Source organism: Scleropages formosus, chromosome 9 (assembly GCF_900964775.1).
Source record: "Scleropages formosus chromosome 9, fSclFor1.1, whole genome shotgun sequence".
Taxonomy (NCBI): Eukaryota; Metazoa; Chordata; class Actinopteri; order Osteoglossiformes; family Osteoglossidae; genus Scleropages; species Scleropages formosus.
The window spans coordinates 24,571,098-24,705,976 of NC_041814.1; the positions used below are offsets into that span (position 1 = coordinate 24,571,098).

Consider the following 134,879-nt stretch of genomic DNA (forward strand, 5'->3'; position numbering starts at 1 on the left):
GCAGTATGTGGTGGAATCTTGAGGAATTGCGGACACACCTGGGTACCACGACCCCTGTTCTTCATTCACAAAGGCAATATGACCGTTTTCACCATGAATATTCTGTTCTCTCTGCCAGGCACTGGTAACTGTACTTAATAACCTATTTTTCAGGTTGATATTTTGTATTCAGATTATAAGAATAATAATATAATAATATTTTGATAATAAAGACATTCTGAAATTTTTTTTTACTTTTATTCAGAAGTCATGGCCATACACTCATTAGGCAGCAGAGATTGTCAGTTCTCAATATGACATGTAACTGTTAAACATTTTGAAAAACATGCGTACGTGTATAGCGTTCTACCTGCATTTCCTCGCATCCTAAGGCGGCCTCTTGACGTATTGAACATGAGTTACATCATGTTGATCTCCAGAAAAATGTACCTTTTTCTCTTTTCTTCACAAGGACTTAACAGCCAATATAATTAACCAGGTAAAACCCAGGAAAAAAAATACTAATTGTCGGAATTATCAATTACAGTATGTAGTATATTGTGCAATATTGACGTTATCCACTGATTTACCACTTTTTGAGTATTAAAAAGCATTTGCTCAAATTCACCTGCCTGGCTTGGACAGCTTCAGTGTTTGTTCTTCTCCGTTCACATAATGCAAAAATAAATTGTTATTGTATATGTTAAAATAATGTAAATATGGGTATACTTTTGTTTTTCTTATAAACCCATATTCGGCGTTCACATTTCATATACTGTATACTTTGCTCGAGTCATATTCTGGAAGAATTGCGATACAGAGACTTCTCCATTTTATTGGTTGTTGCGAAACAACTAACAAATGTTAAATATTATATTGGAGTTCAAAGTTATAACACAAAGCAACTATTTCACGCACTGGCTCTTCAAAAGTATGGCCCTATTTTGAAATGTAATCTTCAAAACAATTATATAATTATTACGTTATACATAATTACTTTATGTATTATTTTATTTTATATTTATTTTATAACACATAATTGTACGTTATCGTATATGAAACATGTCCAGCGAACTGCGATGCTTGCAGAGGTTCTGCGCGACTCCGCGCGGTCTGGAGGTGCGCGTGAAAGCGTGTGCGCGCGCCCCGCTCGTCAAGGACTCGTCCGGTTCGTGTCGGTGACACACTGTCTCCGACATGGAGCCAACAACGAGGCGATAATGTCCCCAGAAAGGCCGCGGTGTTACTGCGCGGTCGGACGGAGCCCCTTTCGGAACCGCACCAGGGTATACAGTGTAACCTCTGAAAGACGAGGGGCTAATGAGGGAAAAGCAGCTTACTTAACCTCCTTCTTTACCTTACTTCATAATTAGTAGCCTGGAGCCACACTGTTACTCCATCCTTACAAAAACAATGTTTATTAAGAACAGTCGGTGATACGCGCGTTATGAATAATTCCATTCATTAATTCGCCCGCATCTCCGTTTCGCGGACATTGGAAATCAGGGTGATTAATTTCCTCGCGCCAGCCCCCTTGATTGCAGACTTTCGGGTTTATTTTTTAGCTGTTTCTCAGAAAATCTGAATAGCAGGCCTATGCAGCCTCCAGCACAACAAGTCAATTATTATCTGTTCGCTCACATGCAGTGTTAAAAAGCAGCTAAGCCTAAGTAAGTGTATAATTTCCAATAGAATCGCTGCGCGCTCAAAGCAAAGGGACGTAAATCATACGAACGCTTCTTTATGAAAAATCTGTTATGTTTTAGCACAGCGTTAAGTGCACTTTCTTTAAACCTTATATTAATACCGTTAAACTCCACTTAATAAATTGCTTAAGGAAATAAATACTAAGCACTAGGTCCAAGTTGCACGGCACTGCGCTGCTCCTGCCTGAGCTCGTTTAGCACAGAAACTTCCTGCGCAACTTGTGACGACTCTAACTGGGAGGAATATTAAAAACACATATACAGTACAGTGCTGTCACTGGCGGGGAGCACCCCACCCGGCGCACGCGCCCCTCCACCTTCCTGCACAAATAATAACTCGGGAAAGAAAAGGACTAAGCTGTCTTTACCACCCCCCCGCAGTGAAATCCAAGGGCTTGTGATTAATTGCACCGGAGTGAAAGAGTTGTCAGCTCTTTGTGTTCCTTCTAAATTTTCGGGGGGGTGGGGCTCCAGAGACCTGTGCGCGCGCTCTCTCAGGTGAGACCTCCACGCGCGCGCAACGCGCAAAAGCGCACCTTCCTCGCGACCGCCGCTCCTGGCTTATAAAGCGATCGGGAACCGGACATCGGACACCTTGTGTAGCTTTTTCCGCTCTGCAAAACCCGACGGGCGTTCCTGGAGCTGCGCGCGAGCCGCGGGAACTCAATGTGAGCGTGCGAGGAGCACCTGAGAGCGAGACGGCAGCCAGGTAAGATCGCGGCATGTCGGGGCGCTTTAATACACTGGGTGGGTTAAATACACGCTCTGAACGTCGCTCTGATTGTAGCTTCTCGCCATCCCACCTTTATTAGAAAAAAGAAAGTCAAGCAGACAGCTCTCAGGGAGCGCCCACAACCTTCTCTCTCGTTCTGATATAAAAACTTAAACTTGGCTACACAGAATTAAAATAAAAGAATCAGGGTAAATTCTCTGCTATTATTATTTGTGAATCCGATTTATTTCATACTCATACTCTGTAAGTTTTGATCGTTTTAGCAAATCATCCCCACTGCTCGGTTTTCAAAGGGTAATTCGTCTGGTATAACATAGTGGTTTGATTTTGCAATTTAGTCTTAATTTGCTTACTCTGTACCCTAGCCGTGGGGGAGGGGTGTTCAGAAATTCTTTGTGGCCAACAACAGTTGTTCAATTGTCTTATTAGGAAGTCTTTACTCTAGTTAATTTCTAATTCCAGTTTGAACATTAAATTAATGAAATAACGGGTTACTCTTATTAAACGTGAATTGCTTGACTTCAGCTTTACAGTGACTTACTTACCACTTACCATACTAGAGCAGGGTGCTCCTACTGTGACGCCAGGGGTGTAACTACCGTGATCAGGGCACTGCAGCAGGAGGAGGGGATCGAACCAGCAAACTTAAGGTAATACAAGGGTGGCTCCCAACTGCTTCGCTACCTGCTGTCAATAAATGCGCATGCCCTTTGTTCTCGCGCAGCTCCATAATTACCCCATATGGTCGGACGAGACATCCCCCACATGGAGCGCGAACACAGTCCCGTTCCGGTGCCAGACGACAGCCCCGTGTCCAGCCCCAGTTCCAGCCCCAGCTCCGACATGCTGTCGCCGGACCGGCGCCGCGCGGACACCCTCGCGCGCGCCAGGCTCGTGCAGAGCGCGGGGCTCGGGGGCAGGGGGCGTCCGGCGGCGGCCAACGCGGCCCGGGAGCGCAGCAGAGTGCAGACCCTGCGGCACGCCTTCCTGGAGCTCCAGAGAACACTGCCCTCGGTGCCGCCCGACACCAAGCTGTCCAAACTGGACCTCCTGATCCTGGCCACGACCTACATCGCCCACCTGACCAGGACCCTGCAGGAGGAGGGCATGGAGGAGGGCGAGAGCACGAGGCACAGCGAGCTGCTGCACTCGCTCAAAGGGGACGGCTACCTGCACCCTGTCAAAGTGAGTACTGACGTTTGCTCCGTTTAAGACTCCTTCTCCTCTAAGAGTGGCAGCATAATAATAATAATAATAATAATAATAATAATAATGAAAAGGGGGCGCAGTGGCGCAGCGGGTTTGGGGTTCGAGTCCGGCTTGGGGTGCCTTGCCTGGGTGTGTCCCCTCCTCCTCCAGCCTTGCCCCCCTATGTTGCCGGGTTAGGCTCCGGTTAGCCGCGACCCCACTCGGAACAGCCGGTTTCTGAAAAAAATGTGTGTGTGATATTATTATTATTATTATTATTATTATTATTATTATTGTAATCCGTCATCATCGTCGTGAGTGTTTCCTCAGTAGAAACTGAAAAAGTTGCCAAGAAGGAAGATGTCGGGTTTGTAACAGAACTTTAACATTGAAATGATTTATTTCCAGAGTCCTCAGAATAAATTGGAAAATTGTTATATATAATTTATACATTTTTTTTTCATGGGGGGGGGATTCATCAAACCAGCCGGTGACACAGATATCTAGCTGACATCAGTGTTCCAGTGCACTTTATCCTAAATGTGCAATGCTTATTATAATGTTCTTTTATTAATACTGATTATACGTTTCACTTTTTACAGTCTTTAGCGTTAATGTATGTAATTAGTGTTGTCAGTGAAATTAAACTCTTTCTATTGAAGTAATTTATTTGGGTGCTGCAATTAAAATACATTTTAAAAAAAAAGTTGTAACTTGCCATAAATGTAATCAAATGTCACAGGTGAATTGAAATCAAAAAGTAAGAAATTCCTATAGTGCAGTAATACATACTGTACCTCAAACTTACACCACAGTTAATGTGAATTGAGAAGAAAGAGAAAAGGAAGTTTTCATAGAAAGTGGCAGCTAAGATGAAAGAGGTATTTGGTTAAAAAAGCTTGAAACAGACAAAGACATGATGATATAGAGCATCATCAAATTGTGATACTTCATTTCCCTCATCTATGGTATGTCTGGGAAAACATTGATCATGACATGTATGGTATGTTTCACAAATTTTTTTTTCATGAAGCATTCACAAATATCGGCTGGTGCTATTTCAGGGCAGCATCAACCGGTATCAGGGATGCAAGAGTTAACAGTGTAAAGTACTAAAATAAAAAAAGACATTATTTAAAATTTATTTTAAACATGCATTGTTGTGCCAATAAACTTGAAATATTTTTTCTTATCTAGAAATGGCCAATGCGATCCAGGCTTTACGTGGGAGCGACTGGACAGTTTCTGAATAACTCAGGACAGAGTGAGAACTCTAACCAAAGTAAATCGTCATCCACCTCTCAGACATAAATCACTTCAGGCACAAACGCATTATGTTTTGTGTTATGAAAGATGAAGGCTGAAATGACCAGGCAGATAAGAAAATGAAAGTTACGTCTGACTCCAGTGTGTTCATTGCGTATTTAAAACATTTTCCTCCCATTGTGTATTTACAGAACATTGTTAGCCTCCTTACTCTTTAAAGATTTGTCTCTCAACCAGTCCATGTGAAAAGCTACAATATTATCTTACACGAATTATATATAGACAAATGCAGTAATATATGTTTCCCAGCTTGTATGTTGTCAAGGCAAAAAAAAAAAAAAGAGAAAAATAAAATATCAGTATGTTTCCTTCTGCAAAACTGCTGGTTTCTGTTCCAGACTTGTTCAATTTTGTGCTTGTTACAATTTTGTTTCAAACAAAACTTCTAGGGACTCCCTGGTTAAGGTGATGGCCTTTCACGGCTGATTTCTTAGCAATGCACTTTCGGTTAAACATTTGCACTAAATGCATGTGTGTGTAGCTTAACATTTGTCATGTGAAGTGGTCTGTCAGAGTTGCAACAAAAGTAATGGAAGTCTCCTTTTTTCACCTTCTTTGTGTCCAAAGCTGTAAATAGCACTATTAAGTCCATGCATAATACACCGAGGAATAAAAGGAACAGACGTTCCACAAAATGTGGTCTACAGAAAAGGAATTTTCTTGAGTTTAAGTTATAAATGTCGAGTGAATAAATCTTCCTCTGAAGCTGAAAAAAATAACCCTGTTTTTCCACGTAAAAAAGACAAGTTTTTGTAATCCGAGTTGTTAAAGAGAAAAGCGCTTAAATGGTGAAAAAGAAAGAATCCTGATGTAAAGAAGCATTATGGTTAATTCTATGTACAAGGAAACATGTTAAAGGTTTTACTATGTGCTCAGCTATAAGGGGCTACTAATAATTTCTTGTGCATCATTTTCATGCATCAATAAAAGGCAGCTTTTCACCTGATGTTTATGCTCTATAAAATTTCTCATGTACATATATAAATCCTGTACTGTTTCCATGTACTGGAAACTGTTTCTATATCAAAGAACAATAAGTCTACATGAATTAAGATGCAGCTTTGGATTTTATTTTTCAAAGCTGAGAGCAATACGGAATTCAGTAATAATGATGCTGCAAATTCCTATTTTAAAAGAAAATCAAACGTAATGCCTAAAATTTAAAGCATAAAACTTTACACTTAAAACACACCATTAACATAATTCTCACCATACTGCCAGCTCCAAATTGTTCTGTAAGAAGCAAAAATGCACACGCTGCAAATTCCAACAGTCAGACTGAACTAAAAGGGATAGAATCACTACACTGCTAAAACACCTTCTGCAAGTATTGATTTGTGTTGACGTGTTGTGCATCGTTTTCAACAAGCATGATCATCAATCATAAGGATAATACAAGGTTGACATACGTGATGGGGTTGTACAATAATACCAGTTGATGGAAATATCATTAAATTTCAAAAAGAAGCACTGGCGACAATTGCTGTTAATTTTTTACCTGAGCGACAGTCTGCACGTATTAATGCTGAGAGACATTAATAGTGTGAAATCAAAGCTTGTAACAGTTACGGCAATAAAGGTGGGGACATCTGGTGTGCTGAGCGTTCTGAAAGTGCTCTGTTGATGTATTATATTCATTATGAGTTAATTGTGCTTTACATATAGGCCAGACATTATTAAATGAAGCCACACTTTTTTTTGCTCCATATTAATAGCAAAAGGTGCTCTATGATGGAATGCAGACTGTTTTTAAACCCACTTATCTTACCTGTAAGTTTTACTTTTATGCTCAAATTAGAATATGTGGCATAACTAAATCGACATTCTTTTTTTTTCGACAAACTTGCCACTGGCGCGTTTATGTGAAAAAAAATAAGGAGCAGACTCCCGGTTATGTGTAGCCATAAATAAATGTATTTCATGCCCGCATGAGTAATATGGCAGCAAGTTCAACAAAGACGTCTGTATAATAATCAGATGTCGACATAAAGTGAAATTAATTCGTGACTGACGATGTAGTCTCTCATCCCTCGCAGACCGAAGCACTGCTGTTGAAATCCTTTGGGGCAGTTATCCACAATTTTTCAATAAATTAGCAGTTCACTTGTGAATGGTGTTTGGAAACAATCGGTATTTGGCATAAACACTTTCAATAAGGGAAAAAATGATTTTCAAAACATTTTTAAAGTACAGATTATTCATCATGCCCAGTGATGGACTAGTGCTGCATCCAAGCTGAACCTCTCCTGCCCAGAACCACTGTGATTCTACACGGAACAAATAAAAACTGAAAAAGATGCATCCATCTAGCATTACATTTGGTTCTTAAGTAACCTGGGAAGTAAAGTATGAATTGAAACCTAAATATAAGCATAGCTATAAAGGATTATTTTTTTATGGGATGCTCTAAAACACTCCTTTGTTTTAATATTTCCTTGTTAAATTATCCGTTTGAAGAAAGTAATTTTAGCATTGAATGACTTTGCACAATCATAATTAGGACTCATTCTGGTTTCTGTAAAGCCTGGTATTTCCTACTGTAGTTACATTTTTAGATGAAAGAGCAGATTTGATGAGTAGAATACGCTCGGATGTCCCAGTAGTCTTGTCATAAATCATCCTTGGCAGATATATGTCCCTTGTTTGATGAATTGCCCTTCCGTGGTCCTGATCTCTGTGGTTAGCCGTATCTGCCCCGTGGCTCCGGCCAGCAGGTCTGACATGCCCCGCGTGGCCGGCATCGTGGGAAGTCTGACTTTCGTCCTCTCCGAGGCTCAGCGGTCTCGGCAAAGGTTGCGACCTTGAGCTGGAATGGCCCCCGATGAGAGTGGCGAGATGCCCCAAGGAAGCCCTGTGCACAAGCTGTGCTGAGTGCACCCTTTGACCTTCAGCGCATCCTTCTTCTTGGACGTGTCACCGAGTCACGGGCCTATTGGCTGTTCCTTCAGCACAGTTCATCCAAAGCAGATAGACAATCAATACCTCTGTCCATGATGAGCAGCCAGAAGTAGCAGTGGGCGATGTTGACGTGTCACTCGGAAACCTCAGCGAAGCCAGGATTTCGTCGCCTCCCGAAGGAGCGTTGCAGCTGAATTTATCGAACCAACCATGACATTCACTCAATGTATCGTCCATGTGTATTGTAAACATAAAATAAAATGCCATCATTTTTCAAGCTCCATTCTTGGAATTGAAACGGTGAATTGTGGGTAAAAGTGCAGGTATGTAACTCGCCGACTTTGGCCGCGGCTGTAAATGGTCAATCTGCGCTTGTTCACTTTTCCCAGTTAGCTCATCAAAATCTAAATCTGAATGTGCTTTCTTTAAAGAAAAACCAAAAAAGGAATGCTCCTTATGCAGATTATGGTATTTTCATTGCAGGAAAGTACGAGTTAAATTGTATTTATTCGCAAAGGTTGCTCTCTGAAACACTAGTTTATATTTAGCCCATATTGAAAATAGCTTTGCTTTACTACTGTAAAGCATAGTACCACATTTTCTACCTTGTTTAATCAATTGCAGAGTCATATATGCCTGGTATGTATTTGTTTTACTAAAGCTGTTGGCACTTTAAAACACATACATGAGAAGCTCTCTCCCTGCTAAAGTAAAAAAGTCTTTAAACTGTACATAGCTGTAAATTATTGCCAAATTTGTACCGATATTACCAAACTGTACTCTTTTTACACTTTGCCATTACTTGCTGCCAATTTGCACGCTGCCATCTTGCACTTTTCATGCCACTTACGTGAAGCTCTAAATCATCATGGGTTTACAGTATAATTTAGGAATATTAGGAATAGAATTTAGGAATAAATGGAAATATATTACACCTGCCGTACTGTAAATTGTACTTTTTGTACTGTTGGTCATGTCTTTGTGCTGCTCTGTTGTACTGACCTGTTCTTTCGTTCTGCCCTGTTCTTTCATTTTGTTTTGTGTTTGTTTTATATTTCTCCACCGCCCCCCCCCCCTCGTACCCCCCTCCTAAAAAATTGAGAAGGAAGAGGAATATAGCACAGGAATTTCATTGGATTCATGAAATACACATAACAATAAAAACCGAAACATGAACTAAAAAAAATGAATAGATGCGAAGGGTTTAGTGATACCAGATTAAACATTTTTTGGATTTTGTCCAGCTGTGATGTATCTTTTTTCTTTTTTTAGGTTAAAAGACTTGGTTTGTCTTTATAGAGATTTATGTTTTGTACACATTTTTTTTACAGTTTTTATACCGATTACTGAGTGAAAGTACTGACACTTTGCGATCACATTAAACAAAAAGGTGACGTTCTCAGGCCAGGACACATCCAAAGGACAGACCTCCATCGCTGATGAACGTTACTGCAACCGGCTGGGCGAGATGAGGAAATATGGGAACTGTGTTACTGGGGGCGTTGACAACCCTGTCCCTTCACTGCTTTGCAGTCCCATCAGACCAAGGTGGAGACACTGTGTCTGTTTCAATTCCCAGAAACAGCACACACTTTACACCAACTGGTGAGACAATTCACTTCCTCACTACTTGCATCACAGAGATGAAATTTCCACAACAGCTGCTCTGGCTGTTCTCGATTAAAAAAAAATAAATTAATTATAATCTGAGCCAATGAATTGCTCAAGTAGATTTTTACATGTGGAAATGTGTGGGAAGAGCTTCCTGTTTGACACACAAACACAGACAAAACAATCCAAGACAAATATATTGCTCGAATATACGGTGTGCCTTCCCGTGTACTGTTTAGGGAGTCGGGAAGGTCTCGATGTGTGGTCTCCATACCAGGTGGTCACAATGGAAAATCTGTGCATTTACATGTTGCACGCCACCGCAGACCCCCCGTGGCCTGCAGCTCCTTCTAACTTCGTGTCTGCGTCGAGGTAAGTGTAGAGTTGCTTTCGGGAATTGTAGGTTAAATGGGTACAAGTGGCTTGAGGAAGTTGTAATTAAATGCAGATTTTGAAAACGAAAAAGCGCTTCCTGTTTAGTCTGGGATCAAACATGGAGAGAGGGGTTAGGAACTCAGCTCTAGGATGTAAAAGGCTGAAGCACTTTTCTATAATTGAAATGCAATTGAAACGGCAATATGTCTTAAATATCGTGAACGTAGCACAGTAGGCAACGGACATATGGGAGTGCGGTGAGTTTGCACTTTTTAAAATTTAGAAATAAAAAAGGATTGTCCTTCACTGAGGGGGGTGCGGCGGCACAGCGGGTTTGACCGAGTCCTGCTCTCTAGCGGGTCTGGGGTTCGAGTCCCGCTTGGGGTGCCTTGCGACGGACTGGCGTCCCGGCCTGGGTGTGTCCCCTCCCCCTCCAGCCTTATGCCCTGTGCTGCCAGGATAGGCTCCAGCTCCCCACAACCCCTCATAGGACAAGAAGTTTCAGCATTTCTACCTGTTGTGAAGTCATTCTATTTCCATACATGTCCTTGGTGCAATCTTGGAAAAGATAATAGACAGCAAAACCATTTGTGCATACAACTCCCACAGCTGGTTATTGGTTCAAAATGGTCATTTGACACAGACGCAACAAAGTAAAGAAGGAATAAACACACATGGAAATATTTAAGAAAATTGCTGAACAAAATACATTTATTTATCAATGTGGAGAAACTTCCATTACGCTTTGCTCAAGGCAACAAGGGAGAAGTATCTCCAATTCATTATCACACCAATTGTCTAAACCGATCGCAACAGTCCCAATGTCAGTCGATTATTACAACTGGAAGAGCATATTCATATTATTATAAATTTTTTTTAGCTGATGTTTTTCTCCAAAAGAACTTACAATTTTAGGCTATCCGCAGCCATTTATGCATTTATACACCTTTTGAATTTTTGTTGAAGCAATGCAGGTAAGTACCTTGTTCAATGGTTATACAGTAAGAACAGTGATTCAGACCTGGGCTCTTAGAGTCCTCATAGAATTTAAAGAATTAATTACAAACATGTAATTATTAATTCAGTTCTTTAAATCATGTGACAATGGGTTCTTTCAGGGAGCAGTGTTGAGGACAGACTCAAATCAATTGCGAAACTTGAGTTTTATTCATGGTATTTAGAGAAAGTGAGTGGTGAGGAATAACAGTGAGGGACTTAACATGGGGAAGGTCTCTGGCAGGAATCGGTCTCCTTCTCAGGGTCAGACATCCTGCTACTGCTGGGAAAAGTTTGAAAATATAACATTAATAGATTAATATATATAGATGTTGGAGATATATATATATTTCTATATATATATAGAAATATTGGTGTTTAGTTGACATTTTTTGTAGGAACCCATTATTTCTTGCAGAAGAAAAAAGATAATTCCTTCATAACAGGAGTTTGACCAATGCAGTGATTTCACTGCAAAAATTAACCCCAGTGTGAGAGGGACGGGTGTATTGTACTCCTGCTTCATGAGAGTGAATCAAATCAATGGGGGAGATAATGTTTAGCAGACTATACTGTTATGCTGGTCATCGTGTATGTGTTTGTGTACGTTGTATTATATATTTATAATTATTATTATTAATAAGTAGATTAATTTTCTTGATGGGAAAATAAAATGTACTATTTTTAAATGATTTTAACACATATAAAAGTATACCTACATTCCTGTACAAATAAAATTGTATACTCTGTGTATTTTTTTGAGTAATTTTCAAATATTGTCATACATTGAAAAATATATTTTTGTTCCTCATGTGACCAGTTTCACAGTAACATGATTTAGAGAAATATGAGTTAAAAGTGTGACAAGCTGTAAAGATTGTTCATTTAGCAGCTTAACTTCTCCCATTTAGTGAACACCTCGACACCCAAAAGGCCCTCGAAAAACACTCTATGATCATCTCAGTGCGGAGCAAATAAATCTGACAGAGCTCTCTGCTGCTGTAGATTCATTTTTCTTAATATGCCATTGCACTGCCCACTTTTAAATACAGTCTGACATAATAATGAAAGAACTTTAAAACTATTTAGCCAGCCCTGAATCAAAATCATTTATTTTGCTTGCTGTCTGTGGAAGGTTCATGAAGTCACTTGCAGGTGTAGTGGTGTAAGGGCGCCACCTTGTGGAGACAGAGGCTCCTCTCCATAAATCACTGAGCTGTTACTGGAGCAGCTGTGAGCGGTGGCTATTCCTTCCATCCATCCATCCATCCATCCATCCATCCAAGTAACTGCTTGTCCAGTTCAGGGTCATGGTGGTCCAGACTCTAACCCAGAACCATGATGTGTAGGCAGGGTACATCACTATCAGGACGTTAAGTCCATTGCCCTGGCCTTACACATATACATTTATCTGCTCATACACATGAAAATGACAATTTGGAGTCACCACTTCATCTCAGATACTTATCTCTGGACTGTAGGAGGAAACCAGAGCACCTGGAGGCAGCTCCCACAAGCACTGGATGCACTGAGGTCACCGGGGCTACGTTTGGATAGCAGTCAGCCCTCCGTGACTTAAATGCACAGCAGCGTGTGCTAAGAGGTCAGTGTCTGACAAAAATGACTAAATGGGATTCAATGAAAAATCGTAGCGTTACAGAAGAGGTGGACACCTTTGAGCAAAATCCTCAAAAGTTTAACTATGATGGCTGCAGGGTACAGTGTCCCACAGTTTGGGGACAGCTGCTAGGGTAGTAGTTAGAGCTGCTGCCTTTGGACGCAAAAGGTTGTGGGTTTGAATCTCAGCTCTGGTGGTAATATCCTTGAGCAAGGTACTTACTCTAAATTGCTCCAGTAAAAATTACCCAGCTGTACAAATGGGTCAATAATTGTAGGTATTTAACATCACATTTATTTACACTCATTCATTCCGCTGATGCTTGTCTCCAAAGGGACTTGCAGCATTGAGATATTTTTAATTATTTATCCAATTATACAGCTGAGTCAGTTTTACTGGAGTAATTTAGCATAAGTACATTGTTTAAATGTACTATAGCAGGAAGGGGGTTTCAAACCCAGAGCCTTTGCATGCAAGGTCTTCAACCACCCATGCAACCCGCTGTCCTTACTCCTCCACATGTCACACCACTGCTACGTAAGGGGGCCTGCGTGGCGGTCGATGTTGTGTGCTTCAGCGACGGGGCATGCAAACAGAGTCATGAGCCCAGAATGATGATGTCACACACGAGAAACACAAAAGAATGGGTGTCTGACAAGCGCTCAACTTGTGTGTCCGCTTCTCCGGTCCAGGGCTGGACATTTCTGTGCTTTTGGGACAACGAATCAGCTAAGCAGGAACCATGCAAGGATTTCCTTGAATGATCAGCCCAAGATGTCTGGAGACATACCCACCTCCCACCGCTCTGGTTTCCCACTATGCAGATGACTGCTGTGTTGAGCAGGGCCATGCTGACACAAATTATTACTATCCTAATGAGGAGCCTGTTTTTTTATTTCATTCATTGTACACTGGGGTGGTTATGTAAGAAATCACCTTATTCATGGGAGGATTTCAGCATTTTTACACATCACCATTTCCTCTTTGCTGACATAACTGTACTTTTCCCTCATTGTTTCAAAATTAGCACACTTTACATTTAGCTGACATGTTCCTCTAAAGCAACTTTCAGCATTAAGGTACTTACAATTATTCACCCCTTTACACAGCTGAGTAATTTTAGTGAAGCACTGAGGATAAGTACCTTGGGCAAGGGCACTACAGTCAAAGGCAGGATTTGAACCTATGACCTTCAGGTGCAAAGGCAGCAACTCAAACTACTACACCACCAGCTGCAGCAGATTTGGTAACATCTCTCTTTGTTACTCTATCTCTTACATACCATAATAGATAGCAGCATCTGCTGCTGACAGATTACCAAACACTTCCAGCACTGCTGTACAACACCATGAGCTCTTTGTGTCCTTCAAAACAAGGACATCTGCAAAGTGCTGGGAGATGTGCAGGTTTCCCCCCATGGTATCTCTGTACACTGCGGCTGTGGGCCCTCATGGGGCATGGCCACTGCTGGTTCATATGCACCATCATCATCATTACATTTATTTAGCAGACACTTTTCTCCAAAGCGACTTCCACTGAACTCTATGTAGTGTTATCAGCCCACACACCTTATTCACCACAGTGACTTACACTGCTAGATACACTACTTACAATGGGTCACTTATCCATGCATCAGTGGAACACAGTCTCTCTGTGTCACTCACACACTATGGGTGAACCTCAACAGCATGTCCTTGGACTGTGGGCGGAAACCAGAGCACCCAGAGGAAACCCACACAGACACGGGGAGAACATGCAAACTTCACGCAGACTGAATGGGGATCGAACCCACATCCTCTCCCACTACCCAGGCGCTCTGAAACAGCAGCGATACTTGCTGTCCCGCCCATCATCATCATCATCATCATCCTCCATTGCAAGCAGTCCGCCAGGGTCCGGTGTCTCAGGGATTTGACATTTTCAGCCAACCAACAACCCAAGCATAACATTTTGCTCTCCTCTGGCTACTCTGGGCCTGGGTGGGGTGCGCAAGGTGAAACAGAGCACTGTCCCACAGACAAAGACCTAGTGTGTGCCTTGGCTTCATACCTTTTAACAAATACCCCCGTTTGACGTTTATTAACATACACATGCGGTAACTGGAGCAGCGAGCGTCAAATTCCTTTCTAGGACTAGGTCAACAGAATATATGCTAATACAGGTGCCGAGAAAAATAAGTCTCTCCGGAGAGATGCGTGAGGAATTTGAACAATTAAGAGCTCACTGAGGAGCTCTCGTTGTGGCGATCATGTTCGTTTGGCAGCCCGTGAGTGTACAAAAAAATCAGGACAAGCGGCTATTAAAAATGAACGGATGGATTGGCGGGAAAAAGATCGCCTCTTGGTGCCTTTCAAGTGACTGACATTGAAATTCACCACAGGTATGTATTATTTTTTCAATACATTGTTCAAATCTATTCCTACACAATAGTTCTACATTATTGGTCCGGAAATCTTTAGGTGGTGCACCTCTCCAAAGTAACTTACATTGTTTACATTTATTTGTTTAGCAAATGCTTTTCTCCAAAGTGACTTCCAATGAACTCTATGTAGTGTTACTAGCCCACACACCTTGTTCACCACAGTGACTTACACTGCTGGATACACTACTTACACTGGGTCACTCATCCATACATCAGTGGAACACACACTCTCTGTCACTCACACACTATGAGTGAACCTGAACAGCATATCTTTGGAGTGTGGGAGGAAACCAGAGCACCCGGAGGAAACCCACACGGATACAGGGAGAATATGCTACCTGAATGGTGTCAGATTCTTAAAATATGTGGTATTAGTCCAGTAAAGTTTATATGTACAGCTGGCGGAACATGTGAAAGCAGCCTAAACCAAGCAGTGCCAGGAGGGACAACATCCAGCGCACTCAAAGTGTCCATGTGAATAAATGGTCTTCATTAATGGGTTCATTTTAGTGCCATACAGGTCCACCCCACACTGGTTTAAACCCTTTCCAAATATTTGCCATAACCCAGATTTATCGGTATATCCATCCAGAGGTCCATATTTCTCTACAAACATCTTAATGCTGCTGCAGCCCAACTAGACAGTATGCTGGAGCTTTTATGTGTTTTATTTAGAGCTCAGGGAAACAGAACTTGGAAGGGACAGCGCTGTTGTACCTTTGAGCAAAACACTCACCCTGAATGACTTCAACAAACATCCTAATACAAAAACATTGGAAGTGTGTAACCATCTGCTAAGTTACACATTGACAGCCATCGGGTGGGACTGATCGAGACGGAATGGTACCTTTGTAGAGCCGTACCTAAGTAAGTTTCTTCACGTTCTAGTTCACAGTGACCCCACCTCCACCTCTTTTCATTGCAGTTAGCAGGGTTTGAAAGGAAAGACTACACTGATGTCAGCATGACTATAGTTCCTGCTCTGTCACCTATCAAGGTCATTCAGTTTATAAATTTATAAATATTTTCATGGATGTACGATCACCACCTCCAACTCAACCTCTCCAAAACAGAAATTCTTCACCTCCCAGCTGGCCTGCCTTCCTGTCATGCTCTATCGATCAAACTGGACAACTCACTCCTTTCACCTAACTCCTTCGCTAAGAGTCTGGGAGTAACAATCGATGCGAGTCCGTCATTCTCTCAACATATTGAAGCCACAACCCGGTCCCGCAGATACATCCTGCATAATATTCATAGGATCCGTCCCTACCTCACTACCGACTCCGCCCAACTACTTGTCCAGGCCATGGTGACTTCCCGTCTGGACTACTGCAACTCTCTTAAGTGTGGCCTTGCTGCTAATGCCATCAAACCTCTGCAGCTTCTACAGAATGCTGCTGCACGAATTGTGTTTGATTTGCCAAAGCGGTCCCATGTATCTCCTTTACTCATCTCTCTGCACTGGCTTCCTATAGTTGCCTGAATAAAATTCAAAACCCTGGTTACTGTGTACAAATGCATCAGTAGAACTGCTCCTGGCTATTTACAGGACTTGATCAACCGGTACACCCCAGCCAGGCCTCTTCGCTCATCTACTTCTGCTCGCTTGGTGGTCCCGGGCACGAAAGGCAAAGCTCAGAGGTTCTTGGTTCTAGCTCCGTTGTGGTGGAATGACCTTCCCCTGTCACTCAGAACTGTGGAAACTCTATTTTCAAGAAGGGTCTGAAAACCCACCTTTTCCAAACCCGCTTCGCCCAAGATCTCTCCAGCTCATTTACAGTGTAACTGTTCACGCATCATTAACTCCATAAGCACCCCCAGATACAACCTTTATTCAGCCATTACTCTTGCATTGTACTTGTTCATTTGGGTATCTTATATTAAAAAATAAAAAATAAAAATTGGTGGGAGGGTATCGGGATTTGTCTATCCCATGTCTTATGCACCTACTTCAACGATGAACCTCGGTGCTGCAAGTGGTAGGTAACAAATTAGGTTTACTTGAGTCACGTGTCTGCAGCCTTGTCTCTTTCTCTCAATGTAATGCATAAATCGTACTTCTGCCGAGATGTACGTCGCTTTGGACAAAAGCGTCTGCTAAATGAATAAATGTAAATTAACAAAATGCAAAAATTAAATACATTTGTTTCCGTGCCATATACCTTCAAGAGAAAAAAATAAATAAAATTCTGTGCTTGTGAGGATTTGGTAATTTGGGCAGCTGGTAATTTAGCGGTTAGAGCTACTGCCTTTGGACCCAAAGGTCACAGGTTTGATTCCCAGCTGTAGTACCCTTGAGCAAGGTACTTACCCTAAATTGCTCCAGTAAAAATAACCCAGCAGTATAAATGGGTAAATAATTGTAAGGCACTTTAGAGAAAATCATCAGCTAAATGAATAAATGTCAATTTGGAGTTAGAGCAATTCAGAATGACAGATGATTGCCCGACCAGTAGGGGGCGACAGTAGAAAGTAAACAATGTGGGGGAGGGACTTTGGGGTTTTGGACTACTCCGCACATGGCAGCGAGTGAGCAAAGTGGCGTCGCTAAGACTTAGGACCACACCTTGGGTTTCTGATGTCTTTCCCCCCTCCTCGTGAGACCTCAGTCGCACAAGGCGTGACAGAAACCTGCACTCTTCAACATGCCGCTGCTTGCCTGGGGCCACAGGACACACCTTGTGTTCACACTTGTGTGTGTGTGTGTTGGCTCCGCGTTTGGTTCCACACACTCTTTCAGAAATTGCATTAGAATAATCCTGAAATTCCACGTCATATTTGTGTTACGAGAACATTAATCCATGAGCCATATTTAATGGGAAGGAACTCCTGCTATGCAACTGCTTTGTTAGACAATATTAACCAGCACAGTGGAAAAGAGGTGTGTGTTCACAGGAAACATTTTCAGCATTTTTACTCACTAATTCTTTACCCGCTTTAATGAAGCATGCAAACTACTTGACTGGAAGACTCCTCCCCCCCCCCCCCCCCCCCCCAACTTCAGTACTTTAGTGGCTCCTTCAGTTCTGACAGACATCGCGGGGAGGACAGCAATAATTCTCAGTCTAAACACGCCAACTCATCCTTGATATTATATTAAACTTATGATTTATACAATGTAATCATTCACAAACTAGTAATAAAAGAAAGTCAAAGAATCTACAACTTTAGTCATACAGTACATATGAAAAGAGGCCTAACGCACAAAGTATACTTTGTAAACACATTTTCAGTTAATTTGTGTTATGACCATAGTTACTTGCCAGCTTGGTTTTCAAAATCTCACTGCACCATATTTACATTGCTTGGTTTAAAGAAGGGGGGGGGATCACAGGACAGCTAGTTACAGTTAGGGGGAAAATAGGAAATACAAAACTATAAATGATAAGTGCTTGATTATAAATATGCATAGCAAATGTATGTTAATTATGCAGACCCAGCAGGATTATATTGTGTACCCTGAAAAAGATCTATTTGTTAGCTTCAAGTAGGACAGGGGAACACAAACTGTGCAGCTATATCCTCTGCAGATCTGTAACAATTTCACAGAGGCTTCATATTCATTGGCCCTTCCAAGTAATTTTATATTGAGGAATCTGTAATTCTACACCAACAACGTAACTGATCGGAAAACTATACAGTGATTGATCACAGAACAACTGTAAGATGACCCTTTGGTTCAGGAAAAAAAAAAAAAAATATATATATTATACTCAAAAAACATTCATAAGAAATTGTTACATTTATTTTACTTTTTAAGTGCCTGTGTGTCTATATATAAATTCTAAACTTGGTTCCTTACTTTGTACATAAATATATATTTAGGAAGATCTAAGAGTAGTATTACTTTTTTTCTAACAAAAACACAATGACGATAACAGCACGTCACCTGCTAGATCATACGAGTTTCTAAAACTTGGTTACATAAATAGCAAATGCATAAAAATTTCACGAAAGCCAGCTGCCCGGAACCATGGATAGAGACACCTCCACAGTACAGGCTTTGGTTCTCAGCTGGGAAAGCTTCATTTGAAGGTATGAATTCTTCCCTTATTTTTATTATGTCAATTAAGGTGGTGTCAGATGGCCCTTTGAAAATGGAGAATGAGATGAATGTTAAGGGAGGGTGAAGGGAAAGCCCTTGGCGAAGCTTTCTGTGTTCTAATGCAGTGAAGAAGAAGAACACGCGTAGGTGGGGCACGTTCACAGGAAGGAGTCGTCGGAAGGCGGCGCGTAGGAAAAGCCCAGGAAGGCATCATCTGCCTCCAAGACGCTGGCGTTCACTATGGAACGGTCCGAGGAGAAGCACACGGACCTGGGAACGGTTTCCTCCGTGAATTCCGGATCAAAGTTTGTTATATCGCACAGTGAGCTCTAGCAGAGGTGGGGAGAGGAGAAGAGAGAAGAGGGGGAGGAGGAGAAAAAAAAAAAAAAAAGCAGCACTTGATTAGTCAGAGTCAAAAAGTACAGTGGAAATGTTTCTTTAAATCTATTTGTGGAGTACTAAATTTTTTTTTTTTTTTTTTTACATGAGCAATCACAAAAACACACTTAAGAAAACAGTATCTGGTCATCTTATTATGGCAATAAGAAACTGCATTTGTCTATGAGTATTCAAAATTTTCTGAAACGCATACACTTACCACATGGGGAATAAATGGGGGTCGAATCTTCTTCTGCTCTAGGTCACCCCAGTTGACAGAAGAGAAGAAGCTGTGCGTTTTGATCTCGTTCTGAAAATGTATGAAAATGAAAGAGAACGACAATAGGGCATAATTACACACTGAAACAAAGCATGATAAGAACGGAAGCTACGACGGAACTAAGGAGGTAAACAGCAGAGTACGCGGGCCAATAATTTCATCACAATGACTCAGACGAACTATAAATATTCTGAAATGTACATGTCGACATGATCGTGGTTTCACAGAGGGAGCAATTTATTCTTAATAACCTTTTAATAAAAGCTTTTTATTATATAGAGATTAACTATGTGGGGGGTGTTAAGCTCAATATATTACTTCAGGGTGCTACCAAAAATGGTTATATAGCCTTTTAAACAATTTAAAAAAAAAAAAAAAAAAGTTAAACTTAATAATAAAAAGCCCACTAATGACATCATGGCTGGATGGAACCCTCATACCCTCTTCTTGGTGTATCAGGCCCTATAGGGAAGATGCCCCTCAAACCAGACTTCCCAGAAGTACCATGTTTACACAGTTCACTGCAAATGCTTCAGCCATTTAGAGACAAGAGCACAGAGGAGGGGTGGAGGGTTCCAGCTTCCCATGCGTATGCAGATTCTGGCTTCACTTGGTCCTCTTAATTGCTCATTTAGTGCAGCTCTTTCCTGATCCCCCCCCCCCCCCCCAACGAGTAGAAAATTACAGTTGATGACTGCAGCCCTTTGTGCGGCATCCTTAATAAACACTTCTTTTACTTCACTGACTTTGAAGAAAGCCCCCGACATTCGACGGCACATGAAGCGCTAAATGGAGCGATTAGGTCTGCAGGAACGGGCCGGAACGAACCCGGGGCCGTCGGGGGGCCTCCGCGGGCGGGAAACCGAGCGCCCCACGCAACGGAGGAGGCTGGGAAACGGCACGGGAGCGAAAGACTCACAAAGTCGTCCGCGGAGCCCAGCCTCCGGGTGCGGTCCTTCTCCAGCAGGCCTTGCAGGATGGACCAAGCCTGACTCGATGCCCCCGGCCGCATGAGCAGAGCCTTGTGCAGGATGTTGTCGTACATCTCGTGGGTGTCCCTGCTGTAGAACGGGGGCTGTTGGACAGGCAAAGATCATCAATTTCTAGCAGTTTAACAGCTTCGCAGAGCAACCGTTTTCGTTCACAAAGAGCAGAGCCAACTGTACCATGCTCAGCCGACACCACTCGTTTTACCTTAAAAAAAAAAAAAAAAAACCCCTTTCCTCCCAGTTCATTCTTACCCAATTAAACCCCTCTATGAACTGCAGGCTCCACAAGAGACTCAGACTTGGATCCCCACCAAAGGACCAAATGGCAATATAGCGCCACCCCACTGGGAGGAATTTAAGCAGTTCTTAAACCCGTCAGTCAGGTTTACCGCCGTGAGTCACAGGTTACGGAGAATCAGCACTTTTGCGCTCTGCTCGCGTCTCTGGTCCACGCACACAGGGAGCGGGAGCTTACCAGGCCATAGAGCATCTCGTAGAGGACGGAGCCAAGGCACCACCAGTCCACCGTGTTGTCGTACGGCTGCTTCCGCAAAACCTCCGGGGCCAGATACTGTCATAGGACGCGGACACGCATTCATTACGCGCGGCATTGCTCGGGGCGCGCCTGCACCCACCCAAAAGCGACACTGAAAATTCAGAGCTTGCACAATGGTGAGCGTGGGCAGAAGGGAAGGAGAAAGAGCCCTTTCAAAAAAAAAAAAAAACCCGCAAAATGTTTCGGGCCACATTAAAGGCACTCCATAATTAAAACTACTCCTAGTAAATTATAAACTTTATACCAGGACTTCAAAAAGTGAAATGTGTGCGGGGGGGGGGGAGTGAAGAGAATGACATTCCGCTCATGGAAGACGGCATTCCTGTTTCTGCATACATTACATTACCTCGGGTGTCCCGCAAAACGTGGTGGTTGTCTCGGCCAGGGAGATGCCTTCCTTGCACAAGCCGAAGTCCGTTAAGACGACGTGTCCCTTGGAGAGAGGCAGGCGGAGTGTACTTGTGAGACCCCAGCATTCCCAGCACCCCTACACAAGCCGCCTACTATCCTCGGCCCGTTAAAGGATCCTTTGTCGCTGCGGTCCAGCCGCTCGGTGCCGGCCCGATTCCTGCCAGGAAACTCTCGGTTGAATTTGTTTGTTTAAAGAGACTTCATCCAAAAAATGTGAACGAATTTATTGGAAGCGATATCTGAGGCAGAAACGATACCCCTGCAGGGACCGATTGTACGGCACATCCCCTTCGCTCCTTCCCAGGAGACCGGATATCGCTTTCCGCTTGGAAGAAACCGTTTGATTTTTGTCCGCAAGTGGGCCACTACGCGTTTTCCCTCCTCCTTCATGTCCCCCAGAAGCTCTTTTGCACAATTTTCAATAAATTGTATTTCCACCTTTCGCATACATGCCCAAAAGCATATAAAATACCGCTTCTACAGCTGCCAGTGGTACCGACCTAAAGATGTGGATTTATTCGGCTTTTGTAGTGGCGCAAAAATTGCACCTGTTTTTCCTTGTAGGACACAAAGGCAAACGTAAATCAAAAGCCCAAACCTCTCCTTGTTTGTTGGCCCAATCCTTGACTTTACTGCCCTATTTCAATTTTTCATTTCACTTTCACCATTGTATTAACTTTTATTTCTTCGAGAACAAAAATTGATAAATTTTGCAATTAGGAGTGAAATTTCCCAGAATCATAAATGCATGTTATTCCCAGGGAACTTAATTTTGCTCTCACCTATCAAATACCATCAGTTCTGGCAAAATAAATGAGGACGTAATTTCACTCGAACTCAGTATGACAGTTTTCCCAGCTGGTTTATTCTTCTCGGCAGACAAGACGACCCGCGGCGTATCTCCAGTACGCACCTTGGATTACATAACACGCGGCATAACGCGTCAGCAAGACGACTCCAACTAAATCATTATCCTCCTCGAACGGTGCTACTCAGAAACGGCAGTACCTGTTTTTCACCCACAATCATCCTGCCTACTAGAAGTAAAGAAGCGTTGCACTTACTTGATAGTCGAGCAGAATGTTTTCTGGTTTCAGATCCCTGTCAAGACACAGAATCTCTCAGTTACACAAAGTGGGACAACACCGCACAGCATCGCAATACAGGAAAAATCACAGCCGTGCACTCCCCCTTATTTTGTAACTACTTTATATAATTATGGTACGCTACTAAACATGAACCAGAACAGCACCGTGGTAACCGGTACAACTAAAAAGTAAGCGATGCTGAGTCAGAGGTCCAGTCACTCCACATTTTTCAGGATCCTGTGAAAACTCCCCGACGTACAGGGCGATGAGAAGAATGACACTGCAGGGCTAGTCTCCACTGGAAAGTTATTAATGGAGGAACCCTCTGTGTGCGAGTTAAACAGTCATAGGCCGTGAGTGGAAAACGCTGCTGGAGGAGCGTGTGGGAAAACCTGCAGACTTGACGTCGGTGACTCACGTGACCACAAAGCACATCCCATCTGGGGTGCAATTAGATCCTGCCTGGGTGAAGCAGGGGGGTGGAGAGGGGAGCATTTATAGGAAAAGTCATGCATTTACCTGTAGACAATGTTCAAGGAATGCAGATAGCCCAAAGCGCTGGCCATTTCGGCGATGTAGAACTTTGCTCTGGGTTCCGGAAAGGTGCGCTCTCTTTGCAGGTGGAAAAAGAGCTGGAGACACGTGAAGGAAAAGCCGGCTGTGAACGGCCAAGTCACATTAAAGCGGAGACGCGGACACGTTGCAAATGTACCCTGAAATACAAAGCGCAGCCTGGCTCCACTGTTGTTTTACCATCGCTATGTGTGCTTCACGTTGGCAATGATGTCTTACGGATGTTTCTCAACCACTTGTCTTACACGCCGCCCCAGAAGCGAGATGTGCAACACTTTTCATATCTCACACACACACACAACACTGCAGACATTTTCTACTCATGTAGAAATAAATAGTGCCAACGGGATGTCAGATGGGGTTTGAAAGGAAAACCGATGACCTCTGACCTCACACGCGCGCAAACCAACCAACAAACCACTGGCTTCACCGGACGAAACTGCTACAGTCGAATTTGTTTACGGGGTTGAGAAGCACGGTGCCTTTGCACAGATCGACGAACTAACCGCCTCCCGATACAGAACACGCGGTGGCGGCGCGCGTGCGGCTCAGGATCATCAATCCGCACCTTGTCAGACCAGCAAGGCAGCATGTTTTCAGCAAAAAAGGCTGCGCGTCCTCCTCGTTTTCGTTCGGAAGAAGGAAGCACCAGAGCGCAAGTAAACTTTCACAAAGCTCGACGACCGTCTTGCACCAAGCTGCCAACAGCCGTGGCCTTGCAGTCTAGCAACGCGTCTAACTACACAGGAAACCAGCGTGTGCGAGGGGGCGTCAGGGGTGATGTCACACTCGCTCTTGGTCCTCTCCTCGCGTTATTCTCGGCTTCCTTCTGCCAAGCGATTCACCGCAGTGCCGTGCGCAGGCACGAGACAACTCACTTCTCCCCCATTGACAAAGTCCAGGACAAAGTAGAGCTTGTCTGTCGTCTGGAAGGAGTAGTGCAGCCCCACCAGGAACGGATGCTTGACGTTCTTCAGCAGGACGTTGCGCTCAGCCATGATGTGCTTTTGCTGGTCAAAAAAAAAAAAAGAAAAAAAAGAATGCAAGACATGAATTAAGGAGGAATAAACTCATTCGAAAACACAGCTCACAGATGAAGTGGTTGCAACATTAAAGCCTGCCCACTTTCTGAAGGGCCATAATGTAATTATTACGTTAGACTGCAGCTTTTTTTAAGTGCATCACCGTACACCGCGGATCCATTTGAACAAAATAACACGATGAACAAATGCATAATTTAAGTCAAAGGTTTCTTTTGCTTCTGGTACGAGGTTACAACATTACCTCTCTCCTGTGTACAATCACCCTCTTTTGCAGAACTTTGATTGCATAATACTTCCCATCCAGTTTACGCTTGGCGAGGAGAACCTTTATCAAAAGAGAGACAACATTGCCAGCTTTGCACAATCATGGGGGGGTGGGGGGGGGGGGGAATCCAGCTTCTACTGTGCTGTCTGCAAATACAAGAACCGAGACCAATCTCACTTCTCAAATGGAAAAGAATATACACGAAGCGCCAGAGAAGGAAATGAGCTGAACTCCTACTGAGAACTGCACAAACCTCATGGGTCACACTGCGACACTGTTTTATAGCAAGCGCTTCCAAACGATGAAGAGGACTGGCAACTTTATAATGTATAAAATATTGCGTGCTGTGCATTGCACACTACTGAAAATGACAAGTCTTTTGCAGTTTTGGATGGGGGAATAAATGAATGAATGAATGAATACAACTGGTATCAACACCTACCTTGCCAAAACTGCCCTTCCCAATAACCTTAAGGAAGTCAAAGTCTGTGGGCTTCGCCCTGTGAACAAAACCTCTTTTAAAACAAGGAAATTGCCAAACTGAATAATTAAGGGACCTTCTGAGTAAAACAACTTCCTGTTTCTAGGGGGTAAAACCTTTAATACAGCACACAGTACAAAAGTCAGCTTGACGCCTGTAATAAATGACAGCGCGACCGTCTTTTCGGCGTAACCTTTGGAATGAAGATTTGTTTTGTGGCAGGAAGGAGTCCCGTCATTTCCACTAGCGCCTACTTGAATTTAAAATTCCAAGCCCACAAGGCCTAAAGGGAACTCTTAAAATATCTTCATACGGAAGTGGGGGTATGCATTTTTATACCCTCTAGTGAGAGAGGAAAAAAGCAAATCCATTGACAGAATTCGTCAAATGATGGACAGAACAGTTCGTTTAGAATGTGAGAACGTGACGTGAAAGTTCATGTCATGATGTCGACTTAAATATATATATTTTTTTTTTTAACTTCACGTGCTCTAATGATGCTTTTCACTGCACTACAGTTATATGATGAGAACTTTAGACCTCCAGGCCCTAGAAGAGAAGGAGCAGAACACGGCGGACGAGCAAAACAAAACGAGTGACACGGCTAAACACAGTGATTCTTTTGTGGGCATGCTGGATACACTGGGCAAAAAATGCTGGACAGGAAATAAGTTGAGCAACAAGAAAAACGCAGACTATTAAATGTGGTTATAAAAAAAAAAAAAAAGGGGGGGGGGGGGGGGGACCCCCACTTACTGAGGATTGGCAGAAGGTCCCAGGTTGATATTTCCCGAAGCAGAGCTGTTCTACAAACCAAACAAACACACATGGATTCCTCCATTCAGAAAAAGGTACAGTAAATCACCGCACCGATGCCGATAAGGCTCTTGCATAAATAGTGCTGTTCTCTAGACATTGAAACATGGTGATAAAATAAACACTGCACTGCAGATGAGATGTAAGCTTCGCCAACGTTCATTATTTACACTTTCACGATACTTTCCAAAACATTTCATAACACTTTTTTCAAAAAGACCGTACAGATGACTGGAATCTGATGATAACCTGGGTAGCACTCGTGTCACAGTGCTTGGGCTCTGTGATTGGATGTAGGTTTGATCCCCCCCTCCAGTCTGCTGTATGGAGTATACAGTCTCCCATGTTTGCGTGGGTTTCCTCCAGGTGCTCTGGTTTCCTCCCACAGTCCCAAGACAAAGTTCAGGTCGAACTAATGACTCCAAACTGCCCTGAGTGCGTATGAATGCGTGTTACGGTGCTACGCGTTCAGACAGGTGAACCACTGTAGGTAATTTAATATAGTGTATGCAGCACTGTAGGGTAAATTGTACATAGTATTCATTGTATCTGCTAAATGAATAAATGTAGATGCGATGAAAATTTGTGGCAATCCAGTGGATTGGATGTTCTTCTCGTGATCTTTTCTAAAGGGCCATGGGCCAATTTTTAACCAGCAATATGCCCTTCCTTGATAATAGAAACCGACACATTGTGTCACACTGAGTCTGTGTGTTAAGACACTTAAGTCTCCATAACCAGGACTAAAAATTGGTGTTCAAGGCCAGGGACAAACACATTCAGTGCACTTTACCATCGAACCAAACCGCATAAAGCTTAGGTAACCAAACCGTTCTAGTAAATAACCACTTGCAGAAACATATAATGTTGCCAGACCTGCAAATCAATACAGATAAAATTGGTCACAATAACTGCGTCGAGTTGCTTTCGTTCAGGTACGAAACGTCTCGAAAAGCGTTTTCCAGGCACCAACCTTGTCATCTTCATCTTCGGAGGCATCTGACAGATTCTTAGATTTGTCCATGAGAAGGAAGGCACGGACATCGGGACTGCGGGCGAGACGCGAGACAGCGATCACATGGCGGAAGCGATTATGAACAGAGCAACCAAAGGCGGTTTCCAACGCCGGCTCCTCTTCTGTTTTGCCGAATGCCCTCATGGGTGGGTCAGGAGACTGTTACGGCATTTCATTTACATGCATTCTTTTAGCTGACGCCAGAGCAACTTATAATGTTAAGATACTTACAATGATTTACCAATTTCTACAGCTGGGTTATTTTATTTTTTTTTTACTGGAGTAATTATCCTCAGGGATATTACAGCAGAAGAAGGGGTTTGAACCTGTGACCTATGAGTCCTGAGGGAGGAGCCCTAACCACTATGCTATCTGCATGGGGGCACAGCAAGTAGGGCTGCTGTCTCACAGCGCCTGGGTGGTGCAAGAGGATGTGGGTTCGATCCCCGCTCAGTCTGTATGGTGTCTGCATGTTCTCCCCATGTCTGTGTGGGGTTTCCGCTGGGTGCTCTGGTTTCCTCACACAGTCCAAAGAAATGTGGTTCAGGTTCCCCCATAGTGTGAGGAAACCAGAGAGAGTGTGTTCCACTGATGTATCGATAAGTGACCCAGTGGAAGTAGTGTATCTAGCAGCGTAAATCACCACGGTGAATAAGGTGTGTGGGCTGATAACACTACATAGAGTTCATTGGAAGTCACCTCGGAGAAAAGCATCTGCTAAATAAATAAATAAATGTAAAATGAATGTAAATCTGCTGCCCCAGATCATTTAAAACCTTCCCAAAAAGCATTTTTCTGTTAACGTTCGCTGCTCCCACGGAACGGCAGTTAATGAGATTGCTTCACCTGTGGTTTGGTGTTTACCTGCTACACACCAAATACCACCTTTATTTAGAAATTCTGCACAGTAGACCATTGCCGATGAAACCACAACTGCTCTGATACTAGGATGCTGCAGCCTGAGCAAGATGTGCAGCCTGTTTAAGAAACAGGCAACATAAAGGGATTTAGAGGCCCTTCAAAGCTGGTACTTCACCAGAACGGGGAGGGGGGACCACAGTGGGAGGATGTACTCACTGGCTGCTTAGCTGGGGATGGGAGACGAGCTTCTGGATGAATTCATGGAGTCCAGTTCTTCTCTGCTTTATAAACTCTAAAGGGGAAGAATTCAACAGGACAGGATATTTTGTCTCCAGCGTCCCCACTTCAGCTGGACAATTTCAGCACAAGAAATCTCTGCAAAAGGCGACACCATTCGTTACGCCACACCTTGACTTATCAAGCTTTCGGGCCCAGGAACCTTCATTTTCTTAGGTATCTCAGAGAATAAGGCCCTACAAAGCCGTCCCTTGCAGAAATCAAACACTTCCATAGAACTCTGAGTATTGCATTTATCTCACTTTTATTGCTTCACAGAGGCCAATAACCAAGGATTTACTTATGACTAACGCCTACAATATCTGCTTGAGTTGCTGATGAAGGATAAATCTCCAGCACCTACAAAACTCGTGTTACGTGCCAACATAAACAGCGAAAAAGAGTCCGGTCATTTGATAACAGCAACAGGAGAGCCGTAAAAGCAAACAGGATACAGAAAGCATTTAAGAATCTAATGAAAAATCCACATCTGGGGAACACCTGTAGACATTCTCTAGTCACTGGTATTCCTCTGTCTTTTTCCAAACAGGCAAATAAAAAAGTTTAAATGGTAAACATAGAATGCATTCAGAGGCAAAAAAAAAAAAAAAAGCTGGAAAATGTGATTTTAAGCAGTGAGTTTTTATATTGCCAATAATCTCATTAGTCAAGTGCACATGATCGCACTTCCCCCGAGTTAACAAATCATGGCAATTCAGTCAGAAGACTCTATTACATTTTGATTTCCTGGACTTTCTAGAAATTTTAACTTGAGGAAACAAGGATGTAAAAGAAACCGGACTCTCCCGCTGGGCACCAACCCGAAGAACGAAAATACTCGGTTCAAAGAACGTACCAGGATCAAAATTGTCCCCAAATATCCTCTTTGCAGGGATCTTCAAGTTCAGGGCAGGAAACTGCTTCCTTAACTAAAGAAAAAAGTGGAAATGCAGGAAGAGGGATTATAGAAACAGAGGTAAAGCGGCACACTTGATTTCCCATTACAGGAACTAGTGAAACCCCCCCCAGATCCTTCCAGAAATCTTACTTTCGAAAGACACCATGACTTGCTAAATTCCGTTCTTTTAAGCAGCTGCTGCCCGGCCACAACTGCCTTCATTCTCACCCACAGGAATTTCCTTCACGTGGTTGTTTTAACTAAGCCTTCAGACTTCACCCCGCACACAGTAGACGATCGCTTCGCAGGAATTCTGCACTGAACTCCCTACGGTCCTCAGAACTGCTGAATCCCTTCCAGCACACACAAAGTGTTTAGAAACCTTCCGAGTCCACTTCTGGTCTTATCCAACACTAACAACTGCACATCACGCCATCGGTCATGATAATCTTCACATCTTGACTTTCGATTCTACAAGTAGCTACGGGTAACGTGTGCCAGTAGAATCAGACAAACTGTGTTTTGCAGCAACAGCACATCAGAATCTAAAGCCCTTTCTGCGATGCGAAACGTAGTTTCGCATACCCTTAGTCATACAATCCTTTGGAGAAAGCATCTGCTAAAGAAACGAATGTAAATGTACGGTGCCTTTCGGTGAGAGCGATGCAACTATTTTTTTAAAGTATAAACTTGGGCACCAAAGCAGAGCTATAAAAAAGGCCAGACTGTTTATATGCAGGTTATAAGCTGTGATTTTAAATATGAACCAAATGCAGAAATGCAGAACTGACTTCTCAGATGTTGTTGCCTTGCATCGCTCTAGTGAGCACACGGTCTGATGTGTGCCCCCACTCAAAATTAAACTCCACAGAACGCTTGGGCCACAACCATGTACTGCCATTGGGGAAAAATCTGCTGTGTGCGCGTTTCTCTGTGTGCTGAAATTTAAATTATAGAAAAAGAAAGTTGGCAATATGAGGCAAAGCAAAATGAAATTCAGTTTCAATGAAAAGGTCAGATAAAATCTTCCAGCCATCGGAGATTTCCTCGATCTGAGCTGCTCACGTGTAGAGCGAGAGACGTGCTTTGCTGCTTCTGCCGCAGCACAACAACGTTATAAGAGCAGGAGAGAAGAGAGGGTCTTGGTCCTCAACGCTACGGAACCCTCTGGGCTTTGAACCCAGCGGACTCCCACCCCAAACCCTGCACCTGAACTACACATCAGTTTTGTTACGATGAGTGGCGCGTGACCACAGAAATTATTCTCTCTGAAATCTATAGAGTGACATGCTCAAGTTTTAACACTGCTGTGGTATTACCCAACTTCATAAACTCATGTAGAATATTCCATGTTGGAAAGTTGAGGTTTCTCTCCTCCTTCCACATACCAAAAAAAAAAAAAAAAGACAACATCCAGGTTCATTTGTAATGTGAATCACAAGGTCAGAACCAACAGTTTATAATCATGTGACATCTGTACGTTTTCTAAGTTGCCATAGCAACGATTGCCGTCCGCTCGGACTTCACTTACCGTGTTGTACAGTTTATCGAATTCTGCATATCTCCTGAAGACAAACCACTCGTGTCTTCCAACGCTGACCATCACTTTGTAAACCTAACCAAAAAAAAAATAAAAATTTGTGTAGCCTTTCTTAACATGCTGAAAGTGCAGTATTTCTCATTCTTAATTTAGCTTTAAAAAAAACACTGGGAAAACACAGCTGAAGGTTCTTAGGTTATTTTAAAGCTAGGTCACATAATATGGCAACTGTATACAACGAGACAGATTAACAGGCTTTGTTTTCACTACACACATTATGTGGTTTTGCTGCTTTTTAAGAAGAAGGTGGAGAACCAAGCGACAGCACCCAGCAAGGACACACTGAAGGTACTCACAGTGTAGCGCTTATTCCTGTCCCTCTGTTCATTGTAGCAGGGGATGCTGACGTTGGGGTAACGGGACCGCTCCTCCATTTTTTTTTTGGGGGGGGGGGGGGGGCGGCGGAGAGGGTGGACTGAAAGACAGCAGTGTCTCTGTCCAAAGTGAAGGTGTCAATAGTTGTTGAGTGTGGGACTCTGTCCTCTTCGGTGAAGTGGCCTGATAGGCGTTATCCAATGGGGGGGGGGGGGGGGGATAAAAAATTTTTGCAGGGTGGGAATCCTTTTACTCTCAGATGGAGTCACTTGGTGGGTAGAAATCTTTGTCCTCTTGGCAGCAGTCCGTCCACTGAGATACAGCCACTACCCGCTGGGCAAGAGTCCCTGTCCGCTCAGGTACGGTCACCGTCCACAGGGCAGGAGTCCTTGTCCTCTTGTGTGAAGTTGCACTTGAGTTCCAGTCCACCGGGCTAACTCCTCAGCAGCCGTCAGTATGAGGACGCCGGTCACGGACACAGCGGGCAACCTCCACCATGGCACCCTGCTGCAGCGGAGAAAAAGGTTCAGGTCAAAAACCATACTGCATCCCCCCCCCGGTGTTAGACCGGCATTAACGGCACGTCGGCGCCGAAGCCTCGTCGGCATCCGCTGTCCCGTGGCATCTTTGCATCTATTCACCCCACGCTTGTGACGGGCGCAGAGACTGAGCGGACAGGTCTTTTCAAAACACCTTCTGACCTCCTTTGAGGCACGAAACAAGCTGACCAGGTGCAGCTGTGATTCAGCAGACCTCCTAACATCCCCTGCTGGATGGACATGCAGATGTAATCAAGAGGAATAAAACACACATGGGAATTTCAGCAGATGATGTGAAACTAAAAATCATAAGTGTCACGTAAAAGAAGAACTAACCATGCGGGGGGGGGGGCTCTAAATTGCAATATTACACACCCTTGCTAAAAATCATGTCTGATAGCCCTGTTTTGGTGTGGGTGTGTGTGGTCGATACCAGTTTCCACTCCAAGCCTCAGGAGCTCATCCATCGTGGTGGGTCATCCAGCTCCATGACCCAAAGGTCTTAAATTGAAGACTCCACCATACAAACATTGTATAGGCACACAGAAGAAGAAGAAAAGGCAGGGGGGAGGACTGTAAATAAGTTACCCACATTTTAGGAGGTGTATTTTTAACACTGCAGGGGGGGAAGCAGACTCTTTTCTCCATTAATAAACAAATTCTAGTGAAGCTGTAGATGATGACATGACAATAACTATAATTATAACAAGCATAGTATAGCTATCAATAATAATAACCAGGGACAGCTGGTACCGCAGTGCCACCATTGGACCCAAAGATCACTAGTTTGAATCCAACTTCTAGCTGTAAAACCCCTGGTACCAAGGTACTCGAGATCCTAAATTGCTCCGGTAAAAATTACCCAGCTATTCAATAATTGTAAATTCCTTTAGAGAAAAATGTCAGCAAAATTAATGAATACAATAGTAACTAAACCTGGGGAAATCTTGCACCAGGCATCAGTTCCTCACCCAAACAGAGTCAAATGATGACTGCAACTCACAGAAAGTGCTCCTTTCTCAACCATAAAAGCTCCTATCAATTTCCTCAGGGTTCATCTGCAGGCCTTGAACACACCGAGCGAGGAGGGTGTCAAACCTCATTGTGAAAACCGACTAAAAGTGCGATGAGTGAAAAGCAGTGATTGCAGGCCACTTGTGCTAAGCAGGTGTGCCTTCAATTAAGGTCAAAGGAAAGCATCATCGACCCCCTTGTTCATCTTCTTCCCCGATCAGAGACCGGTATTCTAGAGCGCATCCCCCGAGCGCTTCACGAGTCAGCCTCATGGCTTTAGACGACCGACAGCATCGGTACCGCGGTAATAGCACATCTCCCCTACCCGCAGTTTGGCCGTGTTTTGTATGCCCGTGCCTGTGCCTTTCAGCCTTCATCAACCACAGGGACAACACTGGCCAAAAGCCCAAGGCTCCGAATCATTTTCATTGAAGCGGACCGACCCCCCGGTGAGCTAAACAATACTTCTCACGTCGTCGGTGATGAGAATGTGGCCCTACCCGCTCCGCCGCATTCAACATTCATTGTAGGTCAGGATCAAACGGGAAGACGAGTTTTAAAAATGCAAGTCGTTTTAGTCAGGAAAGCGAAATTTAAAAAATAATAATAATAAAAAAAAAAAGTCGGAAGTCCTACTTTTTCGAGCTACAAGAGGATCGCTCTGCGGCAGAACCGCGCCTTTCTCCTCCGCGCAGAAGGCGCGGACTTCGCCGTGCTCGGACAGAGCCGAGCCTCGTCCCATTTGGCACGGTGCCGCCGCCCCCAGCTTCGCCGCGCCGCTTTGCTCCCACTTGTACAAATACTTGGCGAGGCCAGAAAGGAGGCTCCTGCTGGGCTATTTAAAATGTCCCAGTGCGCACTCGAGGCCAAGCACTGAAGCCGGCGGGCAATCGTTAATGCACTTTTCACTTCCACGTTACATGATTCAAAAGTTAGAAGGAAAAAAAGGCATCCTAATGCCACTCGAAAGTACACGTTATTGCATAAAAACAATAACAAAGGCATTATTGCCTCGTTATAATGGTTAGACTATGCGAACGACTGAATGAGCTGGCAAGCAAACTGACAGCATTCCTCTTTTTAATGGGGCGACGGTTCAATGGTCATTTCAGCCTTCCCGGGGTATAACCAATACACACACACACACACACACACACACACACACACTCTCTTTGGGCATACTTTAAGCTGCTAACGCTTAACCAAACCACAAAGCTTATTCGAGAATGACCTTGGCTTTCCCCAGATTCAACCCCCCCGGACCATGTGGTCCAGTATTGCTCACTTGACATGTAAAAGGGAGTGAAATCCCAGGTGTCTGTGCAGAGCGCAGCGCTGGGTTCGTCATCATCTAGACGACAGCAGGAAGCCCACTAGTTACACCTGCTGCCTTTGGGCTCCCAGTTTGCAGGTTCAAATCCCACACCCTACTGAGGCACCCTTCAACACAGTACTTACCCTTAACTGCTGCAGTAAAAACTACCCAGCTGTATGAATCGGTAAATACTTGTAGGTGGTTTATGCTAAATGAATAAACAATCTCTCACCGATAAACGGGACGGTCCACCACACCGATGCCGTACACGGAGGCGTGCAGTTCCGCAGTGCGTGTTCCAGCTGTCCAGGCAGCGGTGAGAGTTGCCAGTAAAGACAGTAGGTTGAATCAGGTAACCCTCTGCCTACCTGGAATAAAAACCTCCAAGACTCAGCCCTCCAGGACCCTACCTTAAATAGCCTTGGTCTACAAACCAACCAACGTCTACGGCCGCTTGTCCCGAGCGGGGTCGCGGTGAGCCGGAGCCTAGCCCGGCAACACGGGGCTGGAGGGGACACACCCAGGATGGGACACCGGTCTGTCACAAGGCATCCCAAACAGGACTCGAACCCCAGACCCGCCACACAGCGGGCAGCGGCCAAACCTGCCACACCCCTTGGTCTCCCATTATTATTAATGACGAGTTAACTGACCCCTTTCTCCCACGTAGACACACTATACTAACCTACCGACTATCAATCGTCACCTATTCACGGCAGAGCAACGTAACGCACTCCACTCACACATACACACACCGTGGGTAACTTAGCTTCACTAATTCACCGAAACACCTCTTTGGACCGGGGGACAAAAGCGTAGTACTTGGAAGAGAGGCGACTCCGACGTGCGGAGAACACGCGAACTCCACGCAGACGTCGGACTTGAAGCCGCGTCCGAACCCACAGCCCAGGAGGGTCGGTGCACCGCCATGCAGCCTGCGGTAATCTCACATCTTCTCATTATTCCAGCACTTTCCACTTTGATGGTGAGGAGTAGGGTTGTCCAGGGTGTCAAGCACCCAGGGGATGAATCCTGCCACATAGAACGATCAGATTCTTTTTGGCAGCGATCATATAGAAGAAACGAATTTCAGAGAAATCTGAAAATAATGTCTATTTGTATTGTATCGTATCTTATGGTTTTGGGGCTCCCAGGTGTGGTTAACTGGTTGAAAAATAAGTGACGGGGGAGAAAGGGGCTGTTTTCTGCAAAGGGTTATATAACAACACACCACCATACTGACATGCCCCCCGGAGCATAGAGTTCACTGACAGGCCACTCACTTTGACTTTCCCAATTCGTACATCTTTGTTTCCAGTCCTCGCAAAACAATGACCATTGTCCCGAGTCGCTGCCGAGTTCCTCCTTCACCATCTCACTTCCTCTCGGAAAGGGGCACAGAGACCTCCTTCCCTTTTGCAAACCATATCTGAAAAGTCCCTCCTCTGGTACACCTTACTGCGGTTCGCTTCGTTTTTCGCCGGCCTGCTGCAGCGCCTCGAACCTCCTCGCATGCGGTCAAGAGCAAAGAGGCGCAAAGATTCACGCAAGAAGCATCACTAACATTAAGACCCAGTTAAAAATTAGTATTCTCCTAACAGTCACGAAGAATGCGCTGGCTCTTACACCCGAGGGACAGGTAGTGTTGTGGTTACACCTCCTGATGTGGGCTTGAAGGACCCAGGTTCGAATCCTGCCCCCCCCCCCGGTTGTACCATAACCCAGAATTGTTCCCATATCATCACCTACCTGTATAAATGGGTAATTCCAACATTACTGAGCAAGAGTCCACTCACGTGATTTTTTTGAGGTAAGGGAAGGTACACATGTGCATTGGGGACAGGAAACACTGCTCACCTGAACTAGACACAGGGAGTTGGATTCAAACCCAAACTGGAAACCATTGCCTGGCAGATGCGTTACCTGCTGCGTCACAGAGTTAAAGAGCACAGAAAAGTTAGCAGCTTAACATTATAATTCAGTCTGGGGAGAAGCAATCAATCAAATAATAGCTAAGATGTGACTACTGAATCCATGTCAACAGTAAAACGAATGAGGCGGAGAACCAACCAAGGGAAACGGAAACCATCCTGGCCACACAATAAGAAAAATGGAAGCAATACATTTACATTTATTACTTTAGCAGTCACTTTTCTCCAAAGCGACTTATAACGTTAAGCTACCTAAATGTCATTCAAGATACGCAGGACAAGATGTTACACCCCACGAGATCATTACATATTACAAGAGCTGTACACAAGGACCCCCGTCTAACCAACCTCACCATGAAGGCACGGAGAACAACACCCATCCATCATTGCCAACATACATCTCTATAACGCAAGAGCACGAAGCTTCACTTCCTTCCCTAACCAACACAACCACAGGGTACCAACATGGGTATATCCTTGCGGCTGTCAAGTGGGCAAAATTATTCCATCTTTTATACAGCGGGTAAGTACCTTGCTGAAGGCTACTACAGCTGGAGGTGGGATTTGAACCTATGACCTTTGGGTCCAAAGGCAGCAGCTCTAACCACTATTCTACCAGCTGTCCCTGTGTTGCGGTTCTTGACTTATGGCTGCATTCCAACGACCTTCTCCTTAGTCAACGATTCCCTCTATAATGTACGTGAACTGTAAGGATATATAAACAGTTAACATATGTGAACGTTACAATGTATAATAAAGCTTTTACATATTCATGTTAAAATACTAGAGAACAAAGACAAATATGGTACACTTTCATACAGCACAAACTTTCACTTGTAAATCTGGTTTCTTTTGTGTACCAGCACGATACTCACATTTTCACTTGCTAGCAATTCATGTATTCTTCAGCCTTTGAAATTTTTTTTTTTTTGTTTTCCTCTCCGCCGTTGCCAGCTGCTTACTCTATTGTTAATTATGTAACTGTAATTCTGCAGTATTTTCAGGCATTTCCTTTATGTCCTCTATGTTCGGTACTACGCGTCACCCTGTTGAGATGCATTTTAGTACTTTTGGGGCAAAAAAAAATGTATTATTTCCCACCTCCTCACGGTCCTCAATGAATTCTTGAGGATTCACCCATCCGAGGGCCCTGGATTCCATTAGAGGGGGATGAATACCTCAACAGCAAGTCAAACTGTGTGCGTTTACACTATCAAACATTGTTTTCTTTTGCTTCACCTTTTCACTGTAGAACGGCAGCGATACGGCTCCGGAGCACCGACTTTCCACAGGAATCGGGCTACGCGATCGGCGATACGAGGGCAACGGCCGACACCCGGCCGGCACCCTTCCCCTTCATTTGCGGAACGCGAGACAAAACACGCGAGTGCCGTCATGCTCGGAAAAATAAGCCTGGGGGACGAGCGGAGCGAAGTTTCCAAAACAGACCGAGAACGCGTTAGTGGAAAAACTAAGAAACGTCTGCCCTTCGGGGAAAAGAAACGCGGACAAAAGGAGCGCGAGCAAACAGCCGGACAAGGCGCCGTTTATACAACCTGGACGGTAGAGAAGAGTCCATTTCAAAGTAACCGACGCTCCAAAACCAAACAAGATTCGCCTCGAGAGAGGAAAAACACAGCCTTTTCACCTGCGGCCGCTGGCTGCCGGGAGTCTGGGGTGGATCACGAGCCCCGCATCCGCAAACGAAGCCCAGCAGGCCACCCCCCTCCAAAAAAGCCCCGGGGGTACAAGCGTCCCACGCCGAGCCGAGCAGCGCTCGGCAGCCCCTGCGGTTGCGACCTTGGAAACGAAGCCGTTAGGAATGAAGTCGCCCGCGGAGCCGAGATCCCTCCTTCCACAGCGCGGCCTCTAAGGAAGACCCCGCATGAAGGGATGACGCCCGTGACAGCAGCGCGATGAGTGAGTCAATACAGGTGGCTTTTGACCTACAAGTGTTTTCCACTTCTCAGTTGCTTACCTAATGGCATAAGTTTGCAGTATCTGAGACATGTATTTTTTTTTTTTTTTTTTAAAAACGTGTACTGGAAAAAAAATCATGGGGAGCAAGGCGGCGCGGCAGGGTTGGACCACAGTCCTGCTCTCTGGCGGGTCTGCGGTTCAAGTCCCGCTTGGGGTACCTTGCGACGGACTGGTGTCCCGTCCCGGGTGCGTCCCCTCCCTCTCCAGCCTTACGCCCTGCGTTGCCGGGTTAAGCTCTGGTTCGCTGCTTGGGACAAGTGGTTTCAGACAGCGTGTTGTGTGAAAAAAGCATCATTTTTTGATCTGTACTAATGAGTTACATTCACGTGTAGTTAAGGAGAAATCCGCTCTGTGGTGTGCCTTAACCGCCGATCAAGGCAAGGTTTCAACTTCGCTTCGACATCATTTTGGTTAAAGGACAAAAAAAAAAAAAAAAATTAAAATTTGAGTTTCCAGTCTGGGACACTTTCAGGAAGAGGAAGTCACAGCAGAGATGTCTGGTGGAAATGGGAAAGGGGGGGGATGTTTGAATTAACATGTCGGTATATGAGGACAAACCACTAAAGACCAGGCACATCTTCTTGCGCTTTAGCCGAGCATAGTCTTCCCGTAGTCCAAAGACGCAGTGTTCAGATGGATTGCTGACTCTCAAGTCACCTGTTTTGTGTGTGTGCGTCTGACAGAAAGTGTTTACTGATGTATGGACGAGTGATTCACTGCAAGTAGTGTATCTAGCAGCGTAAGTCACCTTGTCCCTGTAAACATCTGCAGACATAGTGAAATGACTACAGCTGAAGTCAGGCTCTGTAAGTAAAATCGATGACGGGTTTTAAAAAAAAAAAAAAAAAAAAAAAAAAAGTCAATAATGGAGGCTGGTAACACTACATAGTGTTCATTGGGAGTCGCTTTGGAGAAAAGCGTCTCCTAAATTAATAAATGTAAATGCTTGTCACATGCAGGGTCATGGCGGTGTGGAGCCTGTCCCGGAAGCTCCGGCACGGGGCAGGGTACATCCTCGACGGCACCTCCGTCCTTCGCCGGGCCATCGCACACGCTCGTTCGCTCACCCTGTTACACACTAAGGGCAACAGTCACTTGTTCACCCGAAACACAAGTTTGTCGTGTGTGGAAGGGAACAGGAGCGCCCGCCCGCCCCCCCCCCACAAACAGAACTGAATTCAAACCCACCAGGTCTGAAGCCACTGGATCTTAATCCCACACTTCCGAGCTCCAGCGCTACCCGCTGTGCCGTCGCGTCACCCTTTTCTCTGTAGTATTAATCAGTTAATCTTTTGATACTTTCTCAACTTTAGATGTGTATTGTATGGCGCTCCTGTGCGCTTATATTGCTCGGTACACCTGGACTAAAATTGAAATAAGCGCTACGTTGTCGCAAAGACAGTTTTTGATTAAGCAAAGCTACGTATATTGTGCCGCGCGCCTAACGTGTAAATTGGCCACAGAATGAGTAGAAAGTGCTAAGAGGGATCCCGCAGTTTTGCATGTAGTCACTCTGAGAGGTGTGTGGTATTTACCCCGGTCATTTATTAGTGTATTCCATGTTTACAGCGAGTGTGCCTTTCTCCTGCGTTTTGCAGGAGTGCGATTGTCGAGCAGCTTATGTTTCTAGGCAGAAGCTACCAGGGGTTCTGAAATGACCTGTCTGCCTTAGTAGTGGTGGTGGCAGCCCCCCCCCCCCACCCTATTCTTTTTTTTTTTTTGCACATGCCAAGCTTGTTTCTAATGTGGGTCCTAAACACAGAATGTGGACCTCTGCGTTTCTGAAGATTCCCCCTTCTGCGTGATGAGCACCCGGAGAAAACCCACACAGAATGGGGAGAATATGCAAACTCCACACAGACTGGGCAGGAATCGAACCCGCATCCTCTCGCACCACCGACACCGTGACACAGCAACGCTACTTCCTGCGCGTCCATGGAAGAAACACCCCATAAGAAATAAGAATGTATAATAAAATAAGTAACTGTATTTCCAATACAAAACCTCAGATGTCTTCCAAGCTCCAGAAGTTATTAGGCCTCTATCATTGACTTTAAGAAAAGAAAAGAAAAAAATCCCTCATTACCCAACACGTTGATTTTACTTACACAGCTGCACTTCAGCTGCAGTCATTTTCACTCCGTCCGCAGATGTTTACAGGTACTTGACCCTGAAGCATCTGGGTCACGGGTCCACATTCGAATCACTGCACTGCTGCTACTACTACTGTAGGCTACCGGACACAGAGCGAGCATAAACGAGCCAAATCCCTCCATTATTCTGTGCCTTAAAATTTAACCTACTGCTGCTTGGAGGCATTTGTATTACAGTAAATACAATGTCAACATCAGCACACATCAGCAGTCCTGTAAGGGGTTTTAAGAGGGAAAAAATACATAAATAAAACTATATAAAGCCCATTACTGACAGCGACAGCACATCCATCAATTATAAACAGAATGTTACAAATTGTATTGAACAAACTGCAGTGGTACTGTGATGCTTTAGGTGAATTTTAAAGGTAGAGTATGGGTAGAGCTGGTGCTTTTGGACCTAAAAGGTCCCAGGTTTCATCCCCACCTCTCGCTATAGGACCCTTGCTAAGGTACTTACCCTAAATTGCTCTAGTAAATTTACCCAGCTGTACAAAAGGGTAAATAATTTTAGGTAGATTAACTGTAAGCCACTTTGGAAAAGAGTGTGAGATAAATGTAAAGGACCTGCATTATATCAAAAGTGTATTTTTCCATTAGTAATTATTTCCAAGATTCTCCAACAAGATACCTGCCCCTCATAAACTGACATTCTGGGTACAAAGAACAGGGTAATGGAAATAACAGAACTGTTTCAGGAAAGACAAAGGAAGCCCCTTAAATTAAAATCTGGAACCAGTTAATAGAGTTTTCCAATGTACAAACATACTTCAAATACAAACATCTGTCCTCAAATATCTGTCCTTTTGTCATTAAATTCAGTCATTTCAGCCAAGTTCTCAACTTCATTGCTGACAGATCAGTGTCTCCAGACTGAGAAGTCAAATATGAACATAATAATATTATTATTATTAATAATAACAACAATAATAATTATTATTATTATTCCCCCAGTCTAGTCCACCTTCTCAAGACGGGGAAAATCTTATCTGTGCGTCGCTTTTAGTTTATAAAAGTCACTCAAGTGGCACAAATGAAATATATAAACCCCCAGATGAAGACTTCCGACAGAAGTTTCAGTTCAGAAGTTAAGCTTAATTTTTTTATCCATAACACATACATTATATATATACACACACGTATATATATAATATATTTTCTGTTAATTACTACCAGCTGTACAGTCAGGGTTGTCAGCCACGCCATGGCATGATGAGGTTATATAATTCTCCACATTCTCCGCACTTTGCCCGCAGAAAGTTTCTCCAACTTGCGATTAAGACAAAAAGTCCGAGGGAAAAACGCTCCCAGCCGAGCGAACCGGTGCGCGAACCGCGCAAATGCCGTTTTTTTTCCCCCTTTTCTGGCGACACAATCATGTCTCTTAGACAAGACGCGCGTTCCGAACAGCTCCTCGGCACAACACGCTCCAAAGGCGAACTTCAAGCAAAGAAGGCGAAAGGTCACCGAAAAGTGGAATATAATGGGATATAAAGCAAAGCGACTCACCCGGCGTCCGCCTGCTGTCTCGCGGAGACTCGCCGCGAGACCGAGTTAAAACGCGTAAACGAAAAGCGAAAACGCACCTTGTGTGTTACGTGCGCGCGTTCGTCATCCAGCCCACTGTACTGACGTGTCGAAAGAAGGGTGAAGAACGAAAGAACGTTAATTCGACACGGGCGAAATTCGAATTCCACCGTGTTTGACTGCAGTGCGCCAACAATAATAAATTAAAAAAAATAATAATAATAAACAAAACAAAGTGTCTTACGGAAAGATCTCGCCATTCGCTGCGCACTGGAGAGCCGAGCCAGGAAACATTATAAAGTTCCGATGCAATTAGTCACGGGACCGCGCGCTCCGACGCTATGAAAACAGAGGGCGTGGAGCGACGAGGAAACGGCGGCCTCTAGCGGCCATCATGTACAATGCAGCACGCATCCTGCTTTTCGCTGTAGGGACTGCGCTCAGACGCCGCAAAACACCGATGGCGCGGAACAGAAATAAAACAGCGGCCTCCAGCGGCCACTGTGACCAGCGCAGCACATTGTATACAGTTGAGGCTTGCGCTCCGACACCATAGGATGAAAATACAGAAGTGCAATAGATGGAGAGAAAGCGACCTCTGGCGGTCGTGCTGTGTAATAGCGAATATTTTCTCTACTTTTTTACCCTATATATGTTGAAGTTGTGTCTCAATTCTAGAAGCATCACAGAAACTTCGGGAACTTCGGTAAAATTGCACTGTGTCGTGTTACAAGCGTGCCCCGCATGGTTAGTTTTTAGAGATATCTGTGTATGGAAAAACGTGTGCTTACACTGGATTCTTATAATAAGAGAGTTCACGTGTTTTCTGAATAGTTCCCGAACTGCCCATCCTGCATTAAATTCTGCCTTAACATAATTGTTCCTGATTAAGTGGTTATTTACTCCTGAAAACTATAGATACGCTTGCTTAAAATATTTAAAACATTTTGCATTGCATTTCACTTCACGGTAGTTTTATGAGCAAACACTACTACGAAGAAGCGGTACGGTAAAGGCATTTATTTCAAGTTTTAAAAAAGTTTATTATTGGAAAAAGATGAACATTATAACTACAGTTACGGGGGGAGAATTAAAGCTACCAATAAAAACCTATACTATAGTTATGGTGAACACTAAAGAAAGAATATACTAGATTCAAAACCGTAGTGCAAACATTTACAGAATATACAAATAGCCTATAGTCTTCTCTATTTTAACCGTCCTATACACAAGAGTTATTTTTTTTATCTAGAAGTAAAAAGGTAACTACTCAGCTAATTTGACAACAATAAAGTTCACTAGGTTATCTGTTGTTATTAAAACAAATCATATCCAAGTATTTTTTCACCTTCCGGTTGCCTGATGCAACAAAGTAGGTAAACAAAACCAATGGTGAGATTTTTAGACACATGGTACTTGTAGTTTTTCAAGAGGGGACCCTGGTAGTGCAGCACGAAAAAAAACTACACTCCCCAGTAACCTCCAAAGATGCCCTCTTTTCCTATGTCGCGGTGGGCCCTGGGATTTAGTGTCACCGCACTGCTCAGCCTTAGAGACAGGCGCTGCCGCGTGACGCTCGAAAAGACTACAAGTACCAACATGTAGCGCGAATCGGATTGCGCGTTACGTATCGCAAAACAGACAGTGGAAAAAGTCCATGGGAAAAAAAAGAGAACCGCTTCCGTGTTGTTTTGGTTCTGCAATCGTGATGAACAACAGCTGGGTACGGTGAAATAAGACTGACACAGAGGCGGTGAGTCGCCTAGAATGCTTTTGTGAGGACCGCCCGCAAGAACGCCCCACCCGCAGACATCATGTCGTTGCAGCAGGGATCGAAAAAGAAGGACAAGCGCATTCTGTGCGGCACCTGCCCGGACCCCAAGTGCCAGGCGCGGCTCTTCTTCCCAGCGCACGGCTCGGTCAGCATCGAGTGCACCGAGTGCGGCCAGCGCCATGAGCAGAGGAACCTCCTCAAAGTGGAGGAGGTCACCGATCCGGACGTGGTGCTCCACAACCTGCTGAGGAATGCTCTGCTGGGGGTCACCGGCGCTCCCAAGAAGGGCACCGAGCTCGTGAAAGTGATGGGGCTCTCCAACTACCACTGCAAGCTGCTCTCCCCCATCCTCACCAAGTACGGCATGGACAAGCAGACGGGCAAGGCCAAGCTTCTGAGAGACATGAACCAGGGGGACATGTTTGACTGCTCCCTTCTTGGGGACAGAGCCTTCCTCATTGAGGAGGAGCACGTGTGCACCGTGGGCTACGGCAAAGACCGGTCCGGCAGCCTCATCTACTTGCACGACACTTTGGAGGAGGTGAAGAAGGCCAACCGCAACAAGGAATGCCTTATCCCCGTGCACGTGGACGGGGACGGACACTGTCTGGTCCACGCCGTGTCCCGGGCCCTGGTGGGCAGGGAGCTCTTCTGGCATGCCTTGCGGGAGAACCTCAAGCAGAACTTCAAGGAGAACCTTGACCGCTACAAGGCCCTCTTCCAGGACTTCATCGACGCGGCCGAATGGGAGGACATCATCAACGAGTGCGACCCCCTCTTCGTTCCGCCGGAGGGCGTGCCGCTTGGCCTGAGGAACATTCACATATTCGGCCTGGCCAACGTGTTGCACCGGCCCATAATCCTGCTGGACTCGCTGAGCGGCATGCGCAGCTCCGGCGACTACTCGGCCACCTTTCTTCCGGGACTGGTGCCGGAGGAGAAGTGCAGGGGCAAAGACGGGCAGTTAAACAAGCCCATATGCATTGCCTGGAGCAGCTCGGGGCGCAACCACTACATTCCCCTGGTGGGGATCAAGAACGCCCCGCTGCCCAGGTTGCCTGCCAGGCTGCTGCCCAAGGCCTGGGGCGTGCCGCAGGAACTCATCAAGAAGTACATCGCTCTGGAACTGGATGGGAGCTGCATCATTGGCGGCGACCGGAGCCTCCAGGACAAGTACCTGATGAGGTTGGTTGCCGCCATGGAGGAAGTCTTCATGGAGAAGTACAGCATTCACCCTTCTCTGGTGGCCGACGTCCACCAGTACGTGTACAGGAGGACGGGTGTGATTGGGGTCCAACCGGAGGAGGTCACGGAGGCCGCCAAGAAATCGGTGTTGGAGAACCGCCTTCACCGCTGCTTGATCTGCAATGCGCTGTCGGAGCTCCACGTTCCTCCCGAATGGCTGTCGCCCGGCGGTAAGTTCTACAACCTTGCCAAGTCCACTCACGGGCAGCTCAAGGTGGACAAGAACTACAGCTTCCCGCTGAACAACGTGGTGTGCTCCTACGACCCGGAGAGGGACGTCCTCGTGCCGGATTACAAGTTGAGCACTCTGAGCACGTGCAACTGGTGCCACGGTACCTCTGTGCGCCACATCCGTGGCGACGGCTCTGTGGTGTACTTGGACGGCGACCGGACGAACACCCGTTCCCAAGGGGGCAAGTGCGGCTGTGGGTTCAAGCACTTTTGGGAAGGCAAGGAGTACGACAATCTGCCCGAGGCCTTCCCCATCACTTTAGAGTGGGGCGGGAGGGTTGTGAGGGAGACCGTGTACTGGTTCCAGTTTGAATCCGACCCAAGTCTGAACAGCAACGTTTACGATGTGGCCATGAAGCTGGTAACCAAGCATTTCCCCGGCGAATTTGGCAGCGAGATTCTCGTGCAGAAGGTGGTGAACACCATTTTGCATCACACGGCCAAGAAGAACCCGGACGAATACAACCCTGTCGCCATCGACGGGGCTCACGCCCAGCGGGTGACGGACTCGGCCGACGGCCCGGGAGCTGCGGAGACGCAGCCGCCGACCAAGATCATCCTGACGGGGCAGAAGGCAAAGACGCTGCACAAGGAGGAGCTGACCATGAGCAAAGCGGAGCGCAGCATACAGCAGAGCATTGGGGAGCACGCTCCGGTGGCGCAGAAGAAGAGGACCGAGCGGCTGAAGCAGGAGCAGAGAGGGCAGGTGCGGCCAGCTTCTCCGGGTATGCCCCAGGACGGGCCTTCGTCGTCCTCAGCCCCAGCCACACCCACCAAAGCTGCAGCGACCGCCTCTCCCAAGTCCAACAAGGAGAAGAAGATCCGCGTGACCACGGATGACGGGCGGCAGGCCATGCTCACGCTCCAGGCCGAGACCACCTTCTCCGAGCTCCAGGGAAGCATCGCCAAAGAATTCTCCGTTCCCCCTGCCCAGCAATGCATCCGCTATGGCTTCCCGCCCAAGGAGCTGCTCCCGCCCAAGGAGGGCCAAGAGAAGGAGCCCCTGCCGCTGCAGCACGGAGACCGGGTCACGGTGGAGACCTTGAGGGACCCCCGGGAGAAGGGAGGTCCCGCTCCTGCTGCCGCATCTGCCTCCACGGTTGCCCTCCATTCCGCGGGGAGCGAGGAGCCGGCATCCTCCAGCAGGGTGACCTCGCGAGAGCTGCAGGAGAACATCGACCTTGAGATGTCTTCCCTCTGCCTTCTAGCAACTTTAATGGGTGAGAGACATCAAAGTGATTTTTTTTTTTTTTTTTTTTTTTTTTTTTTTTTTTTTCTTCTCCTCCCCTCTCCCCCTGAAATTTCAGGGCTGGATTTCAACTGGGGAAACTTGTGTCACTGCTTGCTTAAATTGTGTTCGAGTGTACACTTGACCACAACGCTGGGATTAAGTGAATTTGCATTTAAAGTTTTGATTTTCACATGGAGTACCAAAGGTTGAGGAAAAGGCCACACTGTATAATTTCCCATAGTGGTTTTGGGTCAAAAGAAACAGAAAGTCTCTGTTATTAACACTCCAGTTCATTCTTTTCAGTCATTTACTTTTTTTGGCCCTATGTTTTCATCTCATCTTGAGTAGATATAAGTGATATTAACACTGCAGATAAAATTAACTTTTACCAGACTCCCCCCCCCAGGATCTTGCAGGTAGAAACTGCCTGTCGGTGATGTTAAGCAACGAGTCATCACAATTAAATAGGTGACGACAGTGGGCACATAGGATGTTAATCGCACCTCCAGTTCTCATGACCGACCTTTGTTCATGTTTGCAGTTGCAGAAAAAGCTATCTCATCTCTTTATCCAGTCTGTTGGAAAAATGGGTTGCTTTTGAACATAGACTTTTTTTTCCATTAAAACGGTAAATTCCAACAGGAAATTTGATCTCTATCTTAAGCTAAAGAAATTTATAAGGATTATTAGTGCGAAGGGCACTGCGGTGGCACAGTAGGTAGCGCTGGTGCCTCACAGTTCCTGGGCTTAGAGTTTGGGTGGGTTTCTGATTTCGGCTCAGTCTGGTTTGCATGTTCTCCCAATGCTCTGGTTTCCTCCCATAGCCCAAAGGCACATAGTAAGAAGAAGGGGCCAAGACAGTCACCAGGATTGCTGGGGGGGGGTTATTGGTCTGAGGGACAGCAGACAGAAGGGGGAGAGGGGACCAGGATCATGCTATCTCTCGCTCACGTCCCATAGTCGTCTCCAGCGTTAACTCCTCAGACTCTCTTCTCTCACTGGTTGAGCCGGGGGAAGAAATACGGGCGTTGATTATGTTCAGCTGCTGTTGTTCCTTCCCCGGCTCCTCCCCCCCCTTCCGACCACCCCGGTGTGTTACACACGTTTCAGGTAAATTGGTGACTCGTAAGTTGTCCGCAATATGCGTATGGTTGCCTTGTGATGGACTGTGATGCATCTTTTCCGGGGCATATTCTGCCTCATGCCCTTTGCTTCCAGGATAGGCTCTGGACCACCGTAACTTTATGCTACAGTTACTGATGATGGATGGAAGGAAGATGGGAATGTTCATCAGTGATAATGACAAGTACAAAGTGCTTTCCATGCATGTCATTTAACGGTAAACGGAGAGTGTGTTCCATAGGGTGGTTGTGGCTTGTCAACTGTGTCACTTGGTTCTCACACAGCTGAATTGGTGATAACACTGCAGTTCACAAAGTCTGGAGTCGTCCACCTGCCTTTGCTAGAGTTGGCAAGTCAGCTTTGTTTGCTCCTGTGCCATTTGCAGAATTGCGACGCAAAACATACCGGTGTTTTCCATCCACTTTTCTCTAACTCGGTCTCGCCCGCTGACACGGGGCCGTGGTACGGATGCCGGGTTCGTGAAGCCCGTTGCCATGGGAGCAACTCGACTGCTTTTCTTGCGTCCGCTTGCCGGCAAACGCCTTGTGCCCTCCTCATCTACGGCATGCCGAGGTGCATGCTGGTGCTGTCGGCCTGTAGTGACCTGAAGCGGGTTATCATGAGGTTTCCAAGTCTAGCGATGTGTCCAAAACCCAGCTTCCCCACAAACGTCGTCTTGTTCTTTTGATAGGTGAACAAGTGACAGGTGCCCTACTAGATGGGCTCGGTGATGGACAACCCTCATGAAGGGAAGTTTTTTTTTTTTTTTTTAAAAACTTTTATGACAGTCAGACGATGGCACAGTGGTTAGAGCCATCACCTCCTCCTGCTGTAGTACCCTTGAGTGAGGTGCTTACCCAGAATTGTCAGCTAAATTAGTGATTCATATGGAAGTGTTATAAGGTTTCATCTAACAGTAACAGTGGAATTGGAGATGTTTTCTTCTAAAGGCAACAAACGTAAAACAAACTTTTTTTTCTTTTCCCCCCCCCGTATCGTCCAAACCATCGCTCCAGTTTCTCGATGGATCTGTATTCAAGTCATAGTCCCATTTGTTGTTTTAAAAAAAAAAAAAAAAATGCTTATGAGGAGAGCTGTTGTAATGTAAGCAAATTACTTGCAAATCTATTTCTGTCTGAGGCAGTGGTGACGTCTGCTGGATTTCTGGCCCTGTCTGAGTTCTTAGCTTTCCAGTGCTTGTCAGAATTTCGACAGATATTCTCATTCTCAGCCTTTTAAGGCTCCAAGAGGGAGAGCGCTGGGCATGCGGCTCCCTGTGTGTGTGAGAGGGGGAGACGGAGAGGGATTAAGGCATTTCAGGACCTCAATAAACCATTTGGCTGAAGATCTCAAGAAAGATATTGAATATTCTGAAAATCACTCGGCTGAGTGTGTATCGGTGTTTCTGTCTATAGTGTGTAAACCATTTCTCAGGGCGGTTTGTCATATGATTGACTCTTGACAACACAGGCCTGTGTTGACATCAGTGCACATGTTCCCCTGCCTCTGCTGCCCCACATCACTTCTTCATGAAGGCAGCAGACCCGCGGGGCATCTGCCCTGCAGCCACACACACACATTTTCGGAACCGCTTGTCCCATGCGGGGTCGCGGGGAACCGGAGCCTACCTGGTAACACAGGGCGTAAGGCCAGAAGGGGAGGGGATACACCCAGGACGGGACGCCAGTCCGCCGCAAGGCACCCTAAGCGGGACTCGAACCCCAGACCCACCAGAGAGCAGGACCCGGTCCAACCCACTGCGCCGCGCCGCCGCGCCACCGCGCCCCCTGCCCTGCAGCCACCACTCATCTAATCAATCCTCCACAGTGATATCGCTGCCTCCTTCCGAACCTTCCTACACTGCTACCCCAACACTGAGTGAAACACTGGAGGCTTTGCGGAGACACTTCCATTGGGTTCTGATGTTCTCCTGTTTCTTATGGAGGATCTATGGGAAAATGATTCTGCAGAAGTTAAGTTGTTAGTAAGGGTAGGTAGTTGAGGCGACTGATTTGTTTATTTCATTGCACATCTTAAGGGTTAAATCCCAAAGATTTGAAGTCCAAATCCAAAGAAAATCTTTCTTTTGATGTGGAATGGTCAGGAGTTTTGAGAGCTCAGTTGTGATGTGGGTCATTTCACATGGTGATGCCACCTCATTATTTACCAAGCTGGGTGAAAAGCACGTAAAGAGTGGCTCTTTTTTTGTCGAATGCATAAGTGTAATCTTACTTTAATTTGTGACTTGACTAGTTTGTGTGTTTTATTACCTTGGCTGAGCTAAGGTCCACCTGTGAGATGAGGCATGGGCCAAATGGCCTTGTGGGGCTGAGGAAGGTTTATTACATGTATCAAAGTGTGCTATCGAACAAAATTATTCAAATTTTTCCGTCTTAAATGAGTAGGTTTTCTGTTTGCGCTGACCAGTTTGTGTGATGCTGTGTTTTCAGTGCAGTTCTCTGTTCTCAGTCTAATTGAATTCTGCAATGTCTTTGTAGGAGAAGATGTCTGGTCCTACGCTAAGAAACTGCCTCACTTGTTCCAGCAAGGTGGAGTCTTCTACAACATCATGAAAAAAGACATGGGTATGTTATATATTGCATTTCCCCATGTGATCATTCATTAAATAAAATTTTTAGACCATAAATTGCATAATACTTGCATCTTGTGTAATTCAAGCCTCTTGTTTAAATGAAAATCATCATGAAAAAGTTATACATTGATCACATAGGAAAACGTGTGTAGTAATGAAATATCTTAGCATAAATTGCATAACGCTTTGCCTTGTGTAAGAGAAGCCTAGTATGTATTTAAATAAATTATTCATGTCCCTGAGGCACACTCGGCTTTTTGTGACTCTATGCAGAAAGTTAAAACTATTCATGTAATACATAATGCAATTTTTTAACCCCCCCAAGAAAGCTTGTGATGATAGAAAAAAAATGTGATGAGATTGGAGGTGATGTCATAGCTCCTGCCACATACTTCCTGTTTGCAGGCCTGATGGATGGTAAGCACTGCACGCTGCCGCATCTCAGCGGGAAGACGTTTGTGTACAACGCAGCAGAGGAGCGGCTGGAGCTCTGCGTGGATGCGGCAGGCCACTTCCCTGTGGGCCCTGACGTAGAGGAGTTGGTGAAGGAAGCCTTGGCGCAGCTCCGCTCGGAGGCAGCTGCTCGGAGCCGTGAGGGGAGTCCTGCCCACGGGCCGCTGCGGCTGGGCAGCGGAGGCGTTGTGCGTAAGAAGGAAGCGCTGCGTGGCGTTACCGCCTTCCAAGGCAAGGGCCACTCTCTGGGTGGCTCGCCCCCTGAGCGCAAGCCTCTAACCCGTAAGCACAGTGCTGGGGTGGACCTGAGTGCGAGCGCCTCCGTACGGCCAACTGCCTCCGAGGATGCAGCCCGGGAGCTGGTGCGCACGGCGCCAGGTTTTGTCACCCTGCGGGATGGCCGGCACCTGGACCCCAGCACTGTGGAGGCGCAGCGAAGGCGCCTGCAGGAGATGGTCTCCTCCATCCAGGCCTCCATGGACCGCCACCTGAGGGAGCAGAGCCAGGGGACCGGAGACCCGGACCAGCACGGGACCGAAACTGGGGCCCCGGCGGATCGGACAGAGGTGGAGCCACCCTCGGCCCCTGAGCCCTCAAGCATGGAAGTGAGTGCGGCAGGTGGTATGGCGGAAACGGCCTTAATGGAGCAACCCGAGAAGGGAGTGGCGGTGGAGGAGCAGGAAGAGATGGAGAGCCAGGATGCAGAGCCTACCAACACCATGGAACCCATGGATCATTCCTGATGGCAGTGGCTCCTCACAGGATCTTTAGTCCCACATGTAGAGGGGCACCGCAGCTCTCACTTTCTCCCCACACAGGCAGTTCCTCACAGGGGGGGACACTGTCACCAGGCATTCAGGTCATTTCACAGCTTAGGGTTTGATGGTGTTTATTTTTCCCCGGTTGTATTTTACTGCATGACATTGAGTGTATGGTTGATACTTCACACCAGTGTTTCTGCCTTATGCCATGAAACTGAACACATACTGCTGGGGCGAGGGGCAAACTAAGGATCAGAAGAAGTTTACCACACTGAATTCTGAAGGTGTGATTTTGTCATGTTTGTTCTCAATCTTACAAGTCTTAAGACATGAGGGCAGTAGAGGTTGAGAAGATCATTGTGGACCAGAGAAAAATGCCTCCATTGTTTTGCAGTGGGCCCAGATTGCAGTGGTGTGGTGCTGTTTCTGTGAGCGGTATTACTTTGCTTCATCCGAACAACACAACAACTGGCTTAAGATTTTATTTTCCCCTATGTTTCATTTGGTCATGTTTCTTTACACTTCTTTGTTGCCTCTCAAGCATTAATGGAAGGATGTTTTTGCTCAGTCTCTTTTTTTAATTCACATGTATATATGTTCCTTTGGGGGGTGTAGTGCCCTCTATGTTGACATTTAAAATTTTATTATATCCCATAAAAATCCAAAAAATTATCAGTTTAATGACCCACCATTAGTGCTGCTGCCAGATTATGTCTCGCTTCACATAACGCACATTGAGCAGTAAGCACTGATGTGTTGCATCTTTACCTGTATTTTTGGTATGGTCATTGTCGCACGCCACACCTCTAATAGACATTTTGTCAAAAAAGGCATGAAGATTGAGGACTCTTTTGAGTGAAAAACTATTAAACAGTATTACCCTTTTATGCATAACAAATGTGTTTCGCAAGCCGTGCGACCTATTGATAGGTGAATGGAATCAACTGAAGCATCCTTATTCTTTTGTGGCACATTTTTCAGTTTTTGGCACAAGAACAATACAGAATAGTGATATTTTTCATGAAAACACTCAGTTCAGCACCATGAAAGGTATCAATATCTTTTTTTTTTTTTTTTTTTAAAAGCTTTAGTGCTATAAGCCTCTTTCAGGGTCTTGAGCTATGTTGTTTGCTCCACAAATAATGGGTTTGTATGATTAAATCTGAGGTTGACTTATCTTTGCTAGATTTCAGTAATGTGAAGTTCTTTACCTTATTTTCCTACCAAACCTGTACAGGATGGTGCCTTTGCATTTCACTCCCCCTGCCCCCCAGTGTCAATGTGCAGCGCACAGTTGAGAATAAAAGTTTGAGTCTGGCACCCCAGACCAATATCAAAATTGAGCCGCTGTGTTCTTGAGGCCTGGTTTGTCCCAGTTCAAACACAGACGGTCAAAACACTTTCCAGTGAACGAAAAGTATCACTACTTAATTGATTTCTTGCACCATACAGAGCTTGTGGTCAAAGGTCGTATGATTTCCCTGATGTTCTGTTTTAACTTTTCTCTTTAATTTTGCAACGCCTTAAAGGTTTGGGTTTGATCAACACATAACAGCTTTCCCTTTATACCTTACTGCTGTTGAGGTGTTTGTGGAATGGAAATTTAACACAAGGAAGATGTGTAGAGTGCATGCATGTGACCTGGTAACAAAGAGAACGTAGGACTACAGAATTTAGCATTTGAGGCTGACATATTGCTGTGTGGAAGCACCGAGTGTGTTGTCCTGTTGCTCCATATCTGTGCATATTCGGCGGTAGGCATCCAAAAAGAAATGAACACTTGGTCTTAACTGTGGACTTGATGTGAACACCCACCCTGAACTTTTTGCAGTTACATTTTGTTTAAAAGTGAATTGCATCTACACCTTTAATATAAAATGAATCATACTCTGCATTTCACTGTGGAGATGCATTGTGTGGTTTATCGGAGGGAAATTCATGTGCCGTCTGAAATACTAAACTTTGAATTCAGTGCCACTCTGTACAGACAAAAAAATAAAAATCCCAGGAACCCTGTGAACTGCGGTATTCTGGGCTGAAATTGAGGGTCTTTGTCAGTAGTCTGAAGATTTTCTTTATTTTGGTTGTTTTGAATGAAAATTAACAGTTATAGCTTTTCTGCCAAATTGAGGAACTGTAACTTCCAATGAAATAATGGTACGTTCTGTGTTGTCAGTTTTTCAGCCTTAATTTTTGAGTCTTATACGATCACTGCTAGTCAGAGGGTGATATAATCATTCTCCTCAACAAGCTGTTTGGATTTCTTGTCATGAACAAATTTTTTTTTTTTTTTTTTTTTTTTGCCTTGCGTAAGGCAACCTTTAAAAGTCATACCAGTCCTGGAAAAGACCTCATGAAACAGCAAACGTTTCACATGCTTTGAGAAAGATCTCAAACTAAAATGTTAACAACTGAAGCACTTTTAAAGAGGGAATATTAGAAAATGTACAGATGGTTTGTATTAGTAAATAAATCAATATGTTCTGCGAATTAGTACATTAAATTGTCGGTCCTTAGGAAGATACAAAAAGAGATGGTATACTTACCTAGTCTGGACAACACTGGTTATTTTCAACAAACCTCAGGTTTGTTTCTTTGTGACTGCTGTATGAATTATATGTATTGTAAGCCAGTGTATTATAATAGTATATATTGTACTATACTTTCATCTGTACAGAAAGTTGAAGTTTTCTTTTTTGTTAACTTCTTTTCTTGTTTGTTAATAAAATAACTGAAGTTAACATGGCTACGTTTTTGCTGTTTGCATGCATAATGACTTTTAAACCTCTCTGCAATAAAGTAACCCCTTAACAGATTCCCTTTGTGATGTGATTAATATGACGTGCTTTTCACATACATCCGTGCAACCTCCATATGCAACATGTAAGGCAGTAATTTTAAGTCCTAATGACATCTGATTTTTGCACGTTTTGTTTAACAATTTGTGGGCATGTCCCCACAATATTTGGGCAGGCCTAATGTGTCCCCCACTCCAGTATTTGTGTGAAACTCCTCTGAATGCTAGTGGTGGTGGTATGTTTTTAATCCCACCAAATGCCTTCCAAGTTGTTACACCACTGGTTTGGACAGAGGTGTTCTTGTAAATGCTCATGTTTCTTGCCATGTAGTATAAAAGAAAGGCCAAGAAAGGATTTCTTCTGGCTAACGGATTGTCCTGGGTTTGCAAAGGTCAGTGTGGGAGGTGGGGTGGTGTTCTCTATAGTGCTACAGGTCAGGGGAAGGCTGCCAAAGTGAAGTGCAACCTCTGGTTATGCTGAGTCATTTTAGACATTTTCTAGAGCAAAACTTTCTGTTGATTTATGACTCTTACTTGACCCTTTCTGCTAGATTCTACATTCTTTTACTTCTACAGTTTTGGTGGTAGAATGCAGTATGAGCTGAACAAGGAGGTAGGGAGAATGTAGCCACCTCCTAGTGTTCAGGCATCACTAATACTTTTATTTGTGTGTAACTTCTCTGAATAGTATCACAAGTATTTCTGAACCCTTGCAATAAATACTTGGCAAGTTATTACAAACTGACAAGGCACTGTGTTGCCAGAGCAGAATCTTGCCAAGATAGTCACTGAGGATTTTATTTTTGCTGACAATTTTGTTGTAATTCACGGCCCTGAAACATGGGAAAGATTAAAGACATAAATAATAGTTATCAACAACATTAGATTATAGTTTACGCTGGCGTTTCAAAATTGCCTCAAGTCTCCAGCACAAACATGTCCAGAAGGGGGCAGAAACATGTCGTAGAATTACAGACTGGGTAAAAAGTCCTTTGCTTCCATTTTTAAAAAAATATTTTTAAACCAAAAAAAAATGTTGATTGGGAATAGTTTTAAATCATATAATTAAATTTAAGCTCTTCTTAACGTGCGTTTTTTTTTTTGTTTTTGTGAAGCACAGGATGAAAACGGAAACCGGACTACAAAACCCAACGGGCACTCGCGCGAGCCACTCCCCTCCTGTCGGGCGCCCTCGGAACAAGCGCGCCCCCCGGGTCCGACCAATCAGGTGCGAGGCCGCGTGCGCACTTTCAAACACTTTTCTAGAAGGAGGCTGGGCGCGAGAATCGGCGGGATGGACAAAAAATCGTAGGTGGCGAGTGCGGGGTAGAACAGATAGCCGGCGACAGACAGCGATGATGGGACGAGCTGCCTCCGGGCCGGTCGGGTAGAGAGAAAAATATGCTCACCTCGACCTTGGGAACCCGTGGACATAACGCCAAGAGTGACCGAGTCCAGATCGCAGACCTCGAATGCAGAACTTAAGGACGGGGAAAATGTGACGTTTCCCCTGCGCCTGTCTCTGTTTGTCCTGGTGTCAGTCAGTGTCAGCGACCCGCGGGACGCAGAGTTCGTCTCCAGTGACCGGCTGCAAATCGGCCCCGGCTTGACTCAAAAAGAAAGTGAAGTTGTTGTTGTTTATCCGTCCCTCAAACAGAGAACATTCTCCGGCCTCGACCTTGGCGCTGGGCACAATGGCCAGCGCCACCGATCGCCTGAGATCCCGCAGGTGAGTCCGCCTTGCACTCGCAGGCCCCACCCCCCTCGCCTCGGCCTCCCGCAGCCGCGACGTCCCTACCTGGACAGCCAGATGAGTCCCATCCGTTTGGCCTCTTCTTAAAATTATGGAGCAGGATAACGACACGTGATTAATTAACTTTAGAACTGAACTGTACATCATCATGACCTCAATCCAAACTTAACATACGTACCGGCGTTAACGTTTCACCCATCATCATTATGGAACTCCAGCACCACCGGACGTGGACTTGACTTGTTGACTTGAAGAATTCGTGCCACATTATATTAACACACACTATACCATTAATCTGGGGACTTTGACTTGGCATCTGCAATCATGAGTACAAATTAAGTGGCTAAACTTAGTATGTCTTTGGCTAAGCAGAAAAAATGGCTTTTTTTAATATTTACATTTTTGTTGCTATTAGTTCTTAGGTCCTAGTTTAGATGATTGAAGTATTTGGGACATAATGATCTAATTTTTAAAGCCTAATTAGGGTACATGTTATGTGATTTATTAGTGATGTTCTTGGTTATCCAACATCAGCACCTGGCTGGTTGCCCAGGGCAACTCAGGTTCACATGAGAAGCTGCAATTATTGCAGGTCATCTAAATGTTGGTTCAATGTGATCAAAGCTGGTGAAAGAAATGGATTTGCTGCATTTGACGGGTTATAAAGGGTCTTGTCAGCGCTGAGCTCCTGCTGAATTCAAGATTAGTTCTTTACATTTCAGAAATTAATAGTGCATATATATTCTGTATATGATGAGCTAGGCCTTTCTATGTGTCACATTTTTTTATCCAGTAAATCTCATAACTGCAAGTTAAATAGATATGGAAAGCTTCATCCATTACCATAGTCACTTAATTTCTATGTTCTGGACATTCTCTCCAGTATAGTCAGTTATAATCTATAAATACTCCTAAGAAAGGTAATATTAAATGCTTTGTGAATATGTTGTACAATTATTTTACCATTTTGTTATAGAAATGTATTAGATTGTATACACAAGGTCATTTTAAGGCCATCCTTCAAGTATCTAAATATAGCACAAACTGTTTCATATTAGAAAAAGTAGTTCCTTTTTTTCCTTGTGGGTTTTAATCCATTTCAGTGTGTCACTGAAAGCTCATCCTGAGTCCATAGCTTGGTATTGCATTCTGAAGAACATTGCACACTTTTTAGAATTGCCGTGTGTCTAAAAGGATAATTATTCCAGTTGTTTCTATACCAATTAAACATGTAATATAACAGTATTTCCCCTCTTAACTGTACTAATCTTAGACTTCTAAGTATTAATTTTGAAAGCTTGAACCTTTACCTTTGTATTATTGTTTCAGCGCTGAGCACTGACAGCCAGTAAGCACGAAAAAAACCAGTTGTGTGGGATTCCCCAACTTAATAGGGTTTCAATCTGAAAAATGAAAGCAGATGGGTCAGTCAGCATGTTGCATTTAAAGGACATGAATCCACATGGGGAAAATTGGCATTCTGCACTGCTGAGTGGAGAGTTTGTGAATTAAAATGGTACAGTATTTGAATACCTGCTTTTATATGGACATGCAGAGGAAGGCAGCTGAGTGTTTTAAATGTGATCAGTATTGTTTCTGGATAATGAATCCTAAATTTTGTTGTGTGTCAGGTAGTTAACAAATGAGCATTGTAGATTTACTCAGTAGGTTCCTGTTGATATTTATTTTTTTTTAATTATTAATTATATGCATGTAAGTGAAAGGTTTTAGTGACTGCTGTAAAAAAAAAAAACTTGTAGATGTAGATCATTTGTAGCCTGTAACCATATTTTAAGACTTTTTTTGCCCACTGTCTGTTGCTTACAAAGTACATTTAAATTGAGTTTTTTTTTTTTTTTTTTTTTTTCCCCCCCCCACATTGCATTGATGGGGGTTAGTAGAGGAGAATCGTTGTGTTATTCTTCACCCATTTGTAGCTTCTTTGGAAATGAGTACTAAATGAATGGACCTTACTGATTTCTCTGCTTTGCTGATGGCCCTCACTCAGTCCAGGTCTGACTCTGCTGCAAATCTTCTTCCCCATCTATAGTTTTGCAAGACAACATCATGATATGATTTCTATTTGAATGAGCCACTTAACTGATGAGTAGCTCTTCCACCCCCACTCCACACACTCTTATTCTTTTTAAGCAACAAGCCTGCTGATGGGCAGCACTTAAAACAAGGTGCTGCCCAGTGACAACAGAAGCAACTGTAGGAGTGTGCATCTCTTTATCATGTTAATCAAGAAGAAAAGTTGTCCTGATATAATGGAAAGATGGGCAGGAGCAGGGCAATAATTGTGGCTGGGGGTGCTTTTTAACTCACCTCCCTCTATTGCACCCCTTATACTGTTTTAGCACTCATTGATTCATACAGTATTTAGGAGCGGTCTATCTTGGGCCTAGTAAACTTTAGGTTTAGTTTTTGAATTTGACCATATGTGGTCTTTACATGGACTTTGATCTTCACTGCACATTTTCCCCAGACATAATATGTTTTCTATGCAATTAAGCATTTCAGGATGTGTAGTGTGAATGAAGCTTTTTGAGAGCTTAACAAAAAAACATTATTTAGCCAAATAATTCTAAAGACCTTTATCAGAGCAGGCTTATTAAATATGCAATTGTAAATTCAAGTTAAATAAATTTAGATTTGGTGCGTAGCTTAGATCGAAAATGTAACTTTTCTAAAATGGGGAATATATCAACTTCTATATTTCATTTTTTTGACAAGCACAGTACTGCTATTCTGGAATAATAACCATGGAAGTTGTAAATGTTGACCAATTTTATGCTTGGTGGGTATAAATTTTAGTTTTGCACTGGTCACAGGAGGGTACACACTTTTCTTCACTTTTCATATGTGGTTCTGAACACCTGAACAAGTTCAGATACAGAATCTGAGGAGGTCTTTTTTTTTTTTTTTTTTTTTTTGCACTCATGAATCATTTCTTTGTGGAGGTTCACAGATGAAGCCTTGTATGAAACAGAGAACTGGCAGTTAATGGTGATATTTTCTGATTTGTATGAAAGAAAGCCATAATTATGCTCCTGCTTATTTCAAGATAAACCAGCGCTATTCACTCTACACTGGGTAGAACAATGCAAGGCTGATGCACTTAGAAAGGTCACATGGTTATAAATGGCTTAATTGTATTGTCAATAATAATAGTAGTAAACGATTAAATTCCATCTGTAAAAGTGGTTTTTAGAAGTGCTTTATTGTTGTTAGAAATATTTAGGGTACAATAATAAAATGGCAGTATACTATAAAAGTCAGCAACTGTATAACATCAGCAAAATAATGCAAACATAAAAGTAAAACAAAATCATAAAAGGGAGCACTTAAATGTTTTATTTGAAAGTAATTCTGAACATGTGGGTCTTAACCCTGGATTTAAAGATGCTTAGAGTGGAGAGTCATCTGGAACATGTTGTAAAAACAAAAAACTTACTACAGAACTTGGCTGAATATCATAGCCAGATGCGTAACTCCTGTTGGTGCCTGTTTATGTCCCTCTTGGTGCAAAGCTCATAGACCAAACAAGCAAAGGAATGGAGGAATGCAAAATGACCTGGCAAGGTGTTGCTCACAGTGTTTTAGTTAAATGCACCTTTGCAACTCCAAGTCCCTGTCGCTACAGTGAATAATTCTGGCTTTACCATAGCTGTCTAGGTCACAGTTTCCAGGCTTGGCTTTAGTCCTGTCATTCCACTGGATCATCTGTGTGTCATGGCCAGCAGCCTCATGCTTCCCCCGCAAGACTGCAGAGGTCTTCCAGCTGGATTGAGAACACTTCAACTCAGCCCTTTTCATTAATCGCCATTAATGGCAGCTGGTCTTTTAACTTACCATTTATGTTAGACCTGAGCCCCTTCCCTAATTTTGTTGGAGAGGTTTATCTTGAGATATGGGTCTCAATGCTGAAGCAGTTCTTTCATCACAAGCTACAGGTCCCAGGATCTTTGGGGGATAGGAGTCTCACTTTCATCGAAGTTGCTTGTTTCAGCTTTGCACAATGGAATGCTTTTACTTCTTTCACGTTTTCTATTCATATGACGTGTTGTACATCCTCTGGACCAATTGTTCCTCACAGCTTCACACCTTATGCAAGGCATTACTTTATGGTGACCATCTGTCCCCTGCCTAAAAATCTTCGTGCTTCTGTCCCTTCATATATCTCGCTCAGATTTGCTTGTGCTCCATGACAGTCTTTTTCTTGCTCCCTTTTCTATCCTCTTTACCTCTTTCATCATATGTCTTATTATTTTTATTATTTTGTGCTCTTCGTTTGTTCTTTTAATGTTAATTTTATAGTGTTTTGGTTTTTATTATTTTATACTGTAAAGACTCTTTTTTCCTCTAAATTGTTTTGATGTCATTATATAAAATTCACTACCTTAGTTAATGTTTGAAGAACAACCATTTTCCAAATCACACTTAAGATTCCATTAATCTTTTCTAAGTTCTAGACATAAAGAAATACACACGATTTTGAATGTACTTGTGTTACAGATTTCTAAGTCTAAACAATAGATCATGGTAGAACAATAGAGAGGGCATGCTTATCTCTAAGGTTGAAGGCCGATTCTTGTTTTTTGTAAAACCATTGTCTGTCTGTACTATGGTTTATAAATATAATTTTCTGTGGCTCAGCCAAAACTGTGGCTATATATTAAAGGCATGAGATGCATAAATATAGTAAATCCTGGAGAAAATATGTAACTGCAGAAAATGTCATTCTGATTTATCATTCTCCCAAATTACTGTATTGTCTCAGCTTTATGCACAATGGTTGTAACTGATAATTTGAACACTTTTCTGTTTTTCTGTTCTTACTGGATGTGCCATTGAATAAATCATTCACAGAACTGATCTGAAATTAAAGGCTTGTTATCTATAGTTGCAGTATGGTGGCCTTAAAGTGAATGAACAATATTATTAATTAAAGTACGTAGAATGGATGCTGCTTCAGTGTACAGCGATGATAATGATAGTTTAAAGCAAATTTGTTATTTGCCAAATTTATGCAATAGCATCTTTTAAAAGCAAAAGAACTTTATAAGTCAGTGTTCTTCGGCTTTGTTTTTTCTTTTGCCCTTATGGGATCTTACATGTTCACTGTGTGATAACAGAGGTGCATGTGTGTAAGAGAGTGCTTGTTGTGTTATTCCTGGAAGACTCACTGCTTCTACCTTCCACCCTGCTGTTAGGATGGATTAGCCTGGCACTGTGCGGCAAGGGACCTGTTGCCTGGCAACAGGGCATTCTTGTGAACTGTTGACTTACGTGCAGTCCGACTTAGCTGGGGATGTAATGGAATGGCAAAAGCACTGAAAATGGTGCAGGTGTTTTGTTTTAAAATTTCTTTTCCCCCTACCCCACATCCAGTATGATGTAATAGAAACAGTGTACTGTTATGATGTACAGGCTGACATGATGATAACTCACTTTCAGCGCTAGAGTTCCGTCAGCAGTTAACCTGAGAGAGAAATTTAGTTACATGCAGTGAGGCCAAATATGGTCTTTCTAATTATGGCCTGGAACGTCCTGTTTAATGTTTGGATTTTGTCATTTCCTTTCCACACCCTTTAAAACAAGACAAAGGTTGATAGGTGGATAAATTTATGGTTAACTTTTCCGGAGGTTTGCATGGTATTGAGTTTTAAGTTTGAGTTTTATGCAATACAGCACATTGTAATGACATAATTTGATGTTTGTTCAGTTTAAATAGTTATGAATGTTAATACTTGGTGGGTCAGTACTGTGTTCCTCAAGAATTAATTGCTTTTTGTTTTGACAACAAGCTATTAAAGTTAGAATACCTGCTTCTTATTGTGTTGTAAGATGGTGGTTGTGTAACTGAAGCTTTGTTAGAGGTGCAATTATGTTTTCAGGACTAACCGCCTCCCTCTGCTTTTGCTGTCTTCATCAGTGAGGATGAAGATGAGGACGTATTCTCCACTGATCCTGAGAGCAGGGATCTTCAGAACTCTAAAAAGCTCTTATGCAAAGTCAAGTGGTCTCGTGAAGAGGTAAGTCAGTCTGATATAGAGACGGAGAAAAATGTGTGTTAGTCCATAATAAAGACCTATGACCCCTGACTATTGTGAGGCCGTTCATTCATTCATTCATTCATTCATTCATTGTCTACACAGAACAGCTGTATGCACGGTTACTAGATGGATGGATGTTGCTGTACTGACTGAGACCCCATGAACAAACATTGTCTAAAAGTGTGTGTTAGCAAGTGTTGGGGGTAGCAGCTGAGTTTGGGCTCTTGATTGCTGGCCATGCTTCCACTGTGGTTCCTGCGTTCCCTGCGGATGTGTTTGCATGAACCATTTCCCCAGTCAGTCGATTGGCACAAGCTGGTTTTTCCTCAAGCACTGGTGATGAAGGGGGCTTTTCATGGGGTGATCTTTAATGACATTTGTACTTCTCTCTGTTTCAAGGATGACAAGCTTAAAAAGCTTGTGGAACAACACGGAACTGACTCATGGAGACTTATTGCCAGTTATTTTCCAGTAAGTACTCAATTTTAGTGTTTTTTTTTCCTTTTTTTTCCTTTTTTTTTTTTTTTCTTTTTAATAGAAATGAAACATTCCTGGACTCATTTGAAGTGCTGCAGGACTATCAGTTTCTGTATTTCTGTTACAACTGAAATATCCAAGAATTAAATTTGCATGAGTTATGCAGTGATGTTTTGTAAGATTTAAGTATTGATTCTACAGCCTCCCAGTGTAAATATCTGGCTAACAAGAGCTGAAAAAACAAACTTCAGTCTTACTCAGCAGAGCTATTGTATGTAACCTCAGTTTAAGAGAATTATAATCAAAGGAAACCATAATATCTATTTCTTTTAGTAGACAATGAGCAATTGTTTCTTCCTGGACCCTGTTCACCTTCCGGCAGAGCTTTTGTTAAGAAGAGGTGTGAGTGCATGTGTAACAGCTGCAGATTTTCAGAGTGGGATTTTTTCCTCTTTGTGTTCGTGCGTGTGTATCACAGAACAGAACAGATGGCCAATGTCAGCACCGCTGGCAGAAGGTGCTCAACCCAGAGCTGGTGAAGGGACCCTGGACTAAAGAGGAGGATCAGAGGGTAAGTGGAGCTGGGAGGGCAAGAGGAGGGGTTCTGTCCTTCTACCTGCCCCTACATCCATCCACCTCTCATTTGCACCAGGTGCTCTTTCTGAGAGCATTTTTGGAAGTTTATTGTAAGTTTATATACTTGCTGAAGCTGTTCCAGCCCAGTGATTTGTTGGCATGGCACTCCCAGAGTGGGTCCTCACCTCCAGTGTTTTTAACCCCATTGCTGCCTTCATCTCACAAGTGATGAAAAGGTGGAACTCTAAATCAGTAGAAGCCATATTGGTAGTAGCCCTTAGTATATGGTTGGCAGACCATCATAGGGGTGTGTGAATGGACTCTGTCCTCATCAAAACACCTCTGTCAGCAATGTGTAGGGACTTCTTCCCTAGCAGACATGGACAACACATTCTTTCCACATGGGTTGTGTTATGCACCCCCAGCTGGAATGCGAAGAATGGCGTGGTACTTGATCAAGCAGGCCTCTCGGCTCTAAGCTCCAGTCTTTGGATGTGTTTCTGGCCTCTTGCTTTTAAAAACAGGCCCAGAGAGAGGAATTAACACTGGATTCCTTGCAGACTTTTGCTTCCTAACTTTTTCTTTTGGCTTTGAGCAAAGATTGCAAGAGCCAGTGGCAAGGGTTCTTGTTTTGTACTCTTGAGACATGTACTAAATCTGTATTGCTTCAGTTATAAATATAGTTGTATAAATGGATACATTCAAAACTGTCTGGTAGAAACAACTATAGTAATAATAATAGTAATTGGGCATGCGCAGGTGATAGAGTTGGTGCACAAGTACGGCCCTAAGCGCTGGTCCGTCATCGCCAAGCACCTGCAGGGCCGTATTGGCAAACAATGCCGGGAGCGTTGGCACAACCACCTAAACCCAGAAGTGAAAAAGTCCTCCTGGACCGAGGAAGAGGACCGCATCATCTACGAGGCCCACAAACGCTTGGGAAACCGTTGGGCTGAGATCTCCAAGCTGCTGCCTGGCAGGTACAGAAAAGCACACCAAGCATGGGACATTGTACCGGACATTATACTGGAAGTAATGCAACATTAGATTATCGTTTATGTTTTGTACAACATATTGAACCTTTGACTACTCTCACAGGACAGATAACTCTATTAAGAATCACTGGAACTCCACCATGCGTAGGAAGGTGGAGCATGAAGGTTACCTGCAGGACAGTTGCGGACCTTATAAGTCAAAAGCTGTGGTCAAGAGGCGGCCCAGGTCCTGCTCCTCGATCGAGGTCAGGCAGGGTCAGAACCAGCAGGTCATGGGCATCCCTGGACAGGTAGTCATCCATAAAATAGATTCTTTGCAGAATTGTAACTGTCAGCATGATCATATTACTCAAAATGCCCTTGGGAACATAAACTTGGGCTGCTTCTTCAAGGGACTAGCTATGTATATAACTATTTTGTGTTTGTTTTGAATGAAGCTCTCTGGATACTCCTTTGGCTCACTGGCCAGGCAATGTACAGATGGAGTCCAAGAAGGTGCTGCGTTTGTCCTGGTGAGTGGACCCCCACTGACTCCTGCCCATCACCAATCCATGTTTATGTTTACAGGCAGACTCCATGGTCAAGACACCTTTCTCCTGCCTGATCCTATTAACCTCTGCTTCTTAACAATCTGTACTTATTCAGTCAGCTGGTCGTTCAAGTTGTTTGTATTTCTGCTTTTTTTGTGTTAACATTCTGTCTTGTATGATTGTCTTCTGGTTCATCTTTGGCCTTAACCCAAGTTTTCAAAGGTTTTTTAGTTTAATTAAACGTGCCTTAAAAAGATGTCAATAACATTTGATATTAACTATACAAAATTAATTTTTACCTTAAGATTGCTGATTTTGAAAGTCATTCCATTAACGCATTAGTGGAACCAGTGATCTGAATAAGGTGCTAAATTTGGATTTAGTATTTGTAAACTATTTTGGAAAAATGTTTTTCTTCTCTTCCACAATTCCTGTGCATCTTTGACAGCTTGCGGGAGGGCCAATGACCTTCAGTAACCACATGTCAGTAAAATGGGATGTCTCTCCTATCCTCCTGCCCTCATGTCCTCCTGTTCTCAAATCTCTGCCTCCTTCCTTCCTCCCCCACCACATGTTTGTTCCAGCAGCCCTGCAACGATGATCCACACAAAGAGCAGAGAATTAAAGAGCTCGAGCTCCTGCTCATGTCAGCTGAGAACGAAGTGGGAAGACAGTCGGCCCCATGTGTAAGGACACGTGTGTGCATAGTGCGTTCTGGAACCCACCCTCCTCCCCAACCCATCTCTCTCGTTGTGCCCATCTTCCCTTATTTCATACCCTCATCCTGGCCCGCTGCGCTTGGTAGTCCCTAACCTGCAACACTCTCCACCCGTGTGGTAGCAACCGCTGTAGTGTTAGTGCACGTCATGCTTGTGGCTTTCAGCAGCAGAAGGGGATTCGAACAAGTGGTGGGCTGGTCCAACTCCAGATTACCTGGTGTCCTTGGACCTCAGCCTGAACTCTAGTTAAACACCCCAGACTTCACAGATGTTTTTGCCCCTCTTCTCATCCAAACAGTCCAAATTTACTCTGTTTGGGAAGTCAGTTTTACTGATTTTTCTCTCAGTGGAGCTTCAACTGAAAGTTTAGGGAGAAAAGTATGTGTCCAAGGTGTAGGTTCTGGAGGTTGGGGTAAACATGAAGTACCACCTGCATCAATGCGGTAGGTAACTGGTGGCAGAACTTTCAGATCCATGTCTTCCTACCTTCTCCCTATGCTGTGAGTTCCTTGTTCTGGGTTGATGGTGTCTGGAAAAGAAACTTCCGCCTTGTTTTGTGCAGTTGGACCCTTGCCGCAACACACCCTACTGCCTGCTGCAACACTTGTCCCTGGTGTGAAACCTATCACGTTTAGTGGAGCTCCTATCTGCACCTCCTGACACCCCTTTTTTCTTAACCTCTCCAGCACCCTAGCAGGTATTCCAGCTGGTCAGACAATATGACTGATGACACAGTGACTACCATGAGCAGCCTGGAGGACCAAAGTGTTGAGTTCTGCCAGGCAGAGGGAAACCAGGGGCCTATGGCCTCTGTCCAAACCTCCCCTAGCAAGTTTCTTGCAGTGGAGGCCAGTGCTGTGCTTTCTTCCCTCCAGACCATCCCAGAGTTTGCTGAGACACTGGACCTCATTGACTCGGTGAGATAAATACATGTCCTCTGATGACAGGACGGAAAGTTTTTTTTTTTTTTTTAGTTTTATTTTGTGTTACTGTTATATTTTAAGCTTTTATTTTCATTAATTAAGTATTCAGTTTTTTTTTGTGCCGTTTTTGCTTTAATATATGTTTTGGGTTTTTTTTTTTTTTTTTTTTTTTGTAGCTACCTTGCAATTTAAATAGGGGTATAGTTAAAATGTTGAAAACCCTTTGAAAAGGTCCCTCATTCCACAGGACCCTGTGGCCTGGAGTGAGGTGACGAGTTTCAACCTTTCCGATGTGGTTTCCCCCGAAAAGGAAGTGCTACCAACATTCTCCAGGGCACAGGATGGCATCTCCGAAGGAGTGGGCTACTACTTTGATCCCACTACTACCACCATTCTCTCTGACCCCAACAAGACCTGCAGTAGTCCTAGTCAAGGAAAAATTTGTGTCATCAACCCGTCCATTGTCACCAAGTTAAGCACACCACCATCCATCCTGAGAAAGAAGAAGCGTGACAGGAGGGACCGGTCTCCTTCCATGGAGAGCTGCAGCACTTCTTTCTTAGATGCCACCAGTGCCTCACCCAAAAACACACCTGTGAAGGCACTGCCCTTCTCTCCATCCCAGGTACTATGGCACTTGCAAAAGTACAGCCTTATACACTTGATGTACACTTGCAGATATATAGCAGCGTTACGCATTTCAGTCATATGTGCACTCCACGGTCTGTGTCATGTTTGATTTGTGAATTAAATAAGTTTATGAATCAGAATGTGCAAATTTGCTGCTTTAATTGATGCAGAAACTGAAATGTCTCATCAGTTCTTCAACATATCGGGGAATGAAAATTTGAACCTGGACAATCCAGCACTTACCTCGACACCAGTCTGTGGGCAGAAGTGTCTGCTCAACACCCCCATGCAGAAGGAAATGACTCCCAAGCATCAGAAGGAGAACGCTGGGTGAGGAAGCATGTCTGTAGAGGTGCAGGGAATGCTGTATGACATGTTTACATTTTTATTCTTTGGTACAGCAGGTCCAAACACTATTTTATTTCACACATTTTTCACCTGTTTAGGTTTAGAACCCCAAAGATTAGAAAATGTATTTTGGGTCCAATTCCACGGACCCCAACACCCTTCAAAAATGCCATGGCTGCTCAAGAAAAGATGTATGGACCCTTGAAAATGGTGGTATGTACACAAAGTGAACAGATTAATGGGAACAGGTGAAGCAGCAAGATATTTTGTGATTCATAGTAAGAATGAGTTTACTGTTCAGAGAGGGTGTTTTGCAGATTTCTCACTATTCTGTCCTTGTGGATACAGCCTCAGCCCTTGGCCTTCCTGGAAGAGGATATCAGAGAAGTGCTGAAAGCAGAGACTGGGACAGACATATTCAATCGAGGGGACATGCAGCCTGAGTTCCGAGCTTGGAAGCAAGAGGTTCGATATCCTCAAAGTGTCCTGTAATCAATAAGAAAAAATATCTGCTTCAGAACTATATTTTCCTGCCTATTTCTTGTAATGGCTCAGATTAACAGCTCATTAGTTTCTCCAAATACCCTATTGAATTTTATGTGCATTTGGGAGATCAGAAACTTTTTTTTTTTTCCCTCCCTCCTCCCCATTCCCAGCTTGATGCCCCTCCCAGAAAAGTCAGAAAGTGTCTCTTGCTGGATTCCTGGGGAAAGGATTGTCTCAACGTCCAGCTGTTTTCCCATGACCAGATCAACAGTATCCAGGTGGGTGTCCTGACCTTGAGATCTTATAAAACTGTCATTCATCAAAAGGGGGGGGAATTCTACTGTTTTAAAATCCTTCCCAGCTCACTTATAAGTTATTGTAGAGTGAGTCAGGTGGAATTTAGGGGACATGACTTTATACCACTTGTGTGTACTGGAACAAAGTGTTCCCTTTTGTGTTTGGTCACTTTAATCTTTTTTCAGCCCAAAGAAGGGCAGATGAATATGATTGTCTGGTCAGCACTTGGACTTGGATAGTATGTGATTGTGTGTGTCCCATCCCTGCTCCTGCCCACTCCAGCCCACAGAAGACAGCCTGCTGACCAGTTCTCTGCTGATGATGCCCATCGTGGAGCGAGAGGACCACACCTCCTCGGCTGACCCAGAAAAGGATGCATCTTATGTCCACACCAATGCTTACAATGCTCCTGCTAGGAAGGACAGCACTCCTCTGCCTAAAACATCACGATACGAACCCCCTATCCAGGTGCCTCCATGACATTGCTGTTATCCTATTTGTATTGTGTAATTTTATGAAGATGTTTTGGTAGACATTTATTGGAAGATTCTTTAATTCCTGCAGCGCAATGAAGCAGAGCAGTCTTTTTAACCTTTGACAACCTTCTCTGTAGGTTACCAGTGAGTGGGAGACAGTGGTATATGGGAAGACAGAAGATCAGCTGATCATGACTGAGCAGGCCAGGAAGTATCTCAGCTCGTACACAAGTGCCTGCACCTCCAGAGCCCTTGTGCTTTGAGTAGCTGACTGCTGTGTCATGCTGCCGGTCAAGTCGTCTTAACAAAAGTAATCCAATAAGCAGATCTAACATGTAGACAATCGTTGTTTAGTCAAACTAAAATTTGGGTTTCAGTTAAGTTTGTTTGCATTGTCTAGTAAAGAAATGTCTGGATGCCTTGCTGAATACATCAAAGCAAAAGGCAGATATGTTTTTCTTTTAATTACCCAACAGATGGTATTTGAGTAAAACAAAAGAAGGCTTTTTAGGCATTTGTGTAGGGACCACAAGCATATTTCCTCAGTTTATGACCCTTGGATCCTGTAGAAAATTCCTCAACATTAGCACTAAGTGTTTTCATCATATGTATCAACGCTTCTTTTTCAGTGCATAGAATTCTATTGTTTGAGAAACTGTTGATTTTGAACACACTTTTTTTTTTTTTTTTTTTTTTTGTTCTCTGCACTATTTTGTATATTCAAACAATCCAGCTTGTATAGAGGTTCTTGAATCTAGAACAAACATTAATCTGTTTCGAGTGGGGCTCCGTAGGAATGATATATTGGTATAGAGGTGTATGAAGATATATATATTTTGTTCTACATGACATTATAGAAAAGTATATCTTCCTTTTATATAACTACCACCATTGACAAGGATGCTTAAAAAAAACAAAGTTGATGTGAAGTCTTAAGTAGGTGGATGGCACTGTCAGAGTTGCACTAATGGGCGCCTTAGGCCGTAGAGCACCAGGATTGTGTTCAGGAGTAAAGGGATAGCACTTGCAACGTGGCTCTGTCAAACTGAAGGAATAAAATCAACAGGCCCATGGAACAATGCTCCTACACAGTATTCCGGCCAGGAGTCTCTGGTTGACATGTTTATTGAATGTATTGTACAGTGTGTAGCTGCTGAGGCAATGTAAATGGGGAAAGGTACCTTTTTTTCCTTTTTTATTTATTTTTCTGCTCTAAAGCTTACCTGTTTATTTATGTATATTGGGCTTCAGGATGTGTTTTTGCTGTGTTTTGTAGAAAAACCTATGTATGTTGATAGCAAGATGTATTTGGCCACAAAGAAAGGATCTTGCGCTGGCTGTTCTTTGCTCACAGTTTTGCACTTAATATCTGCAAACAAAAAAAAAAAAAAAAAAAATCATGATCGGTACTAACAGAACGTCTGCTGTTGAAAAGCAGTTTTAATTCCCATATGCAGCCTTGTTGATCTGACCAAGTTATCGATTGCGTAGGGGTGTAGGTTGTATTTATTAAATAGTCTAATCATAATTTATTTCTAAAATATTAAGAGATTTCCTTAATTCTTGATTCAAAAAATTCTAATTATTTGGCTTACTTGTACTTAAATCCTCACTGTAAAACTTTCACTGCCACACTTTACATAAGTATTCATTCAGATTGATTGGGTCACTGTTAATCACTGGAATTAACACTTTGACTCTGTACAAATTTCATTGTTTCTGGGTTAAGAATAGATACGTTTCCACAAGGTGGTTCTTTCCAAGATAGCTAGAAAATGTTATTTTGTACTTGTAGGTTGCAGCACTCCGCTTTAGACATCAAAACCTAGGCAAATTGCACTTTTTTTGTTTTTACTTCTGATGTAGCTTTATGTTATTTGTGAGCACGTGTGTCTGTGTGTCTGTGTATCCATTTGTTGGTTAGCCAGAGCTGCATGCTAAATATCAACCGTGTGTGTATATCAAACACTGACGTGTGACGGAAATGTGGAACCATTGTAGGAAATGGTTCGCTTTTTTGTCGTCCTATTCAAAGTATTTTAGCTGCTGTGAAAGGGCGGGTCGGGAGCGTGGCCTTCTACTGAGAGTCGGGGTCGGAAGGTCAGAGTTGCGTGCTGCATGCACAGTCGCCAGGGAATCCTGCTAGCGATGGAAACAGTCACCCGCACGTACAGATTCCACCCAGATTTTAAACATGTAGCACGTTTTTCTCTTCCCACTTTTGCACACAACGGTGCGTTGTGGGACGTGGGAGTGCGTGCTCTGAATATCCTGGAATATGCTAACTGATACTGACACTAGGAGAGTCTCTCTTTTTTTTTTCTTTTCCTTTTTTTGCTGGCTGTGAACAAGGAATGTAGTGTGTTTTTTTTTTTTTTTTTTTTTTTTTTTTTTAAGCAAATCAAGAATTACTGTTATTTTTTTCCATTCAATAACTCCCACGTGCGGCGTTCAAGCGAGCTGATGCATCTTGTGAATTCTTAAGCTAGTCATTAGGAGTCATGAAATGCTTTTTGTCAGCCCTGTGAACTTGAAAGGCCCCTTTGGGTTTTAAGGATACAGTCTCACAATCCCGTCATGTCTGCGGACTTTTGAAGCATTAAGAATGCTTTTATCGTTGAGACGCTCTCCCTATTGGACAATTGTGAAGAAATATGAAGCAAATGTGTCATTCTTTACAGAAGCACTACACAGCTAAAGTGCATTATCTCAAATGCAGTTCCATGAAGTGTTTACTTTTCCATCCAAACATTAGATTTTAGTTGAAATATGGATAACAATATTTTAACTTTGTCGGATTTGCTTGTGTATGTAAGATCTATGTTTTATCTGTTTAGATCTTGGTTTGTGTTTTTTTTTTTTTTTTTTTTCTTCTCTAATGCTTCACAGCCTAATACTGGGTTTGAGGGAATATTAAGTACATGTAGCAGGTTTCACATCCAAAAGCAAAGCAATATTTAACGTCATAATTTACCTTTTTACAGATGTAACATTTACAATGGTTTTTTTTTTTCCCCCTCCTATCTCTCAACGCTAAAGTTCCGTATCTTCTACACGACCATAAAATGCTTCCTTTGTATACACCTCTGCCATAGATTTCATTCCTGCTGCCATTGTAATGCATGTACTTGATATGAAAAAATAAAATGCTGTATGCATTATACTGTTGTCTTGATTTTTTTTTTTTCTTGCATATAGTAATTTTCTAATGACATTTTATTCTTAAATTGTAACTTACCTATTCGCATTTCCCACCTACTTTTACAATACCCAACTATTAAAAGACTAAGAGGGAAATGAAAGTTTTGTGTTTTATTAAAAGAAGCTTAAGGTCTGAGCTACTCCTACACTTATAGCATATTTACATCTTGATGAAGTTCCTCACTCAAGGGTACAGTTGTTTGCTTTCTGGGATTGTAACCAGCAGCATTCATATTATACCTCCTTAACCACCTCACTACCTGCTGCTTGGGTCCTTGCAGTCTGCAGCCCAGTGTAATTACTTTGGTAGCTCCACCCCCTGTTCTTGCAGCTAGCTGTGGAGATCAGCGCCCACAGAAGCTGTTTGGGATTAGGGCAGGTGCGTGTGGTGGTGGTCGCAATAATCAATGGGGATGGTGCACTGTCCCTCTGTTTGTTCGGGAGGGGACTGGGGGGCCTCTCGGGACACGTGTCCTCCCAGAACAAGGGGGATCTCCACAGGTCGGCTGTGGGGGATAAAGCGGCCCAATCGGCTGTGGAATAATGCCTTTTGGCTCCATTGTTCCGTGGGCCCCTCCACTCAATTGCTCTTGAATAGAGGGCACGGGGCCATGTCGATGTGCCTTCTGTTGGCGAGCGCCACTCCAAATCATCCCTGTATTTTCCTCTGGGCTTAACTCGCTGCTGTTTCCTGCTGGTCGCTGCAGGCTTGTTAAACACCCAAAACCAATGCACAGCAGGATTTACTGCCACTGAGATACGTGCATTTTACCCTGAGCATTTATAAACCCAAGAAAACACAGCTCCGTTTGCTGCTGCTTGAGTTTTTTCCAAAAATGGGCTCTTAATGGAAAAGTTATGAGACGTGGTAACTGCACCTTAAAGATGACCTTTTAGAGTGGTCCATTTTTAATTTGTAGAAGAACAGAGCGGCAGCCCATAATAGTCTAAACAGAGCGCTAATCTTCATCTGGACAATGACAGGGCTGCTGAGTGAGAGGTGGCCGCGTGTGACAGGCCTGCCCCTGCGGAGGGGCAAAGTGGGGGGGTAGGCTGGGCGGCACAGCACGGCACAATGTGGAGCCAGCATGTGGCAGGGTGCGCAGCAGCCCCTGCCAGGCCCCGCGGCCCTCCCCTTCTTTCCGGTGCTCGGGCTGCTCACACTGCCAGCCTTTGTGTGTGCTAGACAGCAGATGGCGGCCCATTATCGCAATGACGGCGGAGTCATCTGGCGAGCGCCCCGCCAGCAAAGCGGCCGTGGTGCTTTGGCGGGAAGGCCCAGCTCCCGAGCGGCCTAACTAGGTCAGGGTCAACCCGGCCCCCCCTGTGCCACACTGCTGCCGGGTTAGTCGTGGCGCCTGGGGATACAGTAAGGTTGGACGTGCTGCACTCCGCTGCTGCTGCTCGACACTGTCCTCTGAAAAAATAAAAAAGGCGGCTAAAATATCAGTTTTCAGGGTTTTTCGAAATATAACAAAGGCAACAACAACAGGTGAAGAAGAGGTGGAGCGATATTTGGTTGCTGAGCAGATCCAACATCTGCTGTGCAACAGGAGCCCGGAAAGAGATGAGCCGCAATTATCTGAGCCGTGAACGGAGGTCGTTGCGATGGGGCGGAGCCCTGCCGATGAGCACCGAACCGGCATCGGCTCAGGGTGCAACTCAAGCCCTCTTCGCTGTCGATGAAGCGCATGCAGGCCCCCCCCTCGCTGCGGGGTCTTCCGGACCTGCGCTAGCAGCCGGACGCACTTTTGGAGTAATATGGAGTCGCATTTTCCAGACGGAGGCCAAGCTGCTCCTCCTGCTTCGAGTACAAGAACAAGCGGGGTTGTGATTTTCTCAAATATATAATTTATATGCAAAAGTCTTAGGCGCTTAGATGTTTCACAAAAATATTTGTTTTAGACAGTTATTTAATGTCTTTAGTGTCAATGGGAAGGGGCATATTTTAGATTTCCTAGAATTCTACACGTACACACACAGTTTGAAACCACTTTTTCCAAGCGGGCTCACGGCGAACCGGAGCCTAACCCGGCAACACGGGGCGCATGGCTGGAGGGGGAGGGGATGCACCCAGGACAGGATGCCAGTCTATCGCAAGGCACCCCAAGCAGGACTCGAACCTCAGACCTGTCAGAGGCCGGGACCCGGCCAACCCCGCCATGCCAACCGATTCTTGACGATGGATGCTTACTAAGCTTCGTAGGAAGTTCATTAATTAAGAGCATTATTTTTGGAAGCATTCTCACTTTACAGCTTTTTTTCCCCCCCAAGTACCTAAAACTCTTGCACAGTACTGTAACTCTCAAATATAATTTTCCATTGAGGTATTAAAAACCAAATGTCTGCTTCGGCAGGGTGCGGATGCCAAAAACGCACCACCTCTCTTCCTGCGCAACAGAATGAATGATGAAGGCATCTTTAATTACATTACATTGACATAATTTTGCAATTTACATTGCAGCTGCAGGCATCTGGACTGATTTATTTATATTTTGTCCATTTGTACAGCACCCATTTACAGAGCCATTTCAGGCATCATACTTCTCCCGTAAGATACCGCAATAAATGATGTCTGAATTTCAACATGTACAGTCTGCATTTGTAGATATCCAAAAAACATTATTGGCAAATGGAAGTAATATTATTCTGCCAATTTGCTGCTGCAAGGAGCTTCTGAGGAACCAATGATGAATAAATGCTTGAACTTCCATAATTATGTTGAATACCATGATTAATGCGACAACCTTAAATGTTTAAGAAGTTACTGAAGATGTGAGACAAGTGCTTTGGGGGAAACGGAACATGCATCTTTGTGTGGCCTTTTTATTAGTACAAACGCAGAGGCGTGCCATCTCAGTAAGAACATAGAAATATCGAGACCATAACAAATGGTCCCAGCAGCTTAGAGATGTTTTATTTAAGCAAGAGATCACCAGCAAACGTCCAGACAGACAACACAGAAGGTCCCAGGGTCAAGGATCCACTCTTGCAGTCCCTGCCCAGTGTCCCATGCCACTGAAATACCCCAGCGTCCACTTCAGCAGCAGTGCTTCACCTTGAGGTTCCTCACACCCCACCTGCCAGCCCTTGTTTCCTGCTGCACCGTCCTGCTGCCAGCTGAATGAAAAGCCCTTTGAGGCACGGCCATCCAGGACGGACTGCTTGCAGGCTGCACGAAACTAGTGACGGTTGTTTCAGCGTTTCCACAGCAACCCACACAACAATGATACCATTTCTTATAGGCTGCGGCATTTAACTCTTGAATCTCAGCACCACTGCAAAACAAACCAGCGTTACTCAGCGTTACAACTACGGGATTCGGGTGCATACACAGCTGTTCTGTCTTGACGGGGCGATGAGGGAGAACTGCAGTTACATGACGGGGAAGGAAAATCACACTGATGGTAGCTGTGTTTCTGTCATTAAGGTCAGACAGCAACATACACAATAAAAATAAATGTAAATGTAATTACTGTCAGAAAATGCACACATGAATTTGTTAATTGGTCAACGTTATGTTTTCACCTAAAATAAACATTAAAACACATATCACACTTTTTAAGAGAGTATCATGAGTGGGTTTCTCTGTCTAAACCTCTCAGCATTCAGAAACATCACTTTACATGCATTTATAGAATTTACTCTGATATTTCCTGGGAAACTTCAGTTGTGTTTTACATGTAACATTGGTCAGGGAACCAGGATACATCTGTTCTGGGAATGTGATGGAGTACACACTTATAGGAATGACCAACATCAACAACCATTTTTCTCAAGCAGGGTCACAGCAAACAGGAGCCTAACCCAGCAACACAGGGCACAAGGCCGAAGGGACACACCCAGAACGGGACACCAGTCTGTCACAAGGCACCCCAAGCAGGACTCAAACAGCAGACCCATCACACATGGGGCACTGACCGAACCCACCCCACCATTTCAGGAACAGTCTTCATTTAAATACTCAGAAGATTATTAACAAAAGCTTTGATTTGCCCCATCTATATTCCTATTAAACCACAACCCAAACTCCATTCTGATCAAGTTATGGAATGTATGTAGACTATTCTCACACACTTGGTAAGAAAATGGTTCATATTTCCATGGGCCTGGTAGTTTTACTGGTGCAACTTAGAGCAAGTATCTTGCTCAGAGGTACTTACAGCTGTAAGGGAGAGTCAAACCAGCAATCTTTAGGTCTGAAGGTGGCAGCTCTAACCAGGACAATGTCAGCTATCCATAGGTTTTCTGTTGTGTTTCCTTCCACTTTGGTATAACTATACATGTAGCGAGTCTTACCATCTCGGTGCAGTTTTCAAATGCGGTCTCAGACTATCGGGCCCAATATTACAACGGGAAGTGGGATTCAAACCTGGAACCGTGAGGCCAAAGGCTCTTACATGGTGCCAACTCAGTGTTGTCATGTGTGATTTAGTTCACATGTGTTGCTAAAGAAAGAAAACGGTTATACTGTTTAGGCAAATATATATATAAGTTGAATACTATGTTACAAACACACTTTCTCCACTGTTTTAATTCATCCAATCAATGGGAGGCACCATGCAGCTACAGCTGACCTCAGCAAGTCAAACCTCCCGCACTGTGCTTATACTTAAGAGAAATCACTGCACATATATGCAGATGGGGACGCCCCTCCTCCCTAAAGGTGCGTTAGGCAACTGCCCCGGAAACTGGTCTCCTCATCGCAGCAGCTCTCCAGGTCGCTCTCCCAGTCAGTCAGGCTGGAAAGCCCCGTTAGTAGCCCCTTGGCAGTCACTCTTCCTCCGTGGCCTGGACAGGAAGCGGTGCAGCAGGCTGGGGGAGCCCTGGGTGTGGTCCTCGGTGAGCGGGAGAGGGCCCTCGGGCCTCAGAGCCCGGAAAAAGCCCTCCTCCTCCCTGCTCCTCTGGGACCGCAGCTTGCGTCGGCTTGAGGGGAGACAAAGAGGAAACAACAAAAACACAAAGGGGCTGTTTATTCTCAGTGACCCAAATTCCAGCGCTTCTCTTTTGACAGAGTACAAGAGCAGGGCTGTTTGCGCCCCTGCAGCAGCACCCACACGTACAGCTCAGGGGTCACCCCAGCGTGCATGGGACCCCCCGGTCTCCCCAGTGCAGGGGTATGCGACACAGATAAAGGTTCAGTTGAGAACAGTAACCAGGATCACCATGAGCATCATGTAGAACTTGATAGCAAGGCTCTCATTTGGCCTTTCACATCAGCACGCATGCATTTAAATTTGCATCTCGTCGGAAACCAAAGAAACCGACCACACTGTACTGCTAGACTGTGTGAATGGGATTCTCGGTTATACAGCAATCTGATTTATATATTTTGTGCATGGTGAGGAAAAAACTGAGAAAAATCCACTTCCAGTTAATGAGAAGTATCACAGGTCAATAAACATCCTCACATTTTTTATTCTCTGCTAGAGAATTTAAAGAGCTAAAGATTTGCTTAGATTTTCTCTGCCGGAAGTGAAGCACAATGAAGCGGAAAAAAAAAATATAGCGCTTCGGATAATGTAATTCAACAAAAGTAAAAGCACGTGCATTTCGTCTTTGGTGTTCATCACGGATGTGTTTGACCTGCTCAACTGGGCCACGGGACTGGACACGTCACCCTCTAGATGCTGTCCACTAGCCCCCCCGCCCCCGTTTCGAGGCAAGCGTGTAAACTGTGTGTATTGTCAGCTAATGAAGTATGAGATAGACCACCTGCTCAGGGCGTGGTGGGGGTGGGGTGGGATGGTTGGGGGGGTGTGGATGCAACAGCTGCTGGAGGGGGTTGGGGTGGCTGGGGAAGGGTGGAGTTGGTGCTGCGTGTGTGTGGGGGGGGGGTGCTTACCCCGCGCAACCACCAAGGACATCTGCAGCCACGTCCTGGACTGAACTCCGCTTTAATGAGCTCGGGACCACTCTCGCAGGCTCATCTTTCTAATAACAAACAAGAACAGGGTCAAATGAAGTGCCCCAATGAGAAAATTTACAAAAAAAATTCCAAGGCATCAAAACTGAGAACAAAGCAGTTAAACTGTGTTTTTTCTTGCATCTTTCTATAAAAAAAAAATGTGCAGTAATGACTAAAGTACATAATTACTTGGGAGAAATTCCACGTTTACAATCAAGTTTTTTTTCAGCTAATCTATACTTAAGTGTGAATCACTGAGCAACAAAAATCCAACAGGCGTTGCTTAAGCAACTCCCGCGCGAGTGCGGACACTGACCGGGCACAGCGTGGTCACGTAAGTGGTGGGGAAATAGCCCTGCTGTCCGTTCTGCATACGGCCGAACCACCATAGCTTGTCATCTTTGAAGAGCACTTGGATGACGTCACCCTGGTAAAGTTCGAGCTCATCGGGCCAGTGGGGCCTGTAGTTGGTTGATACCACCACCTAGAGGACATGGTAGGGATTACACACATCGCTTTAAAGGTCAGTTCGGAAAATTAACATTATTTAGAGATTCCGAAAAAAAAAACGGACTTGAAAATCCGGTTCACTGAAGTTTAATCTACAAAACGTACGAACAAACACATTACACTGTAGCGTGCAACGCTACTCGATGGAGCCCCAAGCGAGTAAGGGCGGTGAGAACACTGAAAATAGTTCTCATTTGCATACGGGTTGCAAGGAAATGTAAATCAGTGTGAAACCATGAAGTGGCTCCGTGAGTTACAGGTGGCGGTTTTGACATTTTTAATCGAGGTGAAAGTATTTGTCTACATTAATTACACCAAAAAGGGCGCCCATGGCATGTAGATGTTCGCAACGGAGAAAAATTTTAACGAAGAAGACAATACATTCGACATTTAGCAGATTTTACCAAGGGAACCATTTGAGTCAGTAATTCTTCGGAAAGGGATCATCTTCACGAAGGGTGGGAAGAAACCGGAGCACAAGTCTCTGCGCCAGCAAGCTGGCAAAACTGACGTAGTCCTTCGAGCCGGATTCGAACCAGCGACCTAAGGATGACGATGTTCACCCCACTACAGTCCTCCGCTCTACCAACTGAGCTACCGAAGGATGACTACAGTTCAAAATCAAGCCGTACGGAAACGTGTGCACTTCAGTCCAAAATAAATATTCATGTCATCATTAAAAGACGAAGACGAAAGAGAACTAGCACTTTGTCATTCAGCAGATCTCTGAATGTAGATTCTCAGAAAATACTGTGCATACGGGTGAGGGATTCGAACCTGGGGTTCTAGGCAGCAAAGGAACAGTTGCTAGTCTGCAGTACATTCACTGTATTATTACTGGAGAAGCACGCGCTCTCACTGACACACATACCAAGGGAACCATTTGAGTCAGTAATTCTTCGGAAAGGGATCATCTTCACGAAGGGTGGGAAGAAACCGGAGCACAAGTCTCTGCGCCAGCAAGCTGGCAAAACTGACGTAGTCCTTCGAGCCGGATTCGAACCAGCGACCTAAGGATGACGATGTTCACCCCACTACAGTCCTCCGCTCTACCAACTGAGCTACCGAAGGATGACTACAGTTCAAAATCAAGCCGTACGGAAACGTGTGCACTTCAGTCCAAAATAAATATTCATGTCATCATTAAAAGACGAAGACGAAAGAGAACTAGCATTTTGTCATTCAGCAGATCTCTGAATGTAGATTCTCAGAAAATACTGTGCATACGGGTGAGGGATTCGAACCTGGGGTTCTAGGCAGAAAAGGAACAGTTGCTAGTCTGCAGTACATTCACTGTATTATTGCTGGAGAAGCACGCGCTCTCACTGACACACATACCAAGGGAACCATTTGAGTCAGTAATTCTTCGGAAAGGGATCATCTTCACGAAGGGTGGGAAGAAACCGGAGCACAAGTCTCTGCGCCAGCAAGCTGGCAAAACTGACGTAGTCCTTCGAGCCGGATTCGAACCAGCGACCTAAGGATGACGATGTTCACCCCACTACAGTCCTCCGCTCTACCAACTGAGCTACCGAAGGATGACTACAGTTCAAAATCAAGCCGTACGGAAACGTGTGCACTTCAGTCCAAAATAAATATTCATGTCATCATTAAAAGACGAAGACGAAAGAGAACTAGCATTTTGTCATTCAGCAGATCTCTGAATGTAGATTCTCAGAAAATACTGTGCATACGGGTGAGGGATTCGAACCTGGGGTTCTAGGCAGAAAAGGAGCAGTCGCAAGTCTGCAGTACATTCACTGTATTATTACTGGAGAAGCACGCGCTCTCACTGACACACATACCAAGGGAACCATTTGAGTCAGTAATTCTTCGGAAAGGGATCATCTTCACGAAGGGTGGGAAGAAACCGGAGCACAAGTCTCTGCGCCAGCAAGCTGGCAAAACTGACGTAGTCCTTCGAGCCGGATTCGAACCAGCGACCTAAGGGTGACGATGTTCACCCCACTACAGTCCTCCGCTCTACCAACTGAGCTACCGAAGGATGACTACAGTTCAAAATCAAGCCGTACGGAAACGTGTGCACTTCAGTCCAAAATAAATATTCATGTCATCATTAAAAGACGAAGACGAAAGAGAACTAGCATTTTGTCATTCAGCAGATCTCTGAATGTAGATTCTCAGAAAATACTGTGCATACGGGTGAGGGATTCGAACCTGGGGTTCTAGGCAGAAAAGGAACAGTCGCTAGTCTGCAGTACATTCACTGTATTATTACTGGAGAAGCACGCGCTCTCACTGACACACATACCAAGGGAACCATTTGAGTCAGTAATTCTTCGGAAAGGGATCATCTTCACGAAGGGTGGGAAGAAACCGGAGCACAAGTCTCTGCGCCAGCAAGCTGGCAAAATTGACGTAGTCCTTCGAGCCGGATTCGAACCAGCGACCTAAGGATGACGATGTTCACCCCACTACAGTCCTCCGCTCTACCAACTGAGCTACCGAAGGATGACTACAGTTCAAAATCAAGCCGTACGGAAACGTGTGCACTTCAGTCCAAAATAAATATTCATGTCATCATTAAAAGACGAAGACGAAAGAGAACTAGCATTTTGTCATTCAGCAGATCTCTGAATGTAGATTCTCAGAAAATACTGTGCATACGGGTGAGGGATTCGAACCTGGGGTTCTAGGCAGAAAAGGAAGCAGTTCGCAAGTCTGCAGTACATTCACTGTATTATTACTGGAGAAGCACGCGCTCTCACTGACACACATACCAAGGGAACCATTTGAGTCAGTAATTCTTCGGAAAGGGATCATCTTCACGAAGGGTGGGAAGAAACCGGAGCACAAGTCTCTGCGCCAGCAAGCTGGCAAAACTGACGTAGTCCTTCGAGCCGGATTCGAACCAGCGACCTAAGGATGACGATGTTCACCCCACTACAGTCCTCCGCTCTACCAATTGAGCTACCGAAGGATGACTACAGTTCAAAATCAAGCCGTACGGAAACGTGTGCACTTCAGTCCAAAATAAATATTCATGTCATCATTAAAAGACGAAGACGAAAGAGAACTAGCACTTTGTCATTCAGCAGATCTCTGAATGTAGATTCTCAGAAAATACTGTGCATACGGGTGAGGGATTCGAACCTGGGGTTCTAGGCAGCAAAGGAACAGTTGCTAGTCTGCAGTACATTCACTGTATCATTACTGGAGAAGCACGCGCTCTCACTGACACACATACCAAGGGAACCATTTGAGTCAGTAATTCTTCGGGAAGGGATCATCTTCACGAAGGGTGGGAAGAAACCGGAGCACAAGTCTCTGCGCCAGCAAGCTGGCAAAACTGACGTAGTCCTTCGAGCCGGATTCGAACCAGCGACCTAAGGATGACGATGTTCACCCCACTACAGTCCTCCGCTCTACCAACTGAGCTACCGAAGGATGACTACAGTTCAAAATCAAGCCGTACGGAAACGTGTGCACTTCAGTCCAAAATAAATATTCATGTCATCATTAAAAGACGAAGACGAAAGAGAACTAGCACTTTGTCATTCAGCAGATCTCTGAATGTAGATTCTCAGAAAATACTGTGCATACGGGTGAGGGATTCGAACCTGGGGTTCTAGGCAGCAAAGGAACAGTTGCTAGTCTGCAGTACATTCACTGTATTATTACTGGAGAAGCACGCGCTCTCACTGACACACATACCAAGGGAACCATTTGAGTCAGTAATTCTTCGGAAAGGGATCATCTTCACGAAGGGTGGGAAGAAACCGGAGCACAAGTCTCTGCGCCAGCAAGCTGGCAAAACTGACGTAGTCCTTCGAGCCGGATTCGAACCAGCGACCTAAGGATGACGATGTTCACCCCACTACAGTCCTCCGCTCTACCAACTGAGCTACCGAAGGATGACTACAGTTCAAAATCAAGCCGTACGGAAACGTGTGCACTTCAGTCCAAAATAAATATTCATGTCATCATTAAAAGACGAGACGAAAGAGAACTAGCATTTTGTCATTCAGCAGATCTCTGAATGTAGATTCTCAGAAAATACTGTGCATACGGGTGAGGGATTCGAACCTGGGGTTCTAGGCAGAAAAGGAACAGTTGCTAGTCTGCAGTACATTCACTGTATTATTAGCTGGAGAAGCACGCGCTCTCACTGACACACATACCAAGGGAACCATTTGAGTCAGTAATTCTTCGGAAAGGGATCATCTTCACGAAGGGTAGGAAGAAACCGGAGCACAAGTCTCTGCGCCAGCAAGCTGGCAAGACAGACGTAGTCCTTCGAGCCGGATTCGAACCAGCGACCTAAGGATGACGATGTTCACCCCACTACAGTCCTCCGCTCTACCAACTGAGCTACCGAAGGATGACTACAGTTCAAAATCAAGCCGTACGGAAACGTGTGCACTTCAGTCCAAAATAAATATTCATGTCATCATTAAAAGACGAAAGAGAACTAGCATTTTGTCATTCAGCAGATCTCTGAATGTAGATTCTCAGAAAATACTGTGCATACGGGTGAGGGATTCGAACCTGGGGTTCAAGGCAGAAAAGGAACAGTCGCTAGTCTGCAGTACATTCACTGTATTATTACTGGAGAAGCACGCGCTCTCACTGACACACATACCAAGGGAACCATTTGAGTCAGTAATTCTTCGGAAAGGGATCATCTTCACGAAGGGTGGGAAGAAACCGGAGCACAAGTCTCTGCGCCAGCAAGCTGGCAAAACTGACGTAGTCCTTCGAGCCGGATTCGAACCAGCGACCTAAGGATGACGATGTTCACCCCACTACAGTCCTCCGCTCTACCAACTGAGCTACCGAAGGATGACTACAGTTCAAAATCAAGCCGTACGGAAACGTGTGCACTTCAGTCCAAAATAAATATTCATGTCATCATTAAAAGACGAAGACGAAAGAGAACTAGCATTTTGTCATTCAGCAGATCTCTGAATGTAGATTCTCAGAAAATACTGTGCATACGGGTGAGGGATTCGAACCTGGGGTTCTAGGCAGAAAAGGAACAGTTGCTAGTCTGCAGTACATTCACTGTATTATTACTGGAGAAGCACGCGCTCTCACTGACACACATACTAAGGGAACCATTTGAGTCAGTAATTCTTCGGAAAGGGATCATCTTCACGAAGGGTGGGAAGAAACCGGAGCACAAGTCTCTGCGCCAGCAAGCTGGCAAAACTGACGTAGTCCTTCGAGCCGGATTCGAACCAGCGACCTAAGGATGACGATGTTCACCCCACTACAGTCCTCCGCTCTACCAACTGAGCTACCGAAGGATGACTACAGTTCGAAATCAAGCCGTACGGAAACGTGTGCACTTCAGTCCAAAATAAATATTCATGTCATCATTAAAAGACGAAGACGAAAGAGAACTAGCATTTTGTCATTCAGCAGATCTCTGAATGTAGATTCTCAGAAAATACTGTGCATACGGGTGAGGGATTCGAACCTGGGGTTCTAGGCAGAAAAGGAACAGTTGCTAGTCTGCAGTACATTCACTGTATCATTACTGGAGAAGCACGCGCTCTCACTGACACACATACCAAGGGAACCATTTGAGTCAGTAATTCTTCGGAAAGGGATCATCTTCACGAAGGGTGGGAAGAAACCGGAGCACAAGTCTCTGCGCCAGCAAGCTGGCAAAACTGACGTAGTCCTTCGAGCCGGATTCGAACCAGCGACCTAAGGATGACGATGTTCACCCCACTACAGTCCTCCGCTCTACCAACTGAGCTACCGAAGGATGACTACAGTTCAAAATCAAGCCGTACGGAAACGTGTGCACTTCAGTCCAAAATAAATATTCATGTCATCATTAAAAGACGAAGACGAAAGAGAACTAGCACTTTGTCATTCAGCAGATCTCTGAATGTAGATTCTCAGAAAATACTGTGCATACGGGTGAGGGATTCGAACCTGGGGTTCTAGGCAGAAAAGGAACAGTTGCTAGTCTGCAGTACATTCACTGTATCATTTCTGGAGAAGCACGCGCTCTCACTGACACACATACTAAGGGAACCATTTGAGTCAGTAATTCTTCGGAAAGGGATCATCTTCACGAAGGGTGGGAAGAAACCGGAGCACAAGTCTCTGCGCCAGCAAGCTGGCAAAACTGACGTAGTCCTTCGAGCCGGATTCGAACCAGCGACCTAAGGATGACGATGTTCACCCCACTACAGTCCTCCGCTCTACCAACTGAGCTACCGAAGGATGACTACAGTTCAAAATCAAGCCGTACGGAAACGTGTGCACTTCAGTCCAAAATAAATATTCATGTCATCATTAAAAGACGAAGACGAAAGAGAACTAGCACTTTGTCATTCAGCAGATCTCTGAATGTAGATTCTCAGAAAATACTGTGCATACGGGTGAGGGATTCGAACCTGGGGTTCTAGGCAGAAAAGGAAAAGTTGCTAGTCTGCAGTACATTCACTGTATCATTTCTGGAGAAGCACGCGCTCTCACTGACACACATACCAAGGGAACCATTTGAGTCAGTAATTCTTCGGAAAGGGATCATCTTCACGAAGGGTGGGAAGAAACCGGAGCACAAGTCTCTGCGCCAGCAAGCTGGCAAAACTGACGTAGTCCTTCGAGCCGGATTCGAACCAGCGACCTAAGGATGACGATGTTCACCCCACTACAGTCCTCCGCTCTACCAACTGAGCTACCGAAGGATGACTACAGTTCAAAATCAAGCCGTACGGAAACGTGTGCACTTCAGTCCAAAATAAATATTCATGTCATCATTAAAAGACGAAGACGAAAGAGAACTAGCATTTTGTCATTCAGCAGATCTCTGAATGTAGATTCTCAGAAAATACTGTGCATACGGGTGAGGGATTCGAACCTGGGGTTCTAGGCAGAAAAGGAACAGTTGCTAGTCTGCAGTACATTCACTGTATTATTACTGGAGAAGCACGCGCTCTCACTGACACACATACCAAGGGAACCATTTGAGTCAGTAATTCTTCGGAAAGGGATCATCTTCACGAAGGGTGGGAAGAAACCGGAGCACAAGTCTCTGCGCCAGCAAGCTGGCAAAACTGACGTAGTCCTTCGAGCCGGATTCGAACCAGCGACCTAAGGATGACGATGTTCACCCCACTACAGTCCTCCGCTCTACCAACTGAGCTACCGAAGGATGACTACAGCTCGAAATCAAGCCGTACGGAAACGTGTGCACTTCAGTCCAAAATAAATATTCATGTCATCATTAAAAGACGAAGACGAAAGAGAACTAGCATTTTGTCATTCAGCAGATCTCTGAATGTAGATTCTCAGAAAATACTGTGCATACGGGTGAGGGATTCGAACCTGGGGTTCTAGGCAGAAAAGGAGCAGTCGCAAGTCTGCAGTACATTCACTGTATTATTACTGGAGAAGCACGCGCTCTCACTGACACACATACCAAGGGAACCATTTGAGTCAGTAATTCTTCGGAAAGGGATCATCTTCACGAAGGGTGGGAAGAAACCGGAGCACAAGTCTCTGCGCCAGCAAGCTGGCAAGACAGACGTAGTCCTTCGAGCCGGATTCGAACCAGCGACCTAAGGATGACGATGTTCACCCCACTACAGTCCTCCGCTCTACCAACTGAGCTACCGAAGGATGACTACAGTTCAAAATCAAGCCGTACGGAAACGTGTGCACTTCAGTCCAAAATAAATATTCATGTCATCATTAAAAGACGAAGACGAAAGAGAACTAGCACTTTGTCATTCAGCAGATCTCTGAATGTAGATTCTCAGAAAATACTGTGCATACGGGTGAGGGATTCGAACCTGGGGTTCTAGGCAGAAAAGGAACAGTTGCTAGTCTGCAGTACATTCACTGTATTATTACTGGAGAAGCACGCGCTCTCACTGACACACATACCAAGGGAACCATTTGAGTCAGTAATTCTTCGGAAAGGGATCATCTTCACGAAGGGTGGGAAGAAACCGGAGCACAAGTCTCTGCGCCAGCAAGCTGGCAAAACTGACGTAGTCCTTCGAGCCGGATTCGAACCAGCGACCTAAGGATGACGATGTTCACCCTACTACAGTCCTCCGCTCTACCAACTGAGCTACCGAAGGATGACTACAGTTCAAAATCAAGCCGTACGGAAACGTGTGCACTTCAGTCCAAAATAAATATTCATGTCATCATTAAAAGACGAAGACGAAAGAGAACTAGCACTTTGTCATTCAGCAGATCTCTGAATGTAGATTCTCAGAAAATACTGTGCATACGGGTGAGGGATTCGAACCTGGGGTTCTAGGCAGAAAAGGAACAGTTGCTAGTCTGCAGTACATTCACTGTATTATTACTGGAGAAGCACGCGCTCTCACTGACACACATACCAAGGGAACCATTTGAGTCAGTAATTCTTCGGAAAGGGATCATCTTCACGAAGGGTGGGAAGAAACCGGAGCACAAGTCTCTGCGCCAGCAAGCTGGCAAAACTGACGTAGTCCTTCGAGCCGGATTCGAACCAGCGACCTAAGGATGACGATGTTCACCCCACTACAGTCCTCCGCTCTACCAACTGAGCTACCGAAGGATGACTACAGTTCAAAATCAAGCCGTACGGAAACGTGTGCACTTCAGTCCAAAATAAATATTCATGTCATCATTAAAAGACGAAGACGAAAGAGAACTAGCATTTTGTCATTCAGCAGATCTCTGAATGTAGATTCTCAGAAAATACTGTGCATACGGGTGAGGGATTCGAACCTGGGGTTCTAGGCAGAAAAGGAACAGTTGCTAGTCTGCAGTACATTCACTGTATTATTACTGGAGAAGCACGCGCTCTCACTGACACACATACCAAGGGAACCATTTGAGTCAGTAATTCTTCGGAAAGGGATCATCTTCACGAAGGGTGGGAAGAAACCGGAGCACAAGTCTCTGCGCCAGCAAGCTGGCAAAACTGACGTAGTCCTTCGAGCCGGATTCGAACCAGCGACCTAAGGATGACGATGTTCACCCCACTACAGTCCTCCGCTCTACCAACTGAGCTACCGAAGGATGACTACAGTTCAAAATCAAGCCGTACGGAAACGTGTGCACTTCAGTCCAAAATAAATATTCATGTCATCATTAAAAGACGAAGACGAAAGAGAACTAGCACTTTGTCATTCAGCAGATCTCTGAATGTAGATTCTCAGAAAATACTGTGCATACGGGTGAGGGATTCGAACCTGGGGTTCTAGGCAGAAAAGGAACAGTTGCTAGTCTGCAGTACATTCACTGTATTATTACTGGAGAAGCACGCGCTCTCACTGACACACATACCAAGGGAACCATTTGAGTCAGTAATTCTTCGGAAAGGGATCATCTTCACGAAGGGTGGGAAGAAACCGGAGCACAAGTCTCTGCGCCAGCAAGCTGGCAAAACTGACGTAGTCCTTCGAGCCGGATTCGAACCAGCGACCTAAGGATGACGATGTTCACCCCACTACAGTCCTCCGCTCTACCAACTGAGCTACCGAAGGATGACTACAGTTCAAAATCAAGCCGTACGGAAACGTGTGCACTTCAGTCCAAAATAAATATTCATGTCATCATTAAAAGACGAAGACGAAAGAGAACTAGCACTTTGTCATTCAGCAGATCTCTGAATGTAGATTCTCAGAAAATACTGTGCATACGGGTGAGGGATTCGAACCTGGGGTTCTAGGCAGAAAAGGAACAGTTGCTAGTCTGCAGTACATTCACTGTATTATTACTGGAGAAGCACGCGCTCTCACTGACACACATACCAAGGGAACCATTTGAGTCAGTAATTCTTCGGAAAGGGATCATCTTCACGAAGGGTGGGAAGAAACCGGAGCACAAGTCTCTGCGCCAGCAAGCTGGCAAAACTGACGTAGTCCTTCGAGCCGGATTCGAACCAGCGACCTAAGGATGACGATGTTCACCCCACTACAGTCCTCCGCTCTACCAACTGAGCTACCGAAGGATGACTACAGTTCAAAATCAAGCCGTACGGAAACGTGTGCACTTCAGTCCAAAATAAATATTCATGTCATCATTAAAAGACGAAGACGAAAGAGAACTAGCATTTTGTCATTCAGCAGATCTCTGAATGTAGATTCTCAGAAAATACTGTGCATACGGGTGAGGGATTCGAACCTGGGGTTCTAGGCAGCAAAGGAACAGTTGCTAGTCTGCAGTACATTCACTGTATTATTACTGGAGAAGCACGCGCTCTCACTGACACACATACCAAGGGAACCATTTGAGTCAGTAATTCTTCGGAAAGGGATCATCTTCACGAAGGGTGGGAAGAAACCGGAGCACAAGTCTCTGCGCCAGCAAGCTGGCAAAACTGACGTAGTCCTTCGAGCCGGATTCGAACCAGCGACCTAAGGATGACGATGTTCACCCCACTACAGTCCTCCGCTCTACCAACTGAGCTACCGAAGGATGACTACAGTTCAAAATCAAGCCGTACGGAAACGTGTGCACTTCAGTCCAAAATAAATATTCATGTCATCATTAAAAGACGAAGACGAAAGAGAACTAGCATTTTGTCATTCAGCAGATCTCTGAATGTAGATTCTCAGAAAATACTGTGCATACGGGTGAGGGATTCGAACCTGGGGTTCTAGGCAGAAAAGGAACAGTTGCTAGTCTGCAGTACATTCACTGTATTATTACTGGAGAAGCACGCGCTCTCACTGACACACATACCAAGGGAACCATTTGAGTCAGTAATTCTTCGGAAAGGGATCATCTTCACGAAGGGTGGGAAGAAACCGGAGCACAAGTCTCTGCGCCAGCAAGCTGGCAAAACTGACGTAGTCCTTCGAGCCGGATTCGAACCAGCGACCTAAGGATGACGATGTTCACCCCACTACAGTCCTCCGCTCTACCAACTGAGCTACCGAAGGATGACTACAGTTCAAAATCAAGCCGTACGGAAACGTGTGCACTTCAGTCCAAAATAAATATTCATGTCATCATTAAAAGACGAAGACGAAAGAGAACTAGCACTTTGTCATTCAGCAGATCTCTGAATGTAGATTCTCAGAAAATACTGTGCATACGGGTGAGGGATTCGAACCTGGGGTTCTAGGCAGCAAAGGAACAGTCGCTAGTCTGCAGTACATTCACTGTATTATTACTGGAGAAGCACGCGCTCTCACTGACACACATACCAAGGGAACCATTTGAGTCAGTAATTCTTCGGAAAGGGATCATCTTCACGAAGGGTGGGAAGAAACCGGAGCACAAGTCTCTGCGCCAGCAAGCTGGCAAAACTGACGTAGTCCTTCGAGCCGGATTCGAACCAGCGACCTAAGGATGACGATGTTCACCCCACTACAGTCCTCCGCTCTACCAACTGAGCTACCGAAGGATGACTACAGTTCAAAATCAAGCCGTACGGAAACGTGTGCACTTCAGTCCAAAATAAATATTCATGTCATCATTAAAAGACGAAGACGAAAGAGAACTAGCATTTTGTCATTCAGCAGATCTCTGAATGTAGATTCTCAGAAAATACTGTGCATACGGGTGAGGGATTCGAACCTGGGGTTCTAGGCAGAAAAGGAACAGTTGCTAGTCTGCAGTACATTCACTGTATTATTACTGGAGAAGCACGCGCTCTCACTGACACACATACCAAGGGAACCATTTGAGTCAGTAATTCTTCGGAAAGGGATCATCTTCACGAAGGGTGGGAAGAAACCGGAGCACAAGTCTCTGCGCCAGCAAGCTGGCAAAACTGACGTAGTCCTTCGAGCCGGATTCGAACCAGCGACCTAAGGATGACGATGTTCACCCCACTACAGTCCTCCGCTCTACCAACTGAGCTACCGAAGGATGACTACAGTTCAAAATCAAGCCGTACGGAAACGTGTGCACTTCAGTCCAAAATAAATATTCATGTCATCATTAAAAGACGAAGACGAAAGAGAACTAGCATTTTGTCATTCAGCAGATCTCTGAATGTAGATTCTCAGAAAATACTGTGCATACGGGTGAGGGATTCGAACCTGGGGTTCTAGGCAGAAAAGGAACAGTTGCTAGTCTGCAGTACATTCACTGTATTATTACTGGAGAAGCACGCGCTCTCACTGACACACATACCAAGGGAACCATTTGAGTCAGTAATTCTTCGGAAAGGGATCATCTTCACGAAGGGTGGGAAGAAACCGGAGCACAAGTCTCTGCGCCAGCAAGCTGGCAAAACTGACGTAGTCCTTCGAGCCGGATTCGAACCAGCGACCTAAGGATGACGATGTTCACCCCACTACAGTCCTCCGCTCTACCAACTGAGCTACCGAAGGATGACTACAGTTCAAAATCAAGCCGTACGGAAACGTGTGCACTTCAGTCCAAAATAAATATTCATGTCATCATTAAAAGACGAAGACGAAAGAGAACTAGCATTTTGTCATTCAGCAGATCTCTGAATGTAGATTCTCAGAAAATACTGTGCATACGGGTGAGGGATTCGAACCTGGGGTTCTAGGCAGAAAAGGAACAGTCGCTAGTCTGCAGTACATTCACTGTATTATTACTGGAGAAGCACGCGCTCTCACTGACACACATACCAAGGGAACCATTTGAGTCAGTAATTCTTCGGAAAGGGATCATCTTCACGAAGGGTGGGAAGAAACCGGAGCACAAGTCTCTGCGCCAGCAAGCTGGCAAAACTGACGTAGTCCTTCGAGCCGGATTCGAACCAGCGACCTAAGGATGACGATGTTCACCCCACTACAGTCCTCCGCTCTACCAACTGAGCTACCGAAGGATGACTACAGTTCAAAATCAAGCCGTACGGAAACGTGTGCACTTCAGTCCAAAATAAATATTCATGTCATCATTAAAAGACGAAGACGAAAGAGAACTAGCATTTTGTCATTCAGCAGATCTCTGAATGTAGATTCTCAGAAAATACTGTGCATACGGGTGAGGGATTCGAACCTGGGGTTCTAGGCAGAAAAGGAACAGTCGCTAGTCTGCAGTACATTCACTGTATTATTACTGGAGAAGCACGCGCTCTCACTGACACACATACCAAGGGAACCATTTGAGTCAGTAATTCTTCGGAAAGGGATCATCTTCACGAAGGGTGGGAAGAAACCGGAGCACAAGTCTCTGCGCCAGCAAGCTGGCAAAACTGACGTAGTCCTTCGAGCCGGATTCGAACCAGCGACCTAAGGATGACGATGTTCACCCCACTACAGTCCTCCGCTCTACCAACTGAGCTACCGAAGGATGACTACAGTTCAAAATCAAGCCGTACGGAAACGTGTGCACTTCAGTCCAAAATAAATATTCATGTCATCATTAAAAGACGAAGACGAAAGAGAACTAGCATTTTGTCATTCAGCAGATCTCTGAATGTAGATTCTCAGAAAATACTGTGCATACGGGTGAGGGATTCGAACCTGGGGTTCTAGGCAGAAAAGGAGCAGTCGCAAGTCTGCAGTACATTCACTGTATTATTACTGGAGAAGCACGCGCTCTCACTGACACACATACCAAGGGAACCATTTGAGTCAGTAATTCTTCGGAAAGGGATCATCTTCACGAAGGGTGGGAAGAAACCGGAGCACAAGTCTCTGCGCCAGCAAGCTGGCAAAACTGACGTAGTCCTTCGAGCCGGATTCGAACCAGCGACCTAAGGATGACGATGTTCACCCCACTACAGTCCTCCGCTCTACCAACTGAGCTACCGAAGGATGACTACAGCTCGAAATCAAGCCGTATGGAAACGTGTGCACTTCAGTCCAAAATAAATATTCATGTCATCATTAAAAGACGAAGACGAAAGAGAACTAGCATTTTGTCATTCAGCAGATCTCTGAATGTAGATTCTCAGAAAATACTGTGCATACGGGTGAGGGATTCGAACCTGGGGTTCTAGGCAGAAAAGGAACAGTCGCTAGTCTGCAGTACATTCACTGTATTATTACTGGAGAAGCACGCGCTCTCACTGACACACATACCAAGGGAACCATTTGAGTCAGTAATTCTTCGGAAAGGGATCATCTTCACGAAGGGTGGGAAGAAACCGGAGCACAAGTCTCTGCGCCAGCAAGCTGGCAAAACTGACGTAGTCCTTCGAGCCGGATTCGAACCAGCGACCTAAGGATGACGATGTTCACCCCACTACAGTCCTCCGCTCTACCAACTGAGCTACCGAAGGATGACTACCGTTCAAAATCAAGCCGTACGGAAACGTGTGCACTTCAGTCCAAAATAAATATTCATGTCATCATTAAAAGACGAAGACGAAAGAGAACTAGCATTTTGTCATTCAGCAGATCTCTGAATGTAGATTCTCAGAAAATACTGTGCATACGGGTGAGGGATTCGAACCTGGGGTTCTAGGCAGAAAAGGAACAGTTGCTAGTCTGCAGTACATTCACTGTATTATTTCTGGAGAAGCACGCGCTCTCACTGACACACATACCAAGGGAACCATTTGAGTCAGTAATTCTTCGGAAAGGGATCATCTTCACGAAGGGTGGGAAGAAACCGGAGCACAAGTCTCTGCGCCAGCAAGCTGGCAAAACTGACGTAGTCCTTCGAGCCGGATTCGAACCAGCGACCTAAGGATGACGATGTTCACCCCACTACAGTCCTCCGCTCTACCAACTGAGCTACCGAAGGATGACTACAGTTCAAAATCAAGCCGTACGGAAACGTGTGCACTTCAGTCCAAAATAAATATTCATGTCATCATTAAAAGACGAAGACGAAAGAGAACTAGCATTTTGTCATTCAGCAGATCTCTGAATGTAGATTCTCAGAAAATACTGTGCATACGGGTGAGGGATTCGAACCTGGGGTTCTAGGCAGAAAAGGAACAGTTGCTAGTCTGCAGTACATTCACTGTATTATTACTGGAGAAGCACGCGCTCTCACTGACACACATACTAAGGGAACCATTTGAGTCAGTAATTCTTCGGAAAGGGATCATCTTCACGAAGGGTGGGAAGAAACCGGAGCACAAGTCTCTGCGCCAGCAAGCTGGCAAAACTGACGTAGTCCTTCGAGCCGGATTCGAACCAGCGACCTAAGGATGACGATGTTCACCCCACTACAGTCCTCCGCTCTACCAACTGAGCTACCGAAGGATGACTACAGTTCAAAATCAAGCCGTACGGAAACGTGTGCACTTCAGTCCAAAATAAATATTCATGTCATCATTAAAAGACGAAGACGAAAGAGAACTAGCACTTTGTCATTCAGCAGATCTCTGAATGTAGATTCTCAGAAAATACTGTGCATACGGGTGAGGGATTCGAACCTGGGGTTCTAGGCAGAAAAGGAACAGTGGCAAGTCTGCAATACATTCACTGTATTATTACTGGAGAAGCACGCGCTCTCACTGACACACATACCAAGGGAACCATTTGAGTCAGTAATTCTTCGGAAAGGGATCATCTTCACGAAGGGTGGGAAGAAACCGGAGCACAAGTCTCTGCGCCAGCAAGCTGGCAAAACTGACGTAGTCCTTCGAGCCGGATTCGAACCACCGACCTAAGGATGACGATGTTCACCCCACTACAGTCCTCCGCTCTACCAGCTGAGCTACCGAAGGATGACTACAGTTCGACATCAAGCCGTACGGAAACGTGTGCACTTCAGTCCAAAATAAATATTCATGTCATCATTAAAAGACGAAGACGAAAGAGAACTAGCATTTTGTCATTCAGCAGATCTCTGAATGTAGATTCTCAGAAAATACTGTGCATACGGGTGAGGGATTCGAACCTGGGGTTCTAGGCAGAAAAGGAGCAGTCGCAAGTCTGCAGTACATTCACTGTATTATTACTGGAGAAGCACGCGCTCTCACTGACACACATACCAAGGGAACCATTTGAGTCAGTAATTCTTCGGAAAGGGATCATCTTCACGAAGGGTGGGAAGAAACCGGAGCACAAGTCTCTGCGCCAGCAAGCTGGCAAAACTGACGTAGTCCTTCGAGCCGGATTCGAACCAGCGACCTAAGGATGACGATGTTCACCCCACTACAGTCCTCCGCTCTACCAACTGAGCTACCGAAGGATGACTACAGTTCAAAATCAAGCCGTACGGAAACGTGTGCACTTCAGTCCAAAATAAATATTCATGTCATCATTAAAAGACGAAGACGAAAGAGAACTAGCACTTTGTCATTCAGCAGATCTCTGAATGTAGATTCTCAGAAAATACTGTGCATACGGGTGAGGGATTCGAACCTGGGGTTCTAGGCAGAAAAGGAGCAGTTGCTAGTCTGCAGTACATTCACTGTATTATTACTGGAGAAGCACGCGCTCTCACTGACACACATACCAAGGGAACCATTTGAGTCAGTAATTCTTCGGAAAGGGATCATCTTCACGAAGGGTGGGAAGAAACCGGAGCACAAGTCTCTGCGCCAGCAAGCTGGCAAGACAGACGTAGTCCTTCGAGCCGGATTCGAACCAGCGACCTAAGGATGACGATGTTCACCCCACTACAGTCCTCCGCTCTACCAACTGAGCTACCGAAGGATGACTACCGTTCAAAATCAAGCCGTACGGAAACGTGTGCACTTCAGTCCAAAATAAATATTCATGTCATCATTAAAAGACGAAGACGAAAGAGAACTAGCATTTTGTCATTCAGCAGATCTCTGAATGTAGATTCTCAGAAAATACTGTGCATACGGGTGAGGGATTCGAACCTGGGGTTCTAGGCAGAAAAGGAACAGTCGCTAGTCTGCAGTACATTCACTGTATTATTACTGGAGAAGCACGCGCTCTCACTGACACACATACCAAGGGAACCATTTGAGTCAGTAATTCTTCGGAAAGGGATCATCTTCACGAAGGGTGGGAAGAAACCGGAGCACAAGTCTCTGCGCCAGCAAGCTGGCAAAACTGACGTAGTCCTTCGAGCCGGATTCGAACCAGCGACCTAAGGATGACGATGTTCACCCCACTACAGTCCTCCGCTCTACCAACTGAGCTACCGAAGGATGACTACAGTTCAAAATCAAGCCGTACGGAAACGTGTGCACTTCAGTCCAAAATAAATATTCATGTCATCATTAAAAGACGAAGACGAAAGAGAACTAGCATTTTGTCATTCAGCAGATCTCTGAATGTAGATTCTCAGAAAATACTGTGCATACGGGTGAGGGATTCGAACCTGGGGTTCTAGGCAGAAAAGGAGCAGTCGCAAGTCTGCAGTACATTCACTGTATTATTACTGGAGAAGCACGCGCTCTCACTGACACACATACCAAGGGAACCATTTGAGTCAGTAATTCTTCGGAAAGGGATCATCTTCACGAAGGGTGGGAAGAAACCGGAGCACAAGTCTCTGCGCCAGCAAGCTGGCAAAACTGACGTAGTCCTTCGAGCCGGATTCGAACCAGCGACCTAAGGATGACGATGTTCACCCCACTACAGTCCTCCGCTCTACCAACTGAGCTACCGAAGGATGACTACAGTTCAAAATCAAGCCGTACGGAAACGTGTGCACTTCAGTCCAAAATAAATATTCATGTCATCATTAAAAGACGAAGACGAAAGAGAACTAGCATTTTGTCATTCAGCAGATCTCTGAATGTAGATTCTCAGAAAATACTGTGCATACGGGTGAGGGATTCGAACCTGGGGTTCTAGGCAGAAAAGGAGCAGTCGCTAGTCTGCAGTACATTCACTGTATTATTACTGGAGAAGCACGCGCTCTCACTGACACACATACCAAGGGAACCATTTGAGTCAGTAATTCTTCGGAAAGGGATCATCTTCACGAAGGGTGGGAAGAAACCGGAGCACAAGTCTCTGCGCCAGCAAGCTGGCAAAACTGACGTAGTCCTTCGAGCCGGATTCGAACCAGCGACCTAAGGATGACGATGTTCACCCCACTACAGTCCTCCGCTCTACCAACTGAGCTACCGAAGGATGACTACAGTTCAAAATCAAGCCGTACGGAAACGTGTGCACTTCAGTCCAAAATAAATCTTCCTGTCATCATTAAAAGACGAAGACGAAAGAGAACTAGCACTTTGTCATTCAGCAGATCTCTGAATGTAGATTCTCAGAAAATACTGTGCATACGGGTGAGGGATTCGAACCTGGGGTTCTAGGCAGAAAAGGAGCAGTTGCTAGTCTGCAGTACATTCACTGTATTATTACTGGAGAAGCACGCGCTCTCACTGACACACATACTAAGGGAACCATTTGAGTCAGTAATTCTTCGGAAAGGGATCATCTTCACGAAGGGTGGGAAGAAACCGGAGCACAAGTCTCTGCGCCAGCAAGCTGGCAAAACTGACGTAGTCCTTCGAGCCGGATTCGAACCAGCGACCTAAGGGTGACGATGTTCACCCCACTACAGTCCTCCGCTCTACCAACTGAGCTACCGAAGGATGACTACAGTTCGAAATCAAGCCGTACGGAAACGTGTGCACTTCAGTCCAAAATAAATATTCATGTCATCATTAAAGACGAAGACGAAAGAGAACTAGCATTTTGTCATTCAGCAGATCTCTGAATGTAGATTCTCAGAAAATACTGTGCATACGGGTGAGGGATTCGAACCTGGGGTTCTAGGCAGAAAAGGAGCAGTCGCAAGTCTGCAGTACATTCACTGTATTATTACTGGAGAAGCACGCGCTCTCACTGACACACATACCAAGGGAACCATTTGAGTCAGTAATTCTTCGGAAAGGGATCATCTTCACGAAGGGTGGGAAGAAACCGGAGCACAAGTCTCTGCGCCAGCAAGCTGGCAAAACTGACGTAGTCCTTCGAGCCGGATTCGAACCAGCGACCTAAGGATGACGATGTTCACCCCACTACAGTCCTCCGCTCTACCAACTGAGCTACCGAAGGATGACTACAGTTCAAAATCAAGCCGTACGGAAACGTGTGCACTTCAGTCCAAAATAAATATTCATGTCATCATTAAAAGACGAAGACGAAAGAGAACTAGCATTTTGTCATTCAGCAGATCTCTGAATGTAGATTCTCAGAAAATACTGTGCATACGGGTGAGGGATTCGAACCTGGGGTTCTAGGCAGAAAAGGAACAGTTGCTAGTCTGCAGTACATTCACTGTATTATTACTGGAGAAGCACGCGCTCTCACTGACACACATACCAAGGGAACCATTTGAGTCAGTAATTCTTCGGAAAGGGATCATCTTCACGAAGGGTGGGAAGAAACCGGAGCACAAGTCTCTGCGCCAGCAAGCTGGCAAAACTGACGTAGTCCTTCGAGCCGGATTCGAACCAGCGACCTAAGGATGACGATGTTCACCCCACTACAGTCCTCCGCTCTACCAACTGAGCTACCGAAGGATGACTACAGTTCAAAATCAAGCCGTACGGAAACGTGTGCACTTCAGTCCAAAATAAATATTCATGTCATCATTAAAAGACGAAGACGAAAGAGAACTAGCATTTTGTCATTCAGCAGATCTCTGAATGTAGATTCTCAGAAAATACTGTGCATACGGGTGAGGGATTCGAACCTGGGGTTCTAGGCAGAAAAGGAACAGTTGCTAGTCTGCAGTACATTCACTGTATTATTACTGGAGAAGCACGCGCTCTCACTGACACACATACCAAGGGAACCATTTGAGTCAGTAATTCTTCGGAAAGGGATCATCTTCACGAAGGGTGGGAAGAAACCGGAGCACAAGTCTCTGCGCCAGCAAGCTGGCAAAACTGACGTAGTCCTTCGAGCCGGATTCGAACCAGCGACCTAAGGATGACGATGTTCACCCCACTACAGTCCTCCGCTCTACCAACTGAGCTACCGAAGGATGACTACAGTTCAAAATCAAGCCGTACGGAAACGTGTGCACTTCAGTCCAAAATAAATATTCATGTCATCATTAAAAGACGAAGACGAAAGAGAACTAGCATTTTGTCATTCAGCAGATCTCTGAATGTAGATTCTCAGAAAATACTGTGCATACGGGTGAGGGATTCGAACCTGGGGTTCTAGGCAGAAAAGGAAGCAGTCGCAAGTCTGCAGTACATTCACTGTATTATTACTGGAGAAGCACGCGCTCTCACTGACACACATACCAAGGGAACCATTTGAGTCAGTAATTCTTCGGAAAGGGATCATCTTCACGAAGGGTGGGAAGAAACCGGAGCACAAGTCTCTGCGCCAGCAAGCTGGCAAAACTGACGTAGTCCTTCGAGCCGGATTCGAACCAGCGACCTAAGGATGACGATGTTCACCCCACTACAGTCCTCCGCTCTACCAACTGAGCTACCGAAGGATGACTACAGTTCAAAATCAAGCCGTACGGAAACGTGTGCACTTCAGTCCAAAATAAATATTCATGTCATCATTAAAAGACGAAGACGAAAGAGAACTAGCATTTTGTCATTCAGCAGATCTCTGAATGTAGATTCTCAGAAAATACTGTGCATACGGGTGAGGGATTCGAACCTGGGGTTCTAGGCAGAAAAGGAGCAGTCGCAAGTCTGCAGTACATTCACTGTATTATTACTGGAGAAGCACGCGCTCTCACTGACACACATACCAAGGGAACCATTTGAGTCAGTAATTCTTCGGAAAGGGATCATCTTCACGAAGGGTGGGAAGAAACCGGAGCACAAGTCTCTGCGCCAGCAAGCTGGCAAAACTGACGTAGTCCTTCGAGCCGGATTCGAACCAGCGACCTAAGGATGACGATGTTCACCCCACTACAGTCCTCCGCTCTACCAACTGAGCTACCGAAGGATGACTACAGTTCGAAATCAAGCCGTACGGAAACGTGTGCACTTCAGTCCAAAATAAATATTCATGTCATCATTAAAAGACGAAGACGAAAGAGAACTAGCATTTTGTCATTCAGCAGATCTCTGAATGTAGATTCTCAGAAAATACTGTGCATACGGGTGAGGGATTCGAACCTGGGGTTCTAGGCAGAAAAGGAGCAGTCGCAAGTCTGCAGTACATTCACTGTATTATTACTGGAGAAGCACGCGCTCTCACTGACACACATACCAAGGGAACCATTTGAGTCAGTAATTCTTCGGAAAGGGATCATCTTCACGAAGGGTGGGAAGAAACCGGAGCACAAGTCTCTGCGCCAGCAAGCTGGCAAAACTGACGTAGTCCTTCGAGCCGGATTCGAACCAGCGACCTAAGGATGACGATGTTCACCCCACTACAGTCCTCCGCTCTACCAACTGAGCTACCGAAGGATGACTACAGTTCAAATCAAGCCGTACGGAAACGTGTGCACTTCAGTCCAAAATAAATATTCATGTCATCATTAAAAGACGAAGACGAAAGAGAACTAGCATTTTGTCATTCAGCAGATCTCTGAATGTAGATTCTCAGAAAATACTGTGCATACGGGTGAGGGATTCGAACCTGGGGTTCTAGGCAGAAAAGGAGCAGTCGCAAGTCTGCAGTACATTCACTGTATTATTACTGGAGAAGCACGCGCTCTCACTGACACACATACCAAGGGAACCATTTGAGTCAGTAATTCTTCGGAAAGGGATCATCTTCACGAAGGGTGGGAAGAAACCGGAGCACAAGTCTCTGCGCCAGCAAGCTGGCAAAACTGACGTAGTCCTTCGAGCCGGATTCGAACCAGCGACCTAAGGATGACGATGTTCACCCCACTACAGTCCTCCGCTCTACCAACTGAGCTACCGAAGGATGACTACAGTTCAAAATCAAGCCGTACGGAAACGTGTGCACTTCAGTCCAAAATAAATATTCATGTCATCATTAAAAGACGAAGACGAAAGAGAACTAGCATTTTGTCATTCAGCAGATCTCTGAATGTAGATTCTCAGAAAATACTGTGCATACGGGTGAGGGATTCGAACCTGGGGTTCTAGGCAGAAAAGGAAGCAGTCGCAAGTCTGCAGTACATTCACTGTATTATTACTGGAGAAGCACGCGCTCTCACTGACACACATACCAAGGGAACCATTTGAGTCAGTAATTCTTCGGAAAGGGATCATCTTCACGAAGGGTGGGAAGAAACCGGAGCACAAGTCTCTGCGCCAGCAAGCTGGCAAAACTGACGTAGTCCTTCGAGCCGGATTCGAACCAGCGACCTAAGGATGACGATGTTCACCCCACTACAGTCCTCCGCTCTACCAACTGAGCTACCGAAGGATGACTACAGTTCAAAATCAAGCCGTACGGAAACGTGTGCACTTCAGTCCAAAATAAATATTCATGTCATCATTAAAAGACGAAGACGAAAGAGAACTAGCATTTTGTCATTCAGCAGATCTCTGAATGTAGATTCTCAGAAAATACTGTGCATACGGGTGAGGGATTCGAACCTGGGGTTCTAGGCAGAAAAGGAGCAGTCGCAAGTCTGCAGTACATTCACTGTATTATTACTGGAGAAGCACGCGCTCTCACTGACACACATACCAAGGGAACCATTTGAGTCAGTAATTCTTCGGAAAGGGATCATCTTCACGAAGGGTGGGAAGAAACCGGAGCACAAGTCTCTGCGCCAGCAAGCTGGCAAAACTGACGTAGTCCTTCGAGCCGGATTCGAACCAGCGACCTAAGGATGACGATGTTCACCCCACTACAGTCCTCCGCTCTACCAACTGAGCTACCGAAGGATGACTACAGTTCAAAATCAAGCCGTACGGAAACGTGTGCACTTCAGTCCAAAATAAATATTCATGTCATCATTAAAAGACGAAGACGAAAGAGAACTAGCATTTTGTCATTCAGCAGATCTCTGAATGTAGATTCTCAGAAAATACTGTGCATACGGGTGAGGGATTCGAACCTGGGGTTCTAGGCAGAAAAGGAGCAGTCGCTAAGTCTGCAGTACATTCACTGTATTATTACTGGAGAAGCACGCGCTCTCACTGACACACATACCAAGGGAACCATTTGAGTCAGTAATTCTTCGGAAAGGGATCATCTTCACGAAGGGTGGGAAGAAACCGGAGCACAAGTCTCTGCGCCAGCAAGCTGGCAAAACTGACGTAGTCCTTCGAGCCGGATTCGAACCAGCGACCTAAGGATGACGATGTTCACCCCACTACAGTCCTCCGCTCTACCAACTGAGCTACCGAAGGATGACTACAGTTCAAAATCAAGCCGTACGGAAACGTGTGCACTTCAGTCCAAAATAAATATTCATGTCATCATTAAAAGACGAAGACGAAAGAGAACTAGCATTTTGTCATTCAGCAGATCTCTGAATGTAGATTCTCAGAAAATACTGTGCATACGGGTGAGGGATTCGAACCTGGGGTTCTAGGCAGAAAAGGAACAGTTGCTAGTCTGCAGTACATTCACTGTATTATTACTGGAGAAGCACGCGCTCTCACTGACACACATACCAAGGGAACCATTTGAGTCAGTAATTCTTCGGAAAGGGATCATCTTCACGAAGGGTGGGAAGAAACCGGAGCACAAGTCTCTGCGCCAGCAAGCTGGCAAAACTGACGTAGTCCTTCGAGCCGGATTCGAACCAGCGACCTAAGGATGACGATGTTCACCCCACTACAGTCCTCCGCTCTACCAACTGAGCTACCGAAGGATGACTACAGTTCAAAATCAAGCCGTACGGAAACGTGTGCACTTCAGTCCAAAATAAATATTCATGTCATCATTAAAAGACGAAGACGAAAGAGAACTAGCATTTTGTCATTCAGCAGATCTCTGAATGTAGATTCTCAGAAAATACTGTGCATACGGGTGAGGGATTCGAACCTGGGGTTCTAGGCAGAAAAGGAGCAGTCGCAAGTCTGCAGTACATTCACTGTATTATTACTGGAGAAGCACGCGCTCTCACTGACACACATACCAAGGGAACCATTTGAGTCAGTAATTCTTCGGAAAGGGATCATCTTCACGAAGGGTGGGAAGAAACCGGAGCACAAGTCTCTGCGCCAGCAAGCTGGCAAAACTGACGTAGTCCTTCGAGCCGGATTCGAACCAGCGACCTAAGGATGACGATGTTCACCCCACTACAGTCCTCCGCTCTACCAACTGAGCTACCGAAGGATGACTACAGTTCAAAATCAAGCCGTACGGAAACGTGTGCACTTCAGTCCAAAATAAATATTCATGTCATCATTAAAAGACGAAGACGAAAGAGAACTAGCATTTTGTCATTCAGCAGATCTCTGAATGTAGATTCTCAGAAAATACTGTGCATACGGGTGAGGGATTCGAACCTGGGGTTCTAGGCAGAAAAGGAGCAGTCGCAAGTCTGCAGTACATTCACTGTATTATTACTGGAGAAGCACGCGCTCTCACTGACACACATACCAAGGGAACCATTTGAGTCAGTAATTCTTCGGAAAGGGATCATCTTCACGAAGGGTGGGAAGAAACCGGAGCACAAGTCTCTGCGCCAGCAAGCTGGCAAAACTGACGTAGTCCTTCGAGCCGGATTCGAACCAGCGACCTAAGGATGACGATGTTCACCCCACTACAGTCCTCCGCTCTACCAACTGAGCTACCGAAGGATGACTACAGTTCAAAATCAAGCCGTACGGAAACGTGTGCACTTCAGTCCAAAATAAATATTCATGTCATCATTAAAAGACGAAGACGAAAGAGAACTAGCATTTTGTCATTCAGCAGATCTCTGAATGTAGATTCTCAGAAAATACTGTGCATACGGGTGAGGGATTCGAACCTGGGGTTCTAGGCAGAAAAGGAGCAGTCGCAAGTCTGCAGTACATTCACTGTATTATTACTGGAGAAGCACGCGCTCTCACTGACACACATACCAAGGGAACCATTTGAGTCAGTAATTCTTCGGAAAGGGATCATCTTCACGAAGGGTGGGAAGAAACCGGAGCACAAGTCTCTGCGCCAGCAAGCTGGCAAAACTGACGTAGTCCTTCGAGCCGGATTCGAACCAGCGACCTAAGGATGACGATGTTCACCCCACTACAGTCCTCCGCTCTACCAACTGAGCTACCGAAGGATGACTACAGTTCAAAATCAAGCCGTACGGAAACGTGTGCACTTCAGTCCAAAATAAATATTCATGTCATCATTAAAAGACGAAGACGAAAGAGAACTAGCATTTTGTCATTCAGCAGATCTCTGAATGTAGATTCTCAGAAAATACTGTGCATACGGGTGAGGGATTCGAACCTGGGGTTCTAGGCAGAAAAGGAGCAGTCGCAAGTCTGCAGTACATTCACTGTATTATTACTGGAGAAGCACGCGCTCTCACTGACACACATACCAAGGGAACCATTTGAGTCAGTAATTCTTCGGAAAGGGATCATCTTCACGAAGGGTGGGAAGAAACCGGAGCACAAGTCTCTGCGCCAGCAAGCTGGCAAAACTGACGTAGTCCTTCGAGCCGGATTCGAACCAGCGACCTAAGGATGACGATGTTCACCCCACTACAGTCCTCCGCTCTACCAACTGAGCTACCGAAGGATGACTACAGTTCAAAATCAAGCCGTACGGAAACGTGTGCACTTCAGTCCAAAATAAATATTCATGTCATCATTAAAAGACGAAGACGAAAGAGAACTAGCATTTTGTCATTCAGCAGATCTCTGAATGTAGATTCTCAGAAAATACTGTGCATACGGGTGAGGGATTCGAACCTGGGGTTCTAGGCAGAAAAGGAGCAGTCGCAAGTCTGCAGTACATTCACTGTATTATTACTGGAGAAGCACGCGCTCTCACTGACACACATACCAAGGGAACCATTTGAGTCAGTAATTCTTCGGAAAGGGATCATCTTCACGAAGGGTGGGAAGAAACCGGAGCACAAGTCTCTGCGCCAGCAAGCTGGCAAAACTGACGTAGTCCTTCGAGCCGGATTCGAACCAGCGACCTAAGGATGACGATGTTCACCCCACTACAGTCCTCCGCTCTACCAACTGAGCTACCGAAGGATGACTACAGTTCAAAATCAAGCCGTACGGAAACGTGTGCACTTCAGTCCAAAATAAATATTCATGTCATCATTAAAAGACGAAGACGAAAGAGAACTAGCATTTTGTCATTCAGCAGATCTCTGAATGTAGATTCTCAGAAAATACTGTGCATACGGGTGAGGGATTCGAACCTGGGGTTCTAGGCAGAAAAGGAAGCAGTCGCAAGTCTGCAGTACATTCACTGTATTATTACTGGAGAAGCACGCGCTCTCACTGACACACATACCAAGGGAACCATTTGAGTCAGTAATTCTTCGGAAAGGGATCATCTTCACGAAGGGTGGGAAGAAACCGGAGCACAAGTCTCTGCGCCAGCAAGCTGGCAAAACTGACGTAGTCCTTCGAGCCGGATTCGAACCAGCGACCTAAGGATGACGATGTTCACCCCACTACAGTCCTCCGCTCTACCAACTGAGCTACCGAAGGATGACTACAGTTCAAAATCAAGCCGTACGGAAACGTGTGCACTTCAGTCCAAAATAAATATTCATGTCATCATTAAAAGACGAAGACGAAAGAGAACTAGCATTTTGTCATTCAGCAGATCTCTGAATGTAGATTCTCAGAAAATACTGTGCATACGGGTGAGGGATTCGAACCTGGGGTTCTAGGCAGAAAAGGAGCAGTCGCAAGTCTGCAGTACATTCACTGTATTATTACTGGAGAAGCACGCGCTCTCACTGACACACATACCAAGGGAACCATTTGAGTCAGTAATTCTTCGGAAAGGGATCATCTTCACGAAGGGTGGGAAGAAACCGGAGCACAAGTCTCTGCGCCAGCAAGCTGGCAAAACTGACGTAGTCCTTCGAGCCGGATTCGAACCAGCGACCTAAGGATGACGATGTTCACCCCACTACAGTCCTCCGCTCTACCAACTGAGCTACCGAAGGATGACTACAGTTCAAAATCAAGCCGTACGGAAACGTGTGCACTTCAGTCCAAAATAAATATTCATGTCATCATTAAAAGACGAAGACGAAAGAGAACTAGCATTTTGTCATTCAGCAGATCTCTGAATGTAGATTCTCAGAAAATACTGTGCATACGGGTGAGGGATTCGAACCTGGGGTTCTAGGCAGAAAAGGAGCAGTCGCAAGTCTGCAGTACATTCACTGTATTATTACTGGAGAAGCACGCGCTCTCACTGACACACATACCAAGGGAACCATTTGAGTCAGTAATTCTTCGGAAAGGGATCATCTTCACGAAGGGTGGGAAGAAACCGGAGCACAAGTCTCTGCGCCAGCAAGCTGGCAAAACTGACGTAGTCCTTCGAGCCGGATTCGAACCAGCGACCTAAGGATGACGATGTTCACCCCACTACAGTCCTCCGCTCTACCAACTGAGCTACCGAAGGATGACTACAGTTCAAAATCAAGCCGTACGGAAACGTGTGCACTTCAGTCCAAAATAAATATTCATGTCATCATTAAAAGACGAAGACGAAAGAGAACTAGCATTTTGTCATTCAGCAGATCTCTGAATGTAGATTCTCAGAAAATACTGTGCATACGGGTGAGGGATTCGAACCTGGGGTTCTAGGCAGAAAAGGAGCAGTCGCAAGTCTGCAGTACATTCACTGTATTATTACTGGAGAAGCACGCGCTCTCACTGACACACATACCAAGGGAACCATTTGAGTCAGTAATTCTTCGGAAAGGGATCATCTTCACGAAGGGTGGGAAGAAACCGGAGCACAAGTCTCTGCGCCAGCAAGCTGGCAAAACTGACGTAGTCCTTCGAGCCGGATTCGAACCAGCGACCTAAGGATGACGATGTTCACCCCACTACAGTCCTCCGCTCTACCAACTGAGCTACCGAAGGATGACTACAGTTCAAAATCAAGCCGTACGGAAACGTGTGCACTTCAGTCCAAAATAAATATTCATGTCATCATTAAAAGACGAAGACGAAAGAGAACTAGCATTTTGTCATTCAGCAGATCTCTGAATGTAGATTCTCAGAAAATACTGTGCATACGGGTGAGGGATTCGAACCTGGGGTTCTAGGCAGAAAAGGAACAGTGGCAAGTCTGCAATACATTCACTGTATTATTACTGGAGAAGCACGCGCTCTCACTGACACACATACCAAGGGAACCATTTGAGTCAGTAATTCTTCGGAAAGGGATCATCTTCACGAAGGGTGGGAAGAAACCGGAGCACAAGTCTCTGCGCCAGCAAGCTGGCAAAACTGACGTAGTCCTTCGAGCCGGATTCGAACCAGCGACCTAAGGATGACGATGTTCACCCCACTACAGTCCTCCGCTCTACCAACTGAGCTACCGAAGGATGACTACAGTTCAAAATCAAGCCGTACGGAAACGTGTGCACTTCAGTCCAAAATAAATATTCATGTCATCATTAAAAGACGAAGACGAAAGAGAACTAGCATTTTGTCATTCAGCAGATCTCTGAATGTAGATTCTCAGAAAATACTGTGCATACGGGTGAGGGATTCGAACCTGGGGTTCTAGGCAGAAAAGGAGCAGTCGCAAGTCTGCAGTACATTCACTGTATTATTACTGGAGAAGCACGCGCTCTCACTGACACACATACCAAGGGAACCATTTGAGTCAGTAATTCTTCGGAAAGGGATCATCTTCACGAAGGGTGGGAAGAAACCGGAGCACAAGTCTCTGCGCCAGCAAGCTGGCAAAACTGACGTAGTCCTTCGAGCCGGATTCGAACCAGCGACCTAAGGATGACGATGTTCACCCCACTACAGTCCTCCGCTCTACCAGCTGAGCTACCGAAGGATGACTACAGTTCAAAATCAAGCCGTACGGAAACGTGTGCACTTCAGTCCAAAATAAATATTCATGTCATCATTAAAAGACGAAGACGAAAGAGAACTAGCATTTTGTCATTCAGCAGATCTCTGAATGTAGATTCTCAGAAAATACTGTGCATACGGGTGAGGGATTCGAACCTGGGGTTCTAGGCAGAAAAGGAGCAGTCGCAAGTCTGCAGTACATTCACTGTATTATTACTGGAGAAGCACGCGCTCTCACTGACACACATACCAAGGGAACCATTTGAGTCAGTAATTCTTCGGAAAGGGATCATCTTCACGAAGGGTGGGAAGAAACCGGAGCACAAGTCTCTGCGCCAGCAAGCTGGCAAAACTGACGTAGTCCTTCGAGCCGGATTCGAACCAGCGACCTAAGGATGACGATGTTCACCCCACTACAGTCCTCCGCTCTACCAACTGAGCTACCGAAGGATGACTACAGTTCAAAATCAAGCCGTACGGAAACGTGTGCACTTCAGTCCAAAATAAATATTCATGTCATCATTAAAAGACGAAGACGAAAGAGAACTAGCATTTTGTCATTCAGCAGATCTCTGAATGTAGATTCTCAGAAAATACTGTGCATACGGGTGAGGGATTCGAACCTGGGGTTCTAGGCAGAAAAGGAGCAGTCGCAAGTCTGCAGTACATTCACTGTATTATTACTGGAGAAGCACGCGCTCTCACTGACACACATACCAAGGGAACCATTTGAGTCAGTAATTCTTCGGAAAGGGATCATCTTCACGAAGGGTGGGAAGAAACCGGAGCACAAGTCTCTGCGCCAGCAAGCTGGCAAAACTGACGTAGTCCTTCGAGCCGGATTCGAACCAGCGACCTAAGGATGACGATGTTCACCCCACTACAGTCCTCCGCTCTACCAACTGAGCTACCGAAGGATGACTACAGTTCAAAATCAAGCCGTACGGAAACGTGTGCACTTCAGTCCAAAATAAATATTCATGTCATCATTAAAAGACGAAGACGAAAGAGAACTAGCATTTTGTCATTCAGCAGATCTCTGAATGTAGATTCTCAGAAAATACTGTGCATACGGGTGAGGGATTCGAACCTGGGGTTCTAGGCAGAAAAGGAGCAGTCGCAAGTCTGCAGTACATTCACTGTATTATTACTGGAGAAGCACGCGCTCTCACTGACACACATACCAAGGGAACCATTTGAGTCAGTAATTCTTCGGAAAGGGATCATCTTCACGAAGGGTGGGAAGAAACCGGAGCACAAGTCTCTGCGCCAGCAAGCTGGCAAAACTGACGTAGTCCTTCGAGCCGGATTCGAACCAGCGACCTAAGGATGACGATGTTCACCCCACTACAGTCCTCCGCTCTACCAACTGAGCTACCGAAGGATGACTACAGTTCAAAATCAAGCCGTACGGAAACGTGTGCACTTCAGTCCAAAATAAATATTCATGTCATCATTAAAAGACGAAGACGAAAGAGAACTAGCATTTTGTCATTCAGCAGATCTCTGAATGTAGATTCTCAGAAAATACTGTGCATACGGGTGAGGGATTCGAACCTGGGGTTCTAGGCAGAAAAGGAGCAGTCGCAAGTCTGCAGTACATTCACTGTATTATTACTGGAGAAGCACGCGCTCTCACTGACACACATACCAAGGGAACCATTTGAGTCAGTAATTCTTCGGAAAGGGATCATCTTCACGAAGGGTGGGAAGAAACCGGAGCACAAGTCTCTGCGCCAGCAAGCTGGCAAAACTGACGTAGTCCTTCGAGCCGGATTCGAACCAGCGACCTAAGGATGACGATGTTCACCCCACTACAGTCCTCCGCTCTACCAACTGAGCTACCGAAGGATGACTACAGTTCAAAATCAAGCCGTACGGAAACGTGTGCACTTCAGTCCAAAATAAATATTCATGTCATCATTAAAGACGAAGACGAAAGAGAACTAGCATTTTGTCATTCAGCAGATCTCTGAATGTAGATTCTCAGAAAATACTGTGCATACGGGTGAGGGATTCGAACCTGGGGTTCTAGGCAGAAAAGGAGCAGTCGCAAGTCTGCAGTACATTCACTGTATTATTACTGGAGAAGCACGCGCTCTCACTGACACACATACCAAGGGAACCATTTGAGTCAGTAATTCTTCGGAAAGGGATCATCTTCACGAAGGGTGGGAAGAAACCGGAGCACAAGTCTCTGCGCCAGCAAGCTGGCAAAACTGACGTAGTCCTTCGAGCCGGATTCGAACCAGCGACCTAAGGATGACGATGTTCACCCCACTACAGTCCTCCGCTCTACCAACTGAGCTACCGAAGGATGACTACAGTTCAAAATCAAGCCGTACGGAAACGTGTGCACTTCAGTCCAAAATAAATATTCATGTCATCATTAAAAGACGAAGACGAAAGAGAACTAGCATTTTGTCATTCAGCAGATCTCTGAATGTAGATTCTCAGAAAATACTGTGCATACGGGTGAGGGATTCGAACCTGGGGTTCTAGGCAGAAAAGGAGCAGTCGCAAGTCTGCAGTACATTCACTGTATTATTACTGGAGAAGCACGCGCTCTCACTGACACACATACCAAGGGAACCATTTGAGTCAGTAATTCTTCGGAAAGGGATCATCTTCACGAAGGGTGGGAAGAAACCGGAGCACAAGTCTCTGCGCCAGCAAGCTGGCAAAACTGACGTAGTCCTTCGAGCCGGATTCGAACCAGCGACCTAAGGATGACGATGTTCACCCCACTACAGTCCTCCGCTCTACCAACTGAGCTACCGAAGGATGACTACAGTTCAAAATCAAGCCGTACGGAAACGTGTGCACTTCAGTCCAAAATAAATATTCATGTCATCATTAAAAGACGAAGACGAAAGAGAACTAGCATTTTGTCATTCAGCAGATCTCTGAATGTAGATTCTCAGAAAATACTGTGCATACGGGTGAGGGATTCGAACCTGGGGTTCTAGGCAGAAAAGGAGCAGTCGCAAGTCTGCAGTACATTCACTGTATTATTACTGGAGAAGCACGCGCTCTCACTGACACACATACCAAGGGAACCATTTGAGTCAGTAATTCTTCGGAAAGGGATCATCTTCACGAAGGGTGGGAAGAAACCGGAGCACAAGTCTCTGCGCCAGCAAGCTGGCAAAACTGACGTAGTCCTTCGAGCCGGATTCGAACCAGCGACCTAAGGATGACGATGTTCACCCCACTACAGTCCTCCGCTCTACCAACTGAGCTACCGAAGGATGACTACAGTTCAAAATCAAGCCGTACGGAAACGTGTGCACTTCAGTCCAAAATAAATATTCATGTCATCATTAAAAGACGAAGACGAAAGAGAACTAGCATTTTGTCATTCAGCAGATCTCTGAATGTAGATTCTCAGAAAATACTGTGCATACGGGTGAGGGATTCGAACCTGGGGTTCTAGGCAGAAAAGGAGCAGTCGCAAGTCTGCAGTACATTCACTGTATTATTACTGGAGAAGCACGCGCTCTCACTGACACACATACCAAGGGAACCATTTGAGTCAGTAATTCTTCGGAAAGGGATCATCTTCACGAAGGGTGGGAAGAAACCGGAGCACAAGTCTCTGCGCCAGCAAGCTGGCAAAACTGACGTAGTCCTTCGAGCCGGATTCGAACCAGCGACCTAAGGATGACGATGTTCACCCCACTACAGTCCTCCGCTCTACCAACTGAGCTACCGAAGGATGACTACAGTTCAAAATCAAGCCGTACGGAAACGTGTGCACTTCAGTCCAAAATAAATATTCATGTCATCATTAAAAGACGAAGACGAAAGAGAACTAGCATTTTGTCATTCAGCAGATCTCTGAATGTAGATTCTCAGAAAATACTGTGCATACGGGTGAGGGATTCGAACCTGGGGTTCTAGGCAGAAAAGGAACAGTCGCTAGTCTGCAGTACATTCACTGTATTATTACTGGAGAAGCACGCGCTCTCACTGACACACATACCAAGGGAACCATTTGAGTCAGTAATTCTTCGGAAAGGGATCATCTTCACGAAGGGTGGGAAGAAACCGGAGCACAAGTCTCTGCGCCAGCAAGCTGGCAAAACTGACGTAGTCCTTCGAGCCGGATTCGAACCAGCGACCTAAGGATGACGATGTTCACCCCACTACAGTCCTCCGCTCTACCAACTGAGCTACCGAAGGATGACTACAGTTCAAAATCAAGCCGTACGGAAACGTGTGCACTTCAGTCCAAAATAAATATTCATGTCATCATTAAAAGACGAAGACGAAAGAGAACTAGCATTTTGTCATTCAGCAGATCTCTGAATGTAGATTCTCAGAAAATACTGTGCATACGGGTGAGGGATTCGAACCTGGGGTTCTAGGCAGAAAAGGAGCAGTCGCAAGTCTGCAGTACATTCACTGTATTATTACTGGAGAAGCACGCGCTCTCACTGACACACATACCAAGGGAACCATTTGAGTCAGTAATTCTTCGGAAAGGGATCATCTTCACGAAGGGTGGGAAGAAACCGGAGCACAAGTCTCTGCGCCAGCAAGCTGGCAAAACTGACGTAGTCCTTCGAGCCGGATTCGAACCAGCGACCTAAGGATGACGATGTTCACCCCACTACAGTCCTCCGCTCTACCAACTGAGCTACCGAAGGATGACTACAGTTCAAAATCAAGCCGTACGGAAACGTGTGCACTTCAGTCCAAAATAAATATTCATGTCATCATTAAAGACGAAGACGAAAGAGAACTAGCATTTTGTCATTCAGCAGATCTCTGAATGTAGATTCTCAGAAAATACTGTGCATACGGGTGAGGGATTCGAACCTGGGGTTCTAGGCAGAAAAGGAACAGTTGCTAGTCTGCAGTACATTCACTGTATTATTACTGGAGAAGCACGCGCTCTCACTGACACACATACCAAGGGAACCATTTGAGTCAGTAATTCTTCGGAAAGGGATCATCTTCACGAAGGGTGGGAAGAAACCGGAGCACAAGTCTCTGCGCCAGCAAGCTGGCAAAACTGACGTAGTCCTTCGAGCCGGATTCGAACCAGCGACCTAAGGATGACGATGTTCACCCCACTACAGTCCTCCGCTCTACCAACTGAGCTACCGAAGGATGACTACAGTTCAAAATCAAGCCGTACGGAAACGTGTGCACTTCAGTCCAAAATAAATATTCATGTCATCATTAAAAGACGAAGACGAAAGAGAACTAGCATTTTGTCATTCAGCAGATCTCTGAATGTAGATTCTCAGAAAATACTGTGCATACGGGTGAGGGATTCGAACCTGGGGTTCTAGGCAGAAAAGGAGCAGTCGCAAGTCTGCAGTACATTCACTGTATTATTACTGGAGAAGCACGCGCTCTCACTGACACACATACCAAGGGAACCATTTGAGTCAGTAATTCTTCGGAAAGGGATCATCTTCACGAAGGGTGGGAAGAAACCGGAGCACAAGTCTCTGCGCCAGCAAGCTGGCAAAACTGACGTAGTCCTTCGAGCCGGATTCGAACCAGCGACCTAAGGATGACGATGTTCACCCCACTACAGTCCTCCGCTCTACCAACTGAGCTACCGAAGGATGACTACAGTTCAAAATCAAGCCGTACGGAAACGTGTGCACTTCAGTCCAAAATAAATATTCATGTCATCATTAAAAGACGAAGACGAAAGAGAACTAGCATTTTGTCATTCAGCAGATCTCTGAATGTAGATTCTCAGAAAATACTGTGCATACGGGTGAGGGATTCGAACCTGGGGTTCTAGGCAGAAAAGGAGCAGTCGCAAGTCTGCAGTACATTCACTGTATTATTACTGGAGAAGCACGCGCTCTCACTGACACACATACCAAGGGAACCATTTGAGTCAGTAATTCTTCGGAAAGGGATCATCTTCACGAAGGGTGGGAAGAAACCGGAGCACAAGTCTCTGCGCCAGCAAGCTGGCAAAACTGACGTAGTCCTTCGAGCCGGATTCGAACCAGCGACCTAAGGGTGACGATGTTCACCCCACTACAGTCCTCCGCTCTACCAACTGAGCTACCGAAGGATGACTACAGTTCAAAATCAAGCCGTACGGAAACGTGTGCACTTCAGTCCAAAATAAATATTCATGTCATCATTAAAAGACGAAGACGAAAGAGAACTAGCATTTTGTCATTCAGCAGATCTCTGAATGTAGATTCTCAGAAAATACTGTGCATACGGGTGAGGGATTCGAACCTGGGGTTCTAGGCAGAAAAGGAAGCAGTCGCAAGTCTGCAGTACATTCACTGTATTATTACTGGAGAAGCACGCGCTCTCACTGACACACATACCAAGGGAACCATTTGAGTCAGTAATTCTTCGGAAAGGGATCATCTTCACGAAGGGTGGGAAGAAACCGGAGCACAAGTCTCTGCGCCAGCAAGCTGGCAAAACTGACGTAGTCCTTCGAGCCGGATTCGAACCAGCGACCTAAGGATGACGATGTTCACCCCACTACAGTCCTCCGCTCTACCAACTGAGCTACCGAAGGATGACTACAGTTCAAAATCAAGCCGTACGGAAACGTGTGCACTTCAGTCCAAAATAAATATTCATGTCATCATTAAAAGACGAAGACGAAAGAGAACTAGCATTTTGTCATTCAGCAGATCTCTGAATGTAGATTCTCAGAAAATACTGTGCATACGGGTGAGGGATTCGAACCTGGGGTTCTAGGCAGAAAAGGAGCAGTCGCAAGTCTGCAGTACATTCACTGTATTATTACTGGAGAAGCACGCGCTCTCACTGACACACATACCAAGGGAACCATTTGAGTCAGTAATTCTTCGGAAAGGGATCATCTTCACGAAGGGTGGGAAGAAACCGGAGCACAAGTCTCTGCGCCAGCAAGCTGGCAAAACTGACGTAGTCCTTCGAGCCGGATTCGAACCAGCGACCTAAGGATGACGATGTTCACCCCACTACAGTCCTCCGCTCTACCAACTGAGCTACCGAAGGATGACTACAGTTCAAAATCAAGCCGTACGGAAACGTGTGCACTTCAGTCCAAAATAAATATTCATGTCATCATTAAAAGACGAAGACGAAAGAGAACTAGCATTTTGTCATTCAGCAGATCTCTGAATGTAGATTCTCAGAAAATACTGTGCATACGGGTGAGGGATTCGAACCTGGGGTTCTAGGCAGAAAAGGAGCAGTCGCAAGTCTGCAGTACATTCACTGTATTATTACTGGAGAAGCACGCGCTCTCACTGACACACATACCAAGGGAACCATTTGAGTCAGTAATTCTTCGGAAAGGGATCATCTTCACGAAGGGTGGGAAGAAACCGGAGCACAAGTCTCTGCGCCAGCAAGCTGGCAAAACTGACGTAGTCCTTCGAGCCGGATTCGAACCAGCGACCTAAGGATGACGATGTTCACCCCACTACAGTCCTCCGCTCTACCAACTGAGCTACCGAAGGATGACTACAGTTCAAAATCAAGCCGTACGGAAACGTGTGCACTTCAGTCCAAAATAAATATTCATGTCATCATTAAAAGACGAAGACGAAAGAGAACTAGCATTTTGTCATTCAGCAGATCTCTGAATGTAGATTCTCAGAAAATACTGTGCATACGGGTGAGGGATTCGAACCTGGGGTTCTAGGCAGAAAAGGAACAGTCGCTAGTCTGCAGTACATTCACTGTATTATTAGTGGAGAAGCACGCGCTCTCACTGACACACATACCAAGGGAACCATTTGAGTCAGTAATTCTTCGGAAAGGGATCATCTTCACGAAGGGTGGGAAGAAACCGGAGCACAAGTCTCTGCGCCAGCAAGCTGGCAAAACTGACGTAGTCCTTCGAGCCGGATTCGAACCAGCGACCTAAGGATGACGATGTTCACCCCACTACAGTCCTCCGCTCTACCAACTGAGCTACCGAAGGATGACTACAGTTCAAAATCAAGCCGTACGGAAACGTGTGCACTTCAGTCCAAAATAAATATTCATGTCATCATTAAAAGACGAAGACGAAAGAGAACTAGCATTTTGTCATTCAGCAGATCTCTGAATGTAGATTCTCAGAAAATACTGTGCATACGGGTGAGGGATTCGAACCTGGGGTTCTAGGCAGAAAAGGAGCAGTCGCAAGTCTGCAGTACATTCACTGTATTATTACTGGAGAAGCACGCGCTCTCACTGACACACATACCAAGGGAACCATTTGAGTCAGTAATTCTTCGGAAAGGGATCATCTTCACGAAGGGTGGGAAGAAACCGGAGCACAAGTCTCTGCGCCAGCAAGCTGGCAAAACTGACGTAGTCCTTCGAGCCGGATTCGAACCAGCGACCTAAGGGTGACGATGTTCACCCCACTACAGTCCTCCGCTCTACCAACTGAGCTACCGAAGGATGACTACAGTTCAAAATCAAGCCGTACGGAAACGTGTGCACTTCAGTCCAAAATAAATATTCATGTCATCATTAAAAGACGAAGACGAAAGAGAACTAGCATTTTGTCATTCAGCAGATCTCTGAATGTAGATTCTCAGAAAATACTGTGCATACGGGTGAGGGATTCGAACCTGGGGTTCTAGGCAGAAAAGGAGCAGTCGCAAGTCTGCAGTACATTCACTGTATTATTACTGGAGAAGCACGCGCTCTCACTGACACACATACCAAGGGAACCATTTGAGTCAGTAATTCTTCGGAAAGGGATCATCTTCACGAAGGGTGGGAAGAAACCGGAGCACAAGTCTCTGCGCCAGCAAGCTGGCAAAACTGACGTAGTCCTTCGAGCCGGATTCGAACCAGCGACCTAAGGATGACGATGTTCACCCCACTACAGTCCTCCGCTCTACCAACTGAGCTACCGAAGGATGACTACAGTTCAAAATCAAGCCGTACGGAAACGTGTGCACTTCAGTCCAAAATAAATATTCATGTCATCATTAAAAGACGAAGACGAAAGAGAACTAGCATTTTGTCATTCAGCAGATCTCTGAATGTAGATTCTCAGAAAATACTGTGCATACGGGTGAGGGATTCGAACCTGGGGTTCTAGGCAGAAAAGGAGCAGTCGCAAGTCTGCAGTACATTCACTGTATTATTACTGGAGAAGCACGCGCTCTCACTGACACACATACCAAGGGAACCATTTGAGTCAGTAATTCTTCGGAAAGGGATCATCTTCACGAAGGGTGGGAAGAAACCGGAGCACAAGTCTCTGCGCCAGCAAGCTGGCAAAACTGACGTAGTCCTTCGAGCCGGATTCGAACCAGCGACCTAAGGATGACGATGTTCACCCCACTACAGTCCTCCGCTCTACCAACTGAGCTACCGAAGGATGACTACAGTTCAAAATCAAGCCGTACGGAAACGTGTGCACTTCAGTCCAAAATAAATATTCATGTCATCATTAAAAGACGAAGACGAAAGAGAACTAGCATTTTGTCATTCAGCAGATCTCTGAATGTAGATTCTCAGAAAATACTGTGCATACGGGTGAGGGATTCGAACCTGGGGTTCTAGGCAGAAAAGGAGCAGTCGCAAGTCTGCAGTACATTCACTGTATTATTACTGGAGAAGCACGCGCTCTCACTGACACACATACCAAGGGAACCATTTGAGTCAGTAATTCTTCGGAAAGGGATCATCTTCACGAAGGGTGGGAAGAAACCGGAGCACAAGTCTCTGCGCCAGCAAGCTGGCAAAACTGACGTAGTCCTTCGAGCCGGATTCGAACCAGCGACCTAAGGATGACGATGTTCACCCCACTACAGTCCTCCGCTCTACCAACTGAGCTACCGAAGGATGACTACAGTTCGAAATCAAGCCGTACGGAAACGTGTGCACTTCAGTCCAAAATAAATATTCATGTCATCATTAAAAGACGAAGACGAAAGAGAACTAGCATTTTGTCATTCAGCAGATCTCTGAATGTAGATTCTCAGAAAATACTGTGCATACGGGTGAGGGATTCGAACCTGGGGTTCTAGGCAGAAAAGGAGCAGTCACAAGTCTGCAGTACATTCACTGTATTATTACTGGAGAAGCACGCGCTCTCACTGACACACATACCAAGGGAACCATTTGAGTCAGTAATTCTTCGGAAAGGGATCATCTTCACGAAGGGTGGGAAGAAACCGGAGCACAAGTCTCTGCGCCAGCAAGCTGGCAAAACTGACGTAGTCCTTCGAGCCGGATTCGAACCAGCGACCTAAGGATGACGATGTTCACCCCACTACAGTCCTCCGCTCTACCAACTGAGCTACCGAAGGATGACTACAGTTCAAAATCAAGCCGTACGGAAACGTGTGCACTTCAGTCCAAAATAAATATTCATGTCATCATTAAAGACGAAGACGAAAGAGAACTAGCATTTTGTCATTCAGCAGATCTCTGAATGTAGATTCTCAGAAAATACTGTGCATACGGGTGAGGGATTCGAACCTGGGGTTCTAGGCAGAAAAGGAACAGTTGCTAGTCTGCAGTACATTCACTGTATTATTACTGGAGAAGCACGCGCTCTCACTGACACACATACCAAGGGAACCATTTGAGTCAGTAATTCTTCGGAAAGGGATCATCTTCACGAAGGGTGGGAAGAAACCGGAGCACAAGTCTCTGCGCCAGCAAGCTGGCAAGACAGACGTAGTCCTTCGAGCCGGATTCGAACCAGCGACCTAAGGATGACGATGTTCACCCCACTACAGTCCTCCGCTCTACCAACTGAGCTACCGAAGGATGACTATCGTTCAAAATCAAGCCGTACGGAAACGTGTGCACTTCAGTCCAAAATAAATATTCATGTCATCATTAAAAGACGAAGACGAAAGAGAACTAGCATTTTGTCATTCAGCAGATCTCTGAATGTAGATTCTCAGAAAATACTGTGCATACGGGTGAGGGATTCGAACCTGGGGTTCTAGGCAGAAAAGGAGCAGTCGCAAGTCTGCAGTACATTCACTGTATTATTACTGGAGAAGCACGCGCTCTCACTGACACACATACCAAGGGAACCATTTGAGTCAGTAATTCTTCGGAAAGGGATCATCTTCACGAAGGGTGGGAAGAAACCGGAGCACAAGTCTCTGCGCCAGCAAGCTGGCAAAACAGACGTAGTCCTTCGAGCCGGATTCGAACCAGCGACCTAAGGATGACGATGTTCACCCCACTACAGTCCTCCGCTCTACCAACTGAGCTACCGAAGGATGACTACAGTTCAAAATCAAGCCGTACGGAAACGTGTGCACTTCAGTCCAAAATAAATATTCATGTCATCATTAAAAGACGAAGACGAAAGAGAACTAGCATTTTGTCATTCAGCAGATCTCTGAATGTAGATTCTCAGAAAATACTGTGCATACGGGTGAGGGATTCGAACCTGGGGTTCTAGGCAGAAAAGGAGCAGTCGCAAGTCTGCAGTACATTCACTGTATTATTACTGGAGAAGCACGCGCTCTCACTGACACACATACCAAGGGAACCATTTGAGTCAGTAATTCTTCGGAAAGGGATCATCTTCACGAAGGGTGGGAAGAAACCGGAGCACAAGTCTCTGCGCCAGCAAGCTGGCAAAACTGACGTAGTCCTTCGAGCCGGATTCGAACCAGCGACCTAAGGATGACGATGTTCACCCCACTACAGTCCTCCGCTCTACCAACTGAGCTACCGAAGGATGACTACAGTTCGAAATCAAGCCGTACGGAAACGTGTGCACTTCAGTCCAAAATAAATATTCATGTCATCATTAAAAGACGAAGACGAAAGAGAACTAGCATTTTGTCATTCAGCAGATCTCTGAATGTAGATTCTCAGAAAATACTGTGCATACGGGTGAGGGATTCGAACCTGGGGTTCTAGGCAGAAAAGGAGCAGTCGCAAGTCTGCAGTACATTCACTGTATCATTTCTGGAGAAGCACGCGCTCTCACTGACACACATACCAAGGGAACCATTTGAGTCAGTAATTCTTCGGAAAGGGATCATCTTCACGAAGGGTGGGAAGAAACCGGAGCACAAGTCTCTGCGCCAGCAAGCTGGCAAAACTGACGTAGTCCTTCGAGCCGGATTCGAACCAGCGACCTAAGGATGACGATGTTCACCCCACTACAGTCCTCCGCTCTACCAACTGAGCTACCGAAGGATGACTACAGCTCGAAATCAAGCCGTACGGAAACGTGTGCACTTCAGTCCAAAATAAATATTCATGTCATCATTAAAAGACGAAAGAGAACTAGCATTTTGTCATTCAGCAGATCTCTGAATGTAGATTCTCAGAAAATACTGTGCATACGGGTGAGGGATTCGAACCTGGGGTTCTAGGCAGAAAAGGAGCAGTCGCAAGTCTGCAGTACATTCACTGTATTATTACTGGAGAAGCACGCGCTCTCACTGACACACATACCAAGGGAACCATTTGAGTCAGTAATTCTTCGGAAAGGGATCATCTTCACGAAGGGTGGGAAGAAACCGGAGCACAAGTCTCTGCGCCAGCAAGCTGGCAAGACTGACGTAGTCCTTCGAGCCGGATTCGAACCAGCGACCTAAGGATGACGATGTTCACCCCACTACAGTCCTCCGCTCTACCAACTGAGCTACCGAAGGATGACTACAGCTCGAAATCAAGCCGTACGGAAACGTGTGCACTTCAGTCCAAAATAAATATTCATGTCATCATTAAAAGACGAAGACGAAAGAGAACTAGCATTTTGTCATTCAGCAGATCTCTGAATGTAGATTCTCAGAAAATACTGTGCATACGGGTGAGGGATTCGAACCTGGGGTTCTAGGCAGAAAAGGAGCAGTCACAAGTCTGCAGTACATTCACTGTATTATTACTGGAGAAGCACGCGCTCTCACTGACACACATACCAAGGGAACCATTTGAGTCAGTAATTCTTCGGAAAGGGATCATCTTCACGAAGGGTGGGAAGAAACCGGAGCACAAGTCTCTGCGCCAGCAAGCTGGCAAAACTGACGTAGTCCTTCGAGCCGGATTCGAACCAGCGACCTAAGGATGACGATGTTCACCCCACTACAGTCCTCCGCTCTACCAACTGAGCTACCGAAGGATGACTACAGTTCAAAATCAAGCCGTACGGAAACGTGTGCACTTCAGTCCAAAATAAATATTCATGTCATCATTAAAAGACGAAGACGAAAGAGAACTAGCATTTTGTCATTCAGCAGATCTCTGAATGTAGATTCTCAGAAAATACTGTGCATACGGGTGAGGGATTCGAACCTGGGGTTCTAGGCAGAAAAGGAGCAGTCGCAAGTCTGCAGTACATTCACTGTATTATTACTGGAGAAGCACGCGCTCTCACTGACACACATACCAAGGGAACCATTTGAGTCAGTAATTCTTCGGAAAGGGATCATCTTCACGAAGGGTGGGAAGAAACCGGAGCACAAGTCTCTGCGCCAGCAAGCTGGCAAAACTGACGTAGTCCTTCGAGCCGGATTCGAACCAGCGACCTAAGGATGACGATGTTCACCCCACTACAGTCCTCCGCTCTACCAACTGAGCTACCGAAGGATGACTACAGTTCAAAATCAAGCCGTACGGAAACGTGTGCACTTCAGTCCAAAATAAATATTCATGTCATCATTAAAAGACGAAGACGAAAGAGAACTAGCATTTTGTCATTCAGCAGATCTCTGAATGTAGATTCTCAGAAAATACTGTGCATACGGGTGAGGGATTCGAACCTGGGGTTCTAGGCAGAAAAGGAGCAGTCGCAAGTCTGCAGTACATTCACTGTATTATTACTGGAGAAGCACGCGCTCTCACTGACACACATACCAAGGGAACCATTTGAGTCAGTAATTCTTCGGAAAGGGATCATCTTCACGAAGGGTGGGAAGAAACCGGAGCACAAGTCTCTGCGCCAGCAAGCTGGCAAAACTGACGTAGTCCTTCGAGCCGGATTCGAACCAGCGACCTAAGGATGACGATGTTCACCCCACTACAGTCCTCCGCTCTACCAACTGAGCTACCGAAGGATGACTACAGTTCGAAATCAAGCCGTACGGAAACGTGTGCACTTCAGTCCAAAATAAATATTCATGTCATCATTAAAAGACGAAAGAGAACTAGCACTTTGTCATTCAGCAGATCTCTGAATGTAGATTCTCAGAAAATACTGTGCATACGGGTGAGGGATTCGAACCTGGGGTTCTAGGCAGAAAAGGAGCAGTCGCAAGTCTGCAGTACATTCACTGTATTATTACTGGAGAAGCACGCGCTCTCACTGACACACATACCAAGGGAACCATTTGAGTCAGTAATTCTTCGGAAAGGGATCATCTTCACGAAGGGTGGGAAGAAACCGGAGCACAAGTCTCTGCGCCAGCAAGCTGGCAAAACTGACGTAGTCCTTCGAGCCGGATTCGAACCAGCGACCTAAGGATGACGATGTTCACCCCACTACAGTCCTCCGCTCTACCAACTGAGCTACCGAAGGATGACTACAGTTCAAAATCAAGCCGTACGGAAACGTGTGCACTTCAGTCCAAAATAAATATTCATGTCATCATTAAAAGACGAAGACGAAAGAGAACTAGCATTTTGTCATTCAGCAGATCTCTGAATGTAGATTCTCAGAAAATACTGTGCATACGGGTGAGGGATTCGAACCTGGGGTTCTAGGCAGAAAAGGAGCAGTCGCAAGTCTGCAGTACATTCACTGTATTATTACTGGAGAAGCACGCGCTCTCACTGACACACATACCAAGGGAACCATTTGAGTCAGTAATTCTTCGGAAAGGGATCATCTTCACGAAGGGTGGGAAGAAACCGGAGCACAAGTCTCTGCGCCAGCAAGCTGGCAAAACTGACGTAGTCCTTCGAGCCGGATTCGAACCAGCGACCTAAGGATGACGATGTTCACCCCACTACAGTCCTCCGCTCTACCAACTGAGCTACCGAAGGATGACTACAGTTCAAAATCAAGCCGTACGGAAACGTGTGCACTTCAGTCCAAAATAAATATTCATGTCATCATTAAAAGACGAAGACGAAAGAGAACTAGCATTTTGTCATTCAGCAGATCTCTGAATGTAGATTCTCAGAAAATACTGTGCATACGGGTGAGGGATTCGAACCTGGGGTTCTAGGCAGAAAAGGAGCAGTCGCAAGTCTGCAGTACATTCACTGTATTATTACTGGAGAAGCACGCGCTCTCACTGACACACATACCAAGGGAACCATTTGAGTCAGTAATTCTTCGGAAAGGGATCATCTTCACGAAGGGTGGGAAGAAACCGGAGCACAAGTCTCTGCGCCAGCAAGCTGGCAAAACTGACGTAGTCCTTCGAGCCGGATTCGAACCAGCGACCTAAGGATGACGATGTTCACCCCACTACAGTCCTCCGCTCTACCAACTGAGCTACCGAAGGATGACTACAGTTCAAAATCAAGCCGTACGGAAACGTGTGCACTTCAGTCCAAAATAAATATTCATGTCATCATTAAAAGACGAAGACGAAAGAGAACTAGCATTTTGTCATTCAGCAGATCTCTGAATGTAGATTCTCAGAAAATACTGTGCATACGGGTGAGGGATTCGAACCTGGGGTTCTAGGCAGAAAAGGAGCAGTCGCAAGTCTGCAGTACATTCACTGTATCATTTCTGGAGAAGCACGCGCTCTCACTGACACACATACCAAGGGAACCATTTGAGTCAGTAATTCTTCGGAAAGGGATCATCTTCACGAAGGGTGGGAAGAAACCGGAGCACAAGTCTCTGCGCCAGCAAGCTGGCAAAACTGACGTAGTCCTTCGAGCCGGATTCGAACCAGCGACCTAAGGATGACGATGTTCACCCCACTACAGTCCTCCGCTCTACCAACTGAGCTACCGAAGGATGACTACAGTTCAAAATCAAGCCGTACGGAAACGTGTGCACTTCAGTCCAAAATAAATATTCATGTCATCATTAAAAGACGAAAGAGAACTAGCATTTTGTCATTCAGCAGATCTCTGAATGTAGATTCTCAGAAAATACTGTGCATACGGGTGAGGGATTCGAACCTGGGGTTCTAGGCAGAAAAGGAGCAGTCGCAAGTCTGCAGTACATTCACTGTATTATTACTGGAGAAGCACGCGCTCTCACTGACACACATACCAAGGGAACCATTTGAGTCAGTAATTCTTCGGAAAGGGATCATCTTCACGAAGGGTGGGAAGAAACCGGAGCACAAGTCTCTGCGCCAGCAAGCTGGCAAAACTGACGTAGTCCTTCGAGCCGGATTCGAACCAGCGACCTAAGGATGACGATGTTCACCCCACTACAGTCCTCCGCTCTACCAACTGAGCTACCGAAGGATGACTACAGTTCAAAATCAAGCCGTACGGAAACGTGTGCACTTCAGTCCAAAATAAATATTCATGTCATCATTAAAAGACGAAAGAGAACTAGCATTTTGTCATTCAGCAGATCTCTGAATGTAGATTCTCAGAAAATACTGTGCATACGGGTGAGGGATTCGAACCTGGGGTTCTAGGCAGAAAAGGAGCAGTCGCAAGTCTGCAGTACATTCACTGTATTATTACTGGAGAAGCACGCGCTCTCACTGACACACATACCAAGGGAACCATTTGAGTCAGTAATTCTTCGGAAAGGGATCATCTTCACGAAGGGTGGGAAGAAACCGGAGCACAAGTCTCTGCGCCAGCAAGCTGGCAAAACTGACGTAGTCCTTCGAGCCGGATTCGAACCAGCGACCTAAGGATGACGATGTTCACCCCACTACAGTCCTCCGCTCTACCAACTGAGCTACCGAAGGATGACTATCGTTCAAAATCAAGCCGTACGGAAACGTGTGCACTTCAGTCCAAAATAAATATTCATGTCATCATTAAAAGACGAAAGAGAACTAGCATTTTGTCATTCAGCAGATCTCTGAATGTAGATTCTCAGAAAATACTGTGCATACGGGTGAGGGATTCGAACCTGGGGTTCTAGGCAGAAAAGGAACAGTTGCTAGTCTGCAGTACATTCACTGTATTATTACTGGAGAAGCACGCGCTCTCACTGACACACATACCAAGGGAACCATTTGAGTCAGTAATTCTTCGGAAAGGGATCATCTTCACGAAGGGTGGGAAGAAACCGGAGCACAAGTCTCTGCGCCAGCAAGCTGGCAAAACTGACGTAGTCCTTCGAGCCGGATTCGAACCAGCGACCTAAGGATGACGATGTTCACCCCACTACAGTCCTCCGCTCTACCAACTGAGCTACCGAAGGATGACTACAGTTCAAAATCAAGCCGTACGGAAACGTGTGCACTTCAGTCCAAAATAAATATTCATGTCATCATTAAAAGACGAAGACGAAAGAGAACTAGCATTTTGTCATTCAGCAGATCTCTGAATGTAGATTCTCAGAAAATACTGTGCATACGGGTGAGGGATTCGAACCTGGGGTTCTAGGCAGAAAAGGAGCAGTCGCAAGTCTGCAATACATTCACTGTATTATTACTGGAGAAGCACGCGCTCTCACTGACACACATACCAAGGGAACCATTTGAGTCAGTAATTCTTCGGAAAGGGATCATCTTCACGAAGGGTGGGAAGAAACCGGAGCACAAGTCTCTGCGCCAGCAAGCTGGCAAAATTGACGTAGTCCTTCGAGCCGGATTCGAACCAGCGACCTAAGGATGACGATGTTCACCCCACTACAGTCCTCCGCTCTACCAACTGAGCTACCGAAGGATGACTACAGTTCAAAATCAAGCCGTACGGAAACGTGTGCACTTCAGTCCAAAATAAATATTCATGTCATCATTAAAAGACGAAAGAGAACTAGCATTTTGTCATTCAGCAGATCTCTGAATGTAGATTCTCAGAAAATACTGTGCATACGGGTGAGGGATTCGAACCTGGGGTTCTAGGCAGAAAAGGAACAGTTGCTAGTCTGCAGTACATTCACTGTATTATTACTGGAGAAGCACGCGCTCTCACTGACACACATACCAAGGGAACCATTTGAGTCAGTAATTCTTCGGAAAGGGATCATCTTCACGAAGGGTGGGAAGAAACCGGAGCACAAGTCTCTGCGCCAGCAAGCTGGCAAAACTGACGTAGTCCTTCGAGCCGGATTCGAACCAGCGACCTAAGGATGACGATGTTCACCCCACTACAGTCCTCCGCTCTACCAACTGAGCTACCGAAGGATGACTACAGTTCAAAATCAAGCCGTACGGAAACGTGTGCACTTCAGTCCAAAATAAATATTCATGTCATCATTAAAAGACGAAAGAGAACTAGCACTTTGTCATTCAGCAGATCTCTGAATGTAGATTCTCAGAAAATACTGTGCATACGGGTGAGGGATTCGAACCTGGGGTTCTAGGCAGAAAAGGAGCAGTCGCAAGTCTGCAATACATTCACTGTATTATTACTGGAGAAGCACGCGCTCTCACTGACACACATACCAAGGGAACCATTTGAGTCAGTAATTCTTCGGAAAGGGATCATCTTCACGAAGGGTGGGAAGAAACCGGAGCACAAGTCTCTGCGCCAGCAAGCTGGCAAAACTGACGTAGTCCTTCGAGCCGGATTCGAACCAGCGACCTAAGGATGACGATGTTCACCCCACTACAGTCCTCCGCTCTACCAACTGAGCTACCGAAGGATGACTACAGTTCAAAATCAAGCCGTACGGAAACGTGTGCACTTCAGTCCAAAATAAATATTCATGTCATCATTAAAAGACGAAAGAGAACTAGCATTTTGTCATTCAGCAGATCTCTGAATGTAGATTCTCAGAAAATACTGTGCATACGGGTGAGGGATTCGAACCTGGGGTTCTAGGCAGAAAAGGAACAGTTGCTAGTCTGCAGTACATTCACTGTATTATTACTGGAGAAGCACGCGCTCTCACTGACACACATACCAAGGGAACCATTTGAGTCAGTAATTCTTCGGAAAGGGATCATCTTCACGAAGGGTGGGAAGAAACCGGAGCACAAGTCTCTGCGCCAGCAAGCTGGCAAAACTGACGTAGTCCTTCGAGCCGGATTCGAACCAGCGACCTAAGGATGACGATGTTCACCCTACTACAGTCCTCCGCTCTACCAACTGAGCTACCGAAGGATGACTACAGTTCAAAATCAAGCCGTACGGAAACGTGTGCACTTCAGTCCAAAATAAATATTCATGTCATCATTAAAAGACGAAAGAGAACTAGCATTTTGTCATTCAGCAGATCTCTGAATGTAGATTCTCAGAAAATACTGTGCATACGGGTGAGGGATTCGAACCTGGGGTTCTAGGCAGAAAAGGAGCAGTCGCAAGTCTGCAGTACATTCACTGTATTATTACTGGAGAAGCACGCGCTCTCACTGACACACATACCAAGGGAACCATTTGAGTCAGTAATTCTTCGGAAAGGGATCATCTTCACGAAGGGTGGGAAGAAACCGGAGCACAAGTCTCTGCGCCAGCAAGCTGGCAAAACTGACGTAGTCCTTCGAGCCGGATTCGAACCAGCGACCTAAGGATGACGATGTTCACCCCACTACGGTTCTCCGCTCTACCAACTGAGCTACCGAAGGATGACTACTGTTCGAAATCAAGCCGTACGGAAACGTGTGCACTTCAGTCCAAAATAAATATTCATGTCATCATTAAAAGACGAAGACGAAAGAGAACTAGCATTTTGTCATTCAGCAGATCTCTGAATGTAGATTCTCAGAAAATACTGTGCATACGGGTGAGGGATTCGAACCTGGGGTTCTAGGCAGAAAAGGAGCAGTCGCAAGTCTGCAGTACATTCACTGTATTATTACTGGAGAAGCACGCGCTCTCACTGACACACATACCAAGGGAACCATTTGAGTCAGTAATTCTTCGGAAAGGGATCATCTTCACGAAGGGTGGGAAGAAACCGGAGCACAAGTCTCTGCGCCAGCAAGCTGGCAAAACTGACGTAGTCCTTCGAGCCGGATTCGAACCAGCGACCTAAGGATGACGATGTTCACCCCACTACAGTCCTCCGCTCTACCAACTGAGCTACCGAAGGATGACTACAGTTCAAAATCAAGCCGTACGGAAACGTGTGCACTTCAGTCCAAAATAAATATTCATGTCATCATTAAAAGACGAAGACGAAAGAGAACTAGCATTTTGTCATTCAGCAGATCTCTGAATGTAGATTCTCAGAAAATACTGTGCATACGGGTGAGGGATTCGAACCTGGGGTTCTAGGCAGAAAAGGAGCAGTCGCAAGTCTGCAGTACATTCACTGTATTATTACTGGAGAAGCACGCGCTCTCACTGACACACATACCAAGGGAACCATTTGAGTCAGTAATTCTTCGGAAAGGGATCATCTTCACGAAGGGTGGGAAGAAACCGGAGCACAAGTCTCTGCGTCAGCAAGCTGGCAAAACTGACGTAGTCCTTCGAGCCGGATTCGAACCAGCGACCTAAGGATGACGATGTTCACCCCACTACAGTCCTCCGCTCTACCAACTGAGCTACCGAAGGATGACTACAGTTCAAAATCAAGCCGTACGGAAACGTGTGCACTTCAGTCCAAAATAAATATTCATGTCATCATTAAAAGACGAAGACGAAAGAGAACTAGCATTTTGTCATTCAGCAGATCTCTGAATGTAGATTCTCAGAAAATACTGTGCATACGGGTGAGGGATTCGAACCTGGGGTTCTAGGCAGCAAAGGAACAGTTGCTAGTCTGCAGTACATTTACTGTATTATTTCTGGAGAAGCACGCGCTCTCACTGACACACATACCAAGGGAACCATTTGAGTCAGTAATTCTTCGGAAAGGGATCATCTTCACGAAGGGTGGGAAGAAACCGGAGCACAAGTCTCTGCGCCAGCAAGCTGGCAAAACTGACGTAGTCCTTCGAGCCGGATTCGAACCAGCGACCTAAGGATGACGATGTTCACCCCACTACAGTCCTCCGCTCTACCAACTGAGCTACCGAAGGATGACTACAGTTCAAAATCAAGCCGTACGGAAACGTGTGCACTTCAGTCCAAAATAAATATTCATGTCATCATTAAAAGACGAAAGAGAACTAGCATTTTGTCATTCAGCAGATCTCTGAATGTAGATTCTCAGAAAATACTGTGCATACGGGTGAGGGATTCGAACCTGGGGTTCTAGGCAGAAAAGGAACAGTTGCTAGTCTGCAGTACATTCACTGTATTATTACTGGAGAAGCACGCGCTCTCACTGACACACATACCAAGGGAACCATTTGAGTCAGTAATTCTTCGGAAAGGGATCATCTTCACGAAGGGTGGGAAGAAACCGGAGCACAAGTCTCTGCGCCAGCAAGCTGGCAAAACTGACGTAGTCCTTCGAGCCGGATTCGAACCAGCGACCTAAGGGTGACGATGTTCACCCCACTACAGTCCTCCGCTCTACCAATTGAGCTACCGAAGGATGACTACAGTTCAAAATCAAGCCGTACGGAAACGTGTGCACTTCAGTCCAAAATAAATATTCATGTCATCATTAAAAGACGAAGACGAAAGAGAACTAGCATTTTGTCATTCAGCAGATCTCTGAATGTAGATTCTCAGAAAATACTGTGCATACGGGTGAGGGATTCGAACCTGGGGTTCTAGGCAGAAAAGGAGCAGTCGCAAGTCTGCAATACATTCACTGTATTATTACTGGAGAAGCACGCGCTCTCACTGACACACATACCAAGGGAACCATTTGAGTCAGTAATTCTTCGGAAAGGGATCATCTTCACGAAGGGTGGGAAGAAACCGGAGCACAAGTCTCTGCGCCAGCAAGCTGGCAAAACTGACGTAGTCCTTCGAGCCGGATTCGAACCAGCGACCTAAGGATGACGATGTTCACCCCACTACAGTCCTCCGCTCTACCAACTGAGCTACCGAAGGATGACTACAGTTCAAAATCAAGCCGTACGGAAACGTGTGCACTTCAGTCCAAAATAAATATTCATGTCATCATTAAAAGACGAAGACGAAAGAGAACTAGCATTTTGTCATTCAGCAGATCTCTGAATGTAGATTCTCAGAAAATACTGTGCATACGGGTGAGGGATTCGAACCTGGGGTTCTAGGCAGAAAAGGAGCAGTCGCAAGTCTGCAGTACATTCACTGTATTATTACTGGAGAAGCACGCGCTCTCACTGACACACATACCAAGGGAAGCATTTGAGTCAGCAATTCTCTTCGCTACTCAGATGGCAAAACTGACGGAATCCTTCCACTCAGCAAATACTGTGCGTACAGATGCGGGAGTCGAACTTTTCTTGTATTGAAACCTGTTCATTTCAAATACAGCATACATTTTTGTTCAAGCTTTTCAGACACGGTGATAAACTTTTTTTGTGATTTTTACGTGGATCATGGCTTCACTGAGTACAGAAATACCACTAGTTCATTTGGAGTTTTATAGTGGCTGTTCGCACAGTGATTCGAAAATTGTAGAAAGCACCAGAAGGAATTCGGCATTGGAAAGAATCAGACCCTTAAAAGTTTTGGAATGTGAGATTTTTGGAACCAGGTGTCAAAATTTAATTTTTTCATTAACGTGGAATATATGTATAAACTTTCTTATAGTTGAAACCAACACCAAAAGTATGATTTGCCTAACAGAACTCCATGGAAAGTGCAGGAAAACAGATCTTATACACTTTGTTTGTGAGTTCATTATGATCATATCTTTGATAAAGAATTAACCCCAGTTGGTAAAAAGCAGCAGTAAAGATGCCAGGGCAGATTTGTTCCTTGGCTGTTCATTCATTCTGAAGTTTGTTGAGCAGGTAAGGATTACGGGATTTTAAATATGCCCAGATTACCTTGATCACTAGTTAACTAAGTCTAAATATAAACAGTGCTGGTCTTGATTCACTGCTTTGGGATAAGAATGTTCGGATCCCTTGTTTCGTAAGAGGAAACTTCAAATTAGGAGACGGCAGGAAAATACCAGGCCTGCATTAAGTGTTTTCTCAAGATGGTTTTGAAATAGTCCAGATATGAATACATTACATTTATATATTTGGTAGAGACTTTTCTCCTAAGCAACTTCTCTGTGTAGTGTTATCAGCCCACACACCTTATTCACCAGGGTAGCATACACTGCTAGATACACTACTTACACTGGGTCACTCATCCATACAGAAATACACACACATTTTCAGAACCGCTTGTCCCGTACGGGGAACCAGAGCCAACCCGGTAACACAGGGCGTAAGGCCGGAGGGGGAGGGGACACATCCCGGATGGGACGCCAGTCCGTTGCAAGGCACCCCAAGTGGGACTCAAACCCCAGACCCCCCGGAAAGGAGGACCGTGGTCCAACCCACTGTACCACCGCACCCCCGTGGACAGAAATAATAATTAAATAATAAATAATCAAATCCTAATCCTCGCTGAGTGTTCCAACACAGAACATGCTCAAAGAAAGGAGCCAGATGAAGGTCACCCTACAGTTCCATCTGAAATTAACAAACAAATCAAAGCTTTGGAGAAGAGTTGCAGTGTGATGGGCTGAGGTTCCTGGAAACAGAAACAGTGCTCTGAACCTAACAGAGGGTGTGGTGGTGTAGTGGGCTAGACTGGGTCCTGCTCTCCAGTGGGTCTGGAGTTCAACTCTTGCTTGGGGTGCCTTGCAATGGACTGGTGTCCTGTCCTGGGTGTGTCCTCTCCCCTTCCAGCCTCATGCCCTGTGTTGCTGGGTTAGGCTCTGGCTCCCCACAGCTCTGTAGGGGACAAGCGGTTCAGACTGTCTGCGTGTGTTTGTTCTGAACCTGAGGTCCAACTGCTCCAGTGTCCTATCTGACTCTAAACATGAGGCAAATAGAATGGGACACTGTATTTTGTTTACTTCTTATTCAGACATTTAACTGAGACTTTTCTTAGAATAGATGGATGGATGGGTGGATGGATGGTTATTAATTCTAGAGGGAATTTTACCTCATTGCAGCATACAATATAAAACATACATATATACATACGTACATAAAATGAAGAAAGAGGGATGGATCGGTAGATAAATGTTAGGTAAATACACACACACATTTGCAGAACTGCTTGTCCCACACGGGGTCACAGGGAACCGGAGCCTACCCGGCAACACAGGGCGTAAGGCCGGAGGGGGAGGGGACACACCCAGGACAGGACGCCAGTACATCGCAAGGCACCCCAAGCGGGACTCCAACCGCAGACCCACTGAAGAGCAGAACCCGGTCCAATCCACTGCGCCACCGCGACCTCTGTTAGTTAAATAAATTAGGGCAATAAATAACGCAATGTCTTTACGCTATGCTTCTCACGGTGATTTACCCATTTGTATAGAATAAATTTTGCTGCAGCAATTCAGGGTTCGTGTTTTGAGCAAAGGCACTGCAGGGTGTGAGGAGTCAAACCCACATTCAGAGCCACATTCTTTCTTCTGGGGTGGGGTGTAGTGATCTGTAGAGGTGTTTTGTAAAATACAATGTATCAATGTGCATGATGGACTGAATGTCTGCTGCATGGGAATCACACACACACACACACACACACACACACACACACACACACACACACACACATTACCGTCAATGTGGAGCAATTTAAGCAGCATCCTTCTGAAATGTGCGAGGAAACACATGGAAACAAATAAAATAATATTCTAAAACTGATGACCATTATGAAATAAGAATTTAGATGTATGAGCTATTCTTTGAACACTAGGGTGGCATGGTAACACATTGAGTAGTGCTCCTGTCTCACAGAGTCTGGGTGGTGTGAGAGGATGTGGGATTGATGCCCACTCAGTCTGTGTAGAGTTTGATTTTTCTCTCTGTGGATTTCCTCTGAGTGCTCTGGTTTCCTCCCACAGTCCAAAGACATACTGTTCAGGTTCCCCATAGTGTGAGTGAGAGAAAGAGTATGTTTCACTGAGTCATGGATGAGCAACCCAGTGTAAGTAGTGTACCCAGCAGTATAAGTCCCCGTGGTAAATAAGGTGTGTGGGCTCATAACACTATATAGAGTTCAGTGGAAGTTGCGTTGGAGAAAAGCATCTGCTAAATAAATGTAGAAAGAAGACAATTTTTTCTTTACTGCACCTCACTAAGTAGCAGAATACCTGAAACAAAAAAAAAATCATTTGGGACATTTTTCAGGCCACATGTTTGAATATCAGTGAAGGTCACTAAGATACAAGTCAGAAGAGACTCACCTTTTCCCCTTCTTCTGCACACCTCTGCCTGGCTCTGCACACTGCAGGAATATGAGCACTGAATCAACACCTGGCCAGAGCGAAGGTTCAAATCGACACCGCAGTAAGGAATCGATACTTGATCAGAGTGAAAAATAAGCAAAATTAAGCATTCCCGCACACGACACCTCCCGATGCCTTTCAGAAGAACATTAATGCAGTGATCTCCTTTGCTTTCCAGAATAATGAAATACTCATTGCACCTTGGAGCACAAGTTACCGGCACCGCATTCAAAACCGCTTCGGACACTTACTACTCAGAGCATTCATCGCAAAGAGTAACATTACTACAAGGTCCTCGGAGGCTCCACTCAGTCGGATCCCCACTTGAGACCCATGACCTGGAATCCAGGTTCTGCTTACCCTGTGGGGAGAAGACGGTGGTGAACACCTCAAAGTCCTTGCTCCTTTGCATATAAATGTGCTGCATCCTGTGGTCTTTGTCACAGCACCATGCTTTCCGCTCAGCCTTAAATACACACAGGCTGCTAATCCCCGTACCACCCATCCAGGGATGACACAGGCTCACTCACTCACACACACACACACACACACACACGGCCTTTAGAGAAACCAGTAAACACTTCTTTGCGCCAAAATCCATTTATACTTGGCCTCTACATTGGACAAGGTTCTCCATTTCATTCAGATCTGACCTCCTCTGTTAGCCCTATAGGGCCACAACTTGCATGCAATGATGTAACTGCTAACAAGTAGAATACTGATTGCCCAAATATCTGCACGCCACTGCGTATGAAGCAGTCTGTGGAACCCGCCTTTGATCACTCAACAGCCAAGTGTTGCAATTACCTGCCATGTGCACATTTACTCTAGTTGACAGCATGTAAACAGGTGGGAAGTTTAGTACTTTTACTCGATGGAAATAAAACCATGGAAACTCCTGCTGCACATATGTATGTTTCAGAAAATAACTCAGTCAGATGAAAGGTTTTCCAGCTTCCCTCATTGGAGTTTGACGCTTGTCATGTGTTTTTTGGCTGTGACCAACCTGAAGTTGATGTCATTATGTTTGTTCTATTGATGGAATGAACTTGAGTGAATTAAATGGTACATGGATCCATCCATTCATTTTCAGTACCGCTTGTTCTGGTCAGGGTCATGGTGATCGGGAGCCTACCCTGGAGTCACTGGGAGTGAGGTTGGGGAGGGGGTACACCCTGGAAGGGACGCAGTGTAGTAAAATGGTACATTTACATTATTTACATTTACATTTTTTTATTTAGCAGATGCTTTTCTCCAAAGTGACTTATAATGAATACTATATAGTGGTACTGATGTGTAAATACACTGAATTCTTTGATTAATAATGCAAGAATGCAAATGAAAAGTAGACTTGTACTTATTGGGGTCTCAGTATTATGCCATGCCTGCTTAATTATAATTGTGCGGCACAGAATATCAGTTTTCCAAAACGTACCCATGTGGAACACCGATGCTTTTTTCCATCTTCTGTCCACCTGTCACATCACATAAGGTCAGACAAGGACCGAGTTTATGTCTGTCCACTGAAGCTCACAAGGCATCTTACTGACTCAAAGGTCAAACTGATCTAGAAAGAAAATCTGCCCTATGTGCCACTATCTATAACAATTTACCCCTTGCAGGGTAGCAGTAGGCTACATCCAATCCGAGAAGTACAGAGCAGAGGAATATTTACCTAATTATACAGCTGGGTAATTTCACTGAAGGAATTTGGGTTAAGCACCTTGCACAAAGGGAGTACTTCTGGAGGTGAGAATCAAACCCACAACTTTGGAGCCCAAGGTAGTAGGGCTAACCAGTACACTACCAGCTATATACTATACTATAGTACATTACTATACTAATGTTGACATAACTCCAAGTGAAAATAATTACATTTCAGCACAGTAAATTGAGAATGTATTGACCTAGGATGTATGACCCCCTAGGGGGGTCCTTGGCTTTCATCAGATTCCTACAGGAGTTGGGAAACTGGTAAAGGTTAGGAAGTCCTGGTGCAGAGCAACATCAGACACTATATGGTTCATGATCACTTGTTCTTTACCTTTTTAGGTAGTTTTCTGATATTGTTGTACACAGAATTACCCCAGAAGGGATGTAAGACTGTGGCTGGGAAGGTCAAGGAATTTCATTGACAGAAGACGTGAGAACTGAAATGATATAACATTTTGTATATAAATCTTAGAGGGGGGTGCGGTGGCGCAGTGGCGCAGTGGGTTGGACCACAGTCTTGCTCTCTGGTGGGTCTGGGGTTCAAGTCCTGCTTGGGGCACCTTGCGACGGACTGGCGTCCCATCCTGGGTGTGTCTCCTCTCCTTCCGGCCTTACGCCCTGTGTTGCCGGGTAGGCTCTGGTTCCCTGTGACCCCATATGGGACAAGCGGTTCTGAAAGTGTGTATATGTATATATACATAAATTTTAAAACATGTAACACTCCCAAAAGACCTCGATGCCACCGGGCGACACAGAGAAAGAGAAAGCGAAGGTAGGTAGCCTACTTTGGCGCTCTGTTATTAGAATAACAACTATTTTAACGTCACCACAAGCCAGTGTACTTACTGGCTCATAGGTGGGGAGGTGAGCCAGTTTAAATAAGTACAATGTACTAAGACAATCTTAGCATAAAGCCTCTGCTTACATAAAGGGTATCGGTACTAATCCCCAAACCAGATTAAATTAGCTTTGTTTCTCAGAAAAGTTTGCCACCAATACACAGCTGTTTATTCTTGGATGAAGAAAAAAAGAGCAAGAGTGAGTAAATTCTGTAGTGTCCCTAAATGTTACTGTATGCAACTCTAAAAACAAAGCCAAACTTAAGAAAAAAAAAAAAAACTTTGAAACCGTCACTTGCACTCACGGGCCACTTTATTAGGTACACCTAGATGATACAGAGTGTGTGTCCATTGCAGTTTATTTCGTTTTATCGGTGCAAAAAGTATTTTTCACATTTATTCATTCATTCGTTCCGCTGACATTTTTCTCCAAAAGCTAAGCTTACAATCAGTCCAAGTATTTTTTTACTGGAGCAACTGAGGGTAAGTACCCTGCTCAAGGGCATTACAGGAGGTACGATTCAAACCTGTGACGTTTGAGTCCAAAGGCAGCAAGTGTAATCACTACCGGTTTTGGATTGCACCCTAACATTGTGACCTTGAAATTATGATCAGTATCAATCAATCACTTTTTCAATAATATTTGAAACGTTAACTTGAATATTCTTAGACCTTAGTCAAACATGATTATTCAGTGCAGAGATATTGTCGGTAAAAAAACTGATTAGTTGGAGAGGACAGTGTGTAACCGGGCCCAGCCGAGTGTGCTTTCTCAGACCGCCCTGAAGATGATGGGATGGGTGAGAACATGTGGGATGGCACCGTGGAATGTCGTACGCTGGGCGGGCACTTGTTGGGTTTCAACTGGCAACGAGCCCCAGAGATTCCAGAGCTTGGCTTGTGTAGAGGATGAACACGTAAAGGAAGCGCGGGACCACAGGCCGGGCCCCCTTAACCTCCTGCTTTGTGCCAATTAGTATCTTCCATCTGGCAGCCGCAGCGTCAGGGCAAATGCCAATCGAGCAGACAAGAAAGAGGCCAAAATGGATGTATTTGTAGTGGCAGCTGCAACAAAGAGCGCAGTGGCTGATGCCCTGGAGGGGGGCAGCGCTTGTGAGAGGAACAGCTCAAGCAGAAGGTCGGGCCATGCAGGAGATTGGCTCGCAGCCCTCCGGACAGCTG

The 134,879-nt window shown here is 45.2% G+C and overlaps 4 protein-coding genes, 1 long non-coding RNA gene and 60 other non-coding genes across 70 annotated transcripts; 3 read left to right on the plus strand and 62 right to left on the minus strand.

Annotated features, from left to right (window-relative positions):
- Positions 1–2,184: 2,184 nt before the first annotated feature.
- On the plus strand, positions 2,185–5,187 carry LOC108935414 (transcription factor 24). 3 transcript variants are annotated; one of them, XM_029255055.1, is made up of 4 exons: positions 2,185–2,394; positions 2,944–3,068; positions 3,143–3,603; positions 4,804–5,187. In XM_029255055.1, the coding sequence occupies exons 3-4, from the start codon at positions 3,160–3,162 to the stop codon at positions 4,915–4,917; spliced, it is 558 nt and encodes a 185-aa protein (XP_029110888.1). In that variant the 5' UTR covers positions 2,185–2,394; positions 2,944–3,068; positions 3,143–3,159; the 3' UTR covers positions 4,918–5,187. The 3 variants fall into 3 exon arrangements, with proteins under 3 accessions (XP_029110888.1, XP_029110887.1, XP_029110886.1); XM_029255054.1 differs by having other exon boundaries at positions 2,979–3,068; XM_029255053.1 differs by lacking the exon at positions 2,944–3,068.
- A 12,663-nt stretch (positions 5,188–17,850) lies between these two features.
- On the minus strand, positions 17,851–41,536 carry sgk3 (serum/glucocorticoid regulated kinase family member 3). Of its 4 annotated transcripts, none has more exons than XM_029254772.1 (17): positions 41,449–41,536; positions 30,727–31,252; positions 30,362–30,445; positions 28,789–28,861; positions 27,873–27,948; positions 26,754–26,829; positions 25,721–25,770; positions 24,926–24,983; positions 24,460–24,543; positions 24,054–24,185; positions 23,122–23,234; positions 22,579–22,615; positions 21,450–21,536; positions 21,023–21,118; positions 20,478–20,633; positions 19,499–19,588; positions 17,851–19,229 (listed from the first exon to the last, which is right to left on the minus strand). In XM_029254772.1, the coding sequence occupies exons 2-17, from the start codon at positions 30,802–30,804 to the stop codon at positions 19,059–19,061; spliced, it is 1,461 nt and encodes a 486-aa protein (XP_029110605.1). In that variant the 5' UTR covers positions 30,805–31,252; positions 41,449–41,536; the 3' UTR covers positions 17,851–19,058. The 4 variants fall into 4 exon arrangements, with proteins under 4 accessions (XP_029110605.1, XP_029110604.1, XP_018609749.1 ...); XM_029254771.1 differs by having other exon boundaries at positions 41,264–41,536; XM_018754233.2 differs by lacking the exon at positions 41,449–41,536 and adding an exon at positions 41,187–41,255.
- A 1,322-nt stretch (positions 41,537–42,858) lies between these two features.
- Positions 42,859–52,902, plus strand: vcpip1 (valosin containing protein (p97)/p47 complex interacting protein 1). The gene is made up of 3 exons (XM_018753822.2): positions 42,859–45,674; positions 49,306–49,392; positions 49,806–52,902. The coding sequence occupies exons 1-3, from the start codon at positions 43,019–43,021 to the stop codon at positions 50,594–50,596; spliced, it is 3,534 nt and encodes a 1,177-aa protein (XP_018609338.1). The 5' UTR covers positions 42,859–43,018; the 3' UTR covers positions 50,597–52,902.
- A 1,794-nt stretch (positions 52,903–54,696) lies between these two features.
- On the plus strand, positions 54,697–67,943 carry mybl1 (v-myb avian myeloblastosis viral oncogene homolog-like 1). Its single transcript, XM_029254991.1, has 16 exons — positions 54,697–55,140; positions 61,103–61,202; positions 61,623–61,694; positions 62,179–62,271; positions 63,036–63,256; positions 63,375–63,561; positions 63,709–63,783; positions 64,389–64,487; positions 65,207–65,437; positions 65,691–66,068; positions 66,264–66,403; positions 66,520–66,634; positions 66,770–66,886; positions 67,078–67,185; positions 67,487–67,672; positions 67,818–67,943. The coding sequence occupies exons 1-16, from the start codon at positions 55,106–55,108 to the stop codon at positions 67,941–67,943; spliced, it is 2,283 nt and encodes a 760-aa protein (XP_029110824.1). The 5' UTR covers positions 54,697–55,105.
- Positions 67,944–75,678: 7,735 nt separating this feature from the next.
- Positions 75,679–77,166, minus strand: LOC108935465 (uncharacterized). The gene is made up of 3 exons (XR_001966203.1): positions 77,106–77,166; positions 76,727–76,815; positions 75,679–75,807 (listed from the first exon to the last, which is right to left on the minus strand). It is a non-coding gene; the product is annotated as an uncharacterized LOC108935465 (long non-coding RNA).
- Positions 77,167–77,814: 648 nt separating this feature from the next.
- On the minus strand, positions 77,815–77,903 carry trnay-gua (transfer RNA tyrosine (anticodon GUA)). Its single transcript is given in 2 exon segments — positions 77,815–77,850; positions 77,867–77,903. It is a non-coding gene; the product is annotated as a tRNA-Tyr (tRNA).
- Positions 77,904–78,281: 378 nt separating this feature from the next.
- Positions 78,282–78,370, minus strand: trnay-gua (transfer RNA tyrosine (anticodon GUA)). The gene is given in 2 exon segments: positions 78,282–78,317; positions 78,334–78,370. It is a non-coding gene; the product is annotated as a tRNA-Tyr (tRNA).
- A 378-nt stretch (positions 78,371–78,748) lies between these two features.
- Positions 78,749–78,837, minus strand: trnay-gua (transfer RNA tyrosine (anticodon GUA)). Its single transcript is given in 2 exon segments — positions 78,749–78,784; positions 78,801–78,837. It is a non-coding gene; the product is annotated as a tRNA-Tyr (tRNA).
- Positions 78,838–79,682: 845 nt separating this feature from the next.
- Positions 79,683–79,771, minus strand: trnay-gua (transfer RNA tyrosine (anticodon GUA)). Its single transcript is given in 2 exon segments — positions 79,683–79,718; positions 79,735–79,771. It is a non-coding gene; the product is annotated as a tRNA-Tyr (tRNA).
- Positions 79,772–80,618: 847 nt separating this feature from the next.
- On the minus strand, positions 80,619–80,707 carry trnay-gua (transfer RNA tyrosine (anticodon GUA)). The gene is given in 2 exon segments: positions 80,619–80,654; positions 80,671–80,707. It is a non-coding gene; the product is annotated as a tRNA-Tyr (tRNA).
- Positions 80,708–81,085: 378 nt separating this feature from the next.
- Positions 81,086–81,174, minus strand: trnay-gua (transfer RNA tyrosine (anticodon GUA)). The gene is given in 2 exon segments: positions 81,086–81,121; positions 81,138–81,174. It is a non-coding gene; the product is annotated as a tRNA-Tyr (tRNA).
- A 378-nt stretch (positions 81,175–81,552) lies between these two features.
- On the minus strand, positions 81,553–81,641 carry trnay-gua (transfer RNA tyrosine (anticodon GUA)). The gene is given in 2 exon segments: positions 81,553–81,588; positions 81,605–81,641. It is a non-coding gene; the product is annotated as a tRNA-Tyr (tRNA).
- A 372-nt stretch (positions 81,642–82,013) lies between these two features.
- On the minus strand, positions 82,014–82,102 carry trnay-gua (transfer RNA tyrosine (anticodon GUA)). The gene is given in 2 exon segments: positions 82,014–82,049; positions 82,066–82,102. It is a non-coding gene; the product is annotated as a tRNA-Tyr (tRNA).
- Positions 82,103–82,480: 378 nt separating this feature from the next.
- trnay-gua (transfer RNA tyrosine (anticodon GUA)) lies at positions 82,481–82,569 on the minus strand. Its single transcript is given in 2 exon segments — positions 82,481–82,516; positions 82,533–82,569. It is a non-coding gene; the product is annotated as a tRNA-Tyr (tRNA).
- A 378-nt stretch (positions 82,570–82,947) lies between these two features.
- trnay-gua (transfer RNA tyrosine (anticodon GUA)) lies at positions 82,948–83,036 on the minus strand. The gene is given in 2 exon segments: positions 82,948–82,983; positions 83,000–83,036. It is a non-coding gene; the product is annotated as a tRNA-Tyr (tRNA).
- A 378-nt stretch (positions 83,037–83,414) lies between these two features.
- On the minus strand, positions 83,415–83,503 carry trnay-gua (transfer RNA tyrosine (anticodon GUA)). The gene is given in 2 exon segments: positions 83,415–83,450; positions 83,467–83,503. It is a non-coding gene; the product is annotated as a tRNA-Tyr (tRNA).
- A 378-nt stretch (positions 83,504–83,881) lies between these two features.
- trnay-gua (transfer RNA tyrosine (anticodon GUA)) lies at positions 83,882–83,970 on the minus strand. The gene is given in 2 exon segments: positions 83,882–83,917; positions 83,934–83,970. It is a non-coding gene; the product is annotated as a tRNA-Tyr (tRNA).
- A 378-nt stretch (positions 83,971–84,348) lies between these two features.
- trnay-gua (transfer RNA tyrosine (anticodon GUA)) lies at positions 84,349–84,437 on the minus strand. The gene is given in 2 exon segments: positions 84,349–84,384; positions 84,401–84,437. It is a non-coding gene; the product is annotated as a tRNA-Tyr (tRNA).
- Positions 84,438–84,815: 378 nt separating this feature from the next.
- trnay-gua (transfer RNA tyrosine (anticodon GUA)) lies at positions 84,816–84,904 on the minus strand. Its single transcript is given in 2 exon segments — positions 84,816–84,851; positions 84,868–84,904. It is a non-coding gene; the product is annotated as a tRNA-Tyr (tRNA).
- Positions 84,905–85,282: 378 nt separating this feature from the next.
- trnay-gua (transfer RNA tyrosine (anticodon GUA)) lies at positions 85,283–85,371 on the minus strand. The gene is given in 2 exon segments: positions 85,283–85,318; positions 85,335–85,371. It is a non-coding gene; the product is annotated as a tRNA-Tyr (tRNA).
- Positions 85,372–85,749: 378 nt separating this feature from the next.
- trnay-gua (transfer RNA tyrosine (anticodon GUA)) lies at positions 85,750–85,838 on the minus strand. Its single transcript is given in 2 exon segments — positions 85,750–85,785; positions 85,802–85,838. It is a non-coding gene; the product is annotated as a tRNA-Tyr (tRNA).
- Positions 85,839–86,216: 378 nt separating this feature from the next.
- Positions 86,217–86,305, minus strand: trnay-gua (transfer RNA tyrosine (anticodon GUA)). Its single transcript is given in 2 exon segments — positions 86,217–86,252; positions 86,269–86,305. It is a non-coding gene; the product is annotated as a tRNA-Tyr (tRNA).
- Positions 86,306–86,683: 378 nt separating this feature from the next.
- trnay-gua (transfer RNA tyrosine (anticodon GUA)) lies at positions 86,684–86,772 on the minus strand. Its single transcript is given in 2 exon segments — positions 86,684–86,719; positions 86,736–86,772. It is a non-coding gene; the product is annotated as a tRNA-Tyr (tRNA).
- Positions 86,773–87,150: 378 nt separating this feature from the next.
- On the minus strand, positions 87,151–87,239 carry trnay-gua (transfer RNA tyrosine (anticodon GUA)). Its single transcript is given in 2 exon segments — positions 87,151–87,186; positions 87,203–87,239. It is a non-coding gene; the product is annotated as a tRNA-Tyr (tRNA).
- Positions 87,240–87,617: 378 nt separating this feature from the next.
- On the minus strand, positions 87,618–87,706 carry trnay-gua (transfer RNA tyrosine (anticodon GUA)). The gene is given in 2 exon segments: positions 87,618–87,653; positions 87,670–87,706. It is a non-coding gene; the product is annotated as a tRNA-Tyr (tRNA).
- Positions 87,707–88,084: 378 nt separating this feature from the next.
- Positions 88,085–88,173, minus strand: trnay-gua (transfer RNA tyrosine (anticodon GUA)). The gene is given in 2 exon segments: positions 88,085–88,120; positions 88,137–88,173. It is a non-coding gene; the product is annotated as a tRNA-Tyr (tRNA).
- Positions 88,174–88,551: 378 nt separating this feature from the next.
- trnay-gua (transfer RNA tyrosine (anticodon GUA)) lies at positions 88,552–88,640 on the minus strand. Its single transcript is given in 2 exon segments — positions 88,552–88,587; positions 88,604–88,640. It is a non-coding gene; the product is annotated as a tRNA-Tyr (tRNA).
- A 378-nt stretch (positions 88,641–89,018) lies between these two features.
- On the minus strand, positions 89,019–89,107 carry trnay-gua (transfer RNA tyrosine (anticodon GUA)). Its single transcript is given in 2 exon segments — positions 89,019–89,054; positions 89,071–89,107. It is a non-coding gene; the product is annotated as a tRNA-Tyr (tRNA).
- A 378-nt stretch (positions 89,108–89,485) lies between these two features.
- Positions 89,486–89,574, minus strand: trnay-gua (transfer RNA tyrosine (anticodon GUA)). The gene is given in 2 exon segments: positions 89,486–89,521; positions 89,538–89,574. It is a non-coding gene; the product is annotated as a tRNA-Tyr (tRNA).
- A 378-nt stretch (positions 89,575–89,952) lies between these two features.
- Positions 89,953–90,041, minus strand: trnay-gua (transfer RNA tyrosine (anticodon GUA)). Its single transcript is given in 2 exon segments — positions 89,953–89,988; positions 90,005–90,041. It is a non-coding gene; the product is annotated as a tRNA-Tyr (tRNA).
- Positions 90,042–90,419: 378 nt separating this feature from the next.
- trnay-gua (transfer RNA tyrosine (anticodon GUA)) lies at positions 90,420–90,508 on the minus strand. The gene is given in 2 exon segments: positions 90,420–90,455; positions 90,472–90,508. It is a non-coding gene; the product is annotated as a tRNA-Tyr (tRNA).
- A 378-nt stretch (positions 90,509–90,886) lies between these two features.
- trnay-gua (transfer RNA tyrosine (anticodon GUA)) lies at positions 90,887–90,975 on the minus strand. Its single transcript is given in 2 exon segments — positions 90,887–90,922; positions 90,939–90,975. It is a non-coding gene; the product is annotated as a tRNA-Tyr (tRNA).
- A 378-nt stretch (positions 90,976–91,353) lies between these two features.
- On the minus strand, positions 91,354–91,442 carry trnay-gua (transfer RNA tyrosine (anticodon GUA)). Its single transcript is given in 2 exon segments — positions 91,354–91,389; positions 91,406–91,442. It is a non-coding gene; the product is annotated as a tRNA-Tyr (tRNA).
- A 378-nt stretch (positions 91,443–91,820) lies between these two features.
- trnay-gua (transfer RNA tyrosine (anticodon GUA)) lies at positions 91,821–91,909 on the minus strand. Its single transcript is given in 2 exon segments — positions 91,821–91,856; positions 91,873–91,909. It is a non-coding gene; the product is annotated as a tRNA-Tyr (tRNA).
- A 378-nt stretch (positions 91,910–92,287) lies between these two features.
- On the minus strand, positions 92,288–92,376 carry trnay-gua (transfer RNA tyrosine (anticodon GUA)). The gene is given in 2 exon segments: positions 92,288–92,323; positions 92,340–92,376. It is a non-coding gene; the product is annotated as a tRNA-Tyr (tRNA).
- Positions 92,377–93,221: 845 nt separating this feature from the next.
- On the minus strand, positions 93,222–93,310 carry trnay-gua (transfer RNA tyrosine (anticodon GUA)). The gene is given in 2 exon segments: positions 93,222–93,257; positions 93,274–93,310. It is a non-coding gene; the product is annotated as a tRNA-Tyr (tRNA).
- Positions 93,311–93,688: 378 nt separating this feature from the next.
- Positions 93,689–93,777, minus strand: trnay-gua (transfer RNA tyrosine (anticodon GUA)). The gene is given in 2 exon segments: positions 93,689–93,724; positions 93,741–93,777. It is a non-coding gene; the product is annotated as a tRNA-Tyr (tRNA).
- Positions 93,778–94,155: 378 nt separating this feature from the next.
- trnay-gua (transfer RNA tyrosine (anticodon GUA)) lies at positions 94,156–94,244 on the minus strand. The gene is given in 2 exon segments: positions 94,156–94,191; positions 94,208–94,244. It is a non-coding gene; the product is annotated as a tRNA-Tyr (tRNA).
- Positions 94,245–94,622: 378 nt separating this feature from the next.
- trnay-gua (transfer RNA tyrosine (anticodon GUA)) lies at positions 94,623–94,711 on the minus strand. Its single transcript is given in 2 exon segments — positions 94,623–94,658; positions 94,675–94,711. It is a non-coding gene; the product is annotated as a tRNA-Tyr (tRNA).
- Positions 94,712–95,089: 378 nt separating this feature from the next.
- Positions 95,090–95,178, minus strand: trnay-gua (transfer RNA tyrosine (anticodon GUA)). Its single transcript is given in 2 exon segments — positions 95,090–95,125; positions 95,142–95,178. It is a non-coding gene; the product is annotated as a tRNA-Tyr (tRNA).
- Positions 95,179–96,022: 844 nt separating this feature from the next.
- Positions 96,023–96,111, minus strand: trnay-gua (transfer RNA tyrosine (anticodon GUA)). Its single transcript is given in 2 exon segments — positions 96,023–96,058; positions 96,075–96,111. It is a non-coding gene; the product is annotated as a tRNA-Tyr (tRNA).
- Positions 96,112–96,489: 378 nt separating this feature from the next.
- trnay-gua (transfer RNA tyrosine (anticodon GUA)) lies at positions 96,490–96,578 on the minus strand. The gene is given in 2 exon segments: positions 96,490–96,525; positions 96,542–96,578. It is a non-coding gene; the product is annotated as a tRNA-Tyr (tRNA).
- Positions 96,579–96,956: 378 nt separating this feature from the next.
- Positions 96,957–97,045, minus strand: trnay-gua (transfer RNA tyrosine (anticodon GUA)). The gene is given in 2 exon segments: positions 96,957–96,992; positions 97,009–97,045. It is a non-coding gene; the product is annotated as a tRNA-Tyr (tRNA).
- Positions 97,046–97,424: 379 nt separating this feature from the next.
- Positions 97,425–97,513, minus strand: trnay-gua (transfer RNA tyrosine (anticodon GUA)). Its single transcript is given in 2 exon segments — positions 97,425–97,460; positions 97,477–97,513. It is a non-coding gene; the product is annotated as a tRNA-Tyr (tRNA).
- Positions 97,514–97,891: 378 nt separating this feature from the next.
- On the minus strand, positions 97,892–97,980 carry trnay-gua (transfer RNA tyrosine (anticodon GUA)). Its single transcript is given in 2 exon segments — positions 97,892–97,927; positions 97,944–97,980. It is a non-coding gene; the product is annotated as a tRNA-Tyr (tRNA).
- A 378-nt stretch (positions 97,981–98,358) lies between these two features.
- trnay-gua (transfer RNA tyrosine (anticodon GUA)) lies at positions 98,359–98,447 on the minus strand. The gene is given in 2 exon segments: positions 98,359–98,394; positions 98,411–98,447. It is a non-coding gene; the product is annotated as a tRNA-Tyr (tRNA).
- Positions 98,448–98,824: 377 nt separating this feature from the next.
- Positions 98,825–98,913, minus strand: trnay-gua (transfer RNA tyrosine (anticodon GUA)). Its single transcript is given in 2 exon segments — positions 98,825–98,860; positions 98,877–98,913. It is a non-coding gene; the product is annotated as a tRNA-Tyr (tRNA).
- Positions 98,914–99,292: 379 nt separating this feature from the next.
- On the minus strand, positions 99,293–99,381 carry trnay-gua (transfer RNA tyrosine (anticodon GUA)). The gene is given in 2 exon segments: positions 99,293–99,328; positions 99,345–99,381. It is a non-coding gene; the product is annotated as a tRNA-Tyr (tRNA).
- A 378-nt stretch (positions 99,382–99,759) lies between these two features.
- On the minus strand, positions 99,760–99,848 carry trnay-gua (transfer RNA tyrosine (anticodon GUA)). The gene is given in 2 exon segments: positions 99,760–99,795; positions 99,812–99,848. It is a non-coding gene; the product is annotated as a tRNA-Tyr (tRNA).
- A 379-nt stretch (positions 99,849–100,227) lies between these two features.
- trnay-gua (transfer RNA tyrosine (anticodon GUA)) lies at positions 100,228–100,316 on the minus strand. Its single transcript is given in 2 exon segments — positions 100,228–100,263; positions 100,280–100,316. It is a non-coding gene; the product is annotated as a tRNA-Tyr (tRNA).
- A 378-nt stretch (positions 100,317–100,694) lies between these two features.
- trnay-gua (transfer RNA tyrosine (anticodon GUA)) lies at positions 100,695–100,783 on the minus strand. The gene is given in 2 exon segments: positions 100,695–100,730; positions 100,747–100,783. It is a non-coding gene; the product is annotated as a tRNA-Tyr (tRNA).
- Positions 100,784–101,161: 378 nt separating this feature from the next.
- trnay-gua (transfer RNA tyrosine (anticodon GUA)) lies at positions 101,162–101,250 on the minus strand. Its single transcript is given in 2 exon segments — positions 101,162–101,197; positions 101,214–101,250. It is a non-coding gene; the product is annotated as a tRNA-Tyr (tRNA).
- Positions 101,251–101,628: 378 nt separating this feature from the next.
- trnay-gua (transfer RNA tyrosine (anticodon GUA)) lies at positions 101,629–101,717 on the minus strand. The gene is given in 2 exon segments: positions 101,629–101,664; positions 101,681–101,717. It is a non-coding gene; the product is annotated as a tRNA-Tyr (tRNA).
- Positions 101,718–102,095: 378 nt separating this feature from the next.
- trnay-gua (transfer RNA tyrosine (anticodon GUA)) lies at positions 102,096–102,184 on the minus strand. The gene is given in 2 exon segments: positions 102,096–102,131; positions 102,148–102,184. It is a non-coding gene; the product is annotated as a tRNA-Tyr (tRNA).
- Positions 102,185–102,562: 378 nt separating this feature from the next.
- Positions 102,563–102,651, minus strand: trnay-gua (transfer RNA tyrosine (anticodon GUA)). The gene is given in 2 exon segments: positions 102,563–102,598; positions 102,615–102,651. It is a non-coding gene; the product is annotated as a tRNA-Tyr (tRNA).
- A 378-nt stretch (positions 102,652–103,029) lies between these two features.
- trnay-gua (transfer RNA tyrosine (anticodon GUA)) lies at positions 103,030–103,118 on the minus strand. The gene is given in 2 exon segments: positions 103,030–103,065; positions 103,082–103,118. It is a non-coding gene; the product is annotated as a tRNA-Tyr (tRNA).
- Positions 103,119–103,497: 379 nt separating this feature from the next.
- Positions 103,498–103,586, minus strand: trnay-gua (transfer RNA tyrosine (anticodon GUA)). The gene is given in 2 exon segments: positions 103,498–103,533; positions 103,550–103,586. It is a non-coding gene; the product is annotated as a tRNA-Tyr (tRNA).
- Positions 103,587–103,964: 378 nt separating this feature from the next.
- On the minus strand, positions 103,965–104,053 carry trnay-gua (transfer RNA tyrosine (anticodon GUA)). The gene is given in 2 exon segments: positions 103,965–104,000; positions 104,017–104,053. It is a non-coding gene; the product is annotated as a tRNA-Tyr (tRNA).
- Positions 104,054–104,431: 378 nt separating this feature from the next.
- On the minus strand, positions 104,432–104,520 carry trnay-gua (transfer RNA tyrosine (anticodon GUA)). The gene is given in 2 exon segments: positions 104,432–104,467; positions 104,484–104,520. It is a non-coding gene; the product is annotated as a tRNA-Tyr (tRNA).
- A 378-nt stretch (positions 104,521–104,898) lies between these two features.
- trnay-gua (transfer RNA tyrosine (anticodon GUA)) lies at positions 104,899–104,987 on the minus strand. The gene is given in 2 exon segments: positions 104,899–104,934; positions 104,951–104,987. It is a non-coding gene; the product is annotated as a tRNA-Tyr (tRNA).
- Positions 104,988–105,365: 378 nt separating this feature from the next.
- On the minus strand, positions 105,366–105,454 carry trnay-gua (transfer RNA tyrosine (anticodon GUA)). Its single transcript is given in 2 exon segments — positions 105,366–105,401; positions 105,418–105,454. It is a non-coding gene; the product is annotated as a tRNA-Tyr (tRNA).
- Positions 105,455–106,299: 845 nt separating this feature from the next.
- On the minus strand, positions 106,300–106,388 carry trnay-gua (transfer RNA tyrosine (anticodon GUA)). The gene is given in 2 exon segments: positions 106,300–106,335; positions 106,352–106,388. It is a non-coding gene; the product is annotated as a tRNA-Tyr (tRNA).
- Positions 106,389–106,766: 378 nt separating this feature from the next.
- On the minus strand, positions 106,767–106,855 carry trnay-gua (transfer RNA tyrosine (anticodon GUA)). Its single transcript is given in 2 exon segments — positions 106,767–106,802; positions 106,819–106,855. It is a non-coding gene; the product is annotated as a tRNA-Tyr (tRNA).
- A 378-nt stretch (positions 106,856–107,233) lies between these two features.
- Positions 107,234–107,322, minus strand: trnay-gua (transfer RNA tyrosine (anticodon GUA)). Its single transcript is given in 2 exon segments — positions 107,234–107,269; positions 107,286–107,322. It is a non-coding gene; the product is annotated as a tRNA-Tyr (tRNA).
- A 17,607-nt stretch (positions 107,323–124,929) lies between these two features.
- On the minus strand, positions 124,930–125,018 carry trnay-gua (transfer RNA tyrosine (anticodon GUA)). Its single transcript is given in 2 exon segments — positions 124,930–124,965; positions 124,982–125,018. It is a non-coding gene; the product is annotated as a tRNA-Tyr (tRNA).
- Between the last annotated feature and the right edge of the window lie 9,861 nt (positions 125,019–134,879).

Coding starts and splice junctions, on each gene's coding strand:
- mybl1 (XM_029254991.1), top strand. CDS start 55,106: ATGGCCAGCGCCACCGATCGCCTGAGATCCCGCAG. Junction 63,784..64,388: donor AAGGTGCTGCGTTTGTCCTG/GTGAGTGGACCC, acceptor TTGTTCCAGCAG/CCCTGCAACGATGATCCACA. Junction 66,404..66,519: donor CATCAGAAGGAGAACGCTGG/GTGAGGAAGCAT, acceptor TCACCTGTTTAG/GTTTAGAACCCCAAAGATTA.
- LOC108935414 (XM_029255055.1), top strand. CDS start 3,160: ATGGTCGGACGAGACATCCCCCACATGGAGCGCGAACACAGTCCCGTT. Junction 3,604..4,803: donor GCTACCTGCACCCTGTCAAA/GTGAGTACTGAC, acceptor TTTCTTATCTAG/AAATGGCCAATGCGATCCAG.
- sgk3 (XM_029254772.1), bottom strand. CDS start 30,804: ATGGAGGAGCGGTCCCGTTACCCCAACGTCAGCATCCCCTGCTACAAT. Junction 24,984..25,720: donor GGACCTTCTGCCAATCCTCA/GTAAGTGGGGGT, acceptor TTTTGTTCACAG/GGCGAAGCCCACAGACTTTG. Junction 22,616..23,121: donor TCCTTGAACATTGTCTACAG/GTAAATGCATGA, acceptor GTGTCTTGACAG/GGATCTGAAACCAGAAAACA.
- vcpip1 (XM_018753822.2), top strand. CDS start 43,019: ATGTCGTTGCAGCAGGGATCGAAAAAGAAGGACAAGCGCATTCTGTGC. Junction 45,675..49,305: donor CCTTCTAGCAACTTTAATGG/GTGAGAGACATC, acceptor ATGTCTTTGTAG/GAGAAGATGTCTGGTCCTAC. Junction 49,393..49,805: donor CATCATGAAAAAAGACATGG/GTATGTTATATA, acceptor TCCTGTTTGCAG/GCCTGATGGATGGTAAGCAC.